General features: G+C 46.4%; 2 protein-coding genes across 2 annotated transcripts in view; one reads left to right on the plus strand and one right to left on the minus strand.

The window, feature by feature from the left end:
* Positions 1-33,312: 33,312 nt before the first annotated feature.
* On the plus strand, positions 33,313-101,081 carry LOC120913248. Its single transcript, XM_040323067.1, has 11 exons — positions 33,313-33,328; positions 41,126-42,288; positions 66,489-66,596; positions 72,378-72,452; positions 72,531-72,635; positions 74,881-75,018; positions 83,977-84,156; positions 88,281-88,493; positions 93,942-94,133; positions 96,058-96,151; positions 98,652-101,081. The coding sequence occupies exons 2-10, from the start codon at positions 41,128-41,130 to the stop codon at positions 96,148-96,150; spliced, it is 2,265 nt and encodes a 754-aa protein (XP_040179001.1). The 5' UTR covers positions 33,313-33,328; positions 41,126-41,127; the 3' UTR covers position 96,151; positions 98,652-101,081.
* A 6,591-nt stretch (positions 101,082-107,672) lies between these two features.
* The window catches only part of SLC44A4 (solute carrier family 44 member 4), a 150,835-nt gene continuing 139,468 nt past the window's right edge, over positions 107,673-119,039 (minus strand). The window contains exons 17-22 of the mRNA XM_040323068.1: positions 117,605-117,708; positions 115,004-115,077; positions 114,624-114,694; positions 112,677-112,771; positions 111,507-111,591; positions 107,673-108,176 (exon numbers count right to left, since the gene is read on the minus strand). Of these exons, the coding sequence (XP_040179002.1) occupies positions 108,037-108,176; positions 111,507-111,591; positions 112,677-112,771; positions 114,624-114,694; positions 115,004-115,077; positions 117,605-117,708 (569 nt within the window). The 3' untranslated portion in view covers positions 107,673-108,036. The remainder of the gene's footprint in view (positions 108,177-111,506; positions 111,592-112,676; positions 112,772-114,623; positions 114,695-115,003; positions 115,078-117,604; positions 117,709-119,039) is intronic.

The following is a 119,039-nucleotide window of genomic DNA, read 5'->3' on the forward strand; positions in this document are numbered from 1 at the left end:
GATTCCCATCAGCACTGTTTGTGTTAATGAGGAAATTTACCAAATTTATTTTCTGCAACCCATGGCTTACAAAGAAAATTGCACCATGTATGGCCTGCCTAAGGGCCCTTTCACACAGGCAGACCGTGTCAGTTTTTTAGGCGGACCTGAACGGGCGCACCTCTATGGAGCCACGGATGTCAGCGGGGACATGCACGCTGACATCTGACTCGCTCCGATCCACCAAAGTGTGATGGAAGAAAAACCCTACTTTTCCATTCTTCTGGCGGATCGGATGAAAACGGACGCTACGGTCATCCGATCCCCTATAGAGGAGAGCGGCGCTCTGACAGGTTGGTTCCTGCACAGTGTGCAGAGACAGACTTTTCATCTGCCTGCTCAGCGGGGATCGACGGAGCGATCCCTGCTGAGCAAAGCGGAGCCCGCACACGGACAGCCCCGTGTGAAAGGGCCCAAAGGCAAGCCATAGATGATGCAGCCACAAGTCAGTGCTGATGGCGGAATTTCTCCTGCTGCGTTATTATGTTCTTGCCAGCAGGGGGCCTTCCCTGCTGACAGAACACAACCATTAGGCCTATTTCACACGGGCGGATCAATGATGATCCGCCATGTGAACCTCCGCTTGCTCAGCGGGGATCACTTCGTTGATCCCCGCTGAGCCAGCGAATGACAGGGCGATCACCGCACACTGTGCAAGGACCGCCCTGTCTTTTCTCCGCTCTCCTCTATGGGGGGATCGGATGAATATGGACCATCTATCCGTGTTCATCCGATCCGCAGACAAATGGAAAAATAGGGTTTTCCTCCGTCTGCAGAATCAGAGGATTGCGGCACGAGAACGGGTGTCAGTGGATGTTCATCCGCTGACACCCGCAATCTCATAGGGACCAATGTATGTCCCTTTTTCATCCGTACACGGATGGATGAAAGAGCCCTTACTGCTGATAGCTAGAGCCGCCATTAGGAATCCCATGCAGAAAAAAAATAATCTGACAGACAGGTTATACTAAAGTCGATCATCGCCTATAGATGGGTCAAAACATGGCCGGTCCCTACTCAAATGGTTGTGATTTAATCCACCTACATTTTGGAGAGCATAGATTGTGTACAATTCATCCTAATGGAAGAAAAAGTTTTAAAGAATAAATTGTAAAACTAATTTAATTTTAATTTAAATTAAGTTAATTTTAAATTATCAAAACATTTTAATCAGTTGTAAGATTTTAAAAACTAAAATTGGATACATGGACATTTGCAGGTACAAGGAAGCTCTAAGGCAGTGATGCGAACCTTGGCACCCCAGATGTTTTGGAACTACATTTCCCATGATGCTCCACTACACTGCAGAGTGCATGAGCGTCATGGGAAATGTAGTTCCAAAACTTATGGGGTGTCAAGGTTCCCCATCACTGCTCTAAGGTACAACAAGCAGTCCTGTGCTATCCGATGAGGACCATTGTCCAGTTGGGACTCACTTTTACCGATCGACTTCTGGAGTGCAGGCAGTGAACAAGCAACTCTTCCCTGCAGAATCGGAGGCTTTTTTTAATGAATGTTCATTTTTTGGTGTCTGTCTGGGTACCTCTAACAAAATCTGCTTGAATTGATGGCATTGAAAATTTGTAATAGTGGCCATATACATTTTTATATTTTTATTTAAACCTGATCAATGTGCAATTTGATTAACCACTTGACCTCTGGAAGATTTACCCCAATCCACCTCCCTCCTGACCAGGCCATTTTTTGAGATGCGGCACTGTTATTTTAACTGACAATTGCACGGTTGTGCGATGCATTACCCAAAAAAAAAAATTGTGTTTTTTTTTTATTTTGCCGGTTAAAAATGCATCCGATATGCATATATGGGAACCAAGCCTAAAAACCAGACCCGTAGGGCCAGATTCACAGAAGAAGTACGCTGGAGTATCTACTGATACTCCGGCGTACTTTCAAATTTGCCGCGTCGTATCTTTAGTTTGAATCCTCAAACCAAGATACGGCGGCTTTTGGCTTCGATCCGACAGGCGTACGGCTTCGTACGCCTTCGGATCGTAGGTGTAATACTTTGGCGCCCGCTGGGTGGAGTTTGCGTTGTTTTCCGAGTCGGGTATGCTAATTAGCATTTTCCGAATTAGACGGGCTTGTGCCGGAGGGATTTACGATACGCCGCCGCAACTTTACAGGCAAGTGCTTTGTGAATCAAGCACTTGCCCGTAAAACTTGCGGCGGTGTAACATAAATGCTATACGTTACGCCGCCGCAAAGGTAAATGAATCTGGCCCGTAGTGTTTAACAACAGGTATCACTAAACATGTTTCCTCCGACCTAGGGGGACACCATTACTAATCCGAAATAAAAATGTAACTGGGGTCCTCCATACATACTATTAAAAAAAAAAAAAAGGATTTTGGCTTATATTTTATGCAACCAGGCAAAATGCAGTAACTTATGGCAGCCAATCGGTCAATCGATATAGCGTATACAATTGCGACACGTGGCCATACACTGAAACTGGAGGAGAAACGGTTTAACCTTAAAGGGGTTGTAAAGGTAAATGTTTTTTCACCTTCATGCATCCTATGCATTAAGGTGAACAAACATCCGACAATACTTACCTGACCCTTTCGAAAGTCCCGCGTTCGCCCCTGTCATCCTCCTTGTTTCTGAGCCTGCCTGTTGATTGGCTACCCTGGATGGATTGAAAGCAGCACAGCCATAGGCTCATGCTGCTGTCAATCACATCCAATGACACGGCACACCAGGGGGCGGGGCCGAGTGATACAGTGAGCGGCAATAGCCGCCGGCTGTATCACGGGAGCGCGCCCGCAGGAACTCAACACTATGCGAGCTCGCATGGATGTGTGGAGTTCTTGCGGGGAGGAGCCGAGACAGCCACAGAGGGACCCCAGACGACCAGGTTTGGGGCCACTCTGTGCAAAATGAGCTGCACAGTCGATGTAAGTATAACATGTTTGTTATTTAACCACTTGAGGCCCGCGCTATAGCTGAATGACGGCTTCAGCGCGGACCTGAAAATCCAACAGGACGTCAATTGACGTCCGCCCCTTTCCTCGTTGTCCCTTGGACACAACCAATCACAGATCGCCGTGAACGGCCAATCGGAGTGGCCGTTTGGTAGGCAATCTGTGCGGCCAATGAGAGATGATCTCATATGTAAACATATGAGATCATTTCTCATTGCCGGCTCACACAGAGACAGCGTGCTGTCAGGGAGAGAGGAGACCGATCTGTGTCTCTTGTACATAGGGACACAGATCGGTCACCTCCCCCAGTCACCCCCCTTCCCCCACACAGTTAGAACACTATATAGGGTACACATTTAACCCCTTCCTCACCCCCTAGTGTTAACCCCTTCAATGCCAGTCACATTTATACAGTAATTAGTGCATTTTTATAGCACTGATTGCAGGATAAATGTGAATGGTGCCAAAAATGTGTCAAAAGTGTTCGATGTGTCCGCCATAATGTCGCAGTCCCAATAAAAATCGCAGATCGCCGCCATTACTAGTAAAAAATAAAAATTCTGTCCCCTATTTTGTAGGCGCTATAACTTTTGCGCAAACCAGTTGCTTATTGCGTTTTTTTTTAGCAAAAATATGTAGAAGAATACGTATCGGCCTAGACTGAAAATTGTATTTTATTTTTTTCAAAATTGGGATATTTATTATAGCAACAAGTAAAAAATATTGTTGTTTTTTTTTTTCAAAATTGTCGTTCTTTTTTGTTTATAGCGCAAAAAATAAAAAACGCAGAGGTGATCAAATACCACCAAAAGAAAGCTCTATTTGTGGGGGAAAGATGGACGTCAATTTTGTTTGGGAGCTACGTCGCACGATCGCGCAATTGTCAGTTAAAGCGACGCAGTGCTGGAAGCTGAAATTTCACGTGGGCAGGAGGGGGGTATATGTGCCCAGTAAGTAAGTGGTTAAAAATAAAAAACCCTTAGAGGGTTCTTTACTGTCAGAGCTGTGAGGATTTGGATCTCCTTTCTACAAGCAGTGGTATAAAAATAAAAACCGCAGAGGTGATGAAATACCACCAAAAGAAAGCTCTATTTGTGGGGAAAAAAGGACGTACATTTTGTTTGGGTATAACGTCGAACAACCGCGCAATTGTCAGTTAAAGCGACGCAGTGCCGTATCGCAAAAAAATGGCTTGGTCATTAAGGGGGCAAATTCTTCCGGTCTGTAAATGGTTAAAGGACTGAAAAATGATACAGCCGCTGTATATTTGGGCATGTCAGGAAAGTATTCATGCATTCTTGTTAGGTTACTAGGTAGCTCCACTTTTGGTAATATAAAATCTGGCTGCCAAGGATACTGCACTTTGCACGGCAGCTTTGCGGTTAGCTGATAATATGTGTGGAACATAAATGATTCCTTGTAATGTGATAGGCCGCGTGGATCCAGGTACAATATGGCCGCCTTGAAGGACATACTCTAAAAAGCAGAGAATTTCAATGTAATGCCTTTTCTTGCTGCAATGTAGGCCCTCATCAATGCAATGCCCTCCCTACCTGCTCTCTGAAGCTGGAGAAGGGTCAGTGACTTATTTTTTTCTTATGTACGTTTTTAAATGCCCAGCAGAATTGTTTGTCGGCAGGACCGGACTGCTCAGGATGTGGGTATTTGTGTATTTATACCTGTGGGATCCATATTGCTATACAGCACAGGAGCTGACACTGCTGGATCTAAAGGACTATGCTGGCTGTGTCACGTCATCACTGCCCAGGATATTGTCGTCATTTTCAGTGGCTTTTTGTTTTTGTTGCTTTTTTTAATTGCTGTTTGTTGTGTTCAATAAAAACATTTCTGCATTACCTTGGCTGCACAGGATTTTATAGACTTGGATCATTTACAGCCGAGTGCTTCATAAGCGCGGCGTTCAGCTATGCTGGACTGATCTTGGTTGCCACAGCAACTAAAACGGCTCCCAGGAGAGTGGATTTTACACCCCCCCACCCCCCTACTGAGGGCCGAGCCCAAAAAAAGAGAACCACATTGTTGGTCTGGATTGCAAATGTCACGTCTCTTATCATGTGTCTGAAAGAACTGCCTGTGTTGCCTCTAGCAACTGATTCTGGGCCAGATTCTCTAACATTCTGCGGCGGCATCGCGTAAGCTATTTACACTCCGCCGCCGCAACTTACTGGAGCAAGTGCCGTATTCCTCAAGCACTTGCTCCGTAGTTTGCGGCGGCGTAGTGTAATTGGCCCGGCGTATCCCCGCATAATTCCAAGGGGGCGGCTTGTATTTAAATTAAGCGCGCCCCCGTGCCGTTCGAACTGCGCATGCGCCGGGCTTAAAATAGCCCAGTGCGCATGCTCCAGTTCTCGGCGGAAAACGTCAATGACGCCGACGTGTGCGTCATTGATGTAAAGTCGTATTCAAGAACGACTTAGTAAAACGACGTACCCGACGGGAAAAGACGACGCAGACCCGACGCCATACTTAACATGGCATACGTCGGACTGGCGTAAGGTTACCCCTCATATAGCAGGGGTAACCTTACGCCAAATGACTACGCCTAACCTTATAACCCTTACTTTTCTCTCATATAGCAGGGGTAACCTTACGCTTACGTAAGCGACGGTTACACAACGCGATTTAGTTCGGGAATTGGCGTATCGGACTCGTTTGCATAAACAAATGAGACCTGAACGTAAACGCCACCTAGCGGCCGGCGGGGAATTACATTTAAGATCCGACAGTGTAAGTGACTTACACATGTCGGATCTTCAGCGTATATGCGAAAACGATTTTAGGAATCACTCGCATAGATACGCGGGCCAAAAAAGAGAGATACGATGGAGTTTCCTGAGATACTCGGTCGTAACTCTTCTGAGAATATGGCCCTTTGTTCTTTTGAGCTGGTCAGTGAATGGCAGATTGTCTCTATCTGTTAAAGGGTAAGTTCACCTTTGTACCCTTTTTGATTGCGCCCTTCAGGGCCGTATTTAATGTTGATTGGACCCTGGGCAAAAATTTTCTTGGGGCAATTTTGCTCTCCACCTGCTCGGAGACCTAAAAAAGATATCAGCTAGACTTAAATCAGTTTACTGTATCAGATCAGGCAGTGATTGCGGTTGGTTGCTAGAGGCTACAGCATATCATTACCGCTTACTGACTGGTTGCTAGAGGTTACAGCACACATTACGGCTCACTGATTAGTTGCTAGAGGTTACAGCACAAGATTTTTTTCTTGATTGGTTGCTAGAGATTACTGTACAGTAATACTGCTCACTGATTGGTTGCTGGAGGTTACAGCACATCATCTCTTCACTGTAGAGGGGTATGATATACATAGGAATGCCGCCTTTGTTTACATATGAATGTCCCCATGATTTACATATGAATGACAGGGTCTGCAGGTGAGTACACAACAATAGGGCAGAGCTGGGCAGCATTAGTAGCAGCACTTCACACTGAGATATCAGGACACAGCAAAGGACTAAAACTTCAAGGGAATTTAAACTGTGATAGCTGACAAGTATGAGGCAGCTACTTTGGGCCCCACAACAATAGACATGGCCCAGGGCAGCTTCCCCTTTTGCCCTGCCTTAAAGACGGCCCTGGCTCCCTTAATGGACGAGCCACCCTTGGGGGTGGACTATATTTCTTTTTTCTGTCAAGGCGATAGATCAATGAGTGCTTCTTGGTTTTTCAGCATCAAGCAACTGTCTCCAAGATTTGCAAAGCTTCTGCCTTTTACCAGATGGATGTTGAGGCCTCATCTGATATCAGTTTCATGTGTAGGGTCCTGCAGGTGGCTCTGTGAGCTGCAGGGAGTCCCCAGTTTTCTTTTTGTTTTCTTGGGCCTGTTAGTGTTCTGTTACCGTTGCCCACCCCCAGGGACGGCTCGTCGATTAAGGGCTCATTGCCACCCCCTCTATCCACACCGCCCCCCTATATGCTAAATTCATACCTCCCAACTTTCTGAGATGGGAATGAGGGACACCTATCAGCAAAAGTATGCAGGCATAGGACACACCCCTTGCCATGCCCCCTTAAAGGAGAATTGTACAGAAAAAAATAGGATTTTTGTACTCACCGTAAAATCCATTTCTCTGAGTTCATAGACGGACACAGCATTCTTTGACATTAGGGTTATATCCGCTTTCACTAGGAGAGTTTAGGCAGAAAAAAAGCACTTAAAGTGTTAAAACAAACCTCAGTGCAGCTCCTCCCAGGGGGCGTGGCCCCCCCGATATAACCCACACCCTGCTCTAGCAGCCTCAGTTCGTAACAAGCAGTACAAACAAAGGAGGGGTGGGTGCTGTGTCCGTCTATGAACTCAGAGAAATGGATTTTACGGTGAGTACAAAAATCCTATTTTCTCTTTCGTTCATAGACGGACACAGCATCCTTTGACATTAGGGACATCCCCAAGCAGTGTCAAAAAAATTAGAGGGGTGGGAAAATAACACAGCAAAACAGGTTACATCCCAAACAAAACCGGAGTTACTCAACGGAGAAACTCCTAGCATAAAACGCCGCCTGTAACATCTGCGGCCAAAGGAGGCATCAGAAGATGCACACACATCCACCTCGTAAGACCTTGAAAAAGTGTGGATCAACGACCAGGTCGCTGCCATATACCCCTGTAACACAGAGGCATGATGCCAGAAAAAACCCAAGAGGCTCCAATCGCCCTGGTCGAATGCGCCGTAACCCAAAAGGGAGGCGCCAGCCCCTTTAGGGCATAGGCCTGAAGCACAAACCATCGGATCCACCCAGAAAAGGTGGCCGACGAGACTACCAGGCCCCCTTGTAGGACCAGCCAGCGACACGAACAGTGAGTCCGACTTCCGGAACGGAATCATAGCAGATAAGTACACTCGTAGGGCCCGAAATCACATACAGAGGATGTAAAGAGGCCGTCTCCTTGCCTTTCGGCCGAGGACATAAGGATGTAAGAACAATGTCCACATCAACGTGAAAAGCCGAAAACGACCTTGGGGAGAAAAGACTGCTGCGGCCGCAGCACCATCTCATCCTCATGGATGACCCAGTAGGGAGCCTTGCAAGACAAGGCTGCCAGAACAGACAGACACTCGTCTGATCGCGGTAATTTTGCTACCAGAAAAATTACAGTGGAGATGCCCACACTGAACCATGGCCAGGTGACAACGCAGACCTTCCTGGGCTTGAACCCAGAGACAAATGCATGAAGGGCAGGTACTCTAGCGCCGAGCTAAACCTGCTCCCTTTTTGTGACAGTCAACAAAAAAAAAAAAATCTCCCGAATGTCCACAAAGGGAGCATCCAGAAGAACCGAAAGGACTAAATTCAAGCCCCATGGGGGTAGTGGAGGGGCCACATGCCAGACCCCCAGACCAGACGTACGCACCAAGGAGTGCGACGCCAAGGCGCAATGAAAGTAACCGCCGGAGCAGAAAAACTGACTCCTAACTGTACTGAAGGCGAGAGCCTGATCCACTCCCAGCTGTAAAAAACAGCAGAATCCTGGACACCACGTATGTACGAGAGTGCCATTTCATCTCCTCACGCACAGAGATGCAGGCCCTCCACATAGGATGTAAAATCCTACGTGAGGTAGACTTCCGTGCAGACAGCACGGTAGAGACCACCGAGCCCAATAGGCCTCGGACCTTCAGCCCCAGGCTCCCAACAGCCACGCCGCTAAGCCAGTGGCTGTAAAAACAGGGTGGAAAATCGGACCCTGTAACAGAAGATCAACCCCCAGGGGAAGACGCTAGGGGGCGTCTGCCACCAGACGCACCAGGTCCGCGTACCAGGAACGACGCGGCCAATCTGGGGCAATCAGGATTGACAGAATTCCATCGGCTTCCACTCTGCGCAGCAGGCGAGGAAGAAGCTACCGAGGAGGGAAGGTTTAAAGTAGGCGACAGTGACCCCAAGGAGCCACCAACGCGCCTGACGCGTCAGCCCATGGGTCCCTTGACCAGGCCAAAACATGGCACCTTCCGGTTGAGGCGGGACGCTAGCAGGTCCACGCCTGGAGTGCCCCACTTTCGGCACAGACACTGAAAACCCCTATGGGTGGAGAGACCACTCTCCTTGGACTAGCGCAGTCCGACTTAGGAGTCGGCTCGCCAATTCTGTACTCCCGGAATGTACACGGCCGATAGAGCCGGAAACGGACCTTGCGGCCCACCGAAGGATGTGCGCGACCTCGTCGCTGCAACAGAACTCTGTGTGCCTCCCTGATGGTCGACATACGCCACAGCGTTGTCGGACAGGGTCCCGAATGGTCGGCCCTGTAGATCCAGGGACCACCAGGCAAGGCAAAGCTTGATCCAGAACACCGCTTGGTAGGTGGGGACTCCACCGGAGTCCAGCGCCCCAGGGCTGACTGGGGTCCCAAAAACCCCTCCCCAACCGGAGAGGCTGGCCTCCGCCGCGACCACTGTCCAGTGACATGGCAGAAAACGACTTCCCGGCCCGAAGCACCGGAAACGTCAGCCACCACACCAGGGAGCAGTTGACACAACTGAACCTGGTAATCCAGAGATGACGGAAGCTTGTCTGACAGCAGTTCCCTCTGTAGCACCCTGGTGTGGAATTGGGCATACGGAACCGCCTCGAAAGAGGCCACCGTCCGACCCAGAACCCTCATGCAGAATCGCAGAGATGACCACTACTAGGTCGACAACTGCTGCTCAGCAGATTGCAGAGTCTGAATTCTTTCCGTTAGGAGAAAAAAACTCCCGCCCCGGCGGAATCCAGGACTAGTCCCAGGAATTCCAGTCCCTGAGACGGGACCAGCACTGACTTCTGGACAAAAAAAGAAGTCAGCCAAACTCTTGGAGAGTCTGACATGTGACAGACACGGCTCCACTAATTCAGAGCTCGAAGAAGCGTGTGGGAGAATTTCGTACAGACATCCCACAATAACAAACCCCCGCTGCCACAGCCGGGCCAGTATCGGGATGAGCACCTCGGTGAAAACCTGTGGTGTCGACACCAAGCCGAGCGGGAGGGCCACAAAATGAAAATGGTCCTCCCTGACCGCAAAGCCCAGAATATCTGGTGCTTTGAGCATATGGGAACATGCAGGTATGCGTTCATGACATCCAAAGACGCCAGAAAAAAACCCCATCCTGAAATTTTGCACTTTGACAAAAAACAAACAAGGGCCTGAGGCCCAGGATTGGACGGACCCCGTCCTCCTTGGGGGACTACAAAACAGATTGGAGAAAAAAAAACCTGAGCCTGTTCCACGAGGGAACTGGCACAATCACTCCCCTGACCAGAAGATCCTGGACAGCCCCTGACAGAGCCACCCAGCGAGCCAGAGGATGGAGGGAAAAAAACCTGTCTGGTAGACAAGAGAGAAAACCAATCTCGTACCCAGATGAAACTACTCCGCAACCCCCAACGGTCAGAGAGTAGAGACCTCAATCGAGCCGCGAATTCGCAGAGCCAGCCCCCCACCCCAGATGTGAGTGGAGGCAAACCTCCAAACGGAAGCAGGCTTGCTGGGCTTGCGGCACCAGGGGCGCCTGTGTCCTCAGTGGACGTCCTAGCTCCCTGAAAATGTTTTCCTGCCGCACTTGGCGGGCGAAAACAAAACCGCATGGGGAATAGTAAATGAGGGCCCTTGCCTACAGTGAGGCACCCATCCTTTTGTCAGATGGCGGGAGCAGAGTGCTCACACCGCCCGTGGCATCTTTTATGATGACAATCAGAGACACCCCTGCGTACACCCCCACAGGGCAATACCACCAGGGACTACAGAAAAGACCGTCCGCAGACCAACCCCCAGCCATACAAGGCAGGGCAGAAAACATGGCGCAGTCGAAGGCCCTGGATAGCAAGGGGAGCATATACAGGGTCGACACACAGACAAATATCTGACCTAGTACCAACTAGTCGGTCAGGACCACGCAGGTCACAGAAGCATTCTGCGCCTCCAGCTCCCTGTCCGGGAAATGTCTGCGACACCAGAGTCCCGGCCAAAACCGGACTCACCGCCGCCCCCCCCCCCCGCTATGAATATGGGGGTGACCATGGTGTGTCTGCCCGGTTACGAACCGGGGACCTTTCGCGTGTGTCCACAGCACCCCCATCAGCAGGGTCCCCAAAAGCGGGAGCCCCTTCCACAGGTAACGTGGCAGCCGTGTATCAAAACAAGCTACCCAGCAGGGGGGGGGGGGGGACAGACCGCAAAGTATTTTGTACCCTGCGACTGAACCCAATCCTTGCACAACATATTCCATACATGGAAGCAAGGAAAAAACACATATTGCGATGCGGGGCAGCACGGAACCCAAAAGGGACTGACACCACCGCCTAATCCACCATAGCTTTGGTAACCCGCACCGCAGTGTCAACAGCCCCAACAACAGCACCATCAAGTGCTGACCCTGAAACAGGGCCATCCTCACAGTCCATGTGGACTTCAGCCAGCAGCTACTGACAAAAAAACGGAACCAGAGCCGGACGCCTCAGCGAGGCCTGATTCCCTGTCAGAAAAAATAATAACATCCCAGAGGGAGGCAGAGGGGGGGAATGAATTATAACTCCCACATTCCTCCAACACCCCCATCCTGACCCAAACGCCCCAGGGACTGCCAGCACAGCATCCCTGGAGGCTGCAGGAATAGGGACACCAAGGGTTAACATCCCCTAGTACTGGCAGGCTCCACAGGACATCCCCTCAGCCGCCACAGAGAACAGGGAAACCCCCCCCAGAGGACTCACCGTCCGACCAGACCGCCGCTGCCGAGAGCCAAAAACGCTGCCTGTGCCGCGCCATTCAAAGGAAAGAATGCAGAGCCGTACGCGCCGTCATCCTAGGCACAAGAGCTGTTCAAGATGGCCGCCGATATGTCTGCGGGCTCCGAGAAAATGGCCGCCGCAATTACAACTGCGCCATATAACACCGCCGTCAGCGGCAAAATGGCGCCCGAAAACGGCGTTTTTTTCAAAAAAACACACAGCCAAGCCCAGTAACACACGCAGTACACAGGCCCACAGGACCCCCTCCGCACATATGTAGCACATAAAAACACAGCACCCACAGCAGTAGCAGCCCCCAGGTCAGACTGAGCCCCCCAAGCGGGGCCCCCACCTCACGGCCATCACCCAGAAAGGGAGAGGAAAAATAGGAGAGAGGAAAGCAGGGCAAACCCTCAGTCGACCTCCCCAGGGGAAAATTCCAGCCAGACCACTTACCTGAGCAAGAGGCCACTACTTACCCGTCCTGCGACTACCCGGCTGGAGGTATCCCAGACAGATCCAACGTCCGCTAAACGGCATGGCTGTCGGCCAGACACACTGTGACAAGGCCATAAAAGACCGGTCATATGTGTGCCCTAGAACCGAAGTTCCCCGGCCGCCCCTGGAGCAATGGGGCCTGTCGTGGACGTCCCAAAGCTGAGCTGAGGGCCGGCACACGCTCGATGGCCGAACCTGGGGGGACTACAAGAGTCGGGGACCCAGCCTGTCACCCAGTCGGCTGTTGATAGAAGAATCACAGGATTCCAAAAAATGCAGGAACAAAATAATAAAAAGCGAGAAAATCGCAAGAAAAAAATCTCCAGAGTACAGGAACTCCAGAGTGCCTGACTCTCCTGACGGTTAGGCAGGAAAAAAACTGAGGCTGCTAGAGCAGGGTGTGGGTTATATTGGGGGGGGCCACGCCCCCTGGGAGGAGCTGCACTGAGGTTTGTTTTAACACTTTAAGTGCTTTTTTTCTGCCTAAACTCTCCTAGTGAAAGCGGATATAACCCTAATGTCAAAGAATGCTGTGTCCGTCTATGAACGAAAGAGAAATAAGATTGGTTAAAACCCAGTGCTTTTTTTTCCACTACTATTTCTTTATTTTGGCTTTTGGAATTTACAAATGCAGCAATTTAGAAATCAGATGAAAGGTTTAGCGCTGGAAAACACTTTTTGATAGATAAAAAGTGCATTTTATATACAACTATAGAGATCAGATCAAAATGAGGGACAAATGAGGAGAATGAGGGACAGAGGGACATTGCTCCAAATCAGGGTCAGTCCCTCGAAATCAGGGACAGTTGGGAGGTATGGCTTAATTGATTCATGCATAGCATGTTTTTTGAAGCACATAGGCTTCAAAATAAGGTGGACTTTTGTCGCAGAGCATTGCCCTCGGAGCCCACCAAGATGTGTTAGAAAGTCAAATAAATATTTGCTTTTCTAACACTGAATCGCCTCTCTGCCAATCGGGACACACAGGTCTGTTACCCATTTCCTGATTGGCTGAATGGTCAGGCGATCCTATTGGACGCCTAGGAGGAGGGGAGGAGACGCACGGCGGAAGCCGTCGTGATCTCAGAAGGGAAGAGGACACAGGAGACGGTGCCAGATGGCCACTGCAGCCTGTCCGATGTGTCTGCTAATCCCCGCCGTCGACAGCAGGGGGGGGGGGTTTAGTTTGCTGCCCCCAAATCAAGAAAACACCAGCCACCTCTGCCCACCCCTAATTTGGCTGCTTTTGGACATCCTGTCAGTCTCTGAATCCTTATATCCCCTATGTCCAAGAAATAGAAAAATATTTTTGTACTTACCGCAAAATCCATTACTTGTGGGACACGGTCCCACCCCTTCTTATCAATGACTATAATCTTGGTACTCAATGCCAAAAACTGGGGCATGCTGAGAGTAGGAGAGTGTTATACTGGACTGGCCATTCCAGTGTCTAATTCCACACTAAATAGCTGACAGATCCACTTTAAAGCAAGGTTTGATGCAGCACTATGGACAGAGCTAAATTTCACTGTAGGTTTTTAAATACATTAACCACTTAACCCCTGGACCATACTGCTGCCCAAAGACCGGAGCACTTTTTGCGATTCGACACTGCGTCACTTTAACTGACAATTGCGCGGTCGTGCGACGTGGCTCCCAAACAAAATTGGCGTCCTTTTTTTTCCCCACGTATAGAGCTTTCTTTTGGTGGTATTTGATCACCTCTGCGGTTTTTCGTTTTTGCGCTATAAACAAAAATAGAGCGACAATTTTGAAAAAAAAATATTTTTTACTTTTTGCTAATAATAAATATCCCCCAAAAATAAATAAAAAAACTTTTTTTTTCCCTCAGTTTAGGCCGATACTTATTCGTCTACATATTTTTCGTAAAAAAAACGCAATAAGCGTTTATTGATTTGTTTGCGCAAAAGTTATAGCGTTTACAAAATAGGGGGTATTTTTATGGCATTTTTATTAATATTTTTTTTTTTTACTAGTAATGGCGGCGATCAGCGTTTTTTTTTTTTCGGTACTGCGACATTATGGCGGACACTTTTGACACATTTTTGGGACCATTGGCATTTTTATAGTGATCAGTGCTATAAAAATGCATTGGATTACTATAAAAATGCCACTGGCAGTGAAGGGGTTAACACTAGGGGGCTGGGAAGGGGTTAAGTATGTCCCTGGGTGTGTTCTAACTGTAGGGGGGGGTGGCCCCACTAGGGGAAATCACTGATCTTCTGTTCATACATTGTATGAACAGAAGATCAGCATTTCCCTCCCTGCCCGCCAGGCACGGGAGTCGGGTGCGAGCGGGGGGCGTGCGCCCCTAGTGGCCTGCGAGAGAGCCGACGTAGAGCTACGGGATCTCATGCAGGGGAGCCGACCTGCCGCCGGTGGCAGGTCGGCAAGCAGTTAAAGTGGAACTTTAGTCAGAAAATAAAGTCTTGTTAGATCACTGCAGGCTGGTCCCTTTTGCAGGTATAGATATGTAAAACATTAAAAATAAGTGCCTATACTGTTAAAAATCCAGAAATTCACAGTCTCACCCTGCTGTGCACATGCTCAGTTGCGCTCTATTTTTCAGCACTGTGCTGAAAATGTAGAGGCCGATCTGCTGAAAGCCTAAAGTCCAGCAAGAAGAAACAGGAGCATGGGCAGAGGCAATTTACTGCACACACTAATTTGGTAGAGTAATTATTAATGTGAAATGTATGTTTGCTGCTAAAAAAATATTACTTTTTATCAAGTTGGTATGGGTAAAGTTCCAGTTTGACCACTTGCCGACCAGCCGCCGCAGTTATACTGAATCGCTGTACTGGTACAGCCCTTTGTGTACTAGATACAGTGGGCACACAGCGTAGCTCTGATGTCCGGCAGCCACCTGTTATCATTTCTCAGAGAGGCAGAACGGGGGTCTGTCAATGTAAACAAAGCAGATCCCCGTTCTGTCAGGGGAGTAGAGTGTGATCGTCGTTCCTAGTAATTAGGAACAGCGATCTCTCTCTACTCCCAGTCAGTACACTCCCCCCACAGTTAGAAAGCACCTCCCTATGACACACTTAACCCCTTGATCACCCCCTAGTGTTAACCCCTTCCCTGCCAGTGTCATTTATACAGTAATCGGTGCATTTTTATAGTACTGATAGCTGTATAAATGTCACTGGTCCAAAAAATGTCAAAAGTGCCTGCCGCAATGTCGCAGTCACACTAAAAATCGCAGATCACCGCCATTACTAGTAAAAAAAAATAATAATAAAAATGCCATAAATCTATCCCCTATTTTGTAGAGGCTATAACTTTTGGGCAAACCAATCAATATACGCCTATTGCAATTTTTTTTTTCTTTTACCAAAAATATGTAGAAGAATACGTATTGGCCTAATCTGATGAAGAAATTCATTTAAAAAATAAAAATAAAAATTAGGAAACTTATTTTAGCAAAAAGTACAACATCGCACGACTGCACAATTGTCCGTTAAAGTGGGACTTCTTTTTTAAAAGTCAGAAGCTACTAACACTGTAGCTGCTGACTTTTAATTAGGACACTTGCCTGTCCTAGGCGCCCGCAATGTTGGGCCCCCGATGGCGATCGCTCGGTCCTGGCGCCTCCATCCTGACTAAAGGAAACCGCTTCCTACTGCGCATGCCCGACTCACACGGTGCTTTGTGAATGAGCGGCTGCCTCCTGGGATACACACTTCCCTAGAAGGCAGTGCGCCCCATTCACCAGAAGTTACCGCGACGGAGGACGAGGAAGAAGATGACCGCGGTGGAGGAAGAGGCAGAAGAGCTACTTCCGCATAGCAACAGCCCTTTCTGGTGAGAATAAAAAATAAAAAAAAAATATTATTTATTTTTTTTGAGGGGGGAAGCGGTGCAGTGCCATATCGCAAAAAATGGCTTGGTCATTAAGGCCTCATTCACGCAGACGGACCGTTCGGGTCCGCCTGTCAGTTTTGACAGCGGACCTGAACGGCCGCTCCATGCAGTCCTATGGAGCGTTGGATGTCAGCGGAGACATGTCCGCTGACATCCGACCCGATCCGCCAAAATCAGACGTATGGCGATATGTCCATATCCATCCATATCGGATCGGGTGATATCTGATGAAAACGGACATGCTGTCCGTTTTCATCAGATCGCTCCATAGGAATCAGCGGCGCTGCACAAGCCTCTCCCCGCTCAGTGAGCAGAGAGGAGCTTGTCATCCGCCAGCTCAGCGGAGATCTGCGAAGTCCGCCTCGTGTGAATGCTGCCTAAGGGGGAAAATCCTCCCGGGGCTGAAGTGATAACACCTGTATCATCAGCTCCGTCTAGTGGTTAACATGCAGTATATTTTTTAGTGAGGTAATTTAAAAAAAGATATCTAATTTTGCCCACTAGATGGAGCTGATGATACAGAAGTTAAAGGGGAGTTCCAGCCAATATTTATGTTTATTAAAAGTCAGCAGCTACAAAAAGTGTAGCTGCTGGCTTTTAATAAACAGACACTTACCTGCTCCAGCGTTCCAGCGACGCGCCGGCCGGGGGTCCGCTCCTCTCCCCCCCTCCCCGGCCGGCGTCTTCATTGTCACTGTGGGCACCCGGCCGTGACAGCTTTCGGCTTCACGGCCGGGCACCCACTGCGCATGCGCGCGCGGCGCTGCGCTGTTTGATTGGACAGGCGATCGCCTAGGACCTGTCACGTGTCCTAGGCGATCGCCTACAGGGAGGGGCTGCCAAAAGCGATTAAACTTAATCGCCTTTGCAGCCCCTCGGCGGAAGAAGGAAGTGGGACAGGAAGTCCCCTTCTCCTGAAGCCCCCACTCCCCCCCCCCCCCAAAAAAAATTACATGCCAACTGTGGCATGTAAGGGGGTGAGGAGTGGGATAAGCGGAAGTTCCATTTTTGGGTGGAACTCCGCTTTAATGTGGTGGAAAACATGCAGTGAAATTTAGTTAAGCTTGCTCTAGTGCTTCTGACATTTGTGCAACTAATGTTTTATAAATAGACCCCTATGTACCATATAAACAGATGTTTAACTCCCTCTAGTGGCTATATGTAGTACTGAAACCACTTATTAGTCTGGCCACTAGTAGGCAATATTGAGAGAGAAAGAAAAAAAGCTATGCAAAACTACAATACTAAACAGCAAGAAGAGCCTATATCAGTGTTGCCAACCGTCCGTATTTTTACGGACAGTTTGTAAAAACTGGCACTTTTTCCCCCGTTCGTAAATGTCCGTGGTTGCGGAAATGTGCCAGTAAAAATAGCCTAGATCAGTTTGGCTTGGAACTGCGCATGGAGATTGGAGGCAGGGGGTGATGGTGGCTGTGGTGGCACCGCAGAGGGGGATGGAGGCAGGGGGCAATGGAGGCAGGGGGAGATTGAAGGCAGGGGGTGTTGGTGGCACTGCAGAGGGGGATGGTGGCACCGCAGAGGGTGGGGGGATGGAGAAGGGGGGTTGTTGGTGGCACCGCAGAGGGGGATGAAGGCAGGGGATATTGAAGGCAGGGGTGTTGGTGGCAGGGGGTGTTGGTGGCACCTCAGAGGGGGATGGTGGCATCGCACGCAGAGGGTAGGGATGGAGATAGGGGTTGTTGGTGGCACAGCAGAGGGGGATAGAGGCAGGGGGAAATTGTGGCACCGCAGAGGGGGATGGAGGCAGGGGGTGATTGGAGGTAGGGGGAGATTGTGGCACCGCAGAGGGGGATGGAGGCAGCAGGTGATGTGACTAAATAATTTTATTATCGAAAATAACAAAAATATATTTTTTTACCTTAATATCATCACATTGCTATTTGCCTAGCGTACTTGTTTGTAGCCTAAATACTGAAATTTGCACCTAAAAATTTAATTTAGTAACTTTTGTGAAAGGCCAGTAAAAACGTGGCTGCGCCAGTAAATTTCGGGTGTCGTGCCAGTAAATTTCAATCTGGTAGGTTGGCAACACTGGCCAATATGTATGTAATCAACAAGTATGGGTATTTTAAAAAAAAAATAATAAATTGCTAAAAAATCTCTGTATTTAATAAAAAAAAAAAAAAATACTTGTGGTTGCCGTAGTACACAGTAAATTTGCGCTTTTCTGCAACTTGTTCAACACAGAGCGGTTATTTGCTGCGCCATTTAATACCCCTAGGTTGAGCAGCACAATATACTCCCTGGAATTCACAAAGTGTATCATAGGCCTGTTGGGAAAAAAAGTACCTGAATTTGTCGAAGAAGTCATGTTGGGGGCATGGCGGACACTCCATCCTTAGAGCAGCTCAGTAATGCTGGCTCAGCGTTGCTCTCTGCCTGCCCACTGTGCCCATCACATAGGTGCAGCATCTAGGGAGTTGAGCTGTTGGGTGGACAGAGACTGATGGGGATGCTGAAGGACTATTTCCTCATCGGGTCCACCTCCCTTGTGATTGACAGCAGATGGAAGTGTAAGGTGACCAGATTTTTAAAATAAAATCTGGGGACATATTTTTTTTACTAGTAATGGCGGCAATCAGCGACTTTTTGCCCGTCTTCGCCACCGCCTGCCTCACAGCCTGTCAAGTCTTACTCTCCGGACCCCGCCTACCACTGGATGGGAGCGGAGGAAGATCACTCCGCTAGGGAAGGCAAGGAGATAAGCAGGCAAGCGGCTGGCCGGGACTTGAGCCAAGGCAGAAGAAGATGCGAGCGGAGCTGAATAGTGAATGGGCATGCGCCCAAAACTGAAGAAATATTCCCTCCGCTCCGACCAGCACATGATAATCAGAAAGGGGCACAGATAATGGAAAAAATACACACCCCTAAACTAGTAGGAGCAGCAGAGCAGGGGGTGGGGGGGGGGGGTGTAATTAAATGTTTTTATTCTGCACTGGCTGTCTTTCAAATTGCCCCAGCCCCTGTTTAAATTCAATCCAGGGACAGACTTGGTCTAGGGACAGTGTCCTCAATCCAGGGACTGTCCCCGGAAACCAGGGACGGACCTGACAGCCAGGAGATTTACATCACTGGCCAAATATGACAACCAGTAATCCTGCAGGATCCTCCCAGCCGGCAGTTGAATTGGGCCAGAGATAGTCATTAGTTGCTGGGACGCTGGCAGCTTCAAATGTCCCAGCATCTCACAAACCCTGAGCAGGAAGCTGGCGCATTCATTTCCCAGCACAAGCATGCCCCGTTCTGAGCACTGACGTCTCATGGTCCTCCAATTTAGAATTGACATAAATTACCGCTAGTTTTCTTAAATGCAAATTCCTTCTTTACATCAGAGTCCCCCCATCACATCTGAGTCCCCTTTTTACATCAGAGATCTCCCCATCAAATCAAAGCCCCCCCCAGCATATCAGCAGGTCCCCTTCACATCAGAGGTCCACCCTTCACATCAGAGGTCCACCCTTTACATCAGAGGTCCTCCATCATGGAAGAGCGAGAATATATCACCAGCACACCATGGATCTCCAGAATGGGTCCAAAACTTTATTCAGCGATCACGTTGTTGCAGCAGAAGCAACGCTTTGGAGCCTTGCAGGACCCCTTCATCAGTAACACCCCTTCTGTCAGACAGCCATAGGCGTGCGCACAGGGTGTGCCAGGTGTGCCTGGGCACACCCTAATCACCCTGTGCTGGGCAGATTCCCCCAGCTGCTTGGCTACAGAGAAAGGGACTGGGTAATCTCTGTCCCCAGTCTCTTTCCTTGTCTCAAAAGTGAGACATCAGGGGCTTGTTTAGCCACTTCCAGACCTGCGCACGACGATGTACGTCCTATTTTTAAAGATGGATATCTCGGTAACGGCAGCAGCTGCTGTCACAACCGAGGTATCCATTTTTAGTGTGCGCGGTCTGGAATCCGATAATGGCGGTCTCCGCGGCGGATTCACCGCGTGATCGCCGTTATCGGTCCCGGAGAGGGCCCCCCCCTCCCGCCGCTCTCCCGCGCCCTCCGCCGCTTACCGGAGACGTCGGTAGCGGCGGAGGCGATCGGGTGCTGTCGGCTGGTGAGCGGGGACGAGACTGAAGGAAAAATCTCCTTCGCCCGTCCCCATAGCTCGGCTGGGCGGAAGTGACGTCAAAACGTCAGTCCCGCCCAGCCTCTTAAAGAGACAAATTTTTTTTTTGGTCATTTGAAAAAATGACATTTTTTATTTATTTTTTATTTTTTGCAATTAAGCCCAAATATGAGATCTGAGGTCTTTTTGACCCCAGATCTCATATTTAAGAGGACCTGTCATGCTTTTTTCTATTACAAGGGATGTTTACATTCCTTGTAATAGGAATAAAAGTGATCAAATTATTATTTTTCTTTTTTTTTCAGTGTAAAAAATAATAAAATAAATAAAAATAAATAAGAAAACCAAAAAAATATTTTTTTAAAGCCCCCTGTCCCGACGAGCTCGCGCGCAGAAGCAAACGCATACGCGAGTAGCGCCCGCATATGAAAACGGTGTTCAAATCACACAAGTGAGGTATCGCCGCGATCGTTAGAGCGAGAGCAATAATTATAGCCCTAGAGCTACTCTGTAGCTCAAAAAATGCAATCTCTAGAATTTTTTAAACATCGCCTATCGAGATTTTTAAGGGTAAAAGTTTGACGCAATGCCACGAGCGTGCGCAATTTTTAAGCGTGACATGTTGGGCATCATTTTACTCGGCGTAACATTATCTTTCAAAATATATAAAAAAATTGGGCCAAATTTATTGTTGTCTTATTTTTTAATTCAAAAAAGTGAATTTTTTCCAAAAAAAGTGCGCTTGTAAGACCGCTGCGCAAATACGGTGTGACAAAAAGTATTGGAATGACCACTATTTTATTCTCTAGGGTGTTAGAAAAAAAAATATATAATGTTTGGGGGTTTTAAGTAATTTTCTAGCAGAAAAAACTGTTTTAGTCTTGCAAACACCGAATCTGAAAAACACCTAAGGTCTGGAAGTGGTTAGACCCCAAATATTTCACCAAAGTCCCCAATGGGGAACCTAAAAATAAAAATGACTGTATAAAATATTATAAAAAATAATGCAATTGTAAAAATGTAATAATAAAAAAATATAAAAAAATTAACTACTGACACCAACCTCTGCCCTACTGACCTAGTCCACTGCTCTACCGATGCTGTACATTGCCCTACTGCCCCAATATATTTTTACACACCAACACATACATGTGTTTGAGCTTTGGGGTGCACACCCTAGTGCAATAGGCTGTGCACACCTATGCAGACAGCACCTTGATTAAGAAATACTGGCCTATGTTTATGATGCTTATAAAACTGTCATAAAAACACTGATGTTCCATGGTCCAGTCAGGATTCCATACAATACATTTAAAGCTAATAATTAACCATTGATTATATTGTTACAATGGCACCTGAACATGTTGTCCCTGAAGATGATGTGTTGAAAGCAGAAAAAATGGGCAAGAGTTATGCCGCGTACACACGATCGGTTCGTCTGATGAAAACTATCTGATGGACCGTTTTCATCAGACGTACCGATCGAGTGTGGGCCCCATCGTTTTTTTTTTCCCATCGGTGAAAAAACGTAGAACCTGTTTAAAAATTATCTGATGGTTAAAAATCAACGCATGCTCAGAATCAAATCGACGCATGCTCGGAAGCATTGAACTTTATTTTTCTCAGCACGTCGTTGTGTTTTACGTCACCGCGTTCTGACACGATCGTTTTTTTAACTGATGGTGTGTAGGCAAGACTGAGGAAAGTCAGCTTCATCGGATATCTGATGAAAAAATCCATCGGACCGTTTTCATCGGATGAACCAATCGTGTGTACGTGGCATAAGGATTTTTGAGTGACTTTGACGAGGGCCCAATTGTAATGGCTAGACGACTGGGTCAGAGCAATTTCAAATTTGCAGCTCTTTTGGGACGTTCCTGGTCTACAGTGCTCAGGACTGACCAAAAATGGTCCAAGGAAGGAAACCTAGTGAACCAGGTACAGGGTCATGGGCGGCCAAGGCTCACTGATGCGTGTGGGGTGTGGTGGTGGCTGATCCATCTAGTCGAGAAGAGCTACTGTGGCTCAAGTTGCTGAAAAAGTGAAAGCTGGTTCTAACTGATAGAAAGTAGGGATGAGCTTCGTGTTCGAGTCGAACCCATGTTTGACTCAAACATCGTATGTACGATCGTTGGTCGAAAGACGAACGTTACGGCCGTTTGCGCCAAATTCGAGTGACGTGTCACGGCCCAAAATTCACTGCGGCATTGCTGGCTGATGATTGGTCAAGCATGCACTATGACCCACATGCTTGGCCAATCACAACACGCAAAAAAACGGAGAGCCATAATTGGCCAAAGCCAGGGTGGCTTTGGCCAATTATGGCTCAGGGCTTTAGTACACGCCCCACACTATAAAAGGCTGCCCTGCTTGTGTAGTGTGTTGCGGCGCTGATTAGAGATCTGTCAGAGAGAGAGAGGGAGAGAGTGTCTTTTTTTCTAGGTAGATAGAGCAGGCAGGCTAGTCAGTTAATGTTACAGTGTGTAGAGGATATATATACATCCCAGGTGTTGTACATATATTTATACACTGTATAGTTTAGCTAGATCAGTTCTTCCTAATTTACTGGCAGGCAGGTGATTGTGCTAGCTGCAGAATTCTCACGTGGAGTATTGCCCGTGTGCTCTGTAGTTTGCACCTAAAGCTACTTGGTGTGTACTGCACGTGTGCTCTGTAGTTGATACATGTTCCCTGGGGCAAGACCCGGGTCCCCAAACCCATTTTCTGACAATAACCTGCATATTAGGCTTTAAAATTAGCACTTTTGAATTCGAACGTTCGAGTCTCATTGACGTCAATGGGGTTCTAAATGTTCACGCGAACGTTCGGTCCGTTCGAAGGTTCTGGTGCGAACCGAACGGGGGGGGGGGGGGAGTTGTTCGGCTCATCCCTAATAGAAAGGTGTCAGAACACACAGAGCATTGCAGATTACTGTTAATAGAGCTGCGTATTTTCAGATTGGTCAGGGTGCCCACGCTGACTCGCGTCCACAGCCAAAAGAGCCTACAATGGGCATCTAAGTATCAGAACTGGATCACAGAGCAATGGAAGAAGGTGAACTGGTCTGATGAATCCAAGAATGGCTTGAGGAACACTACATTGAGTTTGAGCTGTGGACTTGGCCTCCAAATTCTCCAGATCTCAACCCATCGACCGTCTGTGGGATTTACTGGAAGAACAAGTTTTATTCATGGAGGCTCCACCTCACAAATTTCAGGATTTAAAGGATCTGCTACTGACGGCTTGGTGCCAGATACCACCACGTACCTTCAGAGGTCTAGTGGAGTCCAGGCCTCCACCGGTTATGGTGGGTGGTCATAATGTAAGTGCAGGAAAACGCCTAGAAGTTTACATCCAGCATATTTTCAGCCTCTAGCAGTTCACAAGCAGGACGCCTAAAGTCCTTCACGTGGCATTGTATTGCATTGAAAAATCCTGCTGCCAGCATCTTTGGTACGGCTCCTAATAAAACTCATTTCATTGTCTTCCTCTTTAGTTGTACCTACAGGTCAGTCTATAATAAGGTTTACCTGTAGGTCCTGTAAATATCTCTAAACATGCGCCATTTAGGAGATATTTATCAAATACGCCAATGTCATTGGTGCATGTGCACTGCAGGACCAGCCCACTTGTGCCATTTCTTCAGGGCCCATGCCATGACTGGCGGGAGTGACGTAATCCCGGCTCTGGCCAATTACAGCGCCCACAAACCCGGAAGTAACTCCGGTGAAAGATGTCGGGCGTGTCAGCGTTGTGCGGGCGCCGCGGCAGGGCTTTGTTCCAAGGTAAGTATTTCATAATGAGCTAGTATGCGATGCATGCTAGCTCATTATAATTTTTGTGCCCGTCTAAGTTGCGGCGGCATAACGTAAATCGGATACGTTACGCCGCCGAAAAGATACGCGCTCCTACGAGAATCTGGCCCTGAGAGCTTTTCAGGCGCTTTTTAGGCACTTTTGAAGAGCTTTCCATAAATTCCAATGGAAAGGGGTGTTCTTTCACTGCCCTGCCAGTGCACTAGCATTCATTGATTTCAATGGCCTAGATTCAGGAAGCAATTACGCCTGCGTATCCATAGATACGCAGCGTAATTGCTAAGTAGCGCCTGCGTATCGACTTTCTGTATTCAGAAAGCTCGATACGCCGACTGCAGCCTAAGATATGCGTGGCATAAGGCTCTTATGCCGTCGTATCGTAGGCTGCATTCTTACGCTGGCCGCTAGGTGGCGTTCCCGTAGTGGTCAGCGTAGAGTATGCAAATTGCATACTCACGCCGATTCACAACCGTACGCGCGCCCGGCGTTCGCATTTTACGCCGTTTGCGTTCGTCGGTTTCTGCGTAAGGCTGCTCATGCTATTAGCAGGAGCAGCCAATGCTAAGTATACCCGTCGTTCCCGCGTCGCTATTTTTGAAAATTACGTTGTTTGCGTAAGTGAATCGTGAATGGCACTGGACGCCATTTACGTTCACGTTGAAGCAAATGACGTCCTTGCGACGTCATTTACCGCAATGCACGTCGGGAAAGTTTCCCGAAGGAGCATGCGCACTACGTTCGGCGCGGGAACGCGCCTAATTTAAATGATCCACGCCCCCCTACGGGATCATTTAAATTACGCGCGCTTACGCCGGCCAGTTTTACGGAGCGCCCACGCAAATTACGGAGCTACTGCTTCGTGAATGAAGCGTAGCGCAAGTAATTTACGGAGGCGTAGCGTTAAAACGGTACGCTGCGCCTCCGTAAGAGTGCACAGCCCTACCTGAATCTACCCCAATGAAAATAGGTTTTCGTGAGCTTTTCAGGCGCTTTTTTTTTAGCAAGAAAGCGCATGAAAAGCACCTCAGTGTGAAAGGGGCTTAGCCTATGTTCCATGCACTGGACTGCATGTGGTGTGCAGTTCACACTTGGTGGATGTGGCCGCACTGCAACTGTAAGCCAAACACAATGTAAAATTCATTGTCATTCAATAATAAAATACAAAAAAAAAGTAAAAAAATGTAATAAAAAAAACGCTATCAGGAGGTGATGGGATCGGCTCCTGAGTGCCTGCTAAACTTGTTTCACTGCCCTCTGAAAAGTGATCCACTGCACACTAGAAAGGGAAACAGTACAGTTACAATACAATTCAAGGCAAGAGGTTTTGGAGGGAAAATCTCATCCAAAAGTGAATAATAATGACAGAGGGTTTCCTCTATAAATAAGACCCGCTGTTCCTTTAAGAAGAGGCGTGGTCTTCTCACCTGTATGCGCAGGAGGAACACGCCCAAGGTAAATAATCCGGATGAAACCACTACAGGAAGAGGAGGGGGGGAGGAGAGTTGTCTCTGGATTGTACCAAGTCAGGATAATCATTTGCTATCAGAAGAGCATTGCAGAGCCCATGGGGTGACATGTCCCTCCTGTCCTGAGTATAACCTGCTCTGTCACCTCCATTCATACCTGTCATTATTAACCCTTCAAGGGACAGAAGACTCAGGAAGCAGCTGCAGTAAGTTGTAGAATTGTGTTACAATGTAATTGTATGTGAAACTTTGTTTATAGAGCGACTGACCGGCATACATGGAGAATACGGACAGTTCCATCCTTCTCCCTGACCAATGGTGGTCCACATACGTCACAATTATATATACAATTTTATGTGTCGATTTACGAGTGTGTTCTCCTTTAAATGTGATGAAATACGTTGTATCTGTGTGCAAAATCTCCAGCAAAATGTGATCACGTATCGCGGCGTGATTTTTGTATGCATGATTTATTTTTTCCTTACGTGATTTCGCACGTCGTGCATAGAGCAGCCCAATCACTTCAAGCTGCATTCCCGCTTGCGATTTTGGTTGAGCGATTTGCATGCGATTTTGCTTGTTGCCTATTCACTTCATGGGCTGCCCTATGTGTATTTGCTAATGTGTGTGTGTGTGTGTGTTTTTATTTTTTTTCGGGTAGCGCGTTTTTAAAAATTCCAATTTTTTTTTTTTTTTGCCACGATCGACCCGTCATCACGGCAGAATCGCATTGCGTCACCCAAAAAAACAATTGCGTGTTCTGCCATGATTTGGTGATGATCTTGCTGATTTCTGCGCCACGATTTCAAGCCGCAAGATGTGAAGGGGGGGGGTGCGAATGGGCTGCTCTATGCGCTTTTGTTGCTCACAAGAAGCTTAGGGGGGGGGGGGAACCAAAATTTTGGCGTTGAGCCAAAACCCCCCCCCCAAAAAATTGAGCACTAATCTGCATGCTTGTCCCTTAAGCATAAATCTCCCTCCTCCCAGTACAAGTCTGCCTCCCTGCTGAAATCCCTTCTCCCATCCACCCCCCCCCCCCCCTAGCACAAATCCTCTACCCTTCTAATCCCCCCCCCCCAGTACAAATCCCTCCCCCAATACCCCCTCCTAGCAAAAATACCACTCAATTATCCCTACTAGCACCCCCTCCCCCCACCTACCATATCACCTCATCTAGCACAAACCCTCCACCAATTCCCTCCCTTCTAGCACAAATCCCCTCCCCCCCCATCTCCCTAAATCAACACCCCCCCCCCCAAATAAATTCCCCATCATCCCCTGCTGCCTCCCAATTCTTCCTTCCAACACAAATTCCCTTCCCCCAATCTTCATTGGGGGGGAGGGACGGCCGCCCTGGTCACTGTGTTTTCATGTGAGGAAGGGGGGCTTCCTCACATGAAACCACAGTGCCCAGGGCGGCCGGCCCTCCTGCCCACCCCTTGTCCCGGCCCTGTTGCCTGTCTCCCGTTTTGTTGGAAATATGGACTTCTTTACACTTGCAGTTGGTGGGGGGTGGGGGAGAAAAACCCTGTGGTTGTGCCAGATATTTACCACCCTCTTTCGCTGGGAAGCCAGCATCTGGGGGGTGAACACACGCCGCATCCATCCTTGCGGGTGCGGCAGGAATTGTAACCCTTGTCGTGCTCAGTGGGCACTACAGCCTGTTCAAGGGAATGGGGTGGGCTGTAGCCGCCCCGCAACTGTGCATGAAGCAAGTGGTTGCAACACGGATTTCCGGAATTTAGGGGGATAAAACGGGCAGCGAGGCGGCGATACAACACCTCATCATTGCCTGTCATGCTCTCTGAAGAGTGACCTGAACATGGATCACTCTTCAGACAGCAAATCAGGTGTGCATGTGGCCCAATTAAAGGGGAACAGTAGGCTACGCTCACAGGGACCTGCACTGGAAAAGTGCAATGTTTTACCACCCAGGGAGATGGGCACTGTTTTACCACCCAGGGAGATGGGCAATGTTTTGCCACCCAGGGAGATGGGCAATGTTTTACCACCCAGGGAGTTGGGCAATGTTTTACCACCCAGGGAGTTGGGCAATGTTTTACCACCCAGGGAGTTGGGCAATGTTTTACCACCCAGGGAGATGGGCAATGTTTTACCACCCAGGGAGTTGGGCAATGTTTTACCACCCAGGGAGTTGGGCAATGTTTTACCACCCAGGGAGTTGGGCAATGTATTCTTCAGTGCACCATACTGCTCTCTCTCCCACCTTCTTCTTTCCTTTTTATTTGTAAGATGTCAAAGTGACCCTTCATTCTAGTCTCTGCACACTGTGTGGCCCAGATTCACAAAAGAGATACGATTGTCGTATCTATGCGGCTGATTCATAGAATCAGTTACGCATAGATAGCCCTGAGATCCGACAGGTGTAATTGTGTTACACCGTCGGTTCTTAGACTGCAATTCTAGGCCGGCCGCTAGGTGGCGATTCCATTGCGGCCGGCGTAGAATATGCAAATGACTAGTTACGGCAATTCACGAACGTCCGCGATGCCCGTCGATCTAAATTTACACCGTTTCCGTAGAGATGCGTCGCGTAAAACTAAGCATGCCCTCTAGGTGGTCTAAGCAATGTTAAGTATGGTCGTCGTTCCCGCGTCGAAATTTTAAATTTCACGTTGTTTGCGTAAGTCGTTCGTGAATGGCGCTGGACGCCATTTACGTTAATGTCGATACCAATGACATCCTTGCGATGTCATTTAGCGCAATGCACGTCGGGTAATTTGACGGACGGAGCATGCGCAGTACGTTCGGAGCGGGAACGCGCCTAATTTAAATGGTGCCCGCCCCATTTGAATTAGGCGGGCTTGCGCCTAGCGGATTTACGTTACACCGCCGCAAGTTTACAGGTAAGTGCATTGTGAATCAGGCACTTACGCTGAAAACTTGTGGCGGTGTAACGTAAATGGGATACGTTACGCCGCCGCTGCGCAACGTATTTGTCTGTGAATCTGGCCCTGTGTCTCCATGTGGTGCAATAAAATGCTACCTGTCTGCACTTTACTGCAGCTCACCGCACCTCCTGGCTGTGTTGCGTGTCTATCAGATGGGCAATTGGGGGCTGGTAAAAATGGGTGGCTGAGATGGGGTGTTTTCCGTTCCATTCGTTTAGATATGGCATTCGTCGGTTCGGATCATTCGTCGGTTCGGATCATTCGTCGGTTCGGATCATTCGTCGGTTCGGATCATTCGTCGGTTCGGATCATTCGTCGGTTCGGATCATTCGTCGGTTCGGATCCAGTCATTTGAAACTTCGGATAAATTTGTAATCGTTACATTCACTAACAGCCACATTTTAAAGGATTCCAATACCAATAATTTATAATTTAATAGTTAGTAATAGGTAAGTTATTATTAGTTATTTCAGATTTTCGAATTTTGTGTGTTTTTGAATATTCGGAAAAACTTGTTAAATGTGTTTTTCATTCATTCGGATATTTCCAAATGAACAAATTTGTCTAAATTCATAAAAAAATAAAAAATGAATTCGGAACGAAACAAATTGCACATCTAACACAGAGCAGGTATGTATTAAGTGCCTGTTCACACTGGTGCGAAATTAAACATTGCATGTGATTCGCATCGCATTGCTGTGCAGATCACATCTGATGTCTGTGCAGTGCGTTTTCAGACATACAAACTGGCTGTAATCACATCGCAGTCGCACCAAAATGGCGCAGGACCCTTTTTTTGGTTCGCACTATGCGACCCGAATCCTGCACCATTTCAAAGTTCGCACTGCGATCTGTGATACGATCTGGGGTGTCATTAACTTTACATTGGCACCCCCAGGGGTTTGCAGATCTCGGTGTGAACCAGTGTGCGATTCAGGTGCAATGTGGGAACCGGCACTGAGTCGCAGGGTTTGCCGCATCGCACCGGTGGGAACCCAGCCTAAATGCTTACTACCTACAGTGGAACTTAAAGCGGAGGTTCACCCAAAACGACAACTTTGTACCATCCAAACTAGCATCAGCTACAGTATGCCTTTTTTTTTTTTTTTTTGCGCTGTACAGTAATGTTTAATCCGTAACTTTCGTTTCAGACTCCCGCGGGGAATGGGCGTTCCTATGAAGAGTGGAACATGATTGACCGTCGGCTATGGCGCGTCACACGTTCAGAAAATAGCCGGAGTAGGATTCGGCTCTTCACGGCGCTATACAGCGCCTGCGCACAGACTAGGAGCTGACTCCGCAGGCGCCGTATATGTCCGCGTCCTATTTCGGCTTTTTTCGGAAGGCATGACGCGCCATAGCCGGACGTCAATCATGTACCCCTCTTCATAGGAACGCCCATTTCCCGGGCCGGAGTCTGAAACGAAAGTTACAGATTAAAGTAAGTAAGTACAGGGGAAAAAAAAAAAGCATACTGTAGCTGACGCTAGTATGCTCGTTTGTATGGTAGATAAAGAAAATATATATATTTTTTTTAGGGTGAATTCCTGCTTTAAGTCGTTTTTTCATCTATTAAATCCTCTGCACTTGTTTTAACTTTGGATAGTAAAGCGTTTTTTATTTTTTTCTGCCAGTAAATACCTCATACAGCCCACTTCCTGTTTCCTGTCTGGTCATAAGCCTAGGCCAGTGTTTCTCAACTCCAGTCCCCAAGGCGCCCCAACAGGTCCTGTTTTCAGGTTGTGGTAATTACTAGGGCAGTGAAACTGATCAAATCACCTGTGAAAAATAATGGAAAGCCTGAAAACATGACCTGTTGGGGCACCTTGGGGACTGGAGTTGAGAAACGCTGGCCTAGGCTTATGACATCATGCAAAGCTCTCTCTCACTCTTCTGAGAGTTTGCCAGGAAGGGGGGGGGGGGGGGGTTAGTAATAAGATGGCCAATGAGAGCTGAAGGCGTACCTCCTGAGTGTCTGTGTACATCCAGGAAGTGAACAGGAAGCAGCTTCAGCTGCCCACAGTTATAATGGCTGCAGCCAGACTCAGTGGAGGGAGATTTCTGCAGCATATGTGGCAAGTACAGAATCGCAGTATATATAAAATAATATGCTAAGTGGTTGGAGGGAAGCTTCAGAATGGCAAAGATGTTTTAATTACAGATTATGACCAGACAAGAAACAGGAAGTGGGCTGTATAAGGGATTTACTGGCAGAAAAGAAATGTTTTACTATCTAAAGTTAAAATAACAAAGGAAATTCCCTTTTCAAGATCAGCAGCTACAGACTACAGTATTTGTAGCTGCTGACTTTTACATTTTTCTGAAGAAGCCTGCAGCTCCTGTTGAAGCCCCATACACACGGGCTGAAGATCAGCTGAAATCAGTTGGTACAATCCATAACGACAGTCTAGATTATATGGTCAGATTGGAGCATGTATGGCAAGCCTAAGATCTCCTATAAACTTTGACAAGACTTTCATTACAATAACACTTGGTGATCCCGCCTTGAGGTTTTTATTTTCCCAAGCACTTCCTGTTCTAGGGTGACCACACTCTGTCCCTGCCTGCTGACTGGGCTCATGTGTTGTCACACAGGCTTCTGATATAGACTATAATTCCCTGTATCAGAACACATCACACGGGTACAATCCGCTGTTGTCACCATTGGGAAACCCATCTTTAGAAATGCCATGCAGCCATCCCTAGAATGAATGCACACAGGAAGTGGCTGAAAAGCAGCTGCATGAGATAAGCAGCACTGAGATGTAACAAACGATGTGTTTGAAAGTCAGTTGTTAAACTGAAGAGTGCAAAATCTGGTGCAGCTCTGCATATAAACCAATCAGTGTCCAGTTGTGTTTGTCAAAACTTAATTGAACAAGCTGAGGTTAGAAGCTGATTGGCTACCATGCACAGCTGCACTAGATTTTGCACTCTCCAGTTTTAGTAAATCAACCCCACAGTGCTTTAGCAAACTAAATGTCCTTCAGGCTGGGTTCACACTACTACACTACTTTCATCCTACTTTGCTCTGCTACATTGGTCCTACATTTATCCTACATTGGTCCTACATCCATCCTACTTTCATGAACAGGATACTACTTTGGTCCGACTTCAATGATATTCAATGGGCCTGAAGTAGGATCAATGTAGGACCAAAAGTAGTACAGGGAGCATTTTCAAAGTCGGACCGACTTGTGTAGGACGCTACAAGACGCTCTCATAGGGAAACATTGAACACAGAGCAAAGTAGGATGAAAGTAGTGTAGTAGTGTGAACCCAGCCTTAGAGGGAGTATTGTGTGCAGACATCTATGGCCGTTTGATACTGCCCTCTGAAGACCCCAGTTTGGGGGGTGGTAAAATCCTTTTACTGCCCCCACCCGCTACCCCCTTTTGCTGAAGAGGCAGCAGCCGGTGGTGTACATATGCCATGGCCACAATGCTTAGCAGCAAGAATTTTTTTATTATTAATAGTATTTGTTGATGATGATTATTATTATTATTATTATTATTATTATTATTATTAATCAACAAAAACAATAATAGTGATAATATAATAATACGATAATGAAAAATATAAACAATAATATTACTATTGTTTGTTTTTATTATTATTATTATTATTATTATTATTATTATTATTATTATTATTATTGTTGTTATTGTTTTTTATTATTTGTATTCATTTTTCTCATAATAATAATATTATTATGAGACTAACAAATAAAACTAATAATATAAAAACAATAATAATATCACTATTATTTTTATTATTTCTATTGTTGTTGTTGTTGTTGTTTTGTATTATTATTTTATTATTCTCATAATATTGTTAGAATAACAAAGAATAATACAAAATAATAATCATAACAGCAATAGTGATATTATTAGTATTATTTTTGTATTTGTTATTCTCATAATAATAATATTATTATGAGAATAACAAATAATAATATAAAAACAATAATAATATCACTATTATTTTTATTATTTCTATTGTTGTTGTTGTTTTGTATTATTATTTTATTATTCTCATAATATTGTTAGAATAACAAAGAATAATAATACAAAATAATAATCATAACAGCAATAGTGATAACATTTTTAGTATTATTATTTTTTTTATTTGTTATTCTCATAATAATAATATTATTATGAGAATTACAAATAATAATATAAAAACAATAATAATATCATCACAATTCTTTTTATTATTTCTATTGTTATTGTTTTGTATTATTTTATTTTTCTCATAATATTGTTAGAATAACAAAGAATAATAATCATAACAGCAATAGTGATATTATTAGTATTATTATTTTGTATTTTTATTTGTTATTCTCGTAATATTTATTATAATAATAAGAAACAATGGTGATGATATTATTATTATTATTATTATTATATATTGGGTGATAAATGCGATAATAATAGAGAAACAATAGTGATGATGATATAATAATAATAAGAAGAAGAAACAATAGTGTTGTTGTTTTGTATTATTGTTTTTTATTATTATATCATCATCACTATTGGTTGTTGTTGTTTTGTATCATTTGTTTTTTGTTATTATTAATATCACTTTTATCATTTATTATCACATTCATTTTATTATCACATTTTCAGCATTTTATGTGCTGTGCTTTAAAAAATAAAAGTAGCCGGTTACATTTGCAATACAATTCAATGCAACGCAAGAGGGTTAGAAGAGCTTTGCCCTTAGGAGCTTACAATCTACTGTGTGTGTGTGTGTACATACAGTCTATAAATAGATTAGATTTTTCCTTTAAGCCCCTGACAGCCCGGCGGAGAGGTTGCAGCGTGTTATGCACTGTACAGGAAGGGGTTAACCTGCTCAGGTATGATGGGTGCAGCGCACACACCCCCCTCCCCTCCTCCTTCTATACACTGAGATCAGTCTGGAGGAGAGAGGTGAGCTGGCAGGGGAGGAGGAGGTTACCAAGCTGGAGATTGGCTGCTTGTAGGGGAGGGGGTCACCCAGCTGGAGATTGGCTGCTTGTAGGGGAGGGGGTCACCCAGCTGGGAGGTTGGCTGCTTGTATTGGAGGGGGTCACCCAGCTGGGAGGTTGGCTGCTTGTAGGGGAGGGGGTCACCAGGATGGGAGGTTGGCTGCTTGTAGGGGAGGGGGTCACCCAGCTGGGAGGTTGGCTGCTTGTAGGGGAGGGGGTCACCCAGCTGGGAGGTTGGCTGCTTGTATTGGAGGGGGTCACCCAGCTGGGAGGTTGGCTGCTTGTAGGGGAGGGGGTCACCAGGATGGGAGGTTGGCTGCTTGTAGGGGAGGGGGTCACCCAGCTGGGAGGTTGGCTGCTTGTAGGGGAGGGGGTCACCCAGCTGGAGGTTGGCTGCTTGTAGGGGAGGGGGTCACCAGGCTGGGAGGTTGGCTGCTTGTAGGGGAGGGGGTCACCAGGCTGGGAGGTTGGCTGCTTGTAGGGGAGGGGGTCACCCAGCTGGGAGATGAGCGCTGTGTGCAGAGGAGAGGGAGGCTGGGGACTCCAGACACACAAGGTGGGTGGTGTCAGTGAACAGGGAAGTGATCAGCAGCTGGGAGAAGTTTTTTTTTTGTTGCAGGGGCCCCTCCAAGACATGACAGGGTCCCTTGTAGAGTGTCAGCTGAGGGGCCCAGGCTGACAGTAACCCGGCACCATGCTTCCTGCTCAGGGAGGAGGGGGGACAAAGTTTACTGGAAAATGTTATGCGTAAGAAGCCGGTAATCCCAGGCCGGCCCAGTACAGAACATTCATCCCATGTCCTGCACTGATGAGTCACTGGAGTGCCAACGTGTGCAACCACTGACAGCACACTGACAGGCCTGGCGGGGGTAAGAGACCAATCCAACACTCAATGTATTGAACTGCACGACCGGGGGGGCGGCCATACACGTATCAACGTCCGATCGATCCGGGTAAGAGCGATCGCAAACAAGCGATTTGTGACCGATTTTTAAAAGATCGAATAATGCAACACATACAATATTGATTGAAAATACAATCTAAACATGTATAGAATGCTATGTTGTATTGTAAGAGCGCTGATCTATACTACTACTATCAGTATATGATCAAATACTGAAAATAATACAATGTATAAAAATGTATTGAAACAAAAAAAACGTCAGTAAAACCTTGGATTGCGAGCATAATTCATTCCAGATGCTTGTAATCCAAAGCACTTGTATATCAAAGCATTTTTTTTACAGAGTATAAAGGAGAAGAGAGACGCCTCTTATGCCGCGTACACATGATCGGAATTTCTGATGAAAAAAGTCAGACAGGACGTGTGTGGGCCCCATCTGACTTTTTTCCGTCGGAGTTTAGAAATAGAACATGTTTTTTATTTTTCCGATGGGAAGAAAATACTACCGGATATTCCGATCGTCTGTGTGGAAAAAACATGCATGCTCAGAATCAATTTGACGCATGCTTGGAAGCATTGAACATTATTTTTCTCGGCTCGTCGTAGTGTTTTACGTCACCGCGTTTTGGACGGTCGGGATTTGGTCTGACAGTGTGCAAGACAGCTTGAACGGAATTCCGACAGAAAATTCCATCGGATTTTATCACGTCGGAAATTCCGATCGTGTGTATGAGGCATAAGTGTTGCAATAAGTTGCTAAATGTTGTACCTTCATTAAATGTAACCATATTGCTACACTTGGAGCAGGGGTCTCAAACTGGTGGCCCTCCAGCCGTTGCAGAACTACAAGTCCCATCATGCCTCTGCCTGTGGGAGTCATGCTCGTAACTGTCAGCCTTGCAAGGCCTCATGGGACTTGTAGTTCTCTGACTTAGAGGCTCCTCTCTTCTCTTTTATACTCAGTTGTGACATGACGCTACTCTTATATCAAGACATCGCTTGTATATCAAGGCAACATTTAGCTTGTCTTGCAAAACGCTCTCAAACCAAGGTTTTACTGTAAATCAAAGTATTCTGTATGACAATCAGTTATCTGACACACACGGGGACATTCATTCAGTCGTCAGAACCGATCAATTGGCTGAAATGGCAATATACTTATTGATCTGATTGATTCTTTACAGAATCGGACAATATGGTTGAATAAATGATCAAAAAAAAAAAAAATATTGAGTTTGAGCAAAACTGATCATTGTCATTAAAATGATTCTGATCAGTCTGGATGGGGGAGTAGTTAAATATGATAAGTTTGAAGCACATTAACCACTTAAGCCCCGGACCAATATGCTGCTACATGACCCAAGGGGTTTTTACAGTTCGGGACTGCGTCGCTTTAACAGACAATTGCGCGGTCGTGCGACGTGGCTCCCAAACAAAATTGGCGTCCTTTTTTCCCCACAAATAGAGCTTTCTTTTGGTGGTATTTGATCACCTCTGCGGTTTTTATTTTTTGCGCTATAAACAAAAATAGAGCGACAATTTAGAAAAAAATGCAATATTTTTTACTTTTTACTATAATATCCCCCAAAAACATATATAACATTTTTTTCCTCAGTTTAGGCCGAAACGTATTCTTCTACCTATTTTTGGTAAAAAAAATCGCAATAATCGTTTATCGGTTGGTTTGCGCAAAATTTATAGCGTTTACAAAATAGGGGATAGTTTTATTGCATTTTTTTTTTTTTTTTTTTTTTTTACTACTAATGGCGGCGATCAGCGATTTTTTTTTTCGTGACTGCGACATTATGGCGGACACTTCGGACAATTTTGACACATTTTTGGGACCATTGTCATTTTCACAGCAAAAAATGCATTTAAATTGCATTCTTTATTGTGAAAATGACAGTTGCAGTTTGGGAGTTAAACACAGGGGGCGCTGTAACATTTAGGGTTCACTTTGTGTGTGTTTACAACTGTAGGGGGGTGTGGCTGTAGGAATGACATCATCGATCGAGTCTCCCTAATAAAAGGAATCACTCGATCGATGCGCCGCCACAGTGAAGCAGGGGGAAGCCGTGCTTACATACGGCTCTCCCCGTTCTTCAGCTCCGGGGAGCGATCGCGACGGGGCGGCTATAAACGAATAGCCGCGCCGTTGTCCCGGATCGCTCCCCGAGGAAACCCGACCGCCGCATGTAGCGGGGGGGGGGTCCCGATCGGACCCCCGACCCACGTCAGGCAGAGGACGTACAGGTACGCCAATGTGCCTGTCCGTGCCATTCTGCTGACGTATATTTACATGAGGCGGTCCTTAAGTGGTTAAACGATCTTTTCATAGCGCTCTTGTTATTAAATTTTTTTTATTAATTTGTAATTTTTTAAAATAACAAACATGTTATACTTGCTTCCACTGTGCGGCTCTTTTTGCACAGAGTGGCCCCGATCCTCGTCTTCTGGAGTCCCTCGGCGGCTGTCATGGCTCCCCCTCCGCAAGAACTTTCCACCTTCATGCAAGCATGGTGGAAAGCTCTTGCGTGCATGCTCCCGTGATGTGGTGGCCATAGCCGCCGACTGTATCACTCGCCCCCCCACCACCCCGGCGCGCCGCGTCATTGGATTTGATTGACAGCAGTGCCAGCCAAATTCACAGGAAGAGGCTAGCAAATGACATATTTACTGACCCCCTTTCTCTGTTCTACATCCCAAATATCACCCCCCCCCCCCCCCCCCTGTAGCACATTCCAGCTACTGCACCACCAACAATCTGGATGCCACTTGAAACATCAGGTCACCTCCATGTCCCCAGGTTGCTGATAAGGGGGTGCCACCGGTCCTCCTGTACAGGGCTCGGGTACACAGGGGGGCCTGGGCATCAGGGGAAATCAGATCTGGACAGGACAGGGAGATTCTGTGCTGTGGGGGTGCAATTACAGAAACGATGCATGTGTCTCCCCCTGCAGCAGCTGAAAGCAGGCTGGAGAGAGAGTGGGAGAAACTGGCTTTCAAATGCTGCAGGGAGAGAGCCACACAGGACATTGTTTCTGTATTTGCACCCCCTGCATCACCGATCATCCTGTCCTGTCCACATCTGATTCCCCCTGTGGGCCCCGTACAGGAGGACTGGTGGTACCCCTTTTTCAGCATGGACATGGAGGCGACCTGAGGTTTCAAGTGGCATCATGACGGTCGGTGGTGCAGCAGCTGGAATGTGCTATGGGACTTGTTCCTGTGTGGTTGGCGGGACACCGACTAGAATAACGCGCCTGATCTTGTAGAATAACCCAGGTCGGCCTGTTTTCCTGCATGATCACATGTCTATGTACATGTCAGTGTGTTCTTACAATTGTACCACAGGCCAGAACCATGCGCATGAAGAGCATTAAATCCCCACCGTGTGTCTGATGTGAGGAGATTTCTGCATCCCCCCGCTTACTGCGCAAATCAGCGGATTAAAAATGCACAAAGCCGTGTGGACGCTCGCTATGCCAGGGGCATCTTCTGTATGTAGTTCAGGATCATTTCAATCAATATTTAAACAGCAAAAAACATTATCAATACCCATAACCCTCAGTTCACATCTGCCTGCAGTGTGTAGGGCAGGCCAGTTATTTCAATGGCCTGCGCAACCTGCGGGGAAAGTACTCCCCAACGCTTTTTATATAAAAAATTGTGTCGCACTGAACTGCATAGTCAAATGAGCAGCGCGTTTCTCTCTGTGCTGGGAATGTGTGCGATTTTGTGCGCATTCCCAACACAAAGTAATGTGAACCTTGCCTACCGGGGGGGGGGTCTGCTTGGACTTACAGCTAAAGGGGCAGATCCACAAAGAAATTATTCCCGCGTCGTATCTTTGTTTTGAATCCTCAAAACAAGATACAACGGCATTGCGGCTTGATCCGACAGGCGTACGTCTTCGGATCTTAGCTGTAATTTTTCGGCGGCCACTAGGTGGCGTTTCCATCGAAATCCGCGTCGAGTATGCAAATTGGCTATTTACGGCGATCCACGAATGTACGTCGGCCCGGCGCATTTTTTTCCATCGTTTGCGTTCGGCTTTTTCCGGCGTATAGTTAAAGCTGCTGTTCTGAGGCGTACTCAATGTTAAGTATGGCCGTCCTTCCCGCGAACAATTTTGATTTTTTTTTGCGTCGTTTGCGTAAGTCGTTCGCGAATAGGAATTTGCGTAGAATGACGTCACCGTTGTAAGCATTGGTTGGTTCCGGTTTAATTTCGAGCATGCGCACTGGGATAACCCCAGGGACGGCGCATGCGGCGTTAAAAAAAAATGTCGTTTACGTCGGGTCACGACGTATTGACATAAAACACGCCCCCATCACTTCCATTTGAATTCCGCACCCTTACGCCGCAACAGATACGCTACGCCGCCGTAACTTACGGCGCGGATTTGTTGTGGATTCAAACAAAACAAAAGTAAGTTACAGCGGCGTAGCGTATCTTAGATACGCTGCGCCCGGCGCAGATGTATGTAGATCTGGCCCAAAAAGTCTAAACCGTGTGTCAAAATATGAGCTGGGAGGAACAGTGCCCCATCATTGGTTTTAGTGGGAGCAATAGTGCCCTATGGTTGGTGTCGGTGGGAGGAATAGTGCCCCATCACTGGTGTCGGTGGGAGGGATAGTGCCCCATCACTGGTGTCGGTGGGAGGAATAGTGCCCCATCACTGGTGTCGGTGGGAGGGATAGTGCCCCATCACTGGTGTCGGTGGGAGGGATAGTGCCCCATCACTGGTGTCGGTGGGAGGGATAGTGCCCCATCACTGGTGTCGGTGGGAGGAATAGTGCCCCATCACTGGTGTCGGTGGAAGGAACCTTTACTTTTAGCTCCAATTTATTAAAGAAATATAGTTTGCATGCTTAAAACTGAACTCTGGGCACAACATTATTTTTATTTCAATATATTCCCCCAATGGCCACAAAATCCACTTTGTGTGCACCACATTCCTTTACAAAACCCAGATATTACATTGTAAAAGCAGCAGTGACATTGTGCTGTGTATATAACCTGGGTAGAGAACAGCACTATGGGAGGGGAAGGGAATGGCGGCCGCCAATATTTCTCATGAATGGTTTTCTTAAAGGGGTTGTAAAGGTTTGTTTTTTATTTTCTAAATAGGTTCCTTTAAGCTAGTGCATTGTTGGTTCACTTACCTTTTCCTTCGATTTCCCTTCTAAAAGTTTTTTTTCTTTGTCTGAATTTCTCACTTCCTGTTTCTCCTCAGTAAGCTTGCCCCCATCATCCGAGCCGTTCTGGCTGGGGGTTAGTCAGCGTGCTCGCCCCTCCCTTGGGACTACATCCCTGCAGGGAGACGCTGTGAACGTTCAGCAGGGATGTAGTCCCAAGGGAGAGGGCGAGCACGCCGACTAACCCCCAGCCAGAACGGCTCGGATGATGGGGGCAAGCTTACTGAGGAGGAACAGGAAGTGAGAAATTCAGACAAAGAAAAAAACATTTAGAAGGGAAATGGAAGGAAAAGGTAAGTGAACCAACAATGCACTAGATTAACCAGTTAACAACCGCCCTATAGACGATATACGTCTACAAGGCGGTTGCTTAACTCTGGGAGGACGTCCATGGACGTCCTCCCAGAATCGCGCTCCTGCGCGCCCTCTGGGGCGCGCACACGGGAATGTCCGTGATCGCCGGGTCCCGCATCACGGATCACGGTAAATCGCCGCTGATAGCGGCGGTTTACCACGTGATCGCTCCGTCCAATGAAGGAGCGATCACTAGTAAACAAACCGGCGTCATGTGATGACGCCGGTTCCTCCCTCCCCTCTCTGTACCAAACGTTATAGTGTGAGAGGAGAGGGGAGGGAGAGAGCGGATGCAGCACGAGTGCTGTGGGCTGGATCTGTGACTGCATGTGTCATCACCAGCCAGCCATCCATCCCTGCTCAGCCATCCCATACCCATACTGTGCAATACACAATACCCATACTGTGCAATACACAATACCCATACTGTGCAATACACAATACCCATACTGTGCAATACACAATACCCATACTGTGCAATACACAATACCCATACTGTGCAATACCCCACACTACTCTGCAATACCCCCCACACACTACTCTGCAATACCCCCCACACACTACTCTGCAATACCCCCCACACACTACTCTGCAATACCCCCCACACAATACTCTGCAATACCCCCCACACAATACTCTGCAATACCCCACACTACTCTGCAATACCCCACACTACTCTGCAATACCCCACAATACCCTGCAATACCCCACAATACCCTGCAACGTCGCCTATGGGGATTTTTAAGTAGCAAAGTTTGGCGCCATTCCACGAGCGTGTGCAATTTTGAAGGGTGACATGTTGGGTATCTATTTACTCGGCGTAACTTCATCTTTCACATTTATGCAAAAGAATGAAGAAAAAATACTAAATTTGCTAAATTTTATAATTTATAAACAAAAAAGTCATTTTTTTTTTACAGAATTTTCAGTTTTTTTCTCTTATAGCGCAAAAAATAAAAAACCCAACAGTGATTAAATACCACAAAAAGAAAGCTCTATTTGTGTAAAAAAAAAAAGGACGAAAATTTCATTTGGGTACAGTGTTGTATGACTGAGTAATTGTCATTCAAATTGTGAGAGCACCGAAAGCTGAAAATTGGTCTGGTTATTAAGGGGGTTTACGTGCCCAGTGGTCAAGTGGTTAAAGGAACATGTTTAGAAAATAAAAAACAAACCTTTACAACCCCTTTAAATCCATAATGTTCACAATCAGCTAAAGAATAACTTTTTAATTTTTTATTTCTGATTAAATTTTATTTTTTCATTCTGTATCTGTAATTTTATTTATTTTTTATTCCAGCCATGTCTGAACTGTGCCGCCTTTGCTCTGCTCCTCTCCGCGGTTCTCGGCGAAAGTGGCTGTTTGGCGGCTCTGGGACGCTACCTACGTTATTCACGCAAGCCCTCGGGACTCTTGTGCAACGCAGCCCACCTGGAACGACTTCCAAAGCTGGTAAAGGCAAGGGCCAGCCTGAAGATGCAGAGTTCCTGTGCGGAAAATGCTGCCACACGCTCAATGTCTACCACCGGTACGACTTGGTGATGTCTCGAATGAAAGAGCTCTTTGAACAGAGGTCAACTCGACTTTTAACCGAGCGGGAGAAGCTTTCATTCACTCTACGCACCATCCATGCTAGGGGCTGGGGCCTCCCTCTTCCTGAATATCTTGGCCCTAACCAAGAACGCAATTTGTATGGGTATCACGGCTCTTACAATGATCTCCGATCAACTGGCTACAACAGATCTCGAAATAATTCCCTTTCTCCGGGGTACCAGAGTTCATTCCCCAACTCGCCCTTTCCAGATCACCCAAGTTCCTTCCATGGTTCTTTCGGATCCTTGTCCTCGGGAACCCACTCAAAGTCCTATCATGAACTTCTGGACCAAGACCGCTCACGGTGGGCGCATGAGAGCTGGTGGGATACTAACTCTGCAGGCTGCTCACGTTGTGTCAAGGGGGAAAAGTGCCATTCCTGTTCATCATGGAGGGTCTCTGATGCCAACTATGAGTCTGTCTGCACTGTACCAAGGAGAAAGAAACTGCATGGAGGATCAGATAGTGGCAGCACAGGTCTCCTCAGGAGTAAATCTCTAGGAAGCTTTGATGACGCCAGCACCAAGGGGTCCCTGTCTTCATTGTCAGCCACCTCTTTGGACTCCTTGCGCTTTGTTGGGGAAGAAGAGGCTGACGTCTTTTGGGTAGCCCATTCACCTTTACCATCATCTCCATCGGCTCCTCTACACTCCCCCAAGCCTGTGGTAGGAGAAGTTCTGAAAAGCTTGAAGGAGATTAAATATAGTCCAGTTAAAACGCCAACGCGAAGCAAAATACCAGTCAGAGATCTGCAGCGAGCGAGAGAAGATTATGTGGACCAGCAGATCCATAATCACAAGGGACCAGAGGAGCCAGTGGTGGAAGGAGTTGGGGAAGACTGGGATGCATTTATGGAGATTGGGTCTGAGGTAAGATAATGCCTTTTATTATCTTCATCTGTACTGAGAAAATATGTAGTCTGCAATGGCTAATGCCGCGTTTACACAGAATTTCCAACAAGAAAAGTCCGATGTGAGCTTTTGGTCGGAAATGGCTGTCATAAAAAAGATAGATTACAGCAGGGTTTGACAAATTTGCTTGGAATCTAGGAGCCAGCTAAAAAAGTTAGGAGCCAGAAAACGCACCCCCGTCCCGACGAGCTTGCGCGCAGAAGCGAACACATATACGTGAGCAGCGCCCGCATATGTAAACGGTGTTCAAACCACACATGTGAGGTATCGCCGCGCTCGTTAGAGCGAGAGCAATAATTCTAGCCCTAGACCTCCTCTGTAACTCAAAACATGCAACCTGTAGATTTTTCTTTATCGTACATCACGGGACACAGAGCGGCATTCATTACTATATGGGTTATATGGAGTACCTTCAGGTGATGGACACTGGCAATCTCAAAAACAGGAAGTGCCCCTCCCTATATAACCCCCTCCCATAGGAGGAGTACCTCAGTTTTTACGCCAGTGTCTTAGGTGTTGGTCATGGTTTAGCTTGCCTCCACATCCTTGGGATTAAGGTGGGCTAACCGGTTCTGTCCAAAGGCCTCAGTGCTAAAGTGGTCAGCAACCGGACCCCAAACCATTGGGGTATAGCCCATAATGCTTTCTGTCACAGAGAGCTGGACTCTGGGCCCAGAACTTAGAAACCTTTGGGGGCCTAATGTTTCTGTTGCCAGGGTGCTATATGGGCCCAGGACAGTGGATCCTTCATAGGAACCCAGGGCCTGAAGGTCTAGACGCCCCACGGAGATGGGGGAAGATTGGACCTCTTGCTGTGCAAAGTCCTGCGGCATGGAGCAGGTAAGTGAAGGGGAAACTTGCGGAACTTGGTTCGCAGCAGGTTTTGTCTGGGGGAAGGTCACAGCGGGACATGCCTATGGTTTATGCGCTGCATCTGGCAAGGTGAGTCGCATATCTTAGGATAGGATGACTCTGTATGTATATATTCCCCATAATCGTGACCTCCCTGGTAGTATTGCAACTGGTGCTAGTAGCATTGAAAAGGGCCTGTGTGTATAGTGACAATTCTCTTTAAGAGAAGCCCCTGGGAATCTATTGAGGTTTCTTATGTAGAGAGTGAATGCTCTTACCTGCAAGCCTGCTCAGAGAGGTCCAGGCGGTTGCTGCAGAAAAATAAATGCCGCTCTGTGGATCCTGGCCTGGACGGCAGGATCAGCCTCTGACCTCCTCGTGTGGGCCTCCCCCCCCCCCCCCCCGCCGGCGGGCGCGCGCGTCCCCGTGATATGGGCGCAATTTCGCGCCGTTTTTCTGAAGGGGAAGGGCGGGCCCGTAGGTAAAAGGAAGGGGCGGCCCTTCCAAAAGAGTTCCCAGCTCAGTGATGTGTTGGAACTGAGAGAGGAAGGACCAGAGCGGCAGAGTGGGGCGCCGAGGACACACAGTGGCCAAAGAAGAGTATTACAGTCTTCAAAAAGACTGTCTTTCACCCTAAAGATAGGGTTTCTTTTTCTTTTCAGCAGTTTTTATTGGCAAATACTACTAAAGGGGGACAGAATGGTTTTTCTTTCTTTGGTTTAAAAAAAAAAAAAAAAAAGAAACAAACCAAGATTTAATAAGGAAAGGCATTTTTTTCCCCAGAAAGGGTTTGTGGGCAACAACTATTTATTTTCCCAAACACCATTAAGTAGCGGGCGTACCTCGGTATTGTACCATGGCATCTGGTTCGGAGGGTACAAAAGGTGGGGATTCCCCCAGAGGGTCCGGGGTCTCGGACAAAGTCTTACCGCTACTTTCCCCAGAAGGAGCCTTGGTGAGACCATCGGGATCTGGGGCTGGAGCTGGCACGGGTCAGTCCAACCCTAGGGTGGTCACGGACGAGCTACTGTCCACCTCTCTAAAGGAGATGGAAAAAAGAATGGAAAAAATGCTAGCCAAGGCTATGCGGGGCAGAAAACGGAATAGATCTCCGTCGCCCGAGCGTGAACCCTCAGATGAGGAGGTCCCTTCCGCAGAGGAATGGGAAGACCTCTTGGACAAGGACCAAGTAGGTTCAGGGATCGAGGATCCGGGTACGGAGGAGTCTGGCGCAGCCTCCCAAGGGGAGAGCTGGTGGGTTCAAGTTTTAACAGACTTGGTCCACAGGACGTTCAACTTGCCAGTACCAGATCTCCAAGTATCAACGGTCTCAGCTTTGGGCTCACTAAGAGCGCCTCAAACCAATGCGGTTTTTCAGATCCATCCTCTACTAGAGGAAGTTATGTTCCAAGATTGGGCCAAGCCAGATAGAATCTTTGTACCACCAAAGAGATTCTCTGCCTTATATCCTATGGAAGAGAAATTTTCCAAGAGATGGGCAGCCCCGACTGTAGACGCAGCCATCTCATGTGTTAACAAGTCTTTAACATGCCCTGTAGAAAACATACAGGTGTTCAAGGATCCGGTTGATAAACGCTTGGAAACGCTACTTAAAACCTCCTTCACTACTGCAAGGGCAGTAGTGCAGCCAGCTGTGGCTGCAATTGGGGTTGCGCAAGCATTATCGGATCAAGCTAAGCAGATGCTTAAACTTATTCCTGCCCAGCAGGCAGAAGAATTTTCGGACGTCCCTAGGGCCATACGCTTTACGGTAGATGCGATTAAGGATTCGATCCAGCAAGCGTCACGCCTATCATTATCCCTTATCCATATGAGAAGACTCTTATGGTTAAAGAGCTGGGAGGCAGAGCCCCCATGCAAGAAGCTCCTGGTAGGGTTCCCCTTCCATGGAGGACGACTCTTCGGAGAAGACCTGGACAAATACATCCAGACCATTTCAAGCGGAAAAAGTACTCTTTTGCCCACCAAGAAGAAGTTTCGGGGGCCTGCGTTTAAACGACAGTACTCCCCTGGGCAGGGGCCCTCCAATACCAAACAGTATCGAGGCAAGAAGCAGTGGTTTCGCAAACCAGCAAAGCCAGCCCCCAAGCCGGCCTTATGAAGGGGCGCCCCCACCCTCGAAGGTGGGGGGAAGACTGCGTCTCTTTACAGAGGTTTGGGAGGCCAGCATTCCCGACAAATGGGTACGGTCCTCCGTGGCTACAGGCTACAAACTAGACTTCCTAAAGTTTCCTCCTCCTCATTTTCAGGAGTCAAGAGTACCAAACGATCCGAAAAAGGGAGCCGCATTAATAGCGGCATTGAATCATCTACTCTCTCAGGAGGTAATAGTAGAGGTACCAGTCCAAGAACAGGGGCTAGGTTTCTACTCCAACCTATTCATTATCCCAAAGCCCAACGGCGATGTCAGGCCAATTTTGGACTTAAAAATGGTAAATGCATACCTAAAGGTCCGCTCATTTCGGATGGAATCCGTGCGGTCAGCAGTTGCCGCACTTCAGAAGGACGATTTTATGGCATCCATAGACATAAAGGATGCTTACCTTCATGTTCCAGTTTACCAGCCACATCAAAGATTTCTACGCTTCTCGGTGGCTCTACGTCATTTCCAATTCATGGCGCTTCCCTTCGGGTTGGCTACGGCCCCCCGGGTGTTCACGAAGGTCCTAGCTCCAATCCTAGCCAATCTAAGGATTCAAGGGGTCACAATCCTAGCATACCTGGACGACCTCCTAGTCATAGATCACTCGTCTCCTGGCTTGGAACAAGCAGTGGCCCTCACAGTTCAGTACCTCGAGAGGTTCGGCTGGGTCCTAAATCGAGAAAAATCAGCATTCCAGCCCACAAGGCAGTTGGAATATCTCGGCATGAGATTAGACACAGAACAACAGAGGGTGTTTCTGCCTCTGATAAAAGTCAAAGCCATCAAGGAATTAATTCTACTGGTTCTAAGCAAGATGGAACCAACTGTTCGCCTATGTATGCGGTTACTAGGCAAGATGGTGGCCACATTCGAGGCGGTACCGTACGCCCAGAGCCACACTCGCATCCTGCAGGCAGCCATCCTGTCAGCCTGGAGCAGGAGGCCACAGGCCTTAAATATCCCTTTGCCGCTCTCATCAAGAGTCCGACAAAGTCTATGTTGGTGGTTAGACCCTCAGAATCTACTGAAGGGGAAGTCTTTCAGCCCAGTGGCTTGGAAGATAGTAACCACAGACGCTAGCCTAACAGGCTGGGGAGCAATTTTGGATGGTTGCACTCGCCAAGGCACTTGGGCAAAGCCAGAGAAGCAGTTGCCCATCAACATCTTGGAGCTCAGAGCTGCTCGACTAGCCCTCAGGGCTTGGACGTCCAAGTTGCAGGGGTTCCCGGTGAGAATTCAATCGGACAATGCCACGGCAGTGGCATACATAAATCACCAAGGGGGAACCAAGAGTCAAGCCGCTCAGAGAGAGGTGAGCTTGATTCTCCTATGGGCAGAAGCTCATGTGCCCTGCATATCGGCGATATTCATTCCAGGAGTGGACAACCTTCAGGCGGACTTTTTAAGTCGCCAGACTCTGTTGCCGGGGGAATGGTCTCTACATCCACAGGTCTTTCAGACACTCTGCCAGAGATGGGGAGTGCCGGACGTGGACGTCATGGCATCAAGACTCGACAAACTAGACAGGTTCATATCCCGCTCAAGGGATCCGATGGCCTGCGGAACCGATGCGCTGGTTTGCCCTTGGCATCAGTTCAGACTACTTTATGTATTTCCCCCGCTCCAGTTACTACCCCGCCTGCTGCGCAGGATCAGGGTGGAGCACATACCAGTCATCCTGGTAGCTCCAGCATGGCCCAGAAGGGCATGGTATTCACTAATCCTAAAGATGGTAGTGGGAGACCCTTGGACTCTTCCTCTACGGCCAGACCTGCTATCGCAAGGTCCGATCCTCCACCCTGCCTTACGGCATCTAAATTTGACGGCCTGGAAGCTGAATCCCTGATTCTCAGGGGTAGAGGTCTGTCTCAGAAAGTAATCTCTACCCTAATCAGAGCCAGGAAACCGGTCTCTAGGGTGATTTATTACAGGGTCTGGAAGGCCTATGTAGGCTGGTGTGAGTCCAAGCGATGGCTTTCTCGCAAGTTTACCATCGATAGAGTATTAAGTTTTCTCCAGCTAGGAGTGGATAAAGGACTGGCATTAAGCACAATCAAAGGACAGATTTCAGCTTTGTCAGTGTGGTTTCAGCGGCCGCTGGCCACCCACTCGCTAGTTAAGACCTTCCTTCAAGGGGTCTTGCGTATTAATCCTCCAGTTAAATCCCCGCTTTGTCCGTGGGATCTAAATCTTGTTCTGTCAAGTTTACAGAAACAACCTTTTGAGCCGTTGGCTGAAATTCCTTTGGTTTTACTGACAAGGAAGTTAGTATTTTTGGTCGCCATAGTTTCCGCCAGAAGAGTATCGGAACTGGCAGCCTTATCCTGTAAGGAACCATATCTTATTTTGCATAAGGACAGGGTCGTTCTCCGCCCTCATCCTTCCTTCCTACCAAAGGTTATATCCAGTTTTCATCTAAACCAGGATTTGGTATTACCATCCTTCTTTCCTAAACCTACTTCCAGAAAGGAAGGGTTGCTGCATACCTTGGATATTGTCAGGGCCATGAAGGCCTATCTTAAAGCTACAGAGAAGATCCGGAAAACAGATGTGTTGTTCATTTTACCGGATGGGCCCAAGAAGGGGCAGGCAGCTGCAAAATCCACCATCTCGAGATGGATTAAACAGTTAATCACTCAGGCCTACGGCTTGAAAGGGTTGCCTCCTCCGTTATCATTAAAGGCTCATTCTACTAGGGCCATGGGCGCCTCCTGGGCAGCACACCACCAGATCTCTATGGCTCAAGTTTGCAAGGCGGCAACCTGGTCTTCTGTCCACACGTTTACAAAATTCTACCAGTTGGACGTAAGAAGGAATACGGATACAGCCTTTGGGCAGGCAGTGCTGCGGGCTGCAGTTTGAGACCCTCGGATTCCGGGGGGCTCCCTTTTGAGTTAAATTTAAAAATTTATTTTTCTCAACTAAGTTGGATTTATTATGATTTGAGTATATCTCTAAATTAAATCCTTTTGTCTTAGGAAGATGTTCTCCCTCCCCTCATTGTAAGCATTGCTTTGGGACATCCCATATAGTAATGAATGCCGCTCTGTGTCCCGTGATGTACGATAAAGAAAAAGAGATTTTTAATACAGCTTACCTGTAAAATCTTTTTCTTGGAGTACATTACGGGACACAGAGCTCCCACCCCTCTTATGGGGACCATTTTGGGAGGCATACTGCTTGCTACAAAACTGAGGTACTCCTCCTATGGGAGGGGGTTATATAGGGAGGGGCACTTCCTGTTTTTGAGATTGCCAGTGTCCATCACCTGAAGGTACTCCATATAACCCATATAGTAATGAATGCCGCTCTGTGTCCCGTGATGTACTCCAAGAAAAAGATTTTACAGGTAAGCTGTATTAAAAATCTCTTTTTTTTTTTTTAAACGTTGCCTATGAAGATTTTAAAGGGTAAAAGTTTGTCGGCATTCCACGAGCGGACGCAATTTTGAAGCGTGACATGTTGGGTATGAATTTACTCGGCGTAACATCTTTCATAATATTAAAAAAAATGGGGATAACTTTACTGTTGTCCTATTTTTTAATTAAAAAAAGTGTAATTTTTTCCCAAAAAAGTGTGCTTGTAAGACCGCTGCGCAAATACGGCGTGACAGAAAGTATTGCAACGATCGCCATTTTATTCTCTAGGGTGTTAGGATAAAAAATATATATAATGTTTGGGGGTTCTAATTGGAGGGAAGAAGATGGCTGTGAAAATAGTGAAAAATTACATTAGAATTGCTGTTTAACTTGTAATGCTTAACTTGTAATACCAACGGCCACCACCAGATGGCGCCAGCTCACACATCTGGTGGTAATAACTTGTAATACCAATGGCTCACCACCAGATGGCGCCAGCTCACAAAAAAAGCCCACCTTCCAAGCCAAGTCGCCAGGACACCATTTCTAGTCGCCATGGCGACCTGGCGCCCGGGATTTGTCGAGCCCTGGATTACAGTATACCAGTTGACAATGTACAAAACACTACATGCGAAGTAGACACATTCATATATGGAATACGCCATGGATCAGGCTACATATCAAACAACATTACGTCACTCGTGAGAATAGGTAAAGAGGGTAAATCCATCCAATATTCGTACTCCACTCAACCTCCCTGGTGACCACAGAAGCTGAGGCTTATTAGGAGGAGATCCATGGAGCCCACACCTTCTCGTATTTCCACGAGCAACCGCGGTTCATGTATGTAATCCTATACATGGGCAAGGCCGTCTCGACCTGTGCTTCCCAGGAGGAGAGGGACCGGGGGGGGGGGGGGTGACTTCAGGAGAATCTTTCTTTTTGTTTTAAAAAAGTTTTATTTGGAAGATAGGTAATAATACAGTACAATACCATGCATTGGGTTAGGAATAACACAGGGAATATAAAATAGGGGAATCAATGAGGGGTGGATATTGGTAAAAGGAGCATACAATGAGGGGGGGCAATGTCTTGTGTACATTAACCACTTACCCCCCGGACCATATTGCTGCCCAAAGACCAGAGACCTTTTTGCGATTCGGGACTGCGTCGCTTTAACAGACAATTGCGCGGTCGTGCGACGTGGCTCCCAAACAAAATTGGCGTCCTTTTTTTCCCACAAATAGAGCTTTCTTTTGGTGGTATTTGATTACCTCTGCGGTTTTTATTTTTTGCGCTATAAACAAAAATATAGCGACAATTTTGAAAAAAATTAATATTTTTTACTTTTTGCTGTAATAAATATCCCCCAAAAATATATAAAAAAACATTTTTTTCCCTCAGTTTAGGCCGATACGTATTCTTCTATATATTTTTCGTTAAAAAAAATCGCAATAAGCGTTAATTGATTGGTTTGCGCAAAAGTTATAGCGTTTACAAAATAGGGGGTATTTTTATGGCATTTTTATTAATATTTTTTTTTACTAGTAATGGCGGCGATCCGTGATTTTTTTTTTCGGTACTGCGACATTATGACGGACACTTCGGACACTTTTGACACATTTTTGGGACCATTGGCATTTTTATAGCGATCAGTGCTATAAAAATGCATTGGATTACTATAAAAATGCCACTGGCAGTGAAGGGGTTAACACTAGGGGGCGGGGAAGGGGTTAAGTATGCCTGGGTGTGTTCCTGCTCGTTTTGTCTAGGGGAATCGGCTAGTTGTTTTAAAATATGATCCGTACTTACCGTTTTCGAGATGCATCTTCTCCGTCGCTTCCGGGTATGGGTCTTCGGGAGCGGGCGTTCCTTCTTGATTGACAGTCTTCCGAGAGGCTTCCGACGGTCGCATCCATCGCGTCACTAGTACCCGAACGTCGGTGCGGCTCTATACTGCGCCTGCGCAACCGACGTTCGGCTTCTTTTGGAAAATCGTGACGCGATGGATGCGACCGTCGGAAGCATCTCGGAAGACTGTCAATCGAAATAGGAACGCCCAGTCCCGCAGCCCATACCCGGAAGCGACGTAGAGGATGCATCTCGTAAACCGTAAGTACGGATCATATTTTAAAACAACTAGCCGATTCCCCTAGACAAAACGAGCATCCATCTAAGGGGAAAAAGTATATTGTAGGGGTGAACCTCCGCTTTAAGATTTAGGGGCTGTATAGCGAAAGATTCAAAGCGGAGCCATGGGATATCAGTGTCCGATGTGAACCATTGTGCCAATTGTACTAATTTAGCAGCCAGAAAATAATACCATAAGTTTGGTAGGCCGAGACCACCTTTGAGTTGGGATCTGTGCATAAGAGAGTAGCTGCATCTGGGTTTTCTGTCATTCCATATAAATCTGTTGATTTCTCTTTGTAGGGCTTCTAAGCGGGTTTTGGGGACATTAATTGGTAGTGCCCTGAAAAAGTACAGTAGCTTGGGGAGGATGGTCATCTTGAAAGCGCAAATCCTGCCCAAATAAGAAATGTGATAGGAGGACCAAACCTTAACCAAAGCACTGATATGGGAGAATAAGGGAAGGTAGGAGAATCTCTTTCTTGGCATAAAATAAATAATAGATCAGTCATTTCAAATGGTGAGCGTTGTGCATCCTCGTGAACCCCTAGCAGGGCCAATTCAGGTAGAACCTGGAGGGACAATTGTGGCCTTGTATTGATTTCACTGAACACCTCTGACCAATAGGTCGCTATGACGGGGCAGTCCCAAAACATGTGGAGGAAGGTATTGACTTGAGTTTTACATTTAGGGCATATGGGGTCTCTGTTTGGAAATATGCAATGGAGTTTTTGGACTAATTGAACACCCCAACCCGTAACCCTTTGTTCGTCTCACTCCCTCGTACCTTAAATGACGACACAGACAACTTCTTAACCTTGAATGGACGTGGGGGTCGGCCACAGCTTTATTTTGTTAAACATAACGTAACTTGTTAACCTTTATTAACCTTCACATGGTTGATTACTAGGGGGGGAAGCACCAGCCAGCCGCCGGCCTAAGCCGACGGGCATAAAAGCCTTCCACCCCTCCTTTCCATAATTACTCTCCTGTACCGCCAGCTGTGACTTAAATAGACAATATAACCACTCGCACATAAAAGCAAATAAATAACACAGGGCCTGCAAGGCCAACGACATATCCCCGTAAACATGAAATTACAGCAAAACAGTCCAACGTGTCCGTCCGCTTATCTCATAATTTTTTTTTTTTTTTTTTTTTTTTATCATTATTATTTATTTATTATTATTTATTTATTTTTTTTTTTTTTTATTAAGAACAAACGTAAGTAAAATTGCAGACAATTCCAGACAGTAAGGGGCGGGAGGGCGGGGAGCTGCTCTGCTGGCGCTGCACGGTAAGAGGAAGTGGGGAGGGGGGAGCATCCCTGCTTTGTAGCCTCTGTCCCCTCCAAGTACTCCCCCCTCCCCTACTCCTACTCCATTGGTTCTTGCTGCCCTATAGTAAGCCTCCATCCCCCTTGAGAGAAAGGGGGGGGGGGGGGAGTGAGGCTCGATTAACCCCTTCCTGGCTGTCCTGCCTGTCACTCAGTCCGTGGCACCTAGCCCTAATTGGGCCGGTGCCAACCAGACTAATTGAACACCCCAACCCGTAACCCTTTGTTCGTCTCACTCCCTCGTACCTTAAATGACGACACAGACAACTTCTTAACCTTGAATGGACGTGGGGGTCGGCCACAGCTTTATTTTGTTAAACATAACGTAACTTGTTAACCTTTATTAACCTTCACATGGTTGATTACTAGGGGGGGAAGCACCAGCCAGCCGCCGGCCTAAGCCGACGGGCATAAAAGCCTTCCACCCCTCCTTTCCATAATTACTCTCCTGTACCGCCACAGGAGGAGCTCAGCCCCTCAAACTGAGCTCCGACCCCCACCCAGAATATAAAGGGCCTGCTCAATGCCATCCTGCAGGCCAGATAAAAATATATCCAGCCCGATGTCATTAAGGTGAACACCGTCTTGGCTCATAAGCCGTCTGTTGTCCCCTTCCAACTGCCTATGTCGGACAACTACCCCAGACCTGGCCCTGACATAACGGGACATACGGGAATTTATGGTCCTACGGGCCCTCTCTATGCCAGCAGCATCCCTGTCCTCCTGCCAAGTGACCCGAGGGACGATCTCAGACCAAACGATCAAAAGTTCTGAAAAAAGGAAAACCATTCTCTCCAGATCCATGCGCATGAGCACAATTATTTCCGGAACCCGTAGGGAACGTATGTCGTTCCCACCGGCATGAATCACCAGCACCACCGGCGTCCGAGACGCACCGGCAATCTGAAAAGCCTCCATAAGGATCCGGGACCAAGGGAGACCCCCAATACCTCGCCAATGCACCTCCACCGGAAATCCCAGAGATCTACCACCCGGCCGGCAAATGGCCCTCTGCGCGGCACGATGAATGTAAGAGTGCCCAACAATGTGCACAACTGGAGGGCGAGGACCTAAGAAGGAGAAAACATTAAAGTAACAATTCAGGGCGAACATAACCCGCATAGCACCCCGACTTCCACCGACCAATCCTCTGAATTTCACCCACCGAGAGCCCGGCCCTCGCTGCTTCCGTAGCCGCACCGATTCTAAATGAATGCGTGCCAAAATCAGCGGCCGAAACCCCCGCAGCCGCTAGACAGCTCTTAAACACCGAACTAAACTGGTACCGCGTAAGGGGGGCCCCAGAAGCATGTACTAGAAATTTTTCCCCAACTGGACTCACCTTCAGGAACTCTGTCACCATGGCAACCGGACAAAGGGTACCTCCCACCGCCCCCAGGCGCAGCCAGCAACCCTCGCTAAACTGATCTGTCTTGGACTTTCTAATCCGGACTTGAACCACCCCGTTGGCCAGTAAAACGTCCTCCCGGAAAAGACCCCCCGACCCCTTGGCAGAGGCCGGCACCAGCTCACTTACCCTTAATGCGCCGAAAAACGCCAGGCAAAAAGCCACGGAAAAAAGAAGCCCCTCGTATGGAGAAGAGCAAACCCCCCCCGTGACCCCGACCAAGGAGTCTAACAAAGTAAAAGAAATCGGACGCCTGCTGTCCTTCTTGGTATGCACCTTACGCCAACCCTTTAAAGCCTGCAAAATGCCAAAATGTTTTGTGCAATCCTGCCAGCCATGCAACTTCAGGTGAAAACCAACACCTCCCAGACGGCGTTGCGCCACCGCAGCGGAACAGCCGGAATGCTCTAAGCCCAATAGGTAGTCAAACGTGACTTGAAAGCGGACACTCCCGCTGGAAGCTATGTTCCTACTACCCGCCACTCCCAACCAGGCCTCCCACGCCTTACCATGATTGGCCCAGGTGGCCGGAGACACAGAGGAGGAGATGAGCGGCAATAGATTTACAACGCCAGGGTCCAAAGGAACTGCGGGCAGGGCAGGCCCTCCTGAGCCGCCCCCGGGCACAGCGTGCGAAACTCCTGGAAACGGAAACGAGACAATAAATCAGCGATCACATTGTCGACACCAGGAACGTGACGAGATCTAAACCATATATTAAACTCCAGGCACCTGAGAACCAGGTGACGGAGTAGGGCAAGGACCGGAAGGGAGGAGGAGGACAAACCATTAATGCAATGAACCACACTGCTATTATCAGTCCAAAAACAAATCTTCCTGTCCCTGAGCTTGTCTCCCCAAAGTTCGACCGCCACCACAATGGGAAAAAGCTCAAGGAGAGTCAGGTTGCGACATAACCCCTTATCCTGCCACTCTTGTGGCCAAGTTTCCGCGCTCCAATCGTTCCCGAGAATTGCCCCGTAACCCACCGATCCAGCTGCATCGGTGAAAAGGGACAACTCCTGACTGCCCACCTCGTCCGACAAAAAACACGTGCGACCGTTGTAGCGGCGCAAGAATTCACGCCAGACTAAAAGGTCCGCCTTTAGGCACGAAGTTAGTCGTATCCGATGTTCCGGCCTCTTGGCCCCCTTGGTAGCCAGCGATAGCCGCCGTGAAAAAACCCGACCCATCGGCATAATGCGACAGGCGAAAACCAAGAGACCCAAGAGCGACTGCAACTGACGCAGAGTGACCTTCCGAACTTCGCAAAAACCGTCAATCAAGCCCAATAGTTTCTCGAGCTTGCCCGCCGGTAACCGAAAAACCATCTCAAGGGAATCAATTTCAATGCCCAGGAAGGACAGCCTGGTAGTCGGACCCTCCGTCTTTTCAGCGGAAAGCGGAACACCAAACCTGCTCATCAGGGCACAAAAAGAATCCAACAAGTGTTGACAGTGAAAAGACCCACCCGAGGCCACGATCAGAAAATCATCCAAATAATGAATGATAGATCGACAGCCAGTGTCACACCGGACCACCCACTCTAAAAAGGAACTGAACATTTCAAAATAGTGGCACGATATGGAGCACCCCATCGGCAAACAGGTATCGTAGTAAAACAGGCCATCCACACAGCAACCCAGAAGATGGTAGCAATCCGGGTGCACAGGCAACAACCTGAAGGCGGATTCGATATCCGTCTTAGCCATAAGGGCACCCCGACCGGCCCGTCGGACCAACATTACTGCCCTGTCAAAAGACACATAGGAAACCGACGCCTCCTCCTTAGAGATACCGTCGTTGACCGATGAGCCCTTCGGATAAGACAGATGGTGAATCAGGCGAAACTTACCACTGTCCTTTTTGGGGACAACCCCCAAAGGGGAAATCCTCAAATTGGAAAACGGGGGGATGAAGAAGGGACCCTCAATGCGACCCAGATTGACTTCTTTACTAACCTTGTCCCGTAGGGCATCCGGATAGAGTGCAGCCGATTGCAAATTGTGAGCCAGTTGAGGAGAAGCTGAAGGAACAAAGGGGATAAGAAAACCATACAAGAAACCTATGCGCAACTGCTCCGCCGCTGACCTATTGGGGTAACGCTCTAGCCAGGGCAACATCTCGTCCACGCTCACCGGCGTCTTTCCCTTCAGCAGGCCCTGCGGCCCTCTGAACCGGTTTTGCGCCGCGGGGGCAGCGGACTGCCCCATGGGCGCCACCGCAAGAAGAGCATTCGTGCTTAAACTTGCATAACCCAAAGAACTTGCAGTGGCCCTCGTTGAAGAGCCAGCAAGTTCCCGGTCTTTTTGCGGCCGCTGCGCTCTGTTGACCTGGTGAGGAAGCAGCGGCCCCCCCGAGAAAGGGAGTCTGCCTTTGCGCCATCATGAGTCGCAGCCAGACATCCGTCGCTTTACAGCCCCATCCCACCTCGGGCTGCAACGCTAAACGCCGTCGGAACTCCTCATCATATCTCCACCAAGCGCTGCCGCCATGAGATTTATACGCGTTGTAGACCGAATCCAGATAGATGAAGAGCTCCGAACAGCGTTCAGGGTGTTTTTCTCCCATTATACCACCTAGTACCGCAAAAGCCTGAAGCCAGTTACCGATCGTTCTAGCAACGCGGGGCCTACGCTCGACTGACCTGTCCGTAAAAAACTTGCGCTCCTTGTCAATAGTGTGCTGGTCCGCCGACACCAGGGACCAGATATCCACGTATTTGTTATCCCATATTTTTAGCTTAATGTCATCGCTAACATGCGAGCCCAACGGGCTAATCCCGCAGAAAAAGGACTCCTTATGCACACTGGCTCTTGGCGGAGACGGAGCCCGCTTGTTCGAAAGAGGCGAGACCGCCCCCTGGGAACCGGACTCCAGCTGCGCCAACAGTGCCTTCAGGGCCGGTACCAAAACCTGCGACCCACCCCCAGCACCCCAGGCCCCTGCGTAATCAAACTCACCAACCACGGCAGAAGACGAAGGAGGAGGCACCTCTGGAGAGACCACAGATGACATCGCGGAGGCGGACGCCGGAGCAGGCGGAAGCATCGCAGCTACAGGAGAGGGAGCCACTGGAACGGGCACAGCCAAGGGAGCAACGGAGGATGTGGGCGCGCCGGACAATATGCCCACGCGAGAAGGCTGCCTAGAGCGCCTCGAGGACCCCTGCCTGGATCTATGACGGCCCTCCGAGCCGCTGGGGCTCCTGGATCGGCTGGCAGAGGAGGATGGCGACCCCCAGCGGGAGGACATAGAGCGCCTGTAACTACTATGGCGCCTGGGGGACCTATGGCGACGGCTACGGCCGTATCTGTAGTACCTCCCCGAACTACGGGAGGAGGATCTGGAGTAGGACCTCATCTCCCGTCTGCGGGAGCGGTTGCGCCTGTGACTAGCGGTGCGGGGGCAGACATCAGTGGGAATGATTTGGGGGGCAGAGGAAGGGTTAATTAAATTCTCCCCTGCATCCACAATTATGGATGCAAGGGGATCGCTGTGAGCAGCCTGGCCAGGGGGGGGCACAATATCCACATCACCAGAAGGCATGGAAGCAGCAGCAGCATCTCTTACATCATTTAGCTCTCTAACTAGGCCAGCCTCCTCACTAGCTGAGGAGCTGGATCCACTCGGGGCATTGGTATTGCCCATGGCCTCAGAGAATAGGGAGGGAGAGACCCAGGGGGTTAATGCAGGTCGGCAGGGGAGTGAAGAAGCGCCTCGTGGAGCTTCAACAGAGGAAGGGGGCGGGGCTACGGCGCCAACGCGCGCTCGGGCGGCGGCCCCGCCCCTTCCTCCCCCCCTCACAGCCACAGCTGCTGTGGAGCCTCCCCGACGCCGTGAAACCCTGGGGGGACTAGGACTAAGCCTAACGGGCGGACGGATGGCCCTGCGAGGGGCCAGCCGACCCCTTACCTGATCGGCGATAGCGGAGCACGGCGAGGGGGGCGGTCCCGGCACCCCCAAATCGGCAGCAACACGGGCTAGGAAGCTGCCATCGGACCGCGCCCTCTCCCGGATCAGAGCCATCAAATCCTCAGCCATGATCAGCCTGGAGCTGCTCTGCTGGCGCTGCACGGTAAGAGGAAGTGGGGAGGGGGGAGCATCCCTGCTTTGTAGCCTCTGTCCCCTCCAAGTACTCCCCCCTCCCCTACTCCTACTCCATTGGTTCTTGCTGCCCTATAGTAAGCCTCCATCCCCCTTGAGAGAAAGGGGGGGGGGGGGGAGTGAGGCTCGATTAACCCCTTCCTGGCTGTCCTGCCTGTCACTCAGTCCGTGGCACCTAGCCCTAATTGGGCCGGTGCCAACCAGGAAGTGTAGTAGATTCTATGGAGCAACTTAAAGGAGTTGTAAAGGAAAAAAATGTTTTGCCTAAAATTAATGTCTGCAAGGTAGACCGACAGAATAGTGTAACGATTCTGTTAAAAAAGGAGTAAATACCTATTAAATTCCTTCATCTATATCACCTCCGGCATTCTATTTTTTGTTCTCTCATTCACTTCCTGGTTTGCGGCGCTCGTTCATGTAAGAACTACATTTCCCAGTATGCATTGCAGCACGCCCAGTAATTCACACCTCCTTGAAGTCTCTAACGCGTAGAGAGCGTCCTGCCACACAGATGTAGTTCCTAGGAGGGGGCGAGCACGTCACTGACCACCACAGTAAAGCCTCCCATCACGGTGGTCAGTAACAATCAGACAAGCAGGAAGTGAACAGAACAGAGAAGAAATAGAGAAACTTCTGAGCAAAAAACTAACAATGAGGAAGTGAAAAGAGGAATGTCTGCAGGTAAAGGATGCTTATTATGAAAAAAATGTTTTCCTTTACAACCCCTTTAACCTGTATGAGTTTGTCCTTGGATGCAATGACCAGCTTGGGGCCGTAATCAAGTCAGTCTTCCCAACCCTCTCTGTCCAGTGATGGTATGTCTCTATGCCAAGCATCCCACAGTCTCTCCATCTTGGGGGAGGAGTGCACTGTACAGGGTAGAGAGAGGTTTCGCAAGGTCTCCCGGCGCCAGAACCTCCTCTATGGGGTCACCTTGGAGGAGGGACTGTTGAGGAAACTGTGCCCTAGCCGCATTTTTAAGTTGCAGATATCTAAACCACATCCATTGGGGCAGGTGGTGTGTGAGCATTAATTCCGAGAGAGATAAACTCACCCCGGGGGGAACCTGGTTCAAAGTTGTGATGCCATATCGGGCCCACACCTGAGGGTCCGGGATGGTACGGCAATGCGGGGTTCCCCCACAGTGGATGTGCAGGGGACCATTGATTCGGTCGCAAATGGCGTCGCCTAGCAGCAGTCCATACCCCCACGTCGGCCCCCAGGATCTCTGCATACGCCCCCGGGCCCCTATAGGCAAAGTTATGGAGATCAGCCAGCAAACCAAGACCGCATGCCTCCAGACATGTTTTTTCACCTTAATGCATTCTATGCATTAAAGGGGTTGTAAAGGTACAATTTTTATTTATTTTTTCCTAAATAGCTTCCTTTACCTTGGTGCAGTCCTCCTTCACTTACCTCATCCTTCCATTTTGCTTTTAAATGTCCTTATTTCTTCTGAGAAATCCTCACTTCCTGTTCTTCTGTCTGTAACTCCACACAGTAATGTGAGGCTTTTTCCCTGGTGTGGAGTGTCGTGCTCTCTACGTCGCAGATAGAGAAAGGAGCTGTGTGTTAGTGGGCGTCCTGACTCTCCTGCTCGCCCCCTCAAAGAAGGGGGCGAGCACGACACTCCACACCAGGGAGAAAGCCTTGCATTACTGTGTGGAGTTACAGACAGAAGAACAGGAAGTGAGGATTCCTCAGAAGAAATAAGGACATTTAAAAGCAAAATGGAAGGATGAAGTAAGTGAAGGAGGACTGCACTAAGGTAAAGGAAGCTATATAGGGAAAAAAAAAATTACCTTTACTACCCCTTTTAAGGTTTGAAAACATCCGAGGATTAGCAGCCCCCTGTTTACTTACCTGACCCTTCGAAAGTTCCGCACCGTGAACGCGCCAGGCTTCTCGGTTCATTCATTGGTTGATTGATGGCAGCGCAGCTATTGGCTCTCACTGCTGTCAATCAAATCAATGGCGCACCGGGGGCGGGGCCGAGTGATACAGTCGACGGCTATAGCTGCCCCCCCGTGAAGGGGGTTGGCTTATGCAGGGAGGAGCCAAGACAGCCACCGAGGGACCCCAGAAGAGCAGGATCGGCAAAATGAGCTGCACAGTGGAGGTAAGTATGATGTTTGTTATTTATTTAAAAAAAAAAAAAAAAAAAACGGGAACCTTTAGTGTCCCTTTAAGTGCGTCTCAAAGCCAAATTACAACAGATAATTTAGAAACGTGCGCAGCTTTACTTAACATCCTACAAGCCAGGCAGAGCACAGCTAAGCTGTGAAAGACGGGCCAGGGATCGCACTGAAGCTGTTAATATAGTAATAATTAATGAGTTTAACTTGCTATTAGCAGTATAACTATTCGGTGACAGTGCGCTATTTTTCACAGTCACGCTGATTGTCTAATGCTTGTAAACTGATGCGCAATGTGGAAATGGTTTCTGACCCTTGCTGTAAAAAAATTTACCGTATATACTCAAGTATAAGCTGACCCGAATATAAGTCGAGGCACCTAATTTTACCACAAAAAACTGGGAAAGCTTATTGACTCGAGTAAAAAATGCGACGTACACACGATCATTTTTCAGCATGTCTAAAAAAAACAAAGTTTTCCCAACTTTATTATTAAAACGACGTTGCCCACACACCATAGTTTTTAAAAATTATCTAGCAAAGCGCGGTAACGTACGTCGGCACTCTAAAGGGGAAGTTCCTTTCGCCTTGGGGCTGCTTTAGCTGATTCCGTGTTAGTAAAAGACGATTTGCGCTTTTTTTGTCTGTTACAGCGTGATGAATGTGCTTACTCTATTATGAACGGTAGTTTTACCAGAATGAGCGCTCCTGTCTCATAACTTGCTTCTGAGCATGCGCGGGTTTTTAACGTCGTTTTAGCCCACACACGATCATTTTTTACAACCCGAAAAACGACATTGTTTAAAACGACGTTAATAAATGCAGCATGTTCGAAAAAAAAAAATTGTCGTTTTTCAGAACATGAAAAACGATGTGCAGCCCACACACGATCATTTTAAATGACGTTTTTTAAAAACAAAGTTTTTTTCATGCTGAAAAATGATCATGTGTACGCGGCATAAGCCTAGGGTGTCCATCTGCATGCCTCACTGTGCCCATGACTAGACTGACGTTTAACCACATCCCTACCGCGTCATTGTAAAATGACGGCGGCAGGAACCCCTCCTCGATCCGGGTGGACGTCATATGACGTCCTGCGTTTCCGGCGATCTAGGGCGCGCGCGGCGACGCTCGTGACCCGACGCGGGTGCCCGCGATTGTCGGTAATCACGGCAGGAGTGTGGATCTGTGTGCGTAAACACACAGATCCACCTCCTGTCAGCGGTGAGGAGACCAATGTGTGTTCCCAGTACAGAGGAACACACATCGGTCTCCTCCCCTTGAGAGTCCCCTCCCCCTACAGTTAGAACACATCTTAGGGAACATATTAACCCGTTCCTCCCCCCCTAGTGGTTAACCCCTTCCCTGCCAGTCACATTTGCACAGTAATCAATGCATATTTATAGCATTAATCGCTGTATAAATGTGAATGGTCCCAAAAACGTGTCAAAAGTGTCCGATGTGTTCGCCGCAATGTCACGGTGACAGCAAAAAAATCGCAAATCGCCGCCAATACTAGTAAAAAAAATAATAAAATAAAAATGCCATAAATCTATTACCTATTTTGTAGACACTATAACTTTTGCGCAAACCAATCAATATATGATTATTGCGATTTATTTTTTTAACCAAAAATATGTAGAAGAATATGTATCGGCCTAAACTGAGGGATTTTTTTTTTTTTTTTAAATTGTGATATTTATTAAATAAAAAAGTAAAAAATATTGCATTTTCTTTAAAATTGTCGCTCTTCTTTTGTTTATAGCGCAAAAAATAAAAACCGCAGAGATGATCAAATACCACCAAAAGAAAGCTCTATTTGTGGGAACAAAATGATAAAAAAATTGTTTGTGTACAGTGTAGCACGACCGCGCAATTGTCATTCAAAGTGCGACAGTGCTGAAAGCTGAAAATTGGCTTGGGCAGGAAGGTGCGTAAGTGCCCAGTATGGAAGTGGTTAACATGGGAGTCTATGGAAGGTGTGCCCGGCTTTGAAAAATCGGTGCTCCTCAGCCGTAGGTTCACCAAACTTTGCACACTTGTAGAGGAGTAATGGGGCTACATGTGTGCCAAGTTCCGGGTCCAGGGTGCCTACGACCAGCCAGTACTGGGTCCCCAAATTCACAGGAAAAATTACCGTTTAACATGAGAGTCTATGGAAGGGGTGCCCGGCTTTGAAAAATCTGTGCTCCCCGGCCTTAGGTCCCCTGGACAACAAACTTTGCACACTTGTAGAGAAAGAGTGGGGCTACATGTGTGCCAAGCAAAAAGGTGACTCGAGTATAAGCCGAGGGGGGCATTTTCAGCACACAAAAATGTGCTGATAAAACTCGGCTTATACTCGAGTATATACGGTAATGGAGTATCGTTGACACAGTTTAGGGTATCTGTCTACATTACTAGTCATTTGTAGTAGAGTTAACATTTTCTGCGTAAACCATGTATTTATGGTTTGCGTTTCGATGCCCAAGGGCTCTGTAACACCCCGAGATATTATCTGAGCGGATGGAGGCAGCTTGTTTAATGCACTTCCCTGTACTCTGAGGAGCGTCTCTGTGCCATGAGAAGATTATGGCATGTGTTAAACTACACTTCTGGGATTTGCTTAATCCTTAAGAATGGCTTTAGCAAATAATAAAACGCAGCGCATAGCCGTGTGCTTGATGGATGGGCTTTGTCCCTGGAACCGGTGCCATTGGACTTTCTGTTATTTGGATACATCATGCAGGGCATACACGTACACCTGTAAGGGGCCCGGATGGCAACCCCCTTTCCTGTCAGGGGGGGGGGGGAATGCTGATCTTCTGTTCATTCCCCTAGTGAGGCCACCCCCCCCCACAGTTAGAACACACCCAGGGACATACTTGACCCCTTCCCTGCCCCCTAGTGTTAACCCCTTCCCTGCCAGTGGCATTTATAGTAATCCAATGCATTTTTATAGCACTGATCGCTATAGAAATGCCAAAGGTCCCAAAAATGTGTCAGAAGTGTCCGCCATAATGTCGCAGTATTAAAAAAAATCGCTGATCGCCACCATTACTAGTAAAAAAAAAAAATATTAATAAAAATGCCATAAAAATACCCCCTATTTTGTAAACACTATAACTTTTGCGCAAACCAATCAATAAACGCTTATTGCGATTTTTTTTTTTTTTTTACGAAAAATATGTAGAAGAATACGTATCGGCCTAAACTGAGAAAAAAATAGTTTTTTTATATATTTTTGGGGGATATTTATTACAGCAAAAAAATATTATTTTTTTTTCGAAATTGTCGCTCTATTTTTGTTTATAGCACAAACCAATCGGTAAACGTTTATTGCGATTTTTAATTTATTTTATCAAAAATATGTAGAAGAATATGTAACGGCCTAAACTGAGGGCAAAAAATTTTTTTAATATATTTTTTGGGGGATATAAATATAGCAAAATATAGCAAAAAGTTAGAAATATTGATTTTTATTTTTTTCAAAATTGTTGCTCTATTTTTGTTTTATAGCGCAAAAACTAAAAACCGCAGAGGTGATCAAATACCACCAAAAGAAAGCTCTATTTGTGGGAAAAAAAGGACGCCAATTTTGTTTGGGAGCCACGTCGCACGACCGTGCAATTGTCAGTTAAAGCGACGCAGTGCCGAATCGCAAAAAGTACTCTGGTCTTTGACCAGCAATATGGTCCGGGGGTTAAGTGGTTAAGTACCGAAGTTTGGCGCCATTCCATGAGTGTGTGCAATTTTGAAGCGTGACATGTTGGGTATCTATTTACTTGGCGTAACTTCATCTTTCACATTATGCAAAGAAATGTTTTTTTTTAATCGTGAAACTTTTTTTTTTCCCCCAAAAAAAGAACATGTTTGAAAAATTGGTGCGCAAATACCGAGCGAGATAAAAAGCTGCAATGACCGCCATTGTATTCTCCTAGGGTCTCTGCTAAAAAAAAACATATATTAGCCCGGATTCACAAAGCACATTTCGCCGACGTATCTCAAGATACGCCGCGTAAGTGCAAATATGCGCCGTTGTATCTGTGCGCCGGACCCAAAAAGTAAGATACGCCTAAAAACAGGCTTAATCCCCACCGACGTAACTTGGCTACACCGGTGTAGGGTGGGCGCACATTTACGCCGGACGCATGCTGGTACTGCCATTGATTAGCCATTCAAATATGCAAATGAAGAAAATACGGCGATTCACGAACCTGCGCGCGACTGACGCAGGCTACGAGAGGTGCGCGTAAGTTCTATGTCCGGCGTAAAGTTAAGCCCCATAAAGGAGGTGTAACTCAGCAGCAGACATGTAAAGGTCTGCATCAGGGAACACAAGCCGGAGTAGTTTACGTTGGACGTGTGTCTGGATGGGCGTAGATTACTTTCATGGCGTAGGCAGTGATCCGGCGTATCTTAGGTAGTTGTTCCGACGTGATTATGAGCATGCGCACGGGGATGCGTCCATGACACGGCGCATGCGCAGTTCGTTTAACGTACTTGTCTGGCTCTCAAACCATCATTTGCATGGGGTCACGCCTCATTTACATGGGGCAAGCCCACTTCCACCTACGCCGGCCTGCGCCTTCGAAACCTACGCCACGCCGACGCAGCGTTTGGAGCACTGGCTTCCTGAATTCCATGCTTGCCTCTCTGCGTCGGCGTGGCGTACATTGGTTTGCGCTATGGCGGCGTAATGTGCGCTCGTTCTCTGTGAATCCGGGCCATAGTGTTTGGAGGTTCTATGTAATTTTTCTATCAATTTTTTTTTAATGATTTTTACATGTAGGAGCGAAGTGTCAGAATTGGCCTTGGTGCGAAATGGTTAAAGCGAAGTTCCACCCTAAAGTGGAACTTCCGTTCGTTGGATTCCTGCCCCTCCCCCTCCGGTGCCACAATTGGCACTTTTTAGGGGGGGGGGGGGTGCAGATACCTGTATAATGCAGGTATGCATCCACTTCCGGGGAGAGATACCCGCAGAATCCCGCCCCCAGCTGTGTTCTGGGAAACGCACAGTTCCCCGAACACAGCGGAGACCAGTGAAAATGAACGGCACGACTCGCACATGCACAGTAGGGAACCGGGCACTGAAGCCCCAACGCTTAACTTCCCTCACCGAGGGGATGTGGCTGGGGGCAAAAGTAATATGCGCTACGCCGCCGTAAATCAGAGTGGCTCCTAGGGTATCCTCAAAGAATTTGCTCCCATATGCGGGCCGGCGTAACGTAAATCTTGCCGGCTTAAGCCCGCGTAATTCAAAGTAGGCTTGGAGTGGGCGTGTTGTATGGTAATCTGGTTTGACCCCACATCATTGACGATTTTTATGAACGGCGCATGCGCCGTCCGTGGACGTATCCCAGTGCGCATGCGCGAAATCACGTCGCAAATAGTCAATGCTTTCGACGTGAACGTAACTTACGCAAAGCCCTATTCGCGAACGATTTCCGCAAACGACGGAAAATTTGACGCTGTCCCGACGTCCATACCTAACATTGCGTACACCTCATAGAGGCAGGGGTAACGTTACGCCGAAAAAAGCCTTATGTAAAAAAATGCGCCGGGCGGACGTACGTTTAAGAATCGGCTTATCTAGCTAATTTGCATACTCTACGCGGAAATCAATGGAAGCGCCACCTAGCGGCCAGCGTCAATATGCACCTTAGATCCGACGGCGTACTAAGACGTACGCCAGTCGGATCTAGCCCACATTCAGTCGTATCTTGTTTTGTGGATACAAAACAAAGACACGACGGTGCATCGCAGAACTTACACGGCGTATAAATAGATACGCCGCCGTAAGTTCTTTGTGGATCTGGCCCATAGTGCATCCTTTTCCTTTGTGTTGACCGTAAAGTGAATAACTCAACACCAAGTTCATTATATGGACCCCTTATATATTTGTACATGTTGATCATATCCCCCCTTATTCTCCTTCTTAAAGTGGAGTTCCACCCATAAATATAACATTACATCAGTAGTTTTAAAAAAATGTCATTAGTCCTTTAAGAATTTTTTTTTTTTTTTTTAGATGCCTTCAAAGTGTTGTTGCTAGGCAGAATAGTTAATCTTCCCACTTCCTGCACCTAGGTGCTTAAGCTTCCTAACCTACACCGCACAGACTCCTGGGAATGTAGTGGGTGTAACTTTCCAGGAGTCTGTGCACTCCCCAGTCTCGAAGAATCATGTGACTTGGACAGCACAGGTGCTGAAACCTGATCTGAAAACTATTACATTGCTTGTGCAGCACTGAGCATGTGCAAGATCTGCAAGGCTGAAATCCAGGAAGTCATACAGTCTGGCTTCATGATGCCCACACTTAAGATGGCCCCAGTCAATTTCTATTTTATAAAGTGTCTAAATGCTGTAACAACCTAACAAAACGGACCTTAGTTTACAGACTAACTTTACTAGAATACATTAAGCTTGTGTATTACAGGGGTATTTATATATAAAAAGTGAATTTGTGGCCGGAACTCCGCTTTAAATTCAGTTCCTCTAATCTTTCCTCATAGCTGAGCTCCTCCATTCCTCTCATCAGTTTGGTTGCCCTTCTCTGCACTTTCTCCAGTTCCCTGATATCCTTTTTGCGAACTGGGGCCCAAAACTGAACTGCATATCCAGATAACCAATGTACTGTATAGGAAATATTGGCTTTGGGTGGACTGACCCTGACTTTCTCTTTCAGGCGTGCCGAACACAAGTCTCCGGTTTCCATCGTATCCGGGACACCTTGAGTTGGCTTCAGACTCAGCTAAAGGCTGCTCAAAATGGCGGAACACTTTCCAGTCACCAGGTAATGCCAAGTTACTGCAAAGAGTCTACTAATGTTAATAATGTTTTTTCTTTCTGTATCTGTGTAAGGAGATGATGTGCACACCCTGAATGCTACAATTAAATTCATTTTGCTTAATTGCTTTCTAGTTTTCTGCACATTTTATCATTATACATATTTACTGTCTGTATCATTAACAAGTTGGTTGCCTTCCCTCACTGATCTAGTCCCACAATGGTGTCGTACACCGTGACTCATGAACCTTGCAGGTGTAATGAAATGTGGACATACCTGAAAGATGAGTTTTATATAAGTGGATGGGTGTTCCTCTTGGGACACAGATGTGTTTATGCATCACATGCCAATGAATATTAACATTTGACTTGTACAGCCTGGGGCTCTGCACTGCTTTATTGAACAAAGCAATAACATGTAAAGTTCGTACAGCGTTTTTGTGAACGGAGCACGAAGTAACCGAATCGGAGGACAGTGCTGCTATATTTTAGTGCTGAATCACATACATGGTACGCGATAAATATGTGATTACCACGTGGTGGGATCTGGAATAAAAGGGGTTGTAAATGTTCGTTTTTTAATTTTCTAAATTGGTTCCTTTAACTACTTGCCGACCTGCCGCCGTTGTTTTACGGCAGCAGGTTGGCTCCCCTGCGCGAGAGCCCGTAGCTCTACGTCGGCTCTCTCGCAGGATACTAGGGGCGCGTGCCCCCGAGTCCCGTGCCCGGCGGGCGCGATCGCCGTCGGGCACCCGCGATTGCTCCTTATAGAGCGGGGACCGGGAGCTGTGTGTGTAAACACACAGCTCCCGGTCCTGTCAGGGAGGGAAATGCTGATCCTCTGTTCATACAATGTATGAACCGAGGATCAGTGTTTCCCCTAGTGAGGCCACCCCCCCCCACAGTTAGAACACACCCAGGGAACATACTTAACCCCTTCCCTGCCCCCTAGTGTTAACCCCTTTACTGCCAGTGACATTTTTATAGTAATCCAATGCATTTTTATAGCACTGATCGCTATAAAAATGCCAATGGTCCCAAAAATGTGTCAAAAGTGTCCGAAGTGTCCGCCATAATGTCGCAGTACCGGAAAAAAAATCGCTGATCGCCGCCATTACTAGTAAAAAAAAAAATATTAATAAAAAATGCCATAAAAATACCCCCTATTTTGTAAACGCTATAACTTTTGCGCAAACCAATCAAACGCTTATTGCGATTTTTTTTTTTTTTTTAACGAAAAATAGGTAGAAGAATACGTATCGTCCTAAACCTGAGGGAAAAAAAAATGTTTTTTGATATAGTTTTATATATTTATATTTATTACAGCAAAAAGTAAAAAATATTATTTTTTTTCAAAATTGTTGCTCTATTTTTGTTTATAGCGCAAAAAATAAAAACCGCAGAGGTGATCAAATACCACCAAAAGAAAGCTCTATTTGTGGGAAAAAAAGGACGCCAATTTTGTTTGGGAGCCACGTCGCACGACCGCGCAATTGTCTGTTAAAGCGACGCAGTGCCAAATCGCAAAAAGTGCTCTGGTCTTTGGGCAGCAATATGGTCAGGGGGTTAAGTGGTTAAGCTAGTGCATTGTTGGTTCACTTACCTTTTCCTTCTATTTCCCTTCTAAATGTTTTTTTTTTCTTTGTCTGAATTTCTCACTTCCTGTTCCTCCTCCTCCTCAGTAAGCTTGCCCCCATCATCCGAGCTGTTCTGGCTGGGGGTTAGTCAGTGTGCTCTCCCCCTCCCTTGGGACTACATCCCTGCGGGAGACGCTGTGAACATGCTGACTAACCCCCAGCCAGATTGGCTCAGATTGGCAAGATGATGGAGGAACAGGAAGTGAGAAATTCAGACAAAGAAAAAAAACATTTAGAAGGGAAATGGAAGGAAAAGGTAAGTGAACCAACAATGCACTAGCTTAAAGGAACCTATTTAGAAAATAAAAAAACAAACCTTTACAACCCCTTTAAACTGTAGAATTGAGCTATCAGTCTATGAAAGTCCGTGTACAGCAGAGCCCAGACAGGAAGAGTGAGAATCAGCACAGGGAGCCAATCAGTTTTGCTGCCGTGCTAAGCAGGAACATGCCGATGGGTGGAGACGGGCGAGTGTTAATGCACTAAGCTGGTGTGCCCTCTCTTGTGTGATATAATTATTATTATTATTATTATTATTATTATTATTATTATTATTTTTATTTTTTTTACGAAAGTGCTACTGGGACTTTCCAGTGCAGCCGGGTTGGTTTGTGTTCCTGACCAGTCCCATGCAGAGGATGTACACAAGGAACTGGCACCAGGCCAAAGAACTTTATTTTACTTTATTATCGCTTTAAGGTTGGGCCAAATTTAAAAAAAAAAAAATTAAATATTATTCCTGGAATAACCACCATCGCCCAAAAGCACAGAGCCTATGGATGTCCATGAAACTTTAGCAGGACGTCAGAAGCTGGATGACGAAGGGAAACCCTTAGGCCCCTTTCACACTGAGGCATATTTCAGGCGTTTTAGCGCTAAAAATATCGCATAAACAACGCCTGAAATAATCCTGCCCCAGCATCCTCAGTGTGAAAGCCTGAGGGCTTTCACACTGAGGCGATGAGCTGGCGGGAGAAAAAAAAATCTCCTGCAAGCGGCATCTTTGGAGCGGTGAGAGGAGCGGTATGTATACCACTCCTTCACCGCTCCTTCCCATTAAACACAATGGGACACCGCGGTAATACCGCTGGCAATGCGCCTCTGCAGACAATGGGCACAGTGGCGTCAATGGGCACAGTGGCGACAATTGATGGGCACAGTGGCTGCGTTTGATGGCCTGGCACAGTGGTGACAATTGATGGGCACAGTGGCTGCGTTCAATGGCATGGTACAGTGGCTGCTTTTGATGGCATGGCACAGTGGCTGCTTTTGATGGCATGGCACAGTGACTGCGTTTGATGGCATGGCACAGTGGTGCGAATTGATGGCACAGTGGCTGTGTTTGATGGCATAGCACAGTGGCTGCATTTGATGGCATGGCACAGTGGTGACAATTGATGGGCACAGTGGCTGCGTTTGATGGAATGGCACAGTGGTGACAATTGATGGGCACAGTGGCTGCATTTGATGGCATGGCACAGTGGTGACAATTGATGGGCACAGTGGCTGCGTTTGATGGAATCGCACAGTGGTGACAATTGATGGGCACAGTGGCTGCATTTGATGGCATGGCACAGTGGCTGCGTTTGATGGCATGGCACAGTGACTGCATTTGATGGCATGGCACAGTGGTGACAATTGATGGCACAGTGGCTGTGTTTGATGGCATAGCACAGTGGCTGCATTTGATGGCATGGCACAGTGGTGACAATTGATGGGCACAGTGGCTGCGTTTGATGGAATGGCACAGTGGTGACAATTGATGGGCACAGTGGCTGCATTTGATGGCATGGCACAGTGGCTGTGTTTGATGGCATCGCACAGTGACTGCATTTGATGGCATGGCACAGTGGTGATAATTAATGGCACAGTGGCTGCATTTGATGGGCACAGTGAAGCTGCAATTTATTTTTTTCGTTTGCGCCCCCCCCCCAAAATGTTGAGCACCAGCCGCCACTGAGCACTGATGTAACTTGAGTTTATGTGATGATACCTCTAAAATAAATAATAACAGGCGGAACACCTACAATCTAATTTTTCAGGATGTTTTTTTACTAATCGTAACACTTGCTCTTTAAAATGAATGTTTAGTGTCGCCAGTCATTCGTTTTACAGGTTGGTGTGCCTAGGTGAGTAATCTCTCACTAATGGATGTCAAACTGCTTAAAAAATGTTCCATAAAACTTTGACATAGTAGCAGTTGGAAGATAACGGGACCTGTCTGGGGCTATCTGAGCCGACATGGTCAGTCTTGGCTGTGATTTAAAGTATCGGCCTTTCCAAAACTGAACAGTGGCCCAGATTCAAGAAGCAATTGCGCCTGTGTAGCCCTGTGTGCGCAAGTTACGTTGTTTCCGTACGGCGTGTTTAGCGTAAGGCTACCCCTTCTAATAGTAGGGGCAGCCAATGCTAAAGTATACCCGTTGTTCCCGCGTCGCGAAATTTGAATTTCACGTCGTTTGCGTAAGTGATTCGTGAATGGCGCTGGACGCCATTCACGTTCACTTGGAAGCAAATGACGTCCTTGCGACGTCATTTGCCGCAATGCACGTCGGGAAAGTTTCCCGACGGAGCATGTGCTCTACGCTCGGCGCGGGAGCACGCCTAATTTAAATGATTCCCGCCCCCTACGGGATCATTTTAAATTGCGTGCTCTAGCGCCGGGCAATTTTGCCGGCGCGCCCGCACAATTCACGGAGCTTCTGCTCCGTGAATCAAGGGCAGCAGAGCAAATTTGCGGGGGCACAGGGCAAAATCGTTGCCCTGCGCCTCCGTAAATAATGCGCAAATCTCTTTGAATCCGGGCCAGTGTTTGCAATGATCTCTGTGCTGAGTTCCTGGGTTTCTGCATCTGCTGATCCTTTTATGAAAAGCTCCGGCCCTGCTGGATGTTTATTTTATATTATGGATAATGGAACAAGAAGAACTGGAATATTGACCAGATGGTCACCAGTCATCTCTATGACCGTCGGAGGCCCCGGCGCGATGTTATGACGTCACGCCCGGTACCCGGAAGTAAACAGAGCCGCAATCGCGGCTGTCGGCATGTGATCGGTGAATTTGTTTTCACCGATTTCATGCGTGTAAGCCTGTAGGAGAGATGTGGGGTCTTATTGACCCCGCATCTCTCCATAAAGAGGACCTGTCGCAGTGATTCCTATTACAAGGGATGTTTACACTCCTTGTAATAGGAATAAAAGTGATAAAAAAAAAAAAAAAAATGTAAAAAAAAGTGTAAAAAAAAAAAAAATGAAGTAAAATAAAAAAAAAATATATATTTTTTTAAACGCCCCTGTCCCAGTAGTTCGCGCACAGAAGCGAACACGCATGTAAGTCCCGCCCACATATATAAACACCGTTCAAACCCCACATGTGAGGTATCATCGTGTGCGTTAGAGCGTGTGCAACAATTCTAGCACTAGACCTCCTCTGTAACTCGAAAATAGTAACCTGTAAAACAAATTAAAGCGTCGCCTATGGAGATTTTTAAGTACCGAAGTTTGGCGCCATTCCGTGAGTGTGCGCAATTTTAAAGCATGACATGTTGGGTTTCTATTTACTCGGCGTAACATCGTCTTTCACATTATACAAAAAAATTGGGCTAACTTTACTGTTTTGTTGTTTTTTTTAATTAATGAAACTGTTTATTTCCCTAAAAAAAAAAAAAAAGACGTTTGAAAAATGATTGCGCAAATATCGTGCGAGAAAAAAAAGTTGCAATGACCGCCATTTTATTCCCTAGGGTGTCTGCTAAAAAAATATATATAATGTTTGGGGGTTCTGATTAATTTTCTAGCAAAAAAATTGTGATTTTTACATTAAGGAGAGAAGTGCCAAAATAGGCCCGGTGATCAAGTGGTTAAGCTAGTGCATTGTTGGTTCCCTTACCTTTTCCTTTGATTTCCCTTTGAATTTCTCACTTCCTGTTTTCCTCAGTAAGCTTGCCCCCATCATCCGAGCCGTTCTGGCTGGGGGATAGTCAGCGTGCTGGCCCCCTCCCTTGGGACTACATCCCTGCGGGGAGAATCTGTGAACATTCACAGCCAAGGAGGCAGGGATGTTCACAGATATATTTCCTGACAAGGCACTAGGTAATTCATATTTTTTTACAGTTCTAAAACCATATCTTTTTTTTTTTTTGCCCTTTTTAGGACTACTTATCGGAACATCAGGATTTGGTGCGGGAACTCGTCAGAACTCTGAAGTTTAAAGAAGAACTCTTGGAGGTAGGTATGAGTGGTTGGTGGCTAGAGGGCTTTGGGAAATGTCTAAACAAACAATATTAAGTACATTTTTGCCTTCAGGACTGTCTGACCTTGCTGTTGACACTGCCGGTGGCCTGTGATCAGAACGTGGACCTCATCACAGATTTTGTGGAGAAGCTGAGAGTGAGGGAAGAGCAGATAAAGGTGACCTTCAGTGACGTCATGATGACACCATGGGCGAGATTTACTAAAACTAGAGGGTGCAAAATCTGGTGCAGCTCTGCATAGAAACCAATCCGCTTCCAGGTTTTATTGTCAAAGCTTCATTGAACATTCTGAAGTTAGAAGCTGATTGGCTACCATGCACAGCTGCACCAGATTCTGAGTGCTCCAGTTTTAGTAAATCTCCCCCCATGTGACTCCATTTGTGATTATTTTGTAAAGCTTGTGCCTCTAATGCATTGACTGGAGGAAGATTGAGGCATAACGCTCAAAGAGAACCTTTTCCAGACCATTCATTTTAACCACTTTACAACCGCCCTATAGCAAAAGTACGTCTACAGGGCAGTTGCTTAACTCTGGGAGGCCGTTAATTAACGTCCTCCCAGAGAATCGTTCCCACGCGCGCCCTGACGCGCGCACACGGGAACATCCGTGCGCGCCAGGTCCATTGGACCCGTAGCAACACGGATCTCGGTAAACGGCAAATGACAGCGGTCGATTACCACGTGAACGCTCCGTCCATTGACGGAGCGATCACAAATGTAAACAAACAGACAGCAGGGTCATTGCAAGTTCATCACTCTCCTCTCACACCGATCCAGCGTGAGAGGAGAAGAGAGTGATTTGTGACCCAAACAGTGAGTTTTTTCTATTGAGCAGTGCCACATCTGCCACCTCTGTGCCACCAAACCAAAGTGCAGTTCAGTCACCTCTCTGCCCCCAGCCTGCTGATTGGACAATAATGAAAGTACATCGGCGTTCCTTTTACCTGTGCAGCAAAGCCTGATTGGCTCCTAGTAAGGCCCCATCCTCTATCGGTCTGCTGTTGTGCAGGGGAGAACAGGAGGGTGGAACCAAGACACATTTAGGTACTTATGCAGATATTATGCTGTTGGCAGGGGCAGACTGACAACTCATGGGGCCCCCCGGGCAATAGGAGATTATGGGGCCCAGGCAATAGGAGATTATGGGGCCACACAGTATACACACATACAGTAGACACACGCGCACTATATATGTGTGTATGTGTGTGTGTGTGTATATATACACGTGTGTGTGTGTGTGTGTATGTATGTATGTATATGTGTATATATATATATATATATATATATATATATATATATATATATATATATATATATATATATATATATATATATATATATATATATATATATATATATATATATACATACACACAGAATACACATACAGTATACGCACTATGGGCTAGATTCACGTACCTGGGCGCATCTTTTGCCCGGCGTAGCGCATCCCATTTGCACTACGCCAACGTAACATAGTGAGGCAAGGCCAGTATTCACAAAGCACTTGCTCCCTAAGTTACGTCGGCGTAGCGAAAATGGGCCGGCGTAAGCCCGCCTAATTTTAAATTAGGCAGGTAGTGGGCGTGTTACATGTAAAGTAACCGTGACCCCATGTAAATGAATGGCCGTTGGTACGGCGCATGCGCGCGCTCAGAATCACGTCGCAAATACTCCCTACAATACGACGGCTCAATGCGTACGACGTGAACCTAACTTACACACAGCCCCATTCACGTACGACTTACGTAAACGACGTAAAATCTGACGGCAGTTCCGACATCCATACTTTGCATGGGCTGCGCCACCTAGAGAGGTGTTTTATCTTTACGCCGGCGTATGTCTTATGTAAACGGCGTAGCTTACTGCGACGGGCGTACGAACGTTCGTGAATCGGCGTATCTTGCTCATTTACATATTCGACGCGTAAATCAACGTAAACGCCCCTAGCGGCCAGCATAAATATGCAGCCAAGATACAACGGCGTAGGAGACTTACGTCGGTCGTATGTTGGCAACAGTGAGGCGTAACTCATTAAAAGAATGGCCGCAAAGATACGACGGCGCTCATTCGGACTTACGACGGCGTATCTACCGATACGCCGTCGTAAGTCCCTCTGAATCTGGCTATATATACATACATACATACATACATACATACATACATACACGCACACTGAAAAGGTACTGGAGAGGCGGGGCAGCTATAATCTTGAGATTTAAAAAAAAAAAAAGATTTTTTACATACTGTCCCTGGTTTTACTAAGGCTGGCAACCCTGATGGGGGGGCCCCCTAGTGGCATGGAGCCCTCGGGCAGTGCCCAAATGGTCAGTCCGCCCCTGGCTGTTGGTGAGTGTGAATGTTGATTTTCCTTGCACTGACATTGTCGCCATTCTCTGCAGAAAGAAGGGGAGGAGTTAGCTGAACACAAGCACCAGAGAGATACAGAAATTGAACGTTTACAGGAAGAGATGAAAGCGAGAGAGGAGGACATAATGAGGCTGACGAAGGTCCTGCGGGAGAATCAGGATACCATCACGGTGAGTCCAATATTTATTGTATGTGGGAGGACTGGGGTATGTGGCAATATAATAGGGAAATAATGAAGCTGTAGGATGCATAATAACAAAGTAGACATGTGCGGTTCATTTAGTTGCATTAAAGCGGAGTTCCACCCAAAAGTCCGGCCGTATTCGCGAACGACTTACGCAAACAAAGTAAAAAATTCAAAACTCGGCGCGGGAACGACGGCCATACTTAACATAGGATACGGCGCACTTACCCCTACTATAGCAGGGGTAACTTTCCGCTGGAAAAAGCCGAACGCAAACGACATAAAAGAAAAAGCGGCCGTTCGTTTCTGAATCGGTGTAAATGCTCATTTGCATATTCGGTGCGTAAAAAAAGACACGGAAGCGCCACCTAGTGGCCGGCCTGGAATTGCAGCCTAAGATCCGACGGTGTAAGTCACTTACACCTGTCGGATCTTAGGGATATCTATGCGTAACTGATTCTATGAATCGGGCGCATAGATACGACCGGCCGGCCTTAGAGATACGACGGTGTATCAGGAGATACGCCGTCGTATCTCCTATCTGAATCTGGCCCATGGTGTAATATTTTTTACGCTTTATATATTACACCTTTAACATACATTTACACATTTCACATTGAAAAAAGCGTAAAAAAGAATATAAAATAATAATTTAAAAAAATATATATTTTTTTTATTTGTAAATAACTTTTTAATGATTTGTACCATTGCTCACAGCTAAAGTGTAAATAAAGTCAGGGTTGCCAACCTCTCGTAGCATTTTTTACTGACAAAACATGAATTTATTGGCGGAGCACATTTTTCTTTTTTTTTTTTTTCTTTTACTGGCAACCTGAGAAATTACAGAACTCCTATTGAAAACTAACACATTGAATATTTGAACAGTATAATCGTGATATGCAAACACTGACAATACCTAGAACAAAGTAATTTTGCTTGATTTACACTTCAAAAGTCAACACAGCATGAAATTAGCAGCCTCTGATAGTTACTGACAGTTGTAAAAAAAAGAGATTTTTACAAACTGTCAGTAAACTTACTGGCGGTTGGCAACCCTGAATAAAGTGGTTGCGGTAGGTATCGGTAATTGGTATCAGCAAGTATTAAAAAGAAAAAGTATTGGTACCCGTAAAAAAAAATTGTATCAGTGCGTCCCTACTATTAACCCTTGCAATGTGGACACAGCCCCTCTGCAAGATATTATATATATATATATATGTATGTATGTATGTGTGTATATATGTAATATATATATATATATAATTATAATTTTTATAATAAATGTTTTTTGCCCGAAATTTTGCCTTTAAAGTAATGCCACAAAAGTTTTCCATTTAGGACCTCAGATCAGATTGGTCGCTTATTTCACCAGATCCATCCCCCATCTCTAAGCACACCGCAAATGGCGAAAGCATTGAAAAGGCCCAATACCAGGAAGAAGCGTGCGCACTGTAATAGACTGTGTGTAAAAACAAACATATTCGTGCAAAATAAACCGTACTCTGTATCCACATTTTGCGTTTATACCCGAGATTAAATGTATTTTTAGCAAACACCAGATGGACAGGCGTACACCATGCTGGGCCCTAATAGCATTTACCGAAGCTTTTCTCTGTGTGATCCGTATTCTTAGACTTTTAAAACTGCAGATGTCTTTTCATAAATGACCAAAGGTGTTTTTTTTTTTTTTTTCATGTAACCCTTAGGCCCCGTACACACGGTCGGACAAAACCGATGAGAATGGACCGAGGTTCAGTTTCATCGGTCCAAACCGACTGTGTGTATAGCCCATCGGTCTGTTTTCCTTCGGTCCAAAATTTTAAAACATGCTTCTAAATCGAACTGATGGACCACTGCCCGATCGGTCCAAACCGATGGTTTGTACAGAAAGCATCGGTTCAAAACCCGCGCATGCTCAGAATCAAGTCGACGCATGCTTGGAAGCATTGAACTTTGTTTTATTCAGCACGTCGTGTGTTTGACGTCACCGCGTTCTGACCCAATCGGTTTTTGGAACGATGGTGTGTACGCACATCAGGCCACTTCAGCGGTGAACCGATGAAAACGGTCCGTCGGACCATTCTCATCGGTTTTGTCCGACCGTGTGTAGGCTTCATTTCCATGGACGTTTTTAGAGCCACTTTTCTGAGCTTTTTTTGCAGCTTAAAAACAGCTCTCCATGTTAGTCTATGGCCTCATGCCCACCATGACGTTTTTGAGCTGTAGATGGCTGAGCCGTTTTTAAGCTGCAAAAAAAAAACAGGACCAGTGCGTTCTGAAGCTCCAGCCTTAGAGCTGTAAAAACGCCAGACGTTAAATGCGCAAAAACGCTAAAAACCGCTACCGCAGCGTTTTTGAGCTCCAGCTCAAAAAAAAAAAAAACATTTTTTAAAAATAAACATGGACAGGCGTTTTTAAGCTGTAAAAAAGGCTAAAAAAAGTGGCTGTAAAAACATCCATGGAAATGAAGCCTTAAAGTATCTGCCAGAAAGGAAAATGTATAACCTTTGATTGTTGCTGAATGTGTACATATACATGCGGTAGATATGGGTGTCTATAAATGATCCAATCCGTTTATTTACACCGACCAGCATGACACCGGGGTGAAGGATCGGGCGCCTTGGGGCTAGACTAGAGGGGGTAAGTTGAGCTTTTAATTACTGAAGCGCCCGCTATTATTTGTAGATATCTGTGAAGGTTCTTGTATATCCAGGTCATGGTAAAGCAAGTGGTGGTTGGTCACAATCAACTGTACTTGTTCTGTAATATTGAAGAACATTCATCATTTCTCCAAGCCTTGTCTTGGGTTCAGAGGGGTGCACACGAGGTGTACAGGGTATGACTGGTTACACCCTAATCAACCCATGTGACACAGATTCCCCCTACTGCCCGGGCCCCCCCACAGCAATGCCAGCTTCCCTCCTCTTCTTCCCCACCAGCTGCTACCAGGGATGTTTCGGGATGGAGTGCAGGTACCTGAAATGTATTTAATACTTGGTACAAAATCCTTTGTTGGCTTCAAGACACCTCCTGTATGGAGAAACGAGTCGCATGCATTGCTCGGGTGTGATTTTGGCCTATTTTTCCACACAAACCGTCTTCAAATCTTGAAGGTTCCGTGGGCCTCTTCTATGGACTCTGATCTTTAGTTCTTTCCATAGATTTTCTATTGGATTCAAGTCAGGTGATTGGCTGGGCCATTCTAGCAGCTTTATTTTCTCTTGAAACCAATTGAGAGTTTCCTTGGCTTTTTTGTATTTGGGATCATTGCCTTACTGAAATGTCCTTCCTCCTTTCATCTTCATCATCCTAGTAGATGGCAGCAGATTTTTATCAAGAATGTCTTGGTACATTTTTCCATTCATCCTTCCTTCAATCATATGAAGTTTGCCAGTACTGTATACTAGGGTTGTCCAGATACCGATACCAGTATCGGTATCGGGACCGATACCGAGTATTTGTGGGAGTACTCGTACTCGCGCAAATACCCCCAATACCTAAATAGAATACTTCCCCCCCCCCCCCCCGCCGCATCGCGCCGCCGCATCGAAAGCCGCCGCATGGGTTAAACAGCGTGCGGGAACATCACAGCTTTCATTTGAATAGCTGTAGTGTTCCCGCGCGTATAGACACTCCCCCTTGCTCGGGATTGGATGGGTGAATGTGATCTGTCCAATTCCGAGCAAGGTGGAGTGTCTATACACGTGGGCAAAACAGCTATTCAAATGAATGCTGTGATTTTCTCCATGCGGTGGCGGCGGCTTTCGGCGGCAAAGGTATGGGGTAAATGGCTGGAGGGACATGGCTGCATATGTGAGGGACATGGCTGGAGGGACATGGCTGCATATGTGAGGGACATGGCTGCATATGTGAGGGACATGGCTAGAGGGACATGGCTGCATATGTGAGGGACATGGCTGCATTTGGGGACACATTTAAAAAAAGTATCGGTATTCGGTATCGGCGACTACTTGAAAAAAAGTATCGGTACTTGTACTCGGTCCTAAAAAAGTGGTATCGGGACAACCCTACTGTATACTGAGAAACAGACCCACACCATGATGTTCCCACCTTCAAGCTTCACAGTTGGTATGGGGGGGTTATACAGTGCCATTTGACCTCCAAACATGGTGTGTATTATGGCATCCAAAGGGTTCAATTTTGGTCTCATCTGACCACACTATATTCTCCCAGTATTTCACAGGCTTGTCTAAATGTTGTGCAGCAAACTTTAAATGATCTTCAACATGCTTTTTCTTCAGCAATGGAGTCTTGTGTGGTGAGCGTGCACACAGGCCATGGCGGTTGAGTGCATTACTTATTGTTTTCTTTTAAACAATTGTTCCTGCTAATTTCAGGTCTTAAAGGATCACTAAAGGTTTCTTTTTTTTTTTAGCTAAATAGCTTCCTTTACCTTACTGCAGTCCTGGTTTCATGTCCTCATTGTTCGTTTTTGCTTTGAAGTAGCTGTAATTCTGCTCTGATCTCCACACTTCCTGGTTGTCTGGCTCCTTATGAAAAATCTCATGGCAGCTTTTCACTGTGGTCTAAGTTGTGTGTCTAAAACTCCTCAGAACCAATCAGATTCATTTTAAAAACAAAACACTGCCCTGGATTTGTTTGTTTTTGTTCTATGTGTCTCTCTACTTCACAGAAACATGAAACCAGTTTAAAAACGAAAGTGAAACTAGAGGCACATTATATGATTGATTTTTATCTATTTTTAATCATTTTTAAAAGGAATCAGTTAACTTTTATATGTCTCTATACCCTGTAAACAGTCATTTCAGCAAAAAAATTGTTTTCCTTTAGTGACCCTTTAATTTCTGTCTGTCCTGTTTTGGTTTCTTTGCATGTATGGATTGCATGGGTTACACGTGGCGAAAATTTCATGTCAATGGCACCTTTAGAAATATATTTACCAAGAAAAATGGTGACATGTTCAATACTTATTTTACCCGCTGTGTGTGTGTGTGTGTGTATATGTATATATGTGTGTGTGTGTGTATATATATATATATATATATATATATATATATATATATATATATATATATATATATATATATATATATTATACATTCTAATGCAATAGGCTGTGCACACCTACACTTGGGTTCTAATGAGTGGTTCCGAATTATTTTTTTAACGAATTTTGACAAATTGGTTCCAAAAAAATTCGAAATTCGGAAATTTGAAAATTTGGATTCCTGAATTTCCGAAAAAAGCAAAATAAAAAACAATGAAACAAAAACGAAAGAATTTTTCGGCAGTGCACTTGTCTAATGGTTACCTTTTAATCCAGGGTTTGACAAAATCCGGGTGCCTGGTCACAATTGCGACTGGAATTAGCGACCTGGCGCTCGGAGGAAGGAAGCTTAGGCCTGCAGAAGGCCGCGGCCTCAATTACCAGCCGGAGAGGTCCGACGCGATCGTGCGGCGGGAGAGGTGGGGGCGCGCGGAGACACCCATCCTGTGTCTCCGTGCGCCCCCACCTTCCCCGCCGTGCGATCGCGCCGGCCGGTAATTGAGGCTGCGGCTTTGCGGCCTTCTGCAAGCCTAAGCTTCCTTCTGTGATCTGGCGCCATCTTGTGGTGGCCGTTGGCAGGCCAGACAAGTAAACCAGCAATTCATATCTTCCCCAGTGTTTTCCCTGCCATCTCCTTCCCTCTAATTAGAACCCCCAAACATTGTATATATTTTTTATCCTAACACCCTAGAGAATAAAATGGCAGTCATTACAATACTTTCTGTCACACCGTATTTGCGCAGCGGTCTTACACGTGCACTTTTTTGGGGAAAAATACACTTTGGTTTTAATTAAAAAAAAATAAGACGGCAGTAAAGTTAGCCCAATTTTTTTTTTTTTTTATGTTGTGAAAGATAATGTTACGTCTGGCTCCTAACTTTTTTAGCTGACTCCAAAATTCCAAGCAAATTTGTCAAACCCTGCCTTTATCCAATCACCATGAAATAGGTCTGTGTAGATGTTAATTGTCCAAGAATAGGATGGGTAGTGTGACCGTTGTGGAAACTCCCTGGATTAGACAACTAGATCATTGTGTTTTCACAGCTCCAAACCTCCCATCCTAATTTTTGACCATAATATCTGCACTGACGTCTCTCATGGTGATTGGATTAGGGTGACTATGCTACCTGTAAATGTTGGGGTATCTTCCTGTCACTCATTAGAACTTAAGTGGCTTGGAGAAGCTATGAAACCTCTCCAATGTTACACAACAAGTCCAGCGGAATGTGACCAACTACTAGAAATATAATTGAAGATATTTCCTGCAGCATGTTGGTTGATCGCTATACGAGGGGCTGATCCTTTCTTGTTTGATTAAAGGGGCTTTGCATGTCCTCTGCTCCGGCGAGCCATCCCCTGCATTATTGCGTTATTGTTAGGGAAAACTTTGCTGGTCTTCCTTCACACAAGCACACAGACTTCCCCCACAGCACTGAACAAAAATGCGAATATATTTCTATATGTGTATTTGTAAACCATTGCGTCATGAGCAGGGGCGGTGCTAGACTATTTTTCACCCTAGGCACCCCCCCTCTCCAAAAAGGAATAGTAGAAAAGTAAATAAACATGGTTGTTAAGGAGCGGGCGGCCACCACGTCCTTAACTACTGATGATCTATCAGCTGTCAGTGGGGTTCCCCGCTGACAGCTGAATGTAAAGAGAAGAAATTGTTGGCATTAAAAAAATCAGGCTGCCAGCATTAAAGTAATGCAAGGTTTCACTACTAAAATGCCGTATCATACCGCTTGTGAATGGAGCTCTGTTTAGGGAAGCCAATGGAGTCTCCCAAAAGACTCACTCCGAATGGTTGGTAAGCACAGGGTGGTATCTTAATGTCTCAAGGGGTGAGAAACAAAGAGAGACTCCATAGCATAATAACGTTTAACAAAGTATTTATTCTGCTAAAAATGTTGCACTTACATTTAGGCTGTTATAATCTCGCGGTGGATATAGCATAGAGGGACGCGGCGTCTCCTCAAGGTTTCTCTTGTCTGTTAAGCTCCGTATCTGTGTACAAAGGCATGATGACGTCGAATCAGCTGGCCACACCTACACGTTTCGTCATCAAAGGACGTCGTTTGGGATAGGCTGCTTATCCCAGACGACGTCCTTTGATGACGGAAAGCGTAGGTGCCATCATGCCTTTGTACACCGAGTTACACAGATATGGAGCTTAACAGACAAGAGAAACCTCGAGGAGACGCCACGTCCCTCTATGCTATATCCACCTAAGTGTAAGTGCAACATTTTTAGCAGAATAAATACTTTGTTAAATGTTATTATGCTATGGAGTCTCTCTTTATTTCTCACCCCTTGAGACATTAAGATACCACCCTGTGCTTACCAACCATTTTGGAGTGAGTCTTTTGGGAGACTTTAAATCCCTGTGCCTGGAGAGACCGCTGTGATAGCGGTCACCCATCTTCGGTAAGGAGACTACAATACCATTATTTGGGTGTCTTATTGGTGGAAGAAGATCCCTCTTTTCACAAATTCAACCTTTGTGCACCGTTGCGAATTATGTTATAAGGACTTTTTCTTTATGGCTTATCGATTTTCACTTATGAACGTTGAACCTTTTTATTCACTATTCATTTTCTTATATAATTTTTCCTTTTTGGTTTTGAATATCTTTAAATATTACTGTTCACCTATCAGGTTTATCGCGGTCTGTTTGTCTAGCGCTGTACCTTGTTATATTTATTGTTTAAAAATTTGGTATTCTAATTTTTTGGCACATCCCATTATCGCTGTGGGAATTTTTTTTCACTTTTATATTTTTCTAGCGCAGTGTTTTTCCTTGTTTGGATTTTTTTTTCTAAAGCCAATGGAGTGTTAGGAGGCCGGCAGAAAGTAGGGGAATCTACGTTGGGGATTTGAAGTGGTTTATCGGGGGTTATGGCTAAAGCGATCAGCCCTAACCCCTGTACCCTGGGGATTATATTTCTTATAAAAGTGATCTGAGCAGCTGATTATCCGCTGGATTGCTTTTAGAAACAGTGGGAGGGGTCGTCGCCCGCCCCCCCCCCCCCCAATTCACCCCCCCCGAACGGCTGGTAACAGAGGTGAGGAGAGACCAGATCGTCTCTCTCCACCTCTATGATCTAGGATAGGGATCTCCAAACTACGACCCTCTAACTCAGGGGTCCTCAAACTTTTTAAACAGGGGGCCAGTTCACTGTCCCTCAGATTCTTGGGGGGCCGGATCAATACAGCCTGACCAGTGCCCAGCAGCGCAGCCTGACCAATGCCCAGCAGCGCAGCCTGACCAGTGCCCAGCAATGTAGCCTTACCAATGCCCAGCAAGGCAGCCTGATCAGTGCCCATCTATACAGCCCAACCTGTTTCCAGTAATGCAGCCAGTCTCTCCAGGACCCAGTAATGCAGCCTGCCCTGTGCCCAGTATTGCAGCCTGATCTGTGCCCAGTATTGCAGCCTGATCTGTGCCCAGTATTGCAGCCTGACCTGTGCCCAGTATTGCAGCCTGACCTGTGCCCAGTATTGCAGCCTGACCTGTGCCCAGTAATGCAGCCTGACCTGTGCCCAGTAATGCAGCCTGACCTGTGCCCAGTAATGCAGCCTGACCTGTGCCCAGTAATGCAGCCTGACCTGTGCCCAAAAGGCCAGGAGGGCCGGGCAAAAGACCTTGGTGGGCCGTATCTGGCCCGCGGGCCGTAGTTTGAGGACCCCTGCTCTAACTGTTTCAGAACTACACGTCCCATAAAAAAAAAAAAAAGAAGGTAAACGCAATTACTATGTGGAAAAAATGACAATTGTTTTCTAAATGGTGCTTTACCAAACCAAATGTTATCTAGTTCAGGTGGACCTCTACTGTTATTGGAATAGAGTCACGCAGTGTTGATTGGATCAGATACTAATCTGTGCTTTCAGTAATGATTGTTCTCCTTCCTCAAGGCTTTGCGTGACCTCCTGGGGGAAAAGGACTTCACCATCCAGCATCTGGAGGTGGCACTGGACTCTGCCATCCGCTCAGCCGCATCCCAGGACACCCTACGCCTGGCCGCCCTGCGGGAGAAAGACTCCCTGATCACAGCAGTACAAGGAGCACTGAGCAGCAGCAACCAGGATGTGGAGGTGAGTGGATTGAGCAGAACACGGGGGGCTGATTGGAGACTTTGTAGTTTGCACTGCGGCCTTGCAGCTCTGGGGTCTGGATTTCAATCCCCAGTAGAAACACAAACACATAAAATCTGTATGTCCTCAACGCTTCCAGACCTTAGGTGTTTTTCAGATTTGGTGTTTGCAAGACTAAAACAGTTTTTTCTGCTAGAAAATTACTTAAAACCCCCAAACATTGTATATATTTTTTATCCTAACACCCTAGAGAATAAAATAGTGGTCATTGCAATACTTTTTGTCACACCGTATTTGCGCAGCGGTCTTACAAGCGCACTTTTTTTGGAAAAAAATCACTTTTTTGAATTCAAAAATAAGACAACAATAAATTTGACCCAATTTTTTTATATATTGTGAAAGATAATGTTACGCCGAGTAAAATGATACCCAACATGTCGCGCTTAAAAATTGCGCCCGCTTGTGGCATGGCGTCAAACTTTTACCCTTAAAAATCTCGATAGGCGATGTTTAAAAAATTCTATAGGTTGCATTTTTTGAGCTACAATTATTGCTCTCGCTCGAACGATCGCCGCGATACCTCACTTGTGTGATTTGAACACCGTTTTCATATGCGGGCGCTACTCGCGTATGCGTTCGCTTCTGCGTGCGAGCTCGTCGGGACGGGGCGCTTTAAAAAAATATTTTTTTTTGTTTTCTTATTTATTTTTATTTATTTTATTACTTTTTACACTGAAAAAAAAAAAATTGATCACTTTTATTCCTATTATAAGGAATGTAAACATCCCTTATAATAGAAAAAAGCATGACAGGTCCTCTTAAATATGAGATCTGGGGTCAAAAAGACCTCAGATCTCATATTTGGGCTTAAATGCAAAAAAAAAAAAAAAATTTGGAAATGACAAAAAAAAAAAATTGGCTCTTTAAGAAGCTGGGCGGGACTGACGTTTTGACGTCACTTCCGCCCAGCAGAGCTATGGGGACGGGCGAAGGAGATTTTTCCTTCAGTCTCGTCCCCGCTCAGCTGCCGAACGGTCCCGATCTCCTCCGCCGCTACCGACGGCTCCTGTAAGCGGCGGAGGGCGCGGGAGAGCGGCGGGAGGGGGCCCTCTCCCGCCACCGATAACGGCGATCTCGCGGCGAATCCGCCGCGGAGACCGCCGTTATCGTTTACCAGACCGCGCACACTAAAGATTGATACCTCGGTTGTGGCAGCAGCTGCTGCCGTTACCGAGATATCAATCTTTAAAAAATGGACGTACATCGTCGTGCGCAGGTCTGGAAGTGGTTAATTGCTCTGGTAGGTGAACTGGTTCTAACCAAATAGGGTCTGGGTTGTGTCTTTGAGTGTCTTGTGAAAATGGATTGTAAGCTCCTATGGGTCAAAGATTGCTGTGAATAGCCGGATTCAGGTACAGTTACGACGGCGTATCAGTAGATACGCCGTCGTAACTCCGAATCCGCGCCGTCGTAACATTAAGCGTATGCTCAAACTGAGATACGCTTAAATGTTGCTAAGATACAACCTCCTACGCCGTCGTATTTTAGCTGCCTATTTACGCTGGCCGCTAGGGGCGTGTATGCTGATTTACGCCTAGAATATGTAAATCAGCGAGATACGCCTATTCACCAATGTACGCCCGGCCGTCGCAGTAAAGATACGCCGTTTACGTAAGGCGTTTTCAGGCGTAAAGATAAACCACCAAAAAGATGGCGCAGCCAATGTTAAGTATGGACGTCGGGACCGCGTCAAATTTTTTAAGTTTTACATCGTTTGCGTAAGTCGTCCGTGAATGGGGCTGGACGTAAGTTACGTTCACGTCGAAACCAATGAGTCTTTGCGGCGTAATTTGGAGCATGAGCACTGGGATACGTCCACGGACGGCACATGCGCCGTTAGTAAAAAAACATAATTTACGTGGGGTCACAATGAATTTACATACAACACGCCCACATCTTACACATTTGAATTTGGCGGGCTTACGCCGGGCCAGTTACGCTACGCCATCCTAAGTTAGAGCACAACTTCTTTGTGAATACAGGACCTGCTGCTCTGACTTATGGCGGCGTAGTGTATCTGAGATACGCTACGCCCGCCTAAATCTACCTGAATCCGGCTAGAAGTGTTCACTGTGCTCTATAAAGTGATTTTTTTTTGATAGTACACTTGGATTATGAGCATAATTCGTTCCAGAAGCATGCTTGTAATCCAAAACACTTGTATATCAAAGCGAGTTTCCCCATAAGAAATAATGGAAATTCAAATGTTTTGTTCCACAACCATTTATTCATAAGTCCTTCAGTTTCTAGTCCATCTAAAAAGATTATAGCCATGTGATAGGTTGTGTAATCATAAAATGTCCATCCACAAATGGAAGCCTCTGCAAGCCTGTCCACATAGACCAGGGGTCTTTAAACTACGGCCCTCCAGTTGTTTAGGAACTACAATTCCCATCATGCCTAGTCATGTCTGTGAATGTCAGTGTGTTACAATGCCTCATGGGATGTGTAGTTCTACAACAGCTGGAGGGCCGTAGTTTGAGGATCCCTGACATAGACTGTCCTCCACACCGCCGGCTTTCACTGCTGTCAGTTTGCAATTGTGATCGAGAAGACTACCCTGCAGTAGAGCGATTGTGGAGCATGGAAGGGACAACGTTAATGGCGGTGAGGAGGACGGTCTATGTGGATCGCTTTACCCCGGATGCCTGCATACTTGGATGTCTGTTTTAATCATCAACCATGTGAGTTTCTATATGTTGTACCTTCATTAAATGTAACCATATTGCTACACTTAGAGGACCCTCTCTTCTCTTTTATACTCAGTCACATGACGCTACTTGTATATCAAGACATCGCTTGTATATCAAGTCACAATTTATAAAAAAAAATTAGCTTGTCTTGCAAAACGCTCTCAAACCAAGTTACTCTCAAACCAAGGTTTTACTGTAATAGCTAATCTATACATAGATTAGATCTTGAAATTTGTTCAGTGTCTATGATATAAAAAGTTAGGGTGGCGATTAAATTCAGAGTGTTTAACCACTTCCACCCCGGAAGGATTTACCCCCTTATTGACCAGGCCATTTTTTGCGATCCGGCACTGCATTACTTTAAGACAGTCACGTTCCTCCACCCCAAACTCGCTCATCCATGTCTTTATGGACCTTGCTTTGTGCACTGGTCCAAATCATTTGGTGGAGGGGGGATTATGGTGTGGGGTTGTCTTTCAGGGGTTGGGCTTGGCCCCTTAGTTCCAGTGAAGGGAACTCTTAAGACATCAGCATACCAAGACATTTTGGACAATTTCATGCTCCCAACTTTGTGAGTGAGTGAGAGACTTGTAAAGCGCAACACATGCAAACTGAATTGCCCCTGGGCGCTGTATCCATTTCATGGATAAGGAACCCCTTGACCTCAGAAGAGATGGGTTTTAATCTTTCTCCTGAAGGCCAAGTGGTCCGACTCCAGTCAGATGGTGGTTGGTAGTGCATTCCACAGCCGAGGTCCCTGGACTGCAAATCTTCGATATCCTTTGGACTTGTATCTGGCTTTGGGTATCTGGAGTAGGTTTTGATTGGTGGATCGCAGAATGCGATTGGGGTTATGGGCTTTTATTTTTTCATCCGCAAACTGTTGTGGGAACAGTTTGCGGATGACCTTTTCCTGTTCCAACATGACTGCACACAAGGTGCACAAAGCAAGGTCCATAAAGATATGGGTGAGCGAGTTTGGGGTGAGGGAACTTTATTGGCCTCCACAGAGTCCTGATCTCAACCCGATAGAACACCTTTCTGATGAATTAGAGAGGAGACTGTGAGGCAGGCCTTCTCGTCCAACATCCGTGCCTGACCTCACAAATGCGCTTCTGGAAGAACGGTCAAACATTCCCAAAGACACACTCCTAAACCTTGTGGACAGTCTTCCCAGAAGAGTTGAAGCTGTTATAGCTGTAAAGGGTGGACCAACTCAATATTGAACCCTACAGACTAAGACCGGGATGCCATTAAAGTTCATGTGCGTGTAAAGGCAGGCGTCCCAATACTTTTGGTAATATAATGTACATCCCTACAGGTTTCCTTTTGCTTGCTTGTTGTCCATGTTGTCTCTTGTCTCCATCACAGGCTCTGGCGGACTCCCTGCTGTCTCAAGGACTGGATGACCTCAGTGGTTCTCTCCCTGGTCTCTCTGCTCCTAACCCTCTACTAGCCCAGCTACAAGAGAAGGGTCGCCTCCTGTCTCATGCCCACACGGAGAGCCAGAAGCAGAGCATCCAGCACCAGCGAGACATCCAGGATCTACTGAACGCTCTGAACGAGTGCCAGACACTGCTCCAGGTCAGTACAGTGCGGTCTAACCCAGTGGTTGTCAAATGCCCCCAACAGGCCATGTTTTGGGAATTTCCCTTAGATAAAATGGCTGTCCAAAATACCAAGCCGGTGACTCTGATTTAAAGCACCTGTGCAAGATAAAGGAAAACCTGCAAACATGGCATGTTGGGGGTACTTGAGGACTGAGGTTGGAACTGCTGATCTAACCTGCTCCATTCCTCATCTTCTGTCTACTGTTCTGATGAAACCAGCTGGGCTTTGGTGCCTATGCATGCTCTGTGTAAATCAGGTCAGTCAATATCCTTTTGGCAAGTAGGGCCCCTTTCACACGTGGTGGATCTGCTTTCAGCGATCCGCCAGCTCAGCAGGAGATCTCTTCGTTGATCTCTCTGCTGAGCCGGCGGATGACAAGTTCCTGCTCACTGAGCGGGGAGGGGCTTGTGCAGCGCCAGTGTCTCCTATGGAGAGATCGGACTAAAATGGACAGCATGTTCGTTTTCATCAGATCTCATCCGATCCGCCATGGACAGATGGCGACATTTCGCCATCCGTCTGATTTTATCGGGTCGGATGTCAGCGGACATGTCTCCGCTGACATCTGACGCTCCATAGAGATGTATGGAGCGGCCGTTCAAGTCCGCCGACAAAACTGGAAGGCGGACCTAAACGGTCCGACCGCGTGAAAGTGGCCGAAAAGAGCTTCCATATACTCTCCAGCTGGGTAGGCAACATTGATACTCCCAGTTGTTGTGGAACTACAAATCCCATGAGGCATTGCAGGACAGCCACAGGCATGACTCCTCCCAGAGGCAGAGCCATGATGGGACTTGTAGGTTCACCATTGGTGGAATGCTGAGGTTGCCTACTCCATTCACAAAGCTAACAGACCTGGATACAGAGCTTTTATTTTCAGATGAATGAGATCTATAGGAGTCACATGGCAAAAAAAAGATCCTTCTCCTGGTGTTAGTTTTGTGAATGGAGCCTTATGAGCACCAATGGTGAATTGCTGTTTGCTTTAATCCACATCACTTGGAATATTGACTTACTCACAAGCTGCCTTAAAGGGGTTGTAAAGGTTTGTTTTTTATTTTCTAAATGGGTTCCTTTAAGCTAGTGCATTGTTGGTTCACTTACCTTTTCCTTTTGATTTCCCTTCTAAATGTTTGTCTGAATTTCTCACTTCCTGTTCCTCCTCAGTAAGCTTGCCCCCATCATCCGAGCCGTTCTGGCTGGGGGTTAGTCAGCGTGCTCGCCCCTCCCTTGGGACTACTTTCCTGTTTTCACAGCGTCTCCCTGCAGAGATGTAGTCCCAAGGGAGGGGGCGAGCACACTGACTAACCCAGTGGCGTCACTAGGGTTGGTGTCACCTGTTGCGGTAATACTTGATGCCACCCCCACCCCCTGGCACTTAGCAGGCTAGTGCGTCGGTGCGGCTCTCCCCCTTAACCTACCACAATGGATGGAGCTGGGATGGAATTGGATGGATGGAGCCGGGATTGGATTGGGGTGGTGGATAGAGCTGGAATGGGATCATCGGAATGGATGGAGTCGGGATGGGATCGGGGGATTGATGAAGTGGGGATAGGATCAGGGGGGATGGATGGAGCGGGGATAGGATCAGGGGGGATGGATGGAGCGGGGATAGGATCAGAGGGGAAAGATGGAGCTGGGATAGGACCAGGGGGGATGGATGGAGCAGGGATAGGACCAGGGGGGATGGATGGAGCAGGGATAGGATCAGGGAGGATGGATGGAGCGGGTATGGGATCAGGGCAGATGAATGGAGCCGGGATGGGATTGGGGGGATGGATGGTGCCGGGATGGGATTAGAGGGATAGCTAGAGTGGGTATGGGATCGGGGGCTGGGTGGAGCTGGGAAGGGATCGGGGGGGAATGGATTGAGGCGGGATGGAATCAGGGGGTTGTATGGAGCGAGGATAGGATAAGGGGGGATAGATCAGGGGGATGGATGGAGCGGGTATGAAATCAGGGGGGATGAATGGGGATGGGATCGGGGGGAAGGATGAGCGGGTATAGGATCGGGGGGTGGGTGGCGCTGGATGGGATTGTGGGGTGGATGAAGCCGGGATGGGACCTTTTGATTTAGCGGGGTTAAAGTATATGTGGTAGGGGGTGCTTTGGGAGGGGAGAGGAATTGCGCTGGGGGAGGGGTCAAACTTCATATCTGCCCCCTCCTACTTCTAGTACAAGTCCGACTCCTCTCTAACCCAAAACAAAGAGCACCCCCTAGCACCTATTCTCTAACCCCCCCTAAAATAACTCCTGGCAGCATCATTGTTACCTGCAAATGCCCCCCCCCAACCCTCCAACCACTATGTCTCCCTCCTCTGCAATACAGTACTCCTGTAGCATACCTCAGAGAAGGCGATGACGGTAGCGTGGATGGTGTCACATGGTGCCTGTGTACACGTCCGAGCTGAGGAGAAAGCAGCAGTGAAAACGGAGATCTAATTGTGGCCGCGCTGTGTGGAGGTGTGTGTGGGACGGTCGGACCGCGGGCACCCAGTCTGTCTCTGCCTCACTCCCTTCTCCCCGCACATCGCATGGAGCAGAGGAGATCCCGGAAGGGAAGGAGGGAGCCGCGGCGCCCCTCTCAATGCGGCGCCAGTCTGAGCCGGGTGTCACCCTCTGGCGGGTGTCACCCGGGTGCGGGCTGCACCCCCCACACCCCCATAGCAACGCCACTGGACTAACCCCCAGCCAGAACGGCTCGGATGATGGGGGGCAAGCTTACTGAGGAGGAACAGGAAGTGAGAAATTCAGACAAAGAAAAAAAAACAGTTAGAAGGGAAATGGAAGGAAAAGGTAAGTGAACCAACAATGCACTAAGGAAGCTATTTAGAAAATAAAAAACAAACCTTTACAACTAAAAAATGTCTGTCTGCCTCTGTCCTAGCGAGAGGTTCCCTTTAAGCTGTAGAAATGTTGAGGAGAGTCCTGCGTGCGTGGCGCTGGGCGTTCGCGTTGCCGGGAGCGCAGGGCAGCTGCGAGTCTGTGAAGGCTTTTCACAAGCGGCTGACTTCTGAGAGAATTTCTCGCGGTTCAGCGGTTGTATTGTGCGGATGAATGAGGGGCCCCGCTCTATTGTCATTCTGCCAGGACGACATCCCATAATTATATAACCCATCATTCTGTCTTTTACAGACTTTTTCTTTGAGGTTAATTTACAAAACTGATTCAAGAGGCTCAATTCACAAAGATAACACGCTAGAATAAGGATACTTATAAAAAAAAAAAGTGACAGTTGTTCCTGGCTGAGCTCAATGAGATTTGAAAATGACAGTCACGTGAGCAAATCCAGATCCGTATCTTTGTGATTAAAGCTTTGTGAATTGAAGGGTTTATTTTATTGATGTCAACAGAGACTCCCAGACTAAAGACCCGTACACACGATACGATACGAAAATCGGATGGAAAATGTCTGACCATTTTCGGATCGTTAGTACGGTGCTTTCAACAGCCGATCCAGAACGGATGTGTTGCCAATCAGCTGGAGTGATGTCCCATAGCGCATGCCCACATCGTAGGAGGCTTTTTCCGACGGGAGATCCCATTTCTCGGGCACAATTTAATGCTATGCAAACAGCGGAGGAACACGTATTTGTCATATTGTGCCTCGCTGTTGCGCCGTGGGTTTACAGCGAGGCACAAGGTGACATCTACGGTGTCCCTCCGCTTTTTGCATAGCTTTGAATTGTGCCCGTGAAATGGTATCGCCTATCTAAAAAACCCTCCTATGATTTACATGTAAACATTACCAATATACAGGTTTATGGGGGGTGTGTACAGTATACAGGTGTGTGACCAGTATTGGGGTATACATGGGATACAGTGACCAGTATTGGGGTATACATGGTATACACAGTGCTCAGTATTGTAGTATACACAGTGACCAGTATTGGGATATACATGGGATACACAGTGCTCAGTATTGGGGTATACACGGTGCTCAGTATTGGGGTATACACGGTGCTCAGTATTGGGGTATACACGGTGCTCAGCATTGGGGTATACACGGTGCTCAGCATTGGGGTATACACGGTGCTCAGCATTGGGGTATACACGGTGCTCAGCATTGGGGTATACACGGTGCTCAGCATTGGGGTATACGCGGTGCTCAGTATTGGGGTATACGCGGTGCTCAGTATTGGGGTATACGCGGTGCTCAGTATTGGGGTATACGCGGTGCTCAGTATTGGGGTATACGCAGTGCTCAGTATTGGGGTATACGCGGTGCTCAGTATTGGGGTATACACGGTGCTTAGTATTGGGGTATACACGGTGCTCAGTATTGGGGTATACATGGGATACACGGTGCTCAGTATTGGGGGTATACATGGGATACACGGTGCACAGTATTGGGGGTATACATGGTATACACGGTGCACAGTATTGGGGGTATACACAGTGCACAGTATTGGGGGTATACATGATATACACGGTGCACAGTATTGGGGGTATACACGGTGCACAGTATTGGGGGTATACATGGTATACACGGTGCACAGTATTGGGGGTATACATGGTATACACGGTGCACAGTATTGGGGGTATACATGGTATACACGGTGCACAGTATTGGGGGTATACACGGTGCACAGTATTGGGGGTATACATGGTATACACGGTGCACAGTATTGGGGGTATACATGGTATACACGGTGCACAGTATTGGGGGTATACACGGTGCACAGTATTGGGGGTATACATGGTATACACGGTGCACAGTATTGGGGGTATACATGGTATACACGGTGCACAGTATTGGGGGTATACACGGTGCCCAGTATTGGGATATACATGGTATACACAGTGACCAGTATAGCCCTACCCTGTCCCAAATCATGCCCTCATAAATTATCTCATGAAATTACACTGTTAAATGTTTTATGCAGAATTAAGTTACAAAAATAAATATTAACATAAAGCATATCCGTACCCATCAGTGCAGCCTTATGTGTGTCCATCGGTGCTGCCTCATCCGTGCACCTATGAGAGGCGTCACACTGATTGACTTTCCTGGCATTGGATCAGTGTGCTCTCCTATCATAGGAGGCGGGACTTTGTTACAGCGGCCGCCGGGTATTTCAGATCCAAGCTATGTCACAGCAGAAGATCACCGCTCTGTGTGATCAGCACTGGATACACAGATATAGATACAGTGTGACCAGAACATGGAGGGGAGGACTCTGACAGGGGCGTACCAGGATGACGTCATTCATACAATCGCGATGAAGCCGTTCTGTGCATCGATGCAGAATCGTTTAAAGCTGCATCGCGATGCATCGATTAGGCAATTATTATCAACACCGGTTGATTGGTCGATCAACTTGGTACATTTAGCCTGCCCATTAACACTTCTGCTGTCTTTTATATCGGCCTGTGTTGAGCTTTATACTTTGTGCTGTAATAAGGTTCTCATCCATCCAGGAACAGCTGCGGCACTGTAAGAACCGTCTACAGGATGCGGCGCAGGAGAAGAAGATGCTGAAAGAGACTCTACAGACCAAGGAAGCCGAACTGAGAGCCGAGAGACAGCGGCACAACTCTGATCTGTGCCAGGCCCAGGCTGACCTGCTGCAGCTACATGGCTCTGCCAGAGAGCGGGACCAGGACACCAAGGTATGGGCAGAATGCTGGAATCCACCATGGGCTTAACTCCTGACTGGTCACTGTGTATAACATGGATAGGATATGTCATTGGCACACCAGAAAACTTCTTTCAAAGTTTGAAGCTCTTTTCATTGTATTATCCTATAGAGAAGCTTCACAATGTGATCATGGAAGAAAATTACCTTTGCTCTCTGGTGACATGTGTCATGCAGGCGGCCAAGGCCACACAAAGCCCACCAAGCCTGACACCTGAAGGCAGCTTATGTCAGACTTTCTGGCTGCTTCAGAACTACACGTCCCAGCATAGCTTGGTACCCTATTGTGCTTTTAGGACATGATGGGACTTGTAGTTCTGGAAGGACTACAAGTCCCATCGGCACCGGGGGGGGGGGGGGAGAGTACAATGAGCAGAAGTTTCACTTTTGAGTGGAACTCCGCTTTAAGGGCCCATTAAGTTATTTGTGGTGTGTTCATGTGCATGTATGTCAGGGTCCATTCATGGGGTGCTTTCCTTTGGGCCACGTACACATCTGTTTTTTCTGTGCTTCTGTTGGGGCACGTCGCTGCATGAACATAGCCGCTGTGTCCTAATATCACATGTGGGTGAGTGCAGGGCCCCAAATGTGCCCTGTATGCGTTTGAGAACCCACACTCCCCCCCAGGTCATCTTAGAACACAGTGGCTGTGTCCGCGCAGCCGCATGCCCCAACAGAAATGAATGGGACGCCGGCACAGAGATGCATGCAACACCTGTGCATTCCCGTGCTGGGAAAACATGGGCCTGTACGTGGCCTGCAGTAAAGTGCGCTGTGTGAATGGACTCATAAGGCAGCGGTTGAAATATATTGGCTGGCTATAAATTCTAAAAATCAGATGTGACCCTTTTTTGTAGATCAACACGCCTTAGGTGCATTGCCTTAGCTTGTTGGGAAGCCATTCAAAATGAATGGCACTAACACAGGTTTACGCGTAAATGTGTGCCCTCAATGTAGGTAAAGACTTTTATTAATTTTTTGTGGTGAAGTGTTAAAACCCCTATAGGTTTTTGTTGCTGTCAGAGTCCCTGTTGGGGAGATTGGCCTTTCACCGTCCCAGTGACCATTGTTATTGGGGGAACATTTTGAGTTGTCACCAGAACAGGAATAGAAGGCATTCCCTCTAAAGCAGATCTCAATAAGCTCTCATGATTTCCCGCAGAGCGGAGGAGTAAATATTGGGGACCTGTTCCCTCTTTCTGTTGTAGCGCTCACATGCGTTATGGCACTTTGATGTGCGTTGCATTAGGACGGGCATGTCGGTGCGCCACAATGAATGAAATAATGTACATGAGCCTTTTCTAATATTAAGATGGTATATATGTTGTGATGCGTTGGGCCCTACTATACAATGTCTTAGGGTGCCATTCACAATGAATACACATATACAGCGGGTGTTTTGCCATGCGTTGAGGTATTGCATGCCAATTTAGCAGGTTTTGCCACAATGAAAAGTGTGAATGAGCCCTAAAAGAATATCTGACTTTTTAGAGAAAAAAAAAATCAAAGGCTGTCATTTCTGAAAATGATAGTTGTCTATCGGTCCTTCTGATCCAGGGGCTTCGGTACTTAGACTTTCTGATCCAAAGGCATCAAAGTACTTGTACCACTGGACCAGAATGGCAGCCAGGCAATCAGTGTTTTCAGCAGATGGTCAGCACTGTCAGCCGCCTCCCTCTCCTTTTCCCAGAATGACAGATGTAATGCAATCCAATTAAATAAACAGCATCTTACTGATATGTGACGGTTTCACTGCGGCTATGAAATGAGAACAGAGGGAGGGTGGGAGCTGAGCAGGCTTTGTGTGCGATTATAAATAATGGAAGGATCGTGGGGAAACGCATGTTGCATTCTGTACAGTGTGATGCTAATTGCTTTATATTTTCTGATTTTACTAGAAGCTGCTGCTAGATGCTCACAGTAGGGATCAGACCATCAAGAAACTCCAGGAGAGGCTGATCCTGAGCGGTGTGATGAGAGACACACTTTAAGGTGAGAGACCCAACCTGTCTTTATTGGTTCTTCCACTACATCAGGGATATGCAATTAGCAGACCTCCAGCTGTTGCAAATCTACAAATCCCATCATGCCTCTGCCTCTGGGTGTCATGCTTGTGGCTGTCAGAGTCCTGCTATGCCTCATGGGACTTGTAGTTCTGCAACAGCTGGAGGTCCGCTAATTGCATATCCTTGCACTACATCCTACTTTACATTTAGTGGCCACTTTAACTTTATTTCCCCATTTGGCCATATGCATGCAGCTATGTGACTTATTTCATGATCCCAAATATATGAGCATGATCAGTGGTGCACCCCCAGCATGGTGACTGTGCTGTCATCGGATACTTCAAGTCACAGAATAACAATCGGGATCTGGTAGGAAAGGCTCCCGACCTTGTGATCACAATGACAGCCAATCACAGTGATCACCTGTGAAGGTAATATGCACGCTATTGTTCCTAGGCCCTACTACAGGGACAAATAGTGCACACAGATGTGGTATCTTTTTATGTGTGTCAGGAGTAAGAGAATTTATTTGATGATGTTTTCTGGTAGTGGGTCATGGAATGTATAGCTCAGTGATGACGAACCTTGGCACCCCAGATGTTTTGGAACTACATTTCCCATGATGCTTATTTACTCTGCAGTGTAGGTGAGCATCATGGGAAATGTACCGTAAAACCTTGGATTGGGAGCATAATTCGTTCCAGAAACATGCTTGTAATCCAAAGCATTCTTTTACAGGGTATAACAGAGAAGAGAGGCGCCTCTAAGTGTAGCAATAAGTTGCTAAATGTTGTATCTTCATTAAATGTAACCATATTGCTACACTTAGAGGTGCCTCTCTTCTCTTTTATACTCAGTTGTGACATGACGCTACTCTTATATCAAGACATCGCTTGTATATCAAGGCAAAATTTATTAAAACATTTTGCTTGTCTTGCAAAACGCTCTCAAACCAAGGTTTCACTGTAGTTCCAAAACATCTGGGGTGCCAAGGTTCACCATTACTGGTATAGCTAAACTTCAAAAAAATAAATGTTTTTACTATCTTTTGAAAATGAAACGCAATAAAAGATCTCAATTGCCATAAACCACCAAACTCCAATTTGTCCTTTCAAAAAAAAAGTTATAATTCACCTGGATAAATAAAAGCGGAGTTCCACCCAAAAGTGAAATCACCGCTTATCTGATTCTTCCCTCACCGCTGGTGCCGCATTTTGGCACCTTGAGGGGGGTGCGGGTACCTGTTTTTGACAGGTAACCTGGGGGGAGGTATGTCATAAGTTTGTCCCCCCTCCTCCTGCTGCCAGGCCAGTAAGAGAGCGCAGCGCACTTTGCACAAGGCTTCAATGCCGGGTTCCCTTACCAGCAATGGCGGCGGCACCACCACCCATCGGCTGTGAGGCCGATATCACTGGATTCCAGGACAGGTGAGTTCCGTTTGGATCTTTTCTGCGCTAAAAATGCATGCACAATGTTTTCCATGTATTCCAATGGCTCTAGTTCACACCATACAGTCAGTTTCCGGTGCAGAAAAAACTGAACTGCATCTGGTGTGAACTGGCCCTAAAAAGTCAGCAGCTACGTTATGTGTAGCTGCTGACTTTACATTTTTGGAGGTGGGGGAAGAGAACTCTGGGCCAGATTCACAGAACCGATATGACGGCGTTTCTCCTGATACACCGTCGTATCTCTTGTTCTATCTATGCGGCTGATTCATAGAATCAGTTACACATAGATATCCCTAAGATCCGACAGGTGTAATTGACTTACACCGTCGGATCTTGGGATGCAGTACCGCGGCCGCCGCTGGGGGGAGTTTGCGTCGTATTCCACCGTCGGGTATGCAAATTAGCAGTTACGTCGATCCACGAAGATTTTTCCCGTCGTTACGTCGGCGCAAGTCTTAGTTTCCCGTTGCAAAGTTAGGGCTGCTATTAACATGGTGTAAAATTACTCCACCATGTTAAAGTATGCCCGTCGTTCCCGCGTCGCTTTTGATTTTTTTTTTTTCGGCGTAAGTACGTTACGCACGTCGCGATTCACAAACGCATCGCGCCGCCGTAATTTCGCGCAAAGCGCGTTGGGAAAATTGTGAACGGAGCATGCGCAGTACGTCCGGCGTGGGAGCGCGCCTAATTTAAATGGTACCCGCCCCATTTGAATTGGGCGGGCTTGCGCCGGACGTGTTTACCATACACCGGCGCAAGTTTCCAGGTAAGTGCTTTGTGGATCGGGCACTTACACTGAAGCCAGCCTTGCTGAAATAAATGTGGAGGGGGTGTGAGAGGAGAAAGATTTCAGTGAAGGTCTGCTACCCCTCCACATTCCTTTCCAGGGTCTGCATGTGCTGTCAGGTGACCCAGTTCCATCATGAATGAAGAGTAATGCTCGTTGGCCAGCCTAGGCGCGGGTACATCGCTCGACTAAGAATAATTGGTAAATTTGCATTTTTCTTTATCTTATTTTTATTTTCTGTGTACTTTCAGGCAGGTTGCGGTTCATCAATGCTATGACCAGTTTACCAGCCACAGCTCGCCTTCCTTTATGGTTCACAGAGTGGCTTCCTTCCTCGGTATTGTCTTTCCAAGAGGTGTGCGACTTCTAAGCGGCACCGAGGCCAAGTCTCATCTTCTATTGAACTGACTTTACGTTGAAGGTGACTGCCGGAGCTTACACTAATAATGCTGATTTTCTATGACGTGGGGACATTATGGTATCGGAGGGAGAGGGTAGATTTATAGGTAACCTAGTTAGCGGAACAGCTGATGTTGATGTCAACAATGGGATCAGCAAATAAGCTTACTACAGCTTGGGAACAGTGGAGGAGAATACACGTCTTCTCAGGGTGTTTGTCTGTAATTTGTGTTTTGTCTTGTGTCTGGAAACAGGTGCAAGTTGTCTCTCATTTCCATGATATTGTGGGCCGAGCCAAGTTTTTTGTGCCTGGGTGTTTTACAGAGCAGTCAGGAAATGAGTAGTTCTGGCAGTCAGGCCAGAATCCACTGCCAAAAGGTAACTTGCACCTGTAACCAGAGACAACTTGGCTGCAAGAGGAACCTCCTATGGGTTTTAATCAGTGGCAGGATTTGGCAAACTTTCCCTTCCAGCTGCTGAAGAGGAACAGGCATGCTGAGACTTTAGATTCTTCAACAGCTGATTGGATGTCTGATGACCTCGGTATGGCTGGATGCTGTATACTGCATGTATAAGGGGTTTTTCTTTGCAGAGGGGGTAATACTGTTCCCCCTTTTTTAAATGTAAATGGAGGTTATTTAAGAGAAATGTTTTCTACCAACGATCATTGCCTTAGGAATAAATAGAAATATATTTTAATAATGGTGATTATATAGCAGGGATTTTTGAAGCTTTTAATACTTGAATTATTCTATTTTATTACAACCTGATCCATTTACATTGGGTGCCTTAGATCATGTGACTGTGTACCGCCAGGCAGAGGATTGGGTGAAGTAGCTCTGATTGGTGATGTGCTATATACCAAGGCAGTGTACTAACCTGCTATGCCCAGCTGTCGGGAAACTGCCTATTCTACTGTGCCCTGCCAGGGCATGCTGGGACTTGTACTTCCCTGGGAGGGTCGTATCTATTGTAATGCAATTTCACTGTTACAGAAACAGCCCATAAAGAAGGTGCTTGTTGATGGGAAAATATTACATATTAATTCTGTTTCATGGCATGGTAAATACCTTTTGAGTGGTGAGATGTACCTCTTTGTAAAGGGGAACGCCAACCCAGAAGAGAAGGATTAGAATCACTTTCAGGCTGGGTTCACACCTAATATAGATCACAGAGGGGGTCCGGTGCGTCCTTGTTCTCCATTTCAGGCCCAAATATTTGCCTGAATTTGAACCTGAAATGGAGAACAGGGACGCACAGGACTTCTGTGCAATGCACTCCATGGCCGCCCCGGAGAGATGTGACCTGGCTCCATCGAGAGTCGGGCACAATCTCCTCGCATGCAAATTGGATGTGGTGAAAACCCACATCCAATTCGCATAAGTGTGAACTCAGGGTAATGTGTGTCCCCTAGATGGAAGAGTTCCCCCTCATTTTCTATTCCATTCTCATCAGGGGTATAGGCGACATAAAAAAAAAAAAGTTTATTGCTGTGTGACCCTACTGCAGAGATTTATCCTGTCTTGGTTGCCACTGGGGCAGAAATCCTCTCCAACAGGGACATAGGCAGCAATAAACACCTGGCTGAGTGTCTAATCTTTCCCTACTCTAGTCACAGCAGTCTGGGATGTAGTTGCACATTTTTGTCAGTTAACTTTCAAAGCACCAATCCATGTCTTTTAAGCATTTCCTTACTTTAATCTGCAGGCCCTTTTTATAGAGAGCTATAGAGCTTACTCAGCAGGGGGGGTATATGTGACCTCTGCAGAGAGAGCCCTGCTTCCACACACAGAACTGCAGTATGCTGACAGACTGGCTTTTCTATACAAACTAAGATTTTTATTTTATTTTCTCCCCACCTTTTGTCTTTATGCACCTGCAGTGTATTTAATCTAAACTGAAGGCTCAGCCGGGCTTTTGTGATGGAAATGGACAGTTGTCTTTATTCAAGACTTGTCTACAGTTTCTCCAATTCTGTTCAGCTGATATAAGCTGCTTATTGTACCATTCCTTATCAACCTCAAGCTGACGGGGGGGGGGGCTATACAAATGATTTTTTATTTCTTATGTGCAATTGATATGTTTTTTGCATTTTTGGTGCACCTTCCATTTGGGATGCATCAAAAAAATGTACCGAAACATAAAATGTAGAAGCGCAAATGTGTCTTATATTCCCCTCTCTTTGTTGGCAACCAAAATGTTGAGAATTGTCAGCAAAACACTGAAGTTGGGTTATATTACATTCTGTTACCATGCTGTGAAAAGTACCTTTTTTTTTTTTTCCAAAGGGGCCAGCAGTAGAAGTTTTTTAGTACTGTAAATAGCAGAGATTTAAATGATTTGGCAGCGAGAGGCAGATGCAATAATAGAGGACATGTAGGGAACCTGCTGCAAATAAAACCCTAATAGGAACCAATCAAATATAGGCTTTTATAATCTAACTTACCTTGGAAAACGTCAGGCAAAATTTGGTTGGGCTAACAAGATATTCCATGCCCTACAAGCGTGGGGTCTTTTTTCATCCGATTCGGCCGGCTTTAGGCCTCGTGTACACATGGGCTGAATATTGGGCGACATTGGTTTGTTTAATAAAAACCCGGCTGACATTTGGCCCATGTGTATAGCCGGTGTAGTGTCGGTCTGCTGCCTATCGTAGAATGCTGCGGAAGTCACGTGACGGCCAACTGCTCATGCGCGATGCGTTCCAATGGATTTACGACAGTACACACCACCGAACCCGGCATTCAGGGCGACGTGGAATTAGAGGAAAGTGGCCAGTCGGCCTCACGTCCTCGCTTCGCTCGCTCGGCCTCCTGACTCTTTTTTTAACATCCTCCAATCCACAGGGATGTTAAGGAAAGAGCCTGGATGCCGACCAAGGTTTCACTGGTGTGTACTGTCGTGAATCCATTGGAACGCATCGCACATGCGCAGTGACTTCGGCAGCATTCTACGATAGGCAGCAGAATGTGACAATACACCGGTCTGACAGAAGCTGACCAGCTCCTGATCAGGGGCTCCCGCCATTGCCGGAGTGTTCTGGCGGGGAGGCTGTCCCCCTGTCAGAACATCATAACTCAGTGGGGGGAGATTGATGTACCAACATCGGATTGTTGGAGCCGTTGTACTAACAGGAGCGGTCAGGTTTATTTTCGTTCAACCTACTGGGTGGAACGAAAAAGCTATCGGTGTGTACCAACCAGGCTTTTGGCGACAATAACTGGCAGCTTTCCGAGTGCAAAAAGTATTAACTATTATACTCAACCCTCTGTGTGAACAGACAACAAAACCTCCCTTTTCTATGGTGAGAAGAAATCAAATGTAACTGCATTTACTTATCACTGGCATCATAATTGTCTCACTATGTTCTCATCAGTAGGACATCTGCCTGTGTGTACACACTTCACAGATCATCTCTGTATTCTATGCAAATGGTTACTGAAATCCTGATAGAAAGCATTGTTGGGACGGCACCAACTGCCATAAACCGGGATCACAAGAGAGGTCCAAATGACTATTAGCTTTTCTTATAATGTTTTTATAACTTGTATTTCCAGGATGTAATTGGTACAGATCTGTAAATAAAAAATCTCTTATATGATTATTTTATGTTGTATTAATGGTTATTATATGTAAAAAAAAAAAAACACAGAAATCCAAAGTTTATTAATCAGTTTATTTAGCTCTTATAAAATAGTGCTTCCTCTGTATATCTCTATACAAACAAATATACAGCATTATGTACATGCATGTAAACTATAAAATCTGATTCGGTACAAAAACTATAAATCAGCAGATAAAAATTGGTTCATATATATATAAATTATATTCAGCCTAAAGTGCGATCCAATGATATCTATGGCTCAAGTTGGCCCCTTCGGGTGTTCTGTAGATGGCCCTAATTTTTTTTGACATTGCTGAACTCTATTTAAAAATATACATCTATGAGGCCTGCTTGGATAATCCGACATAAAACAGCGTATCAATATAGTGCGCTCTCTATATATAGAAATATATATTTGTCAATGGCATCGTAAGACAGCCTTCTTGAAAAGTTCACTCCCAATCATGGATGTATATTCGCGTACTTGAAATACATTCCAAATTGTGGTGCTTAATACAGGGTGGGCCATTTATATGGATACACCAAAAACAAAAGTTGGATTCAAAATGGCCACCACCCATCTTGAAAAGTTTCCCCCCTTACATATACTAATGTGCCACAAACAGGAAGTTAATATCACCAACCATTCCCATTTTATTAAGGTGTGTCCATATAAATGGCCCACCCTGTATATCAACAATAAAAAAAAGGTAATATGCAGATTAAAAAAGTGTACCTACAGCCAAAACCTTCTTTCTGGGTAGAATAGAGAAGAATAACAACCTCGTCAGGTTTTTAAGATTTTTTCCTTTTAGGCTCGGTTCACACTAGCCGACTCCAAAGTTGCGCAATTTCCAGTGCAACTTTGGAGTCAGACTTTAATGCCAGAGTGTAAAAATCTTATCAAAAGTAGTGCAGGAGCCTTTTCTGAAGTCGCGGCGACTTCAGTAGTGTTAATTAGAACATCTATCGGAGAGAGAGACACATGGCATGTCACGTCCTGCAACTTGGGATGTGACTTGTGAGACCCAAAGTCACAGGAGTGTGAACCGAAACTCACTCATTGTCCGAGAGACAATCTATTTACAGGACAGAAGTGAAGGAACCTAAGGCCCAGATTCTCGTAGGGAGCGCGTATTTGTGTGCGGGCGTAGCGTATCGTATTTACGTTACGCCTCCGCAACTTTGACAGGCAAGTGCAGTATTCACAAAGCACTTGCTCCGTAAGTTGCGGCGGCATAGTGTAAAATGGCCGGCGTAAGCCCGCCTAATTCAAATGTGGGCGTGTTTTATGTAAATTTGTGACCCCACGTAAATGACGCTTTTATCGAACGGCGCATGTGCGCGCATGCTCAGTATCATGTCGCTTTTTCAAATTAAATTGCGCCCGCTCAATGCCTAGTCAACATGAATGCAACTTACGTCCAGCCCCATTCACGGACGACTTGCGCAAATGACTTTAAAAGTGAAAAATGTTACGCTGTTCCGACGTCCATACCTAACATTAGTACGCCTCATATAGCAGGGGTAACTATACGCCGAAAAAAAGCCTTACGCAAACGACGTAAAAAAATGCGCCGGCCGCACGTACGTTTTGAGAATCGGCGTATCTAGCTCATTACCGTATTCGATGCGTAAATCGACAGAAGCGCCACCTAGCGGTCAGTGTAAATATGCAGTTAAGATTACGAAGGCGTAGGAGACTTACGCTGGTCGTATCTTAGAGAAATTCTGGCGTATCTGATTATTTGAATCAGGTGCCAAGATACGACGCCTCAGAGATACGACGGCGTATCTGGAAATACGCCGTCGTATCTCCTACCTGAATCTGGCCCTTAAAATTTACTTTTGGTCTTTGTTGCCGTTTATTTATTTTTTCAGTTGAAGCCTAAGGCTTGATTCACACCCGAACCGACCACGGATCGCACAGGAAAGCTGTACGTCCCTGTTCTCCATTTCAGGGAAGAATCATGGCTGAATCTTTGCCTGAATTTGGGCCTAAAATGGAGCTAAAGACGCGCAGAATTTCTGTGTAGTGCGCTCTGCAGCCGCCCCAGAGATGTGCGAAACGGCTCCATAGAGAGCTGGTCACATTCTCCTGCTATGCGAATTGGATGTGGAGAAATCCATGTCCAATTTGCATAGGTGTGAACCCAGCCTAACTCGAGGGTTTCATTTAAATTTAAATGGTTAATTTTGACCAATCAGGTTCAAATTAACAACTTCCTTTTGCTATGAAATGCTCTTGCGGTAAACACTGAATAAATGGTTTGTAACATCCGCAACATACAGTAAGTATACAACCCAGTGTTCCGGCAAGAGTACAGGGTACAGGGCATTCACAGGAAGCCTTGTATTTTTATCCATGAATAAAAGGGGTCCTCCGATTGGCTGTGGTGGACAGATGTCAGATCAGCACTCAGCCTGACTCAGTTTTGTTTCTGGAACAGGATGGTCCTGTACTGTTGTTGCTGGAACACAGCACTGTATGTAGCTAATTCTACACACAGTATATACAGCCCTGCATAGGCGTGGGCCTGGGCACCCCCCCCTGCTGCTTGGCTGCAGAGTAAGAGACTGGGGAATCTCCGCCTTCAGTCCTTTTCTCTATCTCAAAAGTGAGACATCAGGGGTCTGTTTAGACCCCTGATTTTTCACCAAAGCCCCCCAGTGGGGCTCCTGAAAAATTGTAAAAATATATATAAACACACACGCATGTGTGTTTGAGTTTTGGGGCGCACACCCTAATACCATAGGCTACGCACACCTATGCAGTCCTGACAGTAGGTATATTTTATAATCATGGAAAGAGTCTGTTTGGACCAGCTTGGTCCAAATGAACTATTTAACGTTGAATGAAACATGGAGCGAGACTTTAAGTAGGGCATGTTAGAACCTCTGTCAATTTTTTATTATTCTCTCTTTCCATGTTGCAGATTTCCCCTAACTTCCTCTCTGGCAAAAGATTGTCCCCAGAACAGAAAATTAGAGAGAACCTCCATAACCAAGCCCCAGAGAGCAGTTCTAATCTGTCCCATTCTATCCAAAATAAAAATAAAAACTTAAAGAAGAAGTACAGCCAAGGCTCATTTGGCTGTACTTCTATTGATTACAGTATTTCAGTTTGTTGTGCATTCCTGTGACTCGTTTTCAGCAGACAGCTGAAGCCCGCTGACAGGTTTGGGCAAGATTGCAACAATAAAGTTGGGATCCACCCACATGCCTGGCTCAGCCTCTCAATGAGCTGCTAACAGTCACCAGCTCTCTGCTCAGGTGCTATTTGTGCCTCATTGGGTAGTTTGTAGTCCACTTCCTGTTCTGTAGACACAACAGGAAGTGGGAGGGAAATCTCTCCAAAATGAGAGAAATCATCTCTTAGGCAAGATCACCATTACGTCCAATTCTGGGGAAACTATGGCCCAGATTCACAGAGAGCAGGGCGCACATTACGCCGCCATAGTGCACACACTGTACGCTACGCCAACGCAGAGAGGCAAGCATTGCCTTCAGCAAGCCAGTGCTCCCAACGCTGCGCCAGCGTGGCGTAGGTTTTGAAGGAGCGCGTCGGCGGAAGTGGGTGTGAACCCATGCAAATGATGGGCTGAGCGCCAGACAGGTACATATAACAAACTGGACATGCGCCGTGACGTGGATGCACCTGCTCACAACCACGCCGGCAGAACTGCCTAAGCTACGCCAGATCGATGCGTATGCCGTGAACATAACGTACGCCCAGCCAGACACACGTACAACGCACAATACACCGGCTTGTGTTCCCTGGTGCAGACCTGAGCATGTCTCTTGCTGGGTTGCATCTCCTTTATGGGGAATAACTTTATGCCGGACGTACAACTTATGCGCATCTCGCGTAGCCTGCGCCGGGCACACGCACGTTTGTGAATCGCCGTATTTCCCTCATTTGCATTTTTGAATGGCTAATCAAAGGGAGCGCCACCATGCTCCCAGCCTAAATGTGCGCCCACTCTACGCCGGCGGGGTGTAGCCTGTTTTTAGGCGCATATTAGTTTGTGGGTCTGGCGCACAGATACGACGGCGCACATTTGCACTTACGTCGGCGTAAGTGCTTTGTGAATCTGGGCCTAAGGATTTTAACATTTACTCTTACTTTATGTCCTGATGACAATGATCACCAAGAAAAACAGACGCTGAATTTTCCTAGTGGGGACACAGACACCAATAGAAACCTGTTGGACGTTCCAGTCCTGCCACACAGGACTAAGGAAAAAAAAATAAAAACACAACCGTTTTGGCTTTAGATACACAATATAAGGGGGAGAAAAAAAGGGTAAAATCCATTTACATTAAAATCAGGCATTATGCACATACATTACAGGAGGTGGCTATTCCCAGTGCTTGGGACAACAATGCCACAAATGCCTCTTAGAGCGATAAGGCCCACCCAAGAAATGTCTGTCTTCCAATATACAAGTACCGTATTTATTGGCGTATAACACGCTTCCTAACTTTAAGAAAAAAGTTTCAGGGAAAAAAACTTTCCACAGCCCCCTGCGTATAACACGCAGGCACAGTGTACCCTCTATTTTCAGGGTAAAAAAGTAAGTGTTATACGCCAATAAATACAGTAAATTTATAACAAGTGAGAAATAAAAAATACAAGACAACTGCTTGTAACATATTAATATAAGGCACAACAGGAAGCCATGTGTTATCCACATTCACAGTTAGGAGGTCACTGAAGATTGATGAGGCACGTTGCCAAAAGCTTCTCGCTCCAATGCCAGGAACACACACACCGCAATATCACAGCATTCGGAACCAAAGGAAATAATTTGGCCCATGGTCAAGAATTCTCCTACAGCATATATCAATAGGTTATTGGCTTGTTTAGGTAGATCCACCATATTGCCAAAAATAGACACCTGACCATCACCTACACGATATGGCCAAAAGTATAGGAACTCCCCTTGAAATGATAGAGTTCATGTGATTCCAGGTATTGTTAGGGCCACAGCATACAAAGACAATTGTGTGCTACTACCCTTGTGGCAACAGTTTGGGGAAGACTCTTTTCTGTTCTAGCATGACCGTGCCCCTGTGTACAATGCCAGCCTCCAAAATATGAGGCTCTTATAACCATCATTCCATATAAATGTCTTTGGGTTTGGAATGGCATGTCCTATAAATTCATACAGGCGTGATGGTCAGGTATCCCCAATCTTTTGGCTATATAGTGTATATTGTTAGATCATCAATATGCATCTGTAGGCCTTATGTGCTGTGTTGCTGGTTAAAAAAAAAAAACACAATCTTTGTCAAAAAGACCCAAGGTTTGGTCAATTTCAACCTCTTAAAGGTCTGGTGGAATGGTAAACGGATCCTGCCGTTTATTAGCCTGTGTAAGCTGGCTTTAAACCCTTCTTGTTGGATTATGACACTACTGAAATGTAAACAAAATGGGTACTTTGACTATTGCCAGCCCCAGAAAAGTGATTGGTCAACAGATACAAATCGAAAAAGGATGAAAGATAAATCGGCAGCAATTCTCTCAGCCTGCCTGCTAGCCAGGAAACAGGACAGACTTGGAAGCTTCTCTTGTGAGTGTGGAACGGTGGAAATCCCACAACCGATCTGGTCGGGAAAAATACCGATCATTATTTCTTCTTCTTCTTCTTCTTCTTCTTCTTACCCTCAGCCTCAGGCGATTGATTTTTCTTGTGAAGGATCTCCATGAGAGATTTAGGCATGTAGTATGGCTTATCTATAGAGCCATCGTTCCTTTCCAAGTCTTCCACTGCAAAAGAAAAAAATGATGTGTAACTAAGAGCACCAGGGCTCAAGAAATACGGATGATGCCATTGCTGATGAGCAACATTCATTGAAAAGCAATGACGTCTATGAGTAAGGTGTTAGAACTAGGGTTGTCCCGATACCACTTTTTTAGGACTGAGTACAAGTACCAATACTTTTTTTCAAGTACTCGCCGATACCGAATACCGATACTTTTTTTTAAATGTGTCCCCATATGCAGCCATGTCTCTCCCCCCCCCCCCCCCATATGCAGCCATGTCTCCCCCCCCCCATATGCAGCCATGTCTCCCCCCCCCCCCCCCCCATATGCAGCCATGTCTCCCCCCCCCCATATGCAGCCATGTCCCCCTTACCTGCATCCCCGTTGCCGCGACTGGTTAATACGCGCGGGGAACATTACAGCTTTCATTTGAATAACTAATGATTCGCGCCGCGTATAGACACTCCCCCTTGCTCGGGATTGGACAGTTCACCTGAGCAAGGGGGAGTGTCTATACGCGGCGGGAAACACTACAGCTATTCAAATTAAAGCTGTAATGTTCCCGGCGCGTATTAACCAGGGGGGGGGTGGTATCGGATCTGGCATCGGGGGTATTTGCGGGAGTACAAGTACTCCCGCAAATACTCGGAATCGGTCCCAATACCGGTACTAGTATCGGTATCGGGACAACCCTAGTTAGAATATTATTTCAAATTTATAATTTGGCCCATTCATCCAGAAAACGCCCTTGAGACACAAGAATATTAGATATTAATCTCTATTCTAAGGCAAAATTAAAGAGGAACTATGAGCAATGATGCAGCCTGGCACTAGCATTAAATTAGATGAAAGACTTCGGCATTTAAAGCCACAAGGACAAGTCTGAAAGCTTCTTCTCTTATTTATTCTCTGTAAACAAAACATTAGGAAAACCCTCCAAAGTCGCTTTTGTATCTCCTAGATTTTGCTGAAGTTGCATCATTTCCATACCTTCTCATCCTCTTGAAAGCAGAGGGCAGAGACTCCATAAGAAGAGCTCCTGTTGGTAGTGGTGTATTTAGGTTTTTTGCTGCCCTAGGCCTGACGAAACTCGTGACCCCCTAATTTAAATATGACCCACCCCTTCCTGTCAAGACCACACCCTCATTTAGGACACGCCCTGACATTTTCCAGTGAGGACACCAGTTCTGAGGGCCTTGGTGGGGCAGTAGAGTTCCTTTAATTTGCAGCAATTTCCTCTGACTTCTCGTTTTGCTATGGAGCCCGTCAGCTGACTTTTTGACAGTTTTAAGCCTCCCGACATGGCACCTGTCTCTCTCTAGCTGAGAACTCAGGTGGGAGGTCCACTGTTATTATAGAACAGTCAAAACTAGAAGCGATGCAAAGCCCCCCCCCCAGTTGCAGAACGCCGCCCGCCCACACAACAACTCATTGGTTGGGGGTCTGCCGCCCTAGCGTCCTCCATGTGTATGAGCTTCCCCCCCTGATGGTGGCCCTGCCAGTATTATACCGGCAGTAGTGCAGCTGCTTTATGGGGGCACTAGACTGATTTGCCTCCCGGCCCAGTCCACCCCAAGACTGGCACAACACTAAAAGTCAAGCCACAAGCACTCTTTTCGTGCTGCCCTGGGCCTTGTTGGTCTATGCCAAGATACAGCATTGCCTGTTGGTATGGGGAGTTTCAGTCTGTGATGTCAGAAGCTGATTACAGGTATGATGTGCTTTGGCACACTGTACTGTAAGTCCCATTGTAGGAAGCAGGGACACAACCTGACCACGCTAGCACAGATCTGCTACCATGCTTAGTGTGGCTAGGAAGCACTTTGCACTAAATAGGCCTGGCAGGATCCCCAGGCGTTTAATGAGGACTCAACGTCCTATACTAGTAAGAGTAAATAGTATGCTAAGTAATAGGGCAATGTAGTCCCAAACTTTGAAAATTAAGGTATGCATACAGTAGTATTTGTTTCTCCCCATAAAACAGTTTTATTGCCAGCTGATCCAGCCAGTGAAAAAATAGTACCAGGTACATTTTTAAAGGCAGTATAGTGCAATGTATTTGTTTTCTTTCCCTATTTTTCTGTGTATTCTAAAGTCTTGTATTTTTTTTAGTTAAAAATAACAAGCATGGTATACTTGCTTCCCCTGTGCAGCCCAGAGCCTCCTCTTCTCGGGTCCCCCACCGGTGCTCCTGGCCCCTCTGTCCTGTTGAGTGGCCCCACAGCAAGCAGCTTGCCATGAGGGTACCCTAGCCAAGCCACAGCTCCCCGTGTCCAGACACGGAGGCCCACCCCCTTTCTCTCCTCATTGGCTTACTGACTTTGATTGACAGCAGCCGGAGCCAATGGCACTCCTGCAACATCGCTGGATCTAGATGGACCTCAGGTAAGTATTGGGGGGGGGGGGGGCCTTCTGCACACAGAAGGATTTATAGCTTAAAGTGGTTGTAAACCCTTTACCTACAGGTAAGCCTAGATTAAGGCTTACCTGTAGGTGCAAGAAGTTTTACTATAATCACGGGCACCGCTGTCTACAGCGCATGCACCATAGACAAGCGGCGCGGGAGCACTGTAGTGTGCCGTTCCTCATTGAGGACGTGCTGTCACTGCTGGCTCCCGCGCGCTTCTGCCTTTACAACCACTTTAATATTTTACATGTAACAAAAAAAAAAAATACACAAATGCATTTTTTTTAACAAGGCGGCTCTGGAGGTAATATTCGCCTTTAATTTGGAACTGAATAAAACTGGGAGCCCGAGTGTAGGGTGTCAGGGACCCGCCCCCCCGATCAAGGTGCCGTGCGGTCACAGTGTACTGATGCAGAATGCAGCACTGTCATCACATCAGCCTTACTCTCTGCATCATCTAGGACTGCCCAATGCTGTGAGGGAGAGGACCCTGTAACACCACATTCGCAGTCTGAAGACTTCAGAAAGACAAGTAGAGAAAAAAAAAAGCATAACAAACTACAACCCGAGGAGGGCATGGAGCCCAGAGTTGGCCTTTACATTTTTCATCTTACTATTTTTTTTCACTGGCTTCAATGTTGTTCAATGACCTTTAAAAAGTATGCATATTAGAAAAGGCAAAGTAAAGTCCTCATCAGTATCCTTTTTCCGAGTCTGGGATCAAAGTATTACAGCCAGAGGGTCACCAGGACAGAGGCCAACAAGTAGCATTTTCAGAAGTCAGCAATGGCCACCACCATGTTTCTCTAGGAAAAGGTTTCCTTTGAGGTAAGCACGGGGCACCTCTTTGCGGTCAGTTGATAACATATATAATTTGTAGAGGTTCTCCATATTAAATATAATGAACAATGAGCCAGTATACTTACAGAAGCAGAGGAAAAGGGTGTCCACACACATGTTGTACACACTAAAGAAGCCATGAGAAATGATATATGATCCAACGACCACCGTCTGCAAGGAAACATAGGAACACTTAACGCTTGCTCCAAATCCCCTTCATAGAGTATTGTTTTCCCTGCCATCACAGGTACACAATTACAATCTGGGGGAAGTCACTGATATTACATTAAGATTCCGGTAAAAATGTATTATAGTTGGTCCCTCTAAATAAATTACATTCAGCATTCCAGATGGAGTCCCACTCAAACCCATAAATGTTAGATATGATTGCGAGTGTACTGCCTTGTATTGTTTTGAGCTGGCTACGCATTATACAAACTGTATTGATCAATTTCCTTTAGAGCCCTTTCACACTTGCAGCGCTGCTAGTTTTAGCACCGCTTTAACGTAGTTTTAGACCCCCTTTCACACTGAAGGCGTTTTTCAGGCATTTTAGCGCTAAAAATAGCGCCTGAAAAACATCTCTCAATGCTCCCCAGTGTTTTCACACTGGGGTGCTGTGCTGGCGGGACATTAAAAAAAAAAAGTTCTGAAAGCAGCATCTTTCGGGCAGTAGCACTTTTAACCCTTTATTCGGCATGCAAGCAGGGGTTAAAAGCACCCCCCAGGAGCGACCGAAAAGCGCCTCTAAAATGACTGTAAAGCGCCACTAAAACTAGCAGCGATTTACTGCTAGCGCGACAGCGCTGTAAGTGTGAAAGGGTTCCAAGAGGCCGCTAGCAGGGCACTTAACCCCTGCTAGCGAGGGGAGCATTGAGAGACATTTTTCAGGTGCTATTTTTAGCGCTAAAACGCCTCCAGTGTAAAAGGGGTCTTAGATTTATCATCAACTATGTAGTGCAAGCGCTTGCCTGATTGCATACAATTTTAAAGTGTTTAGGTGTGACCTTATATTATATGATTTGGTAAATGTAAAGGAAAATTGTATAGCCAGCTTTAAAGTGTCTGAAGAGGACCGTCTCATGAGAACATGTCCATTTCCTTAGCAATTCCTCATGCAAATCAATACAGATAATGCCCTCTGAAGAGTATAAAAATGAAACGATATGATGGAAAAAAAAGCTCCAAGGACTGTCTGGGACAGGATGAGGCCCATGCGATCCCTCTTGCCACTGTGCTTCCTTTTTAATGCTCACCAAGATTGGAATCCAGTAATAGTTCAAAGTTGGAGACTTGATGGTATCACCTGGAATTGGCAGTCGACCAGAAAAGAAGAAAAATGCCAGGACGCCTGAGAAGTGAAAAAGAGAAATTGTCATGAAAAATATGTCAGGAACACAGCAAAAGATGGGAAAACAGGGGAAAAAGAATATAAAACAAAAGAATTGGGAATGGATAAAGAAAGATGTGGGCAGCTGGGACATTATGGAGGTGGCTGGCACCATGCCACTTCAAACTCCCCCCTCCTCCAGGTTCCATTCCCTCTTTATAGTACTGGCAGGGTGAAGGTGTGTGGTGGCACCATGGGGCTTGTTTAGTAAATCAGGATAAATATAGCTTCAAAGTCCAAGTATATCAAGTGAGAAAAAATAAATAAATGCATCACCCTAGGGAAGATTAGCAACACATTTTATGAAGGTGGGTACATAGGATATACTTGACAGAGCCCACAGTCCATCGTAATTGGAATGTGGAAAGGTAGTAGTGGTGGAGAGAGAAAAAGATATTTGTATTCTGCAGGGAAAGGCAAAAGGAATTGTGACAGCACTTGTGGCATCCCAATCGGAAGACCGTGGGAAATTAAATATAGAGAAGGTTGGCAACACCTGCAGAAGAGGGCATGTGGAAAGGTAGAAGCTCCCATTGGATAGAGGGTATGGCAAAGGATGACACATGTTGGACAGAGGAAATGGGAGTGAGTGACAGATGGAGGGAATGAGAGAGCGCAAGACAGAGGGAATAGAAGAGAGTAACACATGTATGGAGGGAGGGAATGAGAGAGAACAGTATACGTAGAACAGCATGTCTGGTAGGGGTTGGCAACAACACAATGGGGGTAATTTACTAAAATGGGAGCACACAGAATCTGGTGCAGCTTTGCATAGAAACCAATCAGCTTCCAGCTTTTATTGTTAAAGCTTAATTGAACAAGCTGAAGTTAAAAGCAAATGGTCAGGGGCGGACTGACCATTCGGGCACTGCCCGAGGGCCCCATGCCACTAGGGGGCCCCCATCAGGGTTGCAGCCTCAGTAAAACCAGGGACAGTATGTAAAAATCTGTGTTTTTTAAAAATTCCAGGATTATAGCTGCCCGCCTCTCCAGTACCTTTGTGTGTGTATACTGTGTGTGTATACTGTGTATGTATACTGTATGTGTGTGTATACTGTGTGTGTGTGTATACTGTGTGTGTGTATACTGTATGTGTGTGTATACTGTATGTGTGTGTATACTGTATGTGTGTGTGTGTGTGTATACTGTATGTGTGTGTATACTGTGTGTGTATACTGTGTGTGCGTACTGTGTGTGTATACTGTATGTGTGTGTATACTGTATGTGTGTGTATACTGTGTGTGTATACTGTGTGTGCGTACTGTGTGTGTGTGTACTGTGTATGTATACTGTATGTGTGTGCATACTGTGTATGTATACTGTATGTGTGTGTGTATACTGTGTATGTATACTGTATGTGTGTGTGCATACTGTGTATGTATACTGTATGTGTGTGCATACTGTGTATGTGTACTGTATGTGTGTGTATACTGTGTATGTATACTGTATGTGTGTGTGTATACTGTGTGTGTATACTGTATGTGTGTGTATACTGTGTGGCCCCATAATCTATTGCCTGGGGGGCTCCATAATCTCCTATTGCCCGGGGGCCCCATAATTTCCTATTGCCCGGGGGCCCCATAATTTCCTATTGCCCGGGGGCCCCATAATCTCCTATTGCCCGGGGGCCCCATAATCTGTCAGTCCGCCCCTGCAGATTGGTTATTATGCACACCTGCACCAGATTATGTGCGCTCCTGTTTTAGTAAATAACCGCAGTGCTTCTATAAAGCTGGTGGCGCCAATGATGAAGACCATGAACCCTTCAAAGAGTGACAAAAGAAACAAGATCATCATCAACTACAATCCTCACCAACTCCTCCTACAACAAGCAGCTTCCCAAAGAAAATGAGAAGGTCGGTCACTTTGTCCAGAACGACCACCCTGCAAAGACCAAAACGCAAATTACAAAATGTCCAACGTCTTAAAACATGCAAACTGCATACCTGAAACACACCATACACGAAAGCTGGACAGAAGCTCTGCAGACACAAAGGAACAAAAGCATGCTTAAAAAAAATAAAAAAATCTCATGCATGTCACAGGCAACATACCAATCCACACACATACTCACAGGTCCTATCAGCCAATGACAGACATCAATTCCAGGGACACATGACCCGGCACAGAGTGCAGCAAAGACAACGAAGCATTATCTAATAACATAATATGCGCATGTGTGTCTGTGTTCACCTCACAATGTTGCGCATCAGCAGCTTGAAGGCGTTCTTCGCAGAAACACAAAAATTCTTTCCATAAACTGCAATCTGTGGTGGAAAAATAAGGAAAATTCCATCAAATTGTAAAAAAATAATAATAATAAAAATGACACAAATTATTTACCAACATAAGTGGGCTGAGGGCAGAACAATGTTTTTTGTGCTTTTTTTTAATTAGTGGTACTTACATGGGCTTTTAGTTTTATCCAGTAATTAAAGGGGTTGTAAAGGTAAAAAAAAAAATCCCTAAATAGCTTCCTTTACCTTAGTGCAGTCCTCCTTCACTTACCTCATCCTTCCATTTTGCTTTTAAATGTCTTTATTTCTTCTGAGAAATCCTCACTTCCTGTTCTTCTGTCTGTAACTCCGCACAGTAATGAGAGGCTTTCTCCCTGGTGTGGAGAAAGTCTCTTGAGGGGGGAGGGGGCAAGCAGGAGTGTCAGGACACTCTCTACTTTGCAGATAGAGAAAGGAGCTGTGTGTTAGTGGGCATCCCGACACTCCTGCTCGCCCCCTCCCCCCTCAAGAGGCTTTTTCTACACCAGGAAGAAAGCCTCGCATTACTTTGTGGAGTTACAGACAGAACATCGCAGGCGTCCTGGACAGGTAAGTGTTCTGTACTGTATTTGTAGCTGTTGACTTTTAAAAAAAAAAAAATAAATTAGTGGAACTCCGCTTTAAGACCTTCCCTTTCTCCCACTTGTCTATTTTTTTTGGTGCCGATTATTGTATTTCTATTTTTTACCATTAATGTTTTGTTTTTAGTTTTTTTAACCACTTAAGGACCGCCTCCTGAGCATTTACGTCGGCAGAATGGCACGGCTGGGCACATGCACGTACAGGTACGTCCTGTGCTAGTACCCAGCCGTGGGTCGCGGGCGCGTTCCCGCGGCGCGCGCTCGCGACCTGGTCCAAAGCTCCGTGACCACGGGACCCGATCGCCGCTGGAGTCCCGCGATCGGTCCCCGGAGCTGAAGAACGGGGAGAGCTGTGTAAACACGGCTTCCCCGTTCTTCACTGTGGCAGCGTAATCGATCGTGTGTTCCCTTTTATAGGGAACCACAATCGATGACGTCACACCTACAGCCACACCCCCCTACAGTTAGAAACACATATTGGGTCATACATAACCCCTTCAACGCCCCCTTGTGGTTAACTCCCAAACTGCAATTGTAATTTTCACAGTAAACAATGCATTTGTATAGCACTTTTTGCTGTGAAAATGACAATGGTCCCAAAAATGTGTCAAAATTGTGCGAAATGTCCGCCATATTGTCGCAGTCACGAAAAAAATCGCTGATCGCCATCATTAGAAGTAAAACAAATAAAATTAATAAAAATGCAATAAAACTATCCCCTATTTTGTAAACGCTATACATTTTGCGCAAACCAACCGATAAACACTTATTGCGATTTTTTTTTATACCAAAAATATGTAGAAGAATACGTATCGGCCTAAACTGAGGAAAAAAAACGTTTTTTTATATATTTTTGGGGGATATTTATTACAGCAAAAAGTAAAAAAATTATTTTTCAAAATTGTCGCTCTATTTTTGTTTATAGCGCAAAAAATAAAAACCGCAGAGGTGATCAAATACCACCAAAAGCAAGCTCTATTTGTGTGAAAAAAAGGACGCCAATTTTGTTTGGGAGCCACGTCGCACGACCGCGCAATTGTCTGTTAAAGCGACGCAGTACTGAATCGCAAAACCTGGCCGGGTCCTTTAGCTGCCTAAAGGTCCGGGTCTTAAGTGGTTAACCACTTGCCGACCGCCTTCCACAGATGCACTGCAGCAAGGCAACAACAAAAACCTGGGGAATGCCCAGGGAAAAACCAAGCCTACCTGCAGCAAGGCAGCTCGGCTGCGCAAACCGACGTACCTCAGTCTGTGCATTGGATAGTTGTGGGCGGCGCACACTACACACCAGGGGAGTCCGCCGGCCACCCGCGATCGTGGTACAGAGAGGCAGAACGGGGACCTGCCTATGTAAACAAGGAGGATCCCCGTTCTGACAGGGAACAACTTGGAGATCTGCTGTTGATAGTGATGTCCCAGTGAGCCCATCCCCCACACAAAAGAAAAAAAAGTGACACTAAATCCTGGATTAAAAAGAGAAAAAGTACATATTCTTAACCGGATTTGCTCTCAGCCTCCTCCAAATTATTATTTTTTTTCTTTTACACGCTGACTTCCTGTTAGAGGGTGGCTATGTTCGTTCTCCATGGAGAATAAGGATATCATTTAATGTCACTTTAAGCACCTTATTTCAAACACCGGACAATAGAAATGTCCAGCATAATGGAAAATGATTGCAACAATTTGTTTTGCGTTTCCTTTTCCAATAAGAAATGACCTAGAGAGCTCAGGTAATCTACCAGTGTCCACCCCAAGTGGAACTCCAGGCAAACCCCATTTCTTTTGTGGCTGGCATGAAGAAGATTTTCTTTGCTGTCCGTTTCCTCCTCCTCCTTACTTCTTATCCCGGTGACAGATTTTACTAAATAAATACATTTTGCTGGAGTTCCACTTTCATTTTGTTTCCATTTGTTTAAATATTTTTAACATTATATTACCATGATGTATGCATTGCGGTTTAGGAATTTGATGAACTTCTCCAGACACCAGAAGCAGCACTTCAGGCAGCACATGAGGAATCGGGTGCAAGGGTTCTGCGCTCCTAGTGGACACAAATGGCAATACACACATGAGCAACTACTGGTCCAATAATGTCAATACTACTAGTGACACACCCCTGATATTTCATTTAACACATTTTGATAACTCTTCTATGGAAGAAACTCAGAATTCTGAGTTTGAACGTCAGAATTCTGAGTTTGAACGTCAGAATTCTGAGTTTGAACGTCAGAATTCTGACGTTCAAACTCAGAATTCTGACGTTCAAACTCAGAATTCTGACGTTCAAACTCAGAATTCTGACGTTCAAACTCAGAATTCTGACGTTCAAACTCAGAATTCTGACGTTCAAACTCAGAATTCTGACGTTCAAACTCAGAATTCTGACGTTCAAACTCAGAATTCTGACGTTCAAACTCAGAATTCTGACGTTCAAACTCAGAATTCTGACGTTCAAACTCAGAATTCTGACGTTCAAGCTCAGAATTCTGTAATTTTTTTGATGATGGCCCCAGGGCTCTTCCATACTCTTCCCCTACTTAAAGGGGAGTTCCACCCACAATTTCACTTTTTATATATAAATACCCCTGTAATACACAAGCTTAATGTAGTCTAGTAAAGTTAGTCTGTAAACTAAGGTCCGTTTTGTTAGGTTGTTAGAGCATTTAGTTAGTTTATAATCTAGAAATAGACCGTGGCCATCTTAAGTGTGGGCATCATGAAGCCAGACTGTATGACTTCCTGGATTTTAGCCTTGCAGATTTCGCACATGCTCAGTGCTGCACAAGCGATGTAATAGGTTTCAGTCAGGTTTCCATAGCAACGGGAGTGTCAGAGGAAGTCGCCGCCCCTTCTCTATGCAAATACATGATGCCTATCCCAGAAACCCTTGCAAATACCCTTGTGACTTAATAGCCTAGGCCAGGGATATGCAATTAGCGGACCTCCAGATGTTGCCAAACTACAAGTCCCATGAGGCATAGCGAGACTCTGACAGCATCAAGCATGACACCCAGAGGCAGAGCATGATGGGACTTGTAGTTTGGCAACAGCTGGAGGTCCGCTAATTGCATATCCCTGGCCTAGGCTAATAAGGAGGAGGAAGTAATGAAGGACTACAAAATAAAGGTATTTACAAGCAACAAAATGAATAAAAATTGTCCATTCTGAACACTATGAGATTAGGGCATGCAGCACAGACAAACATAAAAAAATGGGTGGAACTCCACTTTAAAGCTGAACTCCGGAACAATTTTTTTTATATTTCTCAATAGCCACAAAGGAAAATAAATCCACTTTGAGTGTACCAAATGCCTACGCAAACCCAATTATTGCTATGTAAAGGTAGTCGACATCACTGTGCTGTACAAAAAC

The sequence above is a fragment of the Rana temporaria genome, chromosome 9 (genome assembly GCF_905171775.1).
Source record: "Rana temporaria chromosome 9, aRanTem1.1, whole genome shotgun sequence".
Lineage (NCBI taxonomy): Eukaryota > Metazoa > Chordata > Amphibia > Anura > Ranidae > Rana > Rana temporaria.

Excerpts from the sequence above, each read along its gene's own strand:
- LOC120913248 (XM_040323067.1), top strand. The coding sequence starts at position 41,128 with ATGTCTGAACTGTGCCGCCTTTGCTCTGCTCCTCTCCGCGGTTCTCGG. Across the intron at positions 42,289-66,488 it reads TTATGGAGATTGGGTCTGAG|GCGTGCCGAACACAAGTCTC; the intron begins GTAAGATAATGC and ends TTTCTCTTTCAG. Across the intron at positions 84,157-88,280 it reads GCAGCAACCAGGATGTGGAG|GCTCTGGCGGACTCCCTGCT; the intron begins GTGAGTGGATTG and ends TCTCCATCACAG.